Source organism: Ipomoea nil, unplaced genomic scaffold (assembly GCF_001879475.1).
Source record: "Ipomoea nil cultivar Tokyo-kokei standard unplaced genomic scaffold, Asagao_1.1 scaffold1574, whole genome shotgun sequence".
NCBI classification, from domain to species: domain Eukaryota; kingdom Viridiplantae; phylum Streptophyta; class Magnoliopsida; order Solanales; family Convolvulaceae; genus Ipomoea; species Ipomoea nil.
The window spans coordinates 90341-234519 of record NW_017618002.1 but is presented as its reverse complement, the minus strand read 5'-3'; the positions used below and the strand labels follow the sequence as shown (position 1 = coordinate 234519).

The following is a 144179-nucleotide window of genomic DNA, read 5'->3' as shown; positions in this document are numbered from 1 at the left end:
CACATGCAACCCACATTAACACATTGGGAAGGGGGAGAAAGCGTATAACAAAACCTATGCGTGATCCTTCGCATACTAAGAATAATCCTAAGGGGTTCATACTTCTTTCACCTAGGTCAACGGGATACCAATTCAACTAGCATGCAATATATAAGACTCATACAACCTACGAACGGTACCCGAAATATCAAACTAGACATAGGCACGATAGACGGAGTCCGTTGGGACACCACGAGGTCGGGGGAACATCAAACGGGGAAGCCAAAATCCCAAATTGGGTACAAACCAGCCGGTAGCCGGTGGGTGAGGGTTCACCCGCCGGTGCCCGCCGGCGGCAGCTATTCCGGGCAGCGGGTGCCCGGCGGGCAGCTGCCCGCTGCCGGCGTTGCCCAAGAAGGCCGCAGGTCCCCTACCCCCACCTACCCCCCACTGACTCATTTTAACCAAAAACGCCCCGGGAACCTTTGTGGAACCCGAAACCATGCTTAGACACTTTCAAACGCAATTGATAACACACGTGGACAATTAACGGATCAAAGATCGAGAAACATATGGCACATAACCTATCATGCTTTTCTAAACATAATCAACACCCAATCATGTGAATTCCCACCCAATATACCAAGAATAATTCCATACGATACAACCTAGGGTTCTAATCATTTTTACATCAACAAGGACACAATTCATCTTCTAATATCAAGATTCGGTAAGAATATCACATAAACATCAAGAACATCCTACAATCATCAAGAACATCATATAATCATCAAGAACGTAATATAATCATCAAGAACACCATAATTATCAGGAACCTTTCATCCTCAAGATCACCCATGGAATCATCCCATCAATCATCAATAATAATATCACAAATCATCAATACACAATAATATGGGGAAATCCTAAGAGGGGAATCATAGCTATGAAAATAGGTTTTGTTGAGACATGGGTTACCTCTTAGCCTTAATTAATTCCTTGGCTATGAAGGGTCTTTCTTTAAGCCTTCTTCTTTCTTGATTTCTCCTAAGGGGATTCTTGGAACTTCTTGTGTGGTGAGAGATTATGGTGGTGAAAGATCTAGGTGCCTCCTATATGCCTATTTATATATTTAAGACTCCTAATTAGGGTCTGAATGGTATGGGTTTACTAATTCTATTCCTTATAGAACTAAGGGCTTATTTTAGGGATAAGGGTCCACGGTCCATAGTGGACCATATTAATTAATTAAAGGGAATCCTAATCGTAGTATGAATAGTAAAAGGCCTACTTCCTTTATTCCTAATAGATAACTAGGTCTGGGATTCCTAATTAGAATCTGAATAGTAAAGGGTTTACTTTCTTTATTCCTAATAGGCTTAGGACTCTAATTTAGGCAAGGGTCCACGGTTCATGGTGGACCTTATTAATTAATTAAAGGAAACCTAACCGAATAAATCATATTTAATTATTATTAACGAGATTAATTAAATAATTAATCCGGGATTGAAGGCCGTAACACGGGGTGTTACAGTGAGGGACTGGTTGATGGGGTGAGGACCCCGGCCCAAAAAGGCGGGCCCAAGAGAAGAGGCCCAGAATGGAGAAGAGTCCAGAACGGGTAGGTAGCGACCCAGAAAGTAAGAATATGGGTCAGTAGTAAGGCCCGACAGAGGCCTGGGCCGAGTCCAGGAGTCGGCCCAGGCCCAGGTTGAAGAGAAGACTCGGCTTAGAGCCGTTGAGAAGCATTCATCGCAGCATTCAAGGGGCTCGACCAAGCAAACCGTTAAGGAGCCCAAGGAGTCGTTGGCCGGCCCGGTAACGGCGCCCAACGGCCCTAAAAGTGTAATTATCCTTGAAGGCAGCCTTCAATGTACATTAACTCAGATAAAGGAGGGCCTACTATATAAAGGCCCCTCTACCCTTGTAAACCAGGCGAGTCTAGGTCTAGAGAATAAAGAAACACGTTCACTACAACTGCTTATTTCATTATATTTTTAGTAGCTTTATTGAAAGGTGTATCCACCAACCAAGGTTGTGTTGGACCTCCCTGGGCCCAAAAACCCTAAAACCAACTACCTTCAAATTTATTAATTTATTATATTTACTAAATTGTCCATTGTCTTCTTTTTACATTATCTTGTAATTAAATATCAAAGTTATAATACAAAATATGTTATATATATATATATATATATATATATATATATATATATATATATATATATATATATATATATATTTATTTATTTATTTATTTATTTATTTATTTATTTATTTATTTACCAAGTATTTTATACAAATATAATAAATATTAATATTTTGTTTAATACTTTCACATGATAACCTACGACCTACATCTCACAATGCATGAAACATGTAGGGGATCGAAAAAACTACAACTACCAAATATCAATAGGTGCTTGTTAGATAAAGAGTTCATAGTACAACTAAGATCCCATCATATACACAACAAGGCAAATCTAAAGCTTCCTACATCATAATTTCATTGCACGATGAATCCCTCTATGCTACCACCAGTAACCCAATTGCACATGACACACTACCAATTAAAAAAAAAAAGGGACATGTACTGAAGATGAAGGCAATGACAATTGGAGAGTGTTTCAGAGCTGTGAGTAGAAGTAAAAATGAAAACTAAAGTCTAGATTACAAAGTCAACTTCTTCATTCTCTTAAATACTTCGCTCTCAGGATGTACGACACGATCCACGATCGTGTTCACCGGGGTACATCGCTCCCAGGAAACTGGGGGATGGGACTTTAAGTCAAGCTCGTCGATCTTGGCGTACATCTTTCTTGAATTCTGCCAACCTCAGGTTCCACGATCGTGATCTTTGTAGTACATCCTCCTCATGTAGGACTGTAACACCCTCAATTTTTAAAACCGGAATACTAAAAAATAGACAACAATTCTTTAAAATACGAAATCAAAAGCGAAACTGAAAATAAAATTTTAAAACAAAAGGGGAGATACCGCCACGCTTGGGTTACCAACCAAGCCCAAACGCTCAGGCTAACAAGGTTCAATCTAATGATCATGGTTGCAATAGATGCTAGATGCTAGTCGGGCGCCCTGGCCGCGCCTAGTGCTTAGGCGGTCTAGACGGTGCCTAGGCGGAATCTAGGCGGCGCTAGGTGGGAGCAAAAAAAACAGTGGCAGACTTGCAGTTTGACAATTTTAATGAAGATGTTTTCAACATTAAATCAAATAACACCTCCAAATAAATGAAATAATGATAATTCATAAATCATAATATCGAAATGAAATAATGATAATTTAAAAATTAAAAATACTCAAATATGAAATGCTCAAATACTTCAATCATCCAAAGATTCAAAGTATCAAACTAGTCTACGGGTGTATATATGTCATATTATGTATATGTATGTGTGTGTGTGTGTGCGCGTGTGTGTGTGTGTGTATATATATATATATATATATATATATATATATATATATATATATATATATATATACATATATATATATATATATATATATATATATATATATATATATAACGAAAAAAATTAGCAAGGCCGAGCTGACCGGGTTAACTCGATCGAAATGGAGAAGTTAACTCGACCAAGTTAGACACTAGGCGGACGCCTAGGCGGCCGGTTCTCTAGGTGTGTGTAACACCCCGTGTTACGGCCTTCAAACCCGGATTATTCATTGAATTAATTCCGTAGATAAATAATTAAAAGGGACTTAAACTGGTTAAGATCCCCTTAATTAATTAATTAATGTGGTCCACGATGGATCGTGGACCCTTGTCCATATTAAAGACTACAAGCACGATAAGAATAAAGAAAATAGACATTTTGCTACCCAGACTCTGATTAGGATTCATGGCTTTATAAATAGGGGATTAGAAAGCAATTACAACCCTCTCGCCTCTCATAACACCGAATACACGAATCGCCCAGGAAACCTAGCCAAAGGAATTTCCCGCCACCGAGCTTAGGGAAATCAATCGGGAGGAAATCTTGGGAAAGAACCTTAATAGCCAAGGGAGGATTAATTAAGACTAAGAGGTAACCCATGTCTTACAAAACCTATTTTCCTTGCTATTGTTTATTGATTGGCTCCGTTGACCGATTGAATGCGTGATTTTGTATTTGTGCCTTGTTAGAGCTTGTCTTTAGGATTTGTGATATGGATTCTTGTTATTCTTGATATTCTTGATGGCCCTGTGTGGTTATTAGCATGATCATGTATTTAATTCTGTTTAGAGCCTGTCTTTAGGATTTGTATGGTAAATCTTTTTATTGTTAATGTTCTTGGTGTTCTTGGGTGAGTTTATGCATGCTCGGGTGTTATTCTAGGTTTAGGGTTTGTCGTTGAAGCTTGGTATGATTGGGTTCTTAAGGTTCTTGATGATCTTGAATTGTTGTGCATTTATTCTTGATTCCTGGCATGATTAGTGCTTGTATTTGGGATTCAATTGTGTTGATTTCTTGGCGTAATCTTTGTGGTTCAATCCATATTGTTGTTATTGCTTATTGGGATGTATTCGGATTTGGTTTTGGGTTTAACGGATGAATTCCCGAAAGAGGAAAAGGCCAGATTACCATCGTACTAGGGGGGGGTCGGTGGGGGCACGAATCCCCACCTGACCACCCGCCAGTACAGGCTCGCCGTACCAGCGGGTGGCCGGCAGGCGGCTGACCGCCCGCCGTGTACCCGTTGGTACGTAGCCTCCCAACGACGGGTAGTTGACCACCCGCCGTACACCCGCTGGAACGGGGTGGTGAGTCGTGACATTTTACCCCGTTTGTTGTTTCCCCGTGCCCTGTTGTGCCCGGTTTGCTGTTTGTGAGCCTCGTTTGATATTTCGGGTACCATTTTAGGAGTTATGAGTCGTATTATTGCATGTGGGTTAAGTTAGTATCATGTTGACCTAGGATGAGATTTGTATGATCCCATGGGTTTCTTGTGGTTGTCTCGTTATCTTGGGAAGTGGAGTTTAGGTTGTATCTTGTGGGTTGCGTGTTTATGTTGATGTCAATTGTTGATGTGATCGTTGTGCCTTCCTTTTGACTATCCATTGCTATGTGTTGATGTGTATTGATTGTTGTTGTTGTTGAGTGGTGGCCACTGTGTCGTTGTGCATGTTGACTGATTGATTGCACCTGATGAGAAAGGGATGTAATTGGTGGAAAAAGATTGTTGGAGTTTGGCACAACGAGTGCCCGGTTATTGTGCTAAAGGCACAGACCATTCGGTTATCGTGCTGAAGGCACGTACCACCTTGACTTGCTTGCTAAAGGCATGGTTTGACAATCCAAAATTTTATTTTATAAATTAGTTTTAAGAAATTAAAAAATAGCCATTTTTCACTCTATAAAAATTTTTGCGATGAAATCGGTGTTTGAATAAATTATTTTGAACCACTTTTAAATAAATTCAACACCGGGACTTATTTTAAATCTAAAATCCTAAATCCTCGGGTACGTTGCGTACCTAGTTTTTTATCCGAAAGTCAATCTGAGTGAAACCGGGAGAAATCTGAGAAACCTAAACTAAGTGGTTGTCTAAAAAGTATTTTTGGAAAAAATGCATTTTGACCCCAAAACTATTTTAAACCATGATTCTATACCTTGGCCCATGAAGCTTGGTGAACTACTAGACTACACATCTCTTTGCTTGATATTTTTGCAAGCTAAGCTAAATTACCATTTTGCCACCCTCCAATCATTTGCAAGCTTCTTAGGGTTTTGGACCCTATATAAACATCACCTTTGCTTTGCCATCTCCTGATTTCTTCAATTCCTCCATCACTCCAAGTCTGATAACAGAAAAAAGGAAAATCACATTAAGATTTCATCTCATCCCTTCATCTTCTTCCTTTAAGGTTTCATCTCTTAATCTTCTATCTCTGAGGTTGTCTTAAGCTTAGAATGTACCTATGTTGTTTGAGGAAATAGGTGGTGAAGGAGGGTAACATCTGAGAAAGAAAGGAAAGGGAACCACACAAGAGAAAGAAGAGGAAACAACAAAGGTATAACCCTATGGATTCCCAATCTCTTATTGACTCTGTGAAGTCACTGCTTTATAGTTAGAAATGTGTATAAATGCTAGAATATTATGTGTTTGAGCTATTAGATGACTTGTTGATGTTGTATAATGTGTTGGTGATGTTTTGGAAGTGGAAAATTGTCTGAAAATGCTTTACATGTGAAGAAGAAGCCTTTGGTGCACAACACAGTGTGCACCAGCTAGAGTCACGGGCTTAGCCAACAGCCCACGAGGGGAGCCGCTGGCTAGAGCCGTGGCTAGACGGCCCTAGGGCACGGCCCTAGGCCGCCGCCGGACGGTTCCAGGCGGAGGGGCTTGCCTAGTCCCGCCGCTACGACCGTTGATGGTTACCTGTGCAGTGGCCGAGCCCTTGTGGTTCAGCTACGTGTCGTTTCGGACGGGGTGTCACAGGCCCTTGTGGCTCGGTACCTTGGGACCGTCATGACACACGTTTGGACCTTGATTTCGTTGAATTTGGATTAGAAATGAGCATTTTATGATTGGATTTGTGAAGCAAATGTGTCACAGTAATGTTCCAGTGTTTGAAAATGAGAAGTATCAGACTTGGTTTTGCCCATGTGAGCTGCTTGATTCAATGTGATTGTTAAATTGAGAAGCATGTCATTAATTAAATAAGTTTTGTTAGAAAAGCATGTCTAAGGTGTATGTTATGATTCATGAAGATTATAGTCAGATTCCAATTGATGAAATGTATAAAGCATGTTGTTATGAATTTCAAGCATGATTATATGTCCTTAGAAAGTTCACAGTAATATATAGAATTGAAGTATGTTGCACAGTAAACTGCATTCCAAGCATATCATGTTTTAAAAGTGCATAAGTGGCCAACGTGAGCCTAAGTATTATTTTCCAAAACTCATGAGCATGGGGAAAGTCTTTATCTTGTTGCATTGAGAATTTGTTGAGAAGTGACATGCATAAGTTTGTATAAGTAGAAGATTTCCTGAGATATATATACTATCTATAAGTGAGGTTTGGGAGGACCCGTTGGGACGATGTCCTTCGGAGTAAAAGAGTAACGGACATTGCGATCTGACAGATTTATCATATAACGCGGTGTATTCCCACGTTATGAGGTTGGAGACTGCCCACCAGGCATGGAATCCTGGTTAGGGGGTGTGCACACTAAAAGTACGATACCTGATTCCACAGAGATAGCAAGCAAGAAAGAAAGAAAGATAAAGAACCAAGAGAGTGGTTCTGTGGCCGAGTTGAGTATGTGGCCGGCTAGATTGCATTCGAGTATAGTATTGCACGAGATTTCATAATGAGAATGTTTGCATGAGATTGCATAATGAGAATGTTTGCACGAGATTGCATAATGAGAATGTTTGCACTAGATTGCATATTGAGAATGATTACCCGAGATTGTATATTGAGTATGATTGCCTTAGTTGCATATTGATGTTTTATATTTCTAGTTTGCATGATGAGAACTTGAAAGCATGAGAATAATTTCTTTTGATTGAAAGCACGAAATTTCTTAATAAGTTTATGCATTAGCATGAGTTTGTTATTGAAATGTTTTACATGATTGAGCTTTGCTATGTTAAGTATGCGATAGTATGAGCATGTTGTTAGGTTTGATATCGTTGAAGTATACCTATTTGATATTTTAGGTTGTGAGCATATAGAAAGCTTTGTGGTTTATATTAAGGTTTTGTCTAAGTGATTGAGATTGCTTAATTTGGGTATGTGAACAAATGTTTTTCCAAAGTATATATTGTAGTATTTTAAAGGGTTGAGTGGATTTATACTTAGCTTCGTGCTAACGGGTGTTTTCTACTTGTCTTTTTGCAAAACCCCTTTCAGGTGGGCCCAGTTCTAGAGAGTGCTCGAGTTAGACTAGTGTAGTTAGTTGCTATGTAGTCTAAACTCTTGATCTATTATTAATGTTTTTGGGATTTGGATGTAGACACTTGTTATTTTGTTTGGTGATAGACACCGGGGTACTTTTTCCCCTAGTTACTTTAATGTAGTAAATTTCGGATGTTAGTTTGACTTGATGTTTAGTTTTACCCTTATAGCCTGTGCAATCACCGTGGGAAGGTGGTTGTGGCGGTGACATTCCTACTAAGTTTGTTAATTAAGTTTGATTTTTTTTCCGATGCTTAGTTTATCTTAATCTGGTTTTAGAACTTTAATTAAGTTTAAGACAAGTGGGGTGTTACACATGGGTCAAGTTATAAGCGCTGCAGTGCCATGTTAGAGCTATATGCGCTGACCCCTGGTAGTGGTGCTAGAGGAACGGATCATGTGAATGGCACTGCGATGCTATCAGATCAGTGGCATGTTGGAGATATGTTGGATGGGAGCCATGAAGTGCTCCGAAGGGATAAGGGGGCGGCGTTATAAGGGTGTCCTTGAGGTACAGGTTGGAACTGATATAAGGATGGAGAGGAGTAAAGGTTGGAACTTGGCATAAGGCTGGATTGTGATACCTTTGTTGTTGTTACCTTTGCTTGTTATTGCTAAGTTTTGTGGTTATCTTATCTTGCGAGTTGGGACGCATGCTAACATCTTTATGATGATTCGTAATGCTAAACATGTTGTTGTGTCTGGAGTCTTGATCTTGGTTTTAAAGCTAGAGTTGTTTAGGGTTATATATGTATTCTAGTCTCAAAATGGTTTCTTATATCTACGTATATTGTACTTAACGCGTGGGAGTGGGTTACCAGCACTATTCGCTGACGGTTGTTACACCGTATGTTTTTCAGGTGCAGATCAGTAGCTCCAGAGTGCGCTATATGGATACGAGGACCTAGATCAGATAGTTTAGTATTAGTTAGATGGTCTGTGAGCCTTGGCCTGTATTATGAATACTAAATATAGTTTATGCTTGTTCAGTTAGTTTAGCCTGTGCGTCTAGGTTCTCAAGCCTAAACGTGGCATAGCACCCCGATACTTATGTTGTTAGTCCGCTTTGTTTGAATGGATAATGATAGATTTGCCTTTATTTTATAAGATTTTAATGTTTTAAAAATTAGGGGTCTTACAGTTGGTATCAGAGCCTAAGTTCGACCTTAAGAACAATGCCTTTAAGATAAGACTTTAGGATGTTAAGCTCGAACTCTAGGTACCTAAGTACTTAGGATTTAAGATTCTTAGGACGTGCAGTGAGATTGTGAGTTTATTTATCACTTTCTGCTCAGTTTACCTTTGACTTGCTCCATGTTTAGTTTAAAACTACTTATGATAAGGCACCCAAGTGAAAGTGCAAACCCTTGACTTACATCGACGATGAATGTTAACCCTGTAGAACCAGAAATGTCACCATCGAGGAACCAGGCGAAGACCCCTGACTCCCCTGCGCACGAGCAGATAACCCAGAACTTACAACAGTTAACTCAAATCGCCCAAACCCTAAGCAGCACCGTCCTTAACAACCAAAATCGACCACCCTCAAACGAGAACCTCGATGTGGCCCGCCAAATATCGAACCATCACTCACCCATCTTCGCAAGGGAAGAAGATCCTGCGACACTCAAAGAATGGATCCGAACGTTCAACAAGATCTTTGAGGTAGTGGGGTGTCCAGAGGAACGACTCGTCGAGTTAGCCTCATTCTACTTTGCGTATGAGGCCGATCTATGGCGGGTCCACAAAGGTGCTACCCATAGATAGGAGACGAATTTCAACTAGGAAGCTTTAAAGGCTAAGTTGCAGGAACGCTTCTACCCTGCTCATTTAAGGGCGGCCATGTACGAAGAGTTCCTCCACCTAAAACAGGGAGTCACCATGGTAATCGATTACCACAAGAGATTCCTTGAACTGGCTCGTTTCGCGTGCGAGTTGGTACTCACGGAAACAACTAAAGTGAGAGATTCGTGGCTAGACTCAACTTTGAGGCAAGAAAAGCCCTAACGGTAAACAAACCAATGACTCTTAACGAAGCCTATGCCAACACCGCCGATCTCTATTGGATACACCTGTTACAATGTGGGGCTCAAGAACAAGTAAGGAGAAAGAATGACGGTGGTGGGGGCCCCAACTTTAAGAGAGCGAAAAGTAATTCCAACGTAAGGACGACTAGTCAGCAGACCCAAGGGCCGCTGAAAAGGAGCATCGAGGCAAGCGGAGGACAATTCCTTTGTCGGAAATGCGGCAAGGATCATCGAGGTAAAGATTGTCAAGGGTTTTGCCCTGCGGTGCTTCAATTGCGGGGAAAACGGCCACAAAGCTTTCCAGTGTCAGCAACCCGCAAGCACGAGACCGCCATTTGGAGGGCAGCCAAGCAACCCGAATAACCAAGGGAACTATGGAGCGCCCGGAAAAGTATTTGTCATGAGTCACACTCAAGCTGACATCGAAGCCGAAGCTGAAACTGGGATTGGGAACGAAAACATACCCTTGGGAGACGAGGACCCCGTGAACCAATTAGGGGAAGACTCGGAAGAAGAGTTCTGCCTAGGATAAGACGAACGGAACTCTTATACACCACCCCTCCTTTTATTTTTACGTAGTTCGACTATTCGGGACCCTCGTATTTTAGATAAATAAAATTAGTTAGTTCGATCAATTTAATTCTTTTATTCCACTCCTTCGACTAACAAGAGACTAATTCGTGCCTCTCATAATCTACAAAATGAAACCCCGGATCCAATACGTTGATCCACGAATGAAATTGGGAGGCCAAAAACCAGGATTTCTCCCACCTTGAGACAACAAATGGTAAGAAACCTCAAGCACATAAAAGAAGGGCACTAAAACCCCTAATGTAACTAATACGAATTGAACCTTAGACCTCTTATTCCTAAACTAAAGCCTTAACCATTAAACCACCATTATTTCTTGAGATTTAAAGGATACAAAACCTTCTTAAAACCTAATTCAAATTCCTAAAATCCTAAAATCCCCAAATCAAAAACCCATCTTCATCCATTCTCTTCTCTCTCTCCCAGCCGAAACCACAGCCCCCTGAACTCGTCGATCGCCCGGCCACACCCCACGCACCGCCCGGCCACCGACCGCTGCCACCACCCAGCCTTCTGCGACCCCACCGACCGACTGAACGAACTGCCGCCCCGCTACCACCACCGCGACGCACCAGGCGCGAGACCGCCGCCCGTTTTCGTCGCAGCACCAGACGGGCGTCGCACCACCACCGTAGCTACGCCAGACTCGAAGGTCCCCTTCGTCACCGCCCGTCGTAGTCGCCGGAAAAATCACCGGAAACTTCGTCAGATAAAGCGAGGCCCAACCACAAACCCCAACGATGCCGAGGAGACCCGCCAACGCCCGAGTCCCGGAATGGAATAATGCCGATTACACGGTATTAGGAGGTAAAGTGCTCGAACCCGATCAATTCTCTCAAGAATTGGTTGACATGCTTAAATTTCAAGGTCTATTGGGGACGTTCTTGGAAATAAAGAACGATACATACCCCGAGTTGGTGAAGGAATTCTACCACCACTTGGTGGCTACCAAGCATGGGGACAAATTGGAGATCACCTCCAAAGTCCGGGGTAAGGAGATAGTGCTGACTGAGGCCCGTCAGCCCAAACTCCTCAAACTGACCGCCACGGGCGTATCGGAGTATAACAAGAAGACTTGGATTGGTACCCAAAACATGGGGTACAAAGATTATCGAGTTACTTGTTGAGAAGGGAAGACGGTTTCACTTCGGCCACGAGGCCGATCAAGAATTTGTTGACCGCCGAACAGAAACTCCTAGTTATGATTGTGACAGACAGTGTTGCCCAACAACAATAAAAGCAAGGGTGTGGGAAGCCTTGAGTGCACCTTTGCCTATTTCCTTAAACACAAGGTCAAGTTCAACTTACCCGCCCTTATGCTAAAACACGGAGTTTTGCAAGTCCAGCAATCGGCTCAGCCTACCCTACGGAATGATCCTAAGTTGGATCATGGAAAGGAAAGGGGTGGACATAAGCAGGACCGAGGCCAATCCAATAGGCGGGATGGTCTCTAACGCCCCAAACCTCCGCCGCAACGACATTTACCATGTCGGAGAGAGACAATACATCACCCTCGAGGAGGTATACTGGAAAGCCCCGGCCAAACAAAGATTGCTAGTGGAGCAACTAGGCATCTCCAACAAGAAGATGAAGCAAGCTGCCTAGGAAGATGAGGGGCAAGAGGAACAGGGAGAAGAAGAAGATGAGTCGAACCACCTGGAACCCGCAAGGGGCGGGACGATCGCGGGGGACCAAGACGAGAGATCCACCAATGAACGCATCCTCGCGCAACTCGTGAGACAAAACCAAATCATGGAAGAAGGATTCTCGTCATTGATTCTCACGACGAGCTCGCTGGATCGAAGGGTGTCAGCGATTGAGGCCATGTTAGGCACGCGCAGAGCTTCAAGCTCGGGAGCGGGAAACCAAGATAAACCTAAATTCCAAACCTTATTTACCTATCAACTGGATCAAACCTTGAGTTATGCTTGCTAAGAAACAAACATGTGTGACGATTTCCTAAGTTGCTTGCGAAACTTACGTTGTGTCCGGGAACTAGGGAAGTAATCCATACCCAAGCTTCGGGGACGAAGCTTCCCGTAAGGGGGAGGGTATAACACCCCGTGCTACGACCTTCAAACCCAGATTAATCATTAAATTAATTCCATAGGTAAATAATTAAAAGGGACTTAAACTTGTTAGGATCCCCTTAATTAATTAATGTGGCCCTTGTCCATATTAAAGACTACAAGCCCGATAGGAATAAAGGAAATAGACCTTCTGCTACCCAGACTCTGATTAGGATTCATGGCTTTATAAATAGGGGATTAGAAAGCAATTAAAACCCTCTCCCCTCTCAGAACACCGAATACACGAATCGCCCAGGAAACCTAGCCAAAGGAATTCCCCACCACCGAGCCTAGGGAAATCAATCGGGAGGAAATCTTAGGAAAGAACCTTAATAGCCAAGGGAGGATTAATTAAGGCTAAGAGGTAACCCATTTCTTACAAAACCTATTTTGATTGGCTCCGTTGAACGATTGAATGCGTGATTTTGTATTTGTACCTTAGTAGAGCTTGTCTTTAGGATTTGTGATATGGATTCTTTTTATTCATGATATTCTTGATGGCCATGTGTGGTTATTGGCATGTTCTTGTATTTAATTGTGTTTAGAGCCTGTCTTTAGGACTTGTATGGTGAATCTTGTTATTGTTAATGTTCTTGGTGTTCTTGGGTGAGTTTATGCATGCTCGGGTGTTATTCTAGGTTTAGGGATTGTCGTTGAAGCTTGGTATGATTGGGTTCTTGAGGTTCTTGATGATCTTGAATTTTTGTGCATTTATTCTTGATTCCTGGCACGATTAGTGCTTGTATTTGGGATTCAATTGTGTTGATTTCTTGGCGTAATCCTTGTGGTTCGATCCATATTGTTGTTGTTGCATATTGGGATGTATTCGGACTTGTTTTGGGTTTAACGGATGAATTCCCGAAAGGGGAAATGGCTTTATTACCATCTTACTAGTTGGGGGTCGGTGGGGGGACGAACCCCCACCTGACCACCAGCTAGTACAGGCTCGACGTACCAGCGGGTGGCCGGCAGGCTGCTGACCGCCTGCCGTGTACCCGTTGGTACTTAGCCTCCCACCCGCGGGTGGTTGACCACCCGTTGGAACGGGGCGGTGAGTCGTGACGTTTTACCCCGTTTGTTGTTTCCCCGTGCCCCGTTTGATGTTTATGAGCCTCGTTTGATATTTCGGGTACCGTTTTAGGAGTTATGAGTCGTAATTATTACATGTGGGTTAAGTTAGTATCCCGTTGACCAAGGATGAAATTTGTATAATCCCGTGGGTGTCTTGTGGTTGTCTCGTTATCTTTGGAAGTGGAGTTTAGGCTGTATGTAACACCCCCCCCCCCCCCCAAAACACATGCTATAAAAAGCCTTAACACACCTCAACGGAATCAATCAACGGATAACAATGAAGATATGAAACCATACTCAATCAAGGAATGGGTCACAGCCCAACAACAACAACGATGAATAACACAAGTTATCATCAACCCAATCGGAAGGTACAAACAACACACACGCTAGCATTTAGGCACCAAACTAGCATGCTTATCAAACGGGTAAACCAAAGGTAGTTCCGAGGAACACACAAGACTCATCACGGTTCAACGAAACACAATGTTGAACACTTAGCATGATTCAAGACACCAAAGACCTACATGGATACCTACCGTATAGTTCTAGACATACGAAACATCAAGAAGACACTCAAATAGTTCCACAAAAGAACATCGGGAAGTCAAAAGACCAAATACCGAGTCAAAAGAATCACGGGGAACAAATCCCCACCATCACCACAATACGTACCCGCGGGTAGGCTCCTACCCGCGGTTCCGCCCGCGGGTACAGGCCTCCCACCTTGTGTACCTCGCGGGTGGGAGGCGGGTGGGCCTCCTACCTGCCGTTCCGCCCGCGGGTACAACCTGTACCACAACACCACACTTCGCGAAATTCATCTCCAAACACAAATTCAAGTCCAAAACATGTCAAATCTCACCCAATACAACAAAATGACTTGAATCATAGGAAATGCCAAGCAATGACACAAATGAACCCTAAACACAAGCTCTAGATATGCATTTTCACAAGACAAATGCATAGACACTCACATTTCATAGCAAAACACAAGTAGAATCCAAGAAATCACATATAGGTAAGCAAAATAGATTTTGTAGAGCATGGGTTACCTCTTGTAGACTAAAAGACTTCACTTTACACCTTAACAAGCTCTTCTCAAAGCTCACCTTCCAAACCCACTTCAAACACAAACCAAAAAGATCATAAAGATCCTACTTTTAAGAAAAGACACCTAGGATGAAACCAAAAACACAAGATGGACTTAGATCTTACCCTCCTCGATGCCCAAATAGGTGAAAGGTTGAATCTTGGAAGCAACTCTTGAAGTCTTGGCACGGTCTCAACTTGGCTTGGAAGAAAAGCAACTCACCTTTTTAGAGAGAACGTAGAGCTTAATTTTTAGAAAGTGTAAGGGATAGAATAAAGATGTCTACTAGGTTAGGTTACAATACTAACACTAGGTGAAAGGTCAAGAATGCCCTTACTAACATTAGGAAATGTAAGGAACAAGGGAACTCCCTTCAAAGCTCAAGGTGCAACTTTGACTTTGGAATTGACTAGTCAAATACTAGTCCTCAAGTATTGAATTTCAGGATTTTAGGAATTAATTCCCCAATTGAAATAGGATTAATTACTCAATTAACCCATCAATTGAATTTGGATTTTGGGGTGTCACACTGTATCTTGTGGGTTGCGTGTTTATGTTGATGTCAATTGTTGATGTGATCGTTGTGCCTTCCGTTTGACTATCCATTGCAATGTGTTGATGTGTATTGATTGTTGTTGTTGTTGAGCGGTGGCCATTGTGTCATTGTGCATGTTGACTGATTGGTTGTACCTGATGAGAAATGGATGTGATTGGTGGAAAAGGATTGTTTGAGTTTGGCACAACGAGTGCCCGGTTATAGTGATAAAAGCACAAACCATTCGGTTATCGTGCTGAAGGAACGGACCACCTTGACTTTCTTGCTAAAGGCACGGGTCATGTTATAAGCGCTGCGGTGCCATGTCAGAGCTATATGCGCTGACCCATTGGTAGTGGTGCTAGAGGCACAGATCATGTGAATGGCACAGCAGTGCTATCAAATTGGTGGCATGTTGGAGATATGTTGAGGGGAGCCATGAAGTGCTCCGGAGGGATAATGGGGTGGCGTTATAAGGGTGTCCTGGAGGTACAGGTTGGAACTGATATAAGGATGGAGAGGAGTAAAGGTTGGAACTTGGCATAAGGCTGGATTGTGATACCTTTGTTGTTGTTACCTTTGCTTGTTATTGCTAAGTTTTGTGGTTATCTTATCTTGCGAGTTGGGACGCATGCTAGCATCTTTATGATGATTCGTAATGCTAAACATGTTGTTATGTCTGGAATCTTGATCTTGGTTTTAAAGCTAGAGTTGTTTAGGGTTATATATGTATTCCAGTCTAAAAATGGTTTCTTATATCTACATATATTGTACTTAACGTGTGGGAGTGGGTTACCAGCATTATTCGCTGACGGTTGTTACACCATATGTTTTTCAGGTGCAGATCAGTAGCTCCAGAGTGCACTAGATGGATACGAGAGCCTAGCTCCAATAGTTTAGTATTAGTTAGATGGCCTGTATTATGAATACTAAATACAGTTTATGCTTGTTCAGTTAGTTTAGCCTGTGCGTCTAGGTTCTCAAACCTAGACGTGACATAGCACCCCGATACTTATGTTGTTAGTCCGCTTTGTTTGGATGGATAATGATAGATTTGTCTTTATTTTATAGGATTTAAATGTTTTAAAAATTAGGGGTGTTATACCTGTTATCAGAGCCTAAGTTTGACCTTAAGAACAATGCCTTTAATATAAGACTTTAGGACGTTATGCTCAACACCAAAGGTAAGTAGTAAATCATTTTCCAAGATAGTTTTCCCAAAATGAAGTAGGCACCAATGCCATAACACACTCTACTCAAAATAGCATTAGGTTTCATATTAGTAATAAGGTTCCCAAAATAGTAACATTTGCTCTTTCAAAAAACAATACAACTACTCTATAAATCATTCACTCAATTCCCAAAATAAATATAAGTATGGAGGATTCTTAAAATAGCATTTCTCAATATCATTTCAAAGCATAACTTTCCAAATAATCATTATATATACGTTGTAGGAACCGTTGGTAGAAAACAAATAATAATCAAATAAAATATGACTATTATTTTCTGGAAAGAAGGGAAGAAAAGATGAAGAAATTTGGCTAGTGTTTGGTGTTGGGATTTGCAAGAGTCAAGTGAGCACTCTTTCCTTAAAACCTTATTTGCCACCTCCCAAAGATGCTAGGAGCGTTGTGGCCTAGGCTTCCCAGGATAAAACTTGCTAGTGATTCAATGTTTGAGCACTCAAACAAGGAATCCGGCGAGCAAGACACGGTTATGAACACAGTAAGGCTTGAAGAAGGAGTAGAAGCAGAGAGGTTTTGAGGCTAAAAATGATGAACTTTCGTGTTCTATTTTTCTGTGTGTATCATCTGCTGCCTCTACCCTCTCTTATATAGGGTTGAAAGATTAAATAGCTCTTAATATGACACTTTAAGGCACCCCCCACTACACCTGGTAACAGCAGCCATTACCATGGGTTTCAATTCAAAATTTAAGATTGGAATTAATACAAAGAATTAATTACGTAACAGTAAGAATTGAACACCCAACGGTCATAGACTGCACAGGTTCGTGTAGGCCGAAACTGGAAGTTTCGGCCTTTACACCTCTCGTGGTCACCATTGCACGAAAGTTCTGCTCTCGGTGCACCACAACCTCTCGTGCTCTCGGTAGCACGAGAGTGGTGCTCTCGGTTTCGGCCGAACCAAGTGACTATACCGGTTGGAAAATGATACTGAACCAAGTGACTATACCGGTTGGAAAATGATACCGAAGGTTGGCATAACTTAGCCCGTAAGGCCAGCCAATTTCCGGACGACATTCCTGCCCGCAGGTGCCGGTGCACACGAGCTCAGGCTTGAATCAAGCCTTTTTCAATCTCGTCTAGTTGGAATTTGATTTGCAACCCCCCCCCCCCCCTCATGCGCGAGAGAGCCTCTATGCTATACAATTATACAAGTTTCAAAAGAGCTCTTGTATATAAGGGGGGAAAATCTTCATTCCAAATCAATGTGGGACAAAAGCTCACTTTTTCCCTTCATTTTCCAACTCAAATGGGTCTACTTTGAGAATCAATATCTCATTCACCCATTATCCGTTTTGAGCGTACAATATATCAATCTCTTCGTCTCACTATAAAGAATCCGAATCCACTGTGACCCGACCCAAATCGGAAGTAGACCCCACTGATAATTGTACCACAAAATAGCCACTTAACATGCCATTTTAAGCTCTTTTTTTTTCCAACAATCCCCCACATGAATGAAAAATGATTTTCGGGGTATTTTGAAATCGGAAACAACTGTGTTCAAATGGTCGATCCCTGCATAGGATAGGTAGGGAGTCTCTATATCCTTTGAACCTTCCCTTGTGAAGACATGTTTACTCTACTGGCTGTTCGGTAGAACGCGATGTCTTTGAGCCAACTGCTGTTTGTGTAGACGATGACATATCTCACACAGGAATCTCCCAACCATGCTCTTGCTCTCATGAGTGTGCCCGTTTTGGTCGTGGGTCACCGTTCCTGGTTCTGCGAGAGTTTCTAAAGAATTGTGCCCAACAATTCTCCTTTGAAGCGACCCTCACTTCTCTCTAACATAGGTGATTCTTTCTCGAGTATCCCGCATACTCAAGAATCATTAAAGCATTAACATGCTAGCCTCTTGCGGGAGTCACTGTTTTAACGAGGAGTGGTAGGGAGTCCGAGACCCCCACAGTGACGCGCTCTGTTCCATAATTTAGTTGTCCCATTGAACCTAGGTGCCAGCTAGGTTGGGTATCCATTATAGAACTTTTTAGTCCTAGGGCATTAGACCCATTCCTCGTGTCAACTTCTCCACAACTTCTCTTCCTAACCCTTTGGTCAGCAGATCCGCTATATTGTCTTTTGACTTCACGTAGTCAATCGAGACAACACCAGTTGTGACCAGTTGTCTGATGGTGTTATGTCTACGACGCACATGTCTAGACTTACCATTATACATATGACTATGTACTCTCCCAAATGTGGCTTGACTATCGCAATGCACACATATTGGAGGTACCGGTCTTTCTCAATTAGGAATATCCTCTATAAAATGGCGTAGCCATTCAGCCTCTTCACAACCTTTGTCCAAAGCTATCAGCTCAGATTCCATCGTGGATCTAGCTATCACAGTTTGCTTAGAGGATTTCCATGCAACGGCTGCACCGGCTAGTGTAAACACGTAGCCACTCGTGGACTTAGAGTCCTTAATATCAGATATCCAATTCGCGTCGCTATACCCTTCAAGTACAGCGGGATATCTCCCGTAGTGCAGTCCAAGATCACGAGTATACCTCAAGTATCTCATAAACTTTACTATTGCCTTCCAGTGCATAGCACCAGGGTTACTCGTATATCTACTGAGTTTACTAACCGCATAGGCAATATCCGGCCTAGTACAGCTCATAAGATACATCAAACTACCAATAACCCGAGCATATTCCACTTGTGAAATACCTTCTCCGTGGTTCTTGGTTAGATGAATGTTTGTATCAAATGGTGTCCTAGCCACTTGACCATCATCCTTGTTAAATTTCTCAAGGATTTTGTCAATATAATGTGATTGGCTCAACATGAGACCATCAGGTCTCCTAACGATGAGAATATCATCGACATATAAACAAAGGATGACGTAGCCGTCTATCGTTTCCTTAACGTAGACGCATTTGTCACTTTCGTTTATTTTAAACCCATTAGTTAACATCGCATGGTCAAACTTCTCGTGCCACTGCTTAGGCGCTTGTTTCAAACCATAGAGCGATTTAACCAACTTACACACTTTCCTTTCTTGGCCAGGAACCACGAACCCTTCGGGTTGTTCCATATAGATTTCCTCATCTAATTCGCCGTTTAGGAAAGCGGTTTTCACATCCATTTGATGAACTTCCAAGTTCTGCAACGCGGCTATGGAAAGTATCATCCTTATGGAGTTTATTCTCGTCACGGGAGAATACGTGTCGAAGTAATCAAGGCCCCCGCGTTGCCTGTAGCCCTTGATTACAAGCCTAGCCTTATACTTCTCGATGGAACCGTCCGGTTTCATCTTCCTTTTAAAGACGCACTTGGATCCTAAGGGTTTACTACCCGGAGGAAGATTAACGAGTTCCCAAGTGTGATTCTGTAGGATGGAATCCACTTCACTTTTTATAGCCTCTTTCCACATTGGTCCTTCCATAGAAGTCACGGCTTCTACATACGTTCGAGGCTCGTTCTCTATAAAACAAGATAGAAGATCGGGTTCATTTTCTAATAAACAAGTTAGAGTACCCGAATCATACTCTAACAAGTAAGTTAGAAAATCAGGACCGAAAGATTTTCCAACTCTCGCCCGCTTACTGTGTCTCAGCTCGAGCTCAGCTTCTCTCTTCGATTCCCCACTATCATTATCCATAGTTTCGTCAAACGTGCGTTTTGACGTACTTGGTCCCTCGTTGGACCTACAAGGAAATATATTTTCGAAGAAATATGCATTCCTTGATTCTATTATCGTGTTCTCGTGTACATCCGGATTATGGGACTCATGTACTAAGAACCGATAAGCACTACTATTATGTGCATAGCCAATAAAGATACAGTCCACCGTCTTAGGACCTATCTTTACTTTTTTAGGTGTTGGCACCAATACTTTGGCAAGACACCCCCACACTTTCAGGTACTGGTAGGAAGGTTTCCTACCGTTCCACAGCTCATAAGGAGTCTTATCGAGCTTCTTGCGGGGTACCTTGTTCAAAAGGTAATTACTTGTCAAAATTGCCTCACCCCATGCATCTTGAGGTAGGCCCGAACTTATAAGCATCGCATTCATCATATCTTTCAATGTACGATTCTTTCATTCGGCAACACCGTTCGATTGAGTTGAGTAAGGTGTCGTACGCTTGTGTATAATACCTACACTTGCACAAAAGTCACCAATAGGTGCTTCGTACTCATCACATCGATCACTTCTAACTTTCTTAATTCTACGATTAAGTTGGTTTTCCACTTCATTCTTATAAAGAATGAATTTATCAACGGCTTCATCTTTGCTCTTAAGCAAATACACATAGCAGTATCGTGTGAAATCCTCGATAAATGTGATAAAGTACTTATTACCACCTCTCGTTTGTATCGATCTAAAATCGCACAAATCACTATGGATTAATTATAGTGGTTCAGTTTCCCTTTCAACCGACTTGAAAGGTACTTTCGTTAGTTTTGCCTCAACACAAATTTCACACTTGTTATTTGTGTCAATTTTAAAGTTAGGAATATGGTCCATGCTAATTAATCTACGCATAGAATTGAAATTAACATGACCTAGTCTACCATTCCATAAATTGGAAGACTCAAGCAAGTAAACAGAATTAACTTTGCTTTTATTGATAACAGGAATTACACTGAGCTTAAAAAGCCTGTCAGTTACATATCCTTTACCAACAAACATCCCTAACTTGGACAAAACTACTTTGTCTGACTCGAACACCATGCGAAAGCCATGCTTGTTCAACAGAGAGCCAGACACAAGATTCTTCCTCAGCTCAGGAATATACAGTACGTTGTTCAACGTCAGTTCCTTCCCAGAAGTCATCTTCAGAACCACCTTTCCCATGCCTTCCATAGCAGACTGAGCAGAGTTTCCCATCCACACCTTTTCACCCTCAACGGTCTCAAAGGTGTTGAACATCTCTCGGTTGCAACACAAGTGCCTAGTTGCACCGGTATCAATGAACCACTCACGAGGGTTTGAGCCCACGAGGTTCACCTCGGTCACCATAGCCGAAAGGCTAATCTCGACCTCCTTCTGATTGCTATCTCCAACAACGTTTGCTTCAGAACTTTTGTTCTTCTTCCTTGGAGCCTTGCATTCAGATGCTCTGTGGCCATGCTTGCCACAATTGTAGCATTCACCAGGAAACTTGTTCTTGGTAACGCCACCTTTCGAACCTAGCTTTCGTTTGTCCTTCGTGTTCCTCTTGGAGCTTTTACCATGCTCCACAACGTTGGCTTTAGCGCCAACAACGATAGGAACTTTCCTATCATTCGTCCTGTTCCCCTCCTCAATCCTGAGTTGCTGGATCAGGTCTTCCAGGTTCATCTCCTTTCGCTTATGCTTAAGGTAGTTCTTGAAGTCCTTCCAACCTGGAGGCAACATATGGATCACAGATCCCACTTGGAAGGCTTCACTTAGCACCATGCCCTCGTCACGGATCTCATCGAAGATTAATTGCAAATCTTCTACCTGACTTAACACAGTTTTTGAATCAACCATTTTGAAGTCGAGGAATCGGCCAACCACAAATTTCTTTGAGCCGGAATCCTCACTTCGGTATTTATGATCCAAAGCTTCCCACAACGCTTTTGATGTGCTTATCATTCGATATACATCATACAGTGTGTCACACAATCCATTCAGGATGTAGTTTCGGAAAAGGAAGTCCAAATCTTTCCAATAGCCAACTGCCATCACGAATTGTGCATCTTGTTCCTTCAACTCGGGAACACTCTAGGACAAGAACCTTGCCAAGCCAAGAGTTGCTAGGTAGAACAACAGTTTCTGTTGCCACCTCTTGAAGTTCGAACCAACACCGGTGAACTTCTTCGGCTTTTCAGCCGAACCACTCGGTACCGAAGGTACCCGAGACATGGGAATATATCCCTCAGTGCTCCCACCATCTTGTGAACCAACGTTCACTGGTGTAGCTTGGGAATTAGCAACATTGTTGCCATTTCCTCCATTGTTGTTGTAAACAATATTTTCTTCCCCATTGTTCACGATAGGCAACTCGGGGTTCTCCATTTCTTCGAGGAAATACGAGAAAACAACCAACAGGAAAACAAGGAATAAGGTTTTAAGACTGTAGGAACCGCTGGTAGAAAACAAATAATAATCAAATAAAATATGACTATTATTTTCTTGAAAGAAGGGAAGAAAAGATGAAGAAATTTGGCTAGTGTTTAGTGTTGGGTTTTTGCAAGATTCAAGTGAGCACTTTTTCCTTAAAACCTTATTTGCCACCTCCCAAAGATGCTAGGAGCGTTGTGGCCTGGGCTTCCCAGGATAAAACTTGCTAGTGATTCAATGTTTGAGCACTCAAACAAGGAATCCAGCGAGCAAGACACGGTTATGAACACAGTAAGGCTTGAAGAATGAGTAGAAGCAGAGAGGTTTTGAGGCTAAAAATGAACTTTCGTGTTCTATTTTTCTGTGTGTATAATCTGCTGCCTCTACCATCTCTTATATAGGGTTGAAGGATTAAATAGCTCTTGATATGACACTTTAAGGCACCCCCCACTACACCTGGTAACAGCAGCCATTACCATGGGTTTCAATTCAAAATTTAAGATTGGAATTAATACAAAGAATTAATTCCGTAACAGTAAGAATTGAACACCCAACGTGCTCTCTGTAGCACGAGAGTGGTGAAGAATTAATTCCGTAACATTAAGAATTGAACACCCAACGGTCACAAACTGCACAGGTTCGTGTAGGCCTTTACACCACTGCACGAAAGTTGTGCTCTCGGTGCACCACAACCTCCGGACGACATGCGGGCACTCCGGACGACATTCGTGCCCGCAGGTGCCGGTGCACACGAGCTCGGACTTGAATCAAGCCTTTTTTAATCTCGTCTAGTTGGAATTTGATTTCACCCCCCGCGCGAGAGAGCCTCTATGCTATACAATTCTACAAGCTTCAAAAGAGCTCTTGTATATAAGGGGGGAAAATCTTCATTCCAAACCAATGTGGGACAAAAGCTCACTTTTTCCCTTCATTTTCCAACTCAAATGGGTCTACTTTGAGAATCAATATCTCATTCACCCATTATCCGTTTTGAGCGTACAATATATCAATCTCTTCGTCTCACTACGAAGAATCCGAATCCACTTTGACCCGACCCAAATCGAAATTGGACCCCACTGATAATTGTACCACAAAATAGCCACTTAACATGCCATTTTAAGCTATTTTTTCCAACATACGTATACAAGTCAAGTATGGAGGAATATATGGCTCATCACTTCTTATAAACATTTCCAAAACATAGTATAAATAAGTATATGGAGGAATTCATAACAACATATAGTTTACTCATCAAGTGCTCATCTCAAGATATAGATATTCTCAAGTAATTATTTCTAGTATAGCCTTTCTCATAAGTCATTCTCAAAGACATATATGTCAATAATCATAAATGGGGAGGAATTCAAATCATATTTCTCAAATATCATTTTATCATATTAAATAAGTGGTGGTATCCCAATCATAATCAATCACAAGTATGGAGGTATCAATCTCAATATCTCAGTGAGCCCTTGGTGAACAGTAACTCTCTACTGAACACACACAAACAACCCCCACTTTACCACAGGTGAAAACATGACACATTACCTTAAGTGTGCACACCCTCTAATTGGGATTCCAAGCCCAAGAGATAAGTGACTAGTCCTAGCAACCAGGATGTTTTCTACCGAATACACCTCCAAAATACGGCCAGAGCCCACACTAGGATCAGAATCCACAAATAGTGAAATAGGGCCAGAGTCCACAATCCACATCACAATCCAACAGAGAAAGAGATAAACCTCCAAAATAAGTACATCTTTATATCATTCTCCAAGATACTAATATAATATTCTTCAAATTAGGTTTTCATAAATATTTCCATCGCCTGTAGGCTATTCAAATATAGCTATTCAAAATAGCATAGGGTATATAACCAATCAATATCTATTTCCTCCAAAGTAGGGTTTATATCAAAATAATATTTTCCTCAAAAATAGAATATATATATTTATTTCCCTAATAGTATTTAGGGATAAGAGTCAAATATGCCCTTCAACTATGAGCCAAAGTGCAATTAACCCCTTAAAAAAAAAAAAAAAAAAACCTCAATTAGACTTTAACTTCTCATTTTTATGCAATTAAGTTAATTAACAGGTTACCTCTAAGTACCCGGTAATTTTTTTTTTTAAATTTAAAAAGTTAAAAAATATATATTTTTAATTCAAATAAAATAATTAAATTAAAAAACAACCGGCTGCTTCCCGTCCAACCGATCGGAGAAGCCTGCCGGCTCTTCTGTTCAGTTAGATGGAGAAGCCGGCCTGACTCCTCTGTTTGGACGGAGAAGCCTGTGTCAGGCTTCTCCATCCAGTTCCGTCCAAGTGGACAGAGAGGCCTACATAACTTCTTTGTCCGTTGGATGGAACGGAGAAGCTGGATTGGAGAAGCCGACAATCTGGTTAGTTTTTTGTTTTTGTTTTTTTTTAATGTATTATTATTATTATTATTATTATTATTATTATTATTATTATCATTATTATTATTATTATTATTATTATTATTATTATGTAAAATTTTATTTTTAAATTATTTTAAAAAAATACAAATTCAATTTTACTTGCTATTATTTTGAGTTTACTTACAAAATAAGCTAATTGCACAAATTTAAGAAGTTACGGGCTAATAAATTGCATAAAAGTGAAGAAATGAAGTGTCTAATTGAAGCTTTTCATAGTTTAGGGGGTTAATGACAAATTATGTTGTGCAACTGCTCTATGTTCATAATTACTGAACTATATGTTCATAATTATAAAGTTATATATTCATAATTTTTGAACTTCATATTAATAATTATTGAACTCTAATTCACAATTACAAAACTCTATCTCCATAATTTTCGATGTTCATATTCTCAATTGTTGAACTCTGTATTCACAAATCACAAAACTATATGTTCATAATTTGATAACTATACAGTTTATAAGTTATGATTCTACAGTACAGAAATTATGAATCTACAGTATAGAAACTATGAATCTACTGTATAGAAATTATGAATCTACTGTATTTAAGTTATGAATCTACGGTTTATAAATTATGAATCTACGGTATAGAAATTATGAATCTATAGTATAGAAATTGTGAATCTATAGTATAGAAATTATGAATCTATAGTATAGAAATTATAAATCTATAGTATAGAAATTATGAATTTATAGTATAGAAATTATGAATCTATAGTATAGAAATTATGAATTGGAACCATGTGACCTTGCATGATGCACACGATTGCACAACATAACGACTCGGGGTTAATTGTACTTTAGCTTATAGTTGAAGGGCCCATTTCACAATTTTCCCTAGTATTTATCCTCCAAAATAGGTATAGTTTATATTTTCCAAAATGACTATGGTTATATAAGTTTCCAAGTTCATAGATTTTTAAAAGAGAGAAGTGTCAAATTGGTCCCCTAAGTCGCATGGATAGTGCAATTGGGTACCCAAGTAAAAAAGAAAAAAAAAAAAAAAAAAAAAAGCTCCATTGAAGTCTTCTAAACCGGTAAAATAGTTCAATTAAGTCCAAGTTGTTGGTCCCGAAAGGGTGGCGAGAAGTCTAGAGGGGGGGTGAATAGACCTCTCTAACTTTTTCAACTTCTTTTGCAAACAACACTTTGGTAACTTCAACTCTAAGTAACAAGCATAAACAAGTATAACAACTTAGAGTGTGCACAGCGGAAATGTAATGGCAAAGTGTTATGCTTTAATTGTGTAGTGCTCAAAGAGAGATTCTATACATGCATCACGATAGAAACACTTGATATAGATTAAGGATGATGTATGTAAAATTTCACTTGCATGCAAACGAGGGAACTATCAAACCCAGACAGATAAAGATACGCGATAAATCATAACGGGTTAGTTCACAGTTGATATAAGCATGCACGAAATATAATTGAGCAGTAAGTAAATAGAGAGAGAGATTTATAGTGGTTCAGAGATGGTGTAATTCTCCTAGTCCACTCTTCTCCTTTCACTTCAAGGAGGAAATTCACTATTCTTCGATCACCCAGATACAATAGTGAATAAGTGTCCAGCGACACTTCTCCGAGTGCTTCGCACAAAGCTACACTCCTCCAAGGTTTTTCGCAAGCTCCTCTTGTTACTTCGCCTTCCCGAGTACTTCGCACCAAGCTGTACACCTACACCACGAGAACTACGCACAAAGCTACGCTCTCACCGGGTTTTCACAAGCTCCTCTTGTTACTCTGCCCTTTACAACCGAGTGCTACGCACAAAGCTACACTCCAACTGGGTTTTTCACTTTCTCCAGTTACTCTACCCCTTTTCTACACTCTGTAGAAGATTTACAATAGAGATAAAATTTTCTCTCACTCAGACTTGAATTTAATCGTGTATAGCTCAATATACTGCTTCTTGGCTGATTTGAATATTGCTTCCTTTTCTCTTGCTTGTATTTATTAATTTTTCAGTCGTGTTTGTCTTCAAATCTGCTTGGGCATTTTATAGCCAATGAAAGCTATTTGACCGTTGATCAACTTTCGATCTTGATCGTCCATTTTGAATTGTAGTTGATCAAATAATTTTGCCAACTTGATCTGCAAAGTCATTTCGCCGTCTGTCAGATGATTTGAATAATTTTGTCGTTGCTCTCCTTTAATCTGACAAAGCTTTTCCTTGGAATGGGTAGCCTCCAAATTTGAATTTCTCTGGCATGACTTTTGTTGAATTATTGATCTGATGTGTCAAGTTGATCAAATAATTTATCTGCTGATTCTTGCTTGAGTATTTAAAAGATTTCCTCCGTGTATCAGCTTCTTCGACTCCTTCGACTTCCTTCGCAAAAACAGAGCTTCAAAAGAAACATTATGTCTAACTATTTTATCATGATGATGTCATAGCTCTTTGATGATGTCATGACATGATAGTATATCATGTTCACCTTATATCATGAACTAGTATCATGTTAGTCTAGTATCATGATCTTGATATAATGCTTTCATAAAATTACTTCAAGTGAGAGTTGAACCATGTATCCTTTAGTTTGCTTTACAAAGTTTCTTCCAACTTGACTAGTTAACCATTTGATACATCTCAAGACTTAAATTATTTTGTCTCATCTCTTCACGTGGGTTTAACAAGTCATACCACACTGTGATGTCATCATCCGATAGTAATGACGTCATCATCCGATATCTCATAATATCATGTTATAAAAAGTGTTCTTTCATGATAGTTCTACCCGATAGCTTCATGATATCACCTCCTGATATTCTTCTTTGTGATATTACTACTTCATGATAGCACTTCACTAGATCACTTGGTATTAAGTGTGCTTCAACAAGTCTTCTTCCATCTCATCCATCTCAACCTTTGATGACTTGATGCTTCATAAATGTGTTAAGCTATGATCCCGCTGTCATTTATTCTTCCTTCAGGACTGCTTTCACGTAGACTTCATGGCAGTGGTGCACTATACTTTGTGAACCAGAACTGACTCAAATAAAATAAAATTGGGGTCTACAAAATACATTTGGCTCATCGAAACTTATACAATATATTCCTAACAATTTCCCCCTTTTTGATGATGCCGAAACTTATACCCAAGTCATTTGGCTATGTCAAATTTTTGAAAAATAATCTTTTTGTCCAATTTTATTGCGACTAGCCATTTGACGGGTTTAACACATTTAAGACATAGAGATTTTAATTTTGGACGTTCCTAAACGTATATTGAGACTAAAACGCGGGGTTGCGTATTGATTTTTATCTTTTAATTTTTCTTCCCCCTTTCAATTTTATTTTCTCAATTATACGCTTCACATGCAATTACTAAGTCCAATTAAAATCTTGAGACGTTAAAAGCAATTAAACAAACTAGATAAATTAAAGAGATAAGCCGTAAGCTAGCATTTTTATATTTTGTACCCAAAAGTATAATTCGAACAAGCTAGCTAGGATTATGTACAAAAAAAAAAAAAAAAAAAAAAAAATGAGACTTCAATTTTTACCTCTTGGCGATTAAGGCATTCACATGTGCCCTTAGCTTCTTGAAATCATGTTCTCCTTCATTGGGTTGATATGGTGCGGTGACTTGCTCGGTCACATAATTTCCATATGCTTCTTGAATGTTATCACCCCGCAATGCTCCGGCTTGGTACCAAGCAACGCATTCTTCAAAAGATCTCCCATCTACCATCTCGTTGCTTGAGTGCCCGAAGAAGGTCTCCAATTCACGTACAAGCTTCATCTTGTTCTCATCATAGATTGATCTTGAAGGTGATGACCTTGGGCATTCTTGTTGACTTGGAAAATTCAAACTTTGCGCGATCACAAGATAGTCCATAATCCTTCCTCTTCCTCGGCTTTGCACCTTTGGTATAGGTGTGACTCCTCTTGGTGCTCCTGGAGGTCGAACAAGCTCAACTAGTGGCCGTTGTGAAGACGGTCCAATTAAGTGGTTCACCAAATGGCTTGGAGCTCCTCGTGCCCTTTCCCCCCTTTTCGGCAGCATCAACATAACTTTGAAAACTTGCCGAAGCTTCGTTTTGGCTCTTTTGGACTCCAACTAGTAGATCATTATTCACGCCAGTTTGGTGTAGTAGAGCTTTCAATTGATTTTCCACCAACCGTAGCCTTGATTCGCAATCGGTTCCTTTCTTTCCCAACTCAAGGAACATCTTCAAGACTTCCCGGTTGTGCTCTTCTTGTTTGGTGGTCATCGTGGCCATATCACCTTGCATTGATCCTTGTCCAAGTAACAAGGATTCGGCCCTTTCATATACTCCTTTGTGAAAGTCATCTAATTTGGTATCAACATTACCAAATCGATTGTGGACTTTCTCAAATTCTTGGGAAACATCTCCTCTCAACTCTTGGATTTCCCTACGTACATCTCCAACAATATTTTCTCTTAAAGCATCAATATCAATGGAATGAGAATGTACCTACTTGTGTGGTTGTCTCGGCATTGTGGAGTCAATTGGCTCCGGTACTTCCACATGTGGTGTGTTCTCAAGATATAAGGGCTCACCAAACGTAGGATCAATTGGTTCGGCCGTGTTGATCGGCTCGGCACAACTCAAAGGTAATGGTGACAATTCAATTTGCAACACATTTTCTTGTGCATCCATTCGGCTTTCATGCTCATTTAAATCACCAATATTTTCTTCAATCACCAAATTTGTAGGATTAGTTGTGACTTGAGCATTCTCCAAATTTTCATTCACCGAATTTGTCACATCCGTAGCCGTGTGTGGTGAGATAGCATCAAAACTAAGATTGTCTTCTCCAATATTCGAAGGAAATGCATCCAAATCTTGTAGACTTCCACCTTCGTTTTCCTTCAAATGTGATGCTTCCCCGGGTGTACCTTGAACTTCTTCTCTCGAAATAACCATGGCTCGGGCAATATCATCACGAGCAAATCCATCAATCGTCTCAATGGCATCCTCGGGAACCTCTTGTGCTACTTTCTTACCCCGACTATTGGCAACTTTCTTGATAAAGCATTCATTTATTACCGATAGCCTCGTCGCTGTAGCAAGGTTTAATTTCTTGTGCCAATCCATGTTAGAGCAAATTCCTCTAACTCAAGAGTGTTCGGTCCTATGGTTGTAGCAACCGAATTGTGATCACCCAATCTCCAATTTCTCCAAAATTTCACTCATTCAAACTCCTTTAACAACTCACTATCCGCCCCATATGTAGGAATATCATCTACACTCCCAACCTTGCTTGGAACACTTACTCCTTTTCCATTCGGGTTTGAGGGGTGGATTATGGGTGTGGGTAGGGTTATAAAGGGATGGCTACAAGCATCATCACTAGCTCTCCCATGAGTGTTTGATTCCCCGTGATTAGATGCTCGGATAGAAAGGGATTTTTTGGTTAAGGATAGGTTTGACGGGTTTGCCGGTTTTCTTTTTCGGGTGTTTGCTTGTGAGGGATCAACCGGGTTTGGGGTTCTAAATAGGTTGTTTTGGTTTTGTATGGGTCTTGACTTGGATAGGGTAACACCTTTAGCTTTCAAGAACTCTCCAATAACAAAACCATACCCAATATCATTTGGAAACCAACCATTCACCAACGGTTTTGCTAACCCAATTTGATCAACCATTCGGCCAAAAATAAACATACCCCAATCTACGGCAACATTATTCACAATAGCATGCATCAAACCCAAATTTTTCTTAGTGAAATAATTTCTACTAGCATATTTGCACTCAATAGTTTTATGCACAATATCTAGCAACATTCCAAATTCATGCTTCAACATCACTTTATATCCATTATTACACGCCCTGACTTGTGCGGTTTCGTGTCTTACTTCACTCCAAAAATCATTTAAATCAAAGCCATGATCTTCTACTCTCAACATTTTCTCCTCCAAACCAAATTTGGTTCGCACATCATCTAACCCAATTGACAAAGCAACTCCTCCAACAGTAGATTTTATAACACCATTTTCGACATATGCATGTTTATAAAATTCTACTACTTCATTCAAGTAAAAACCATCATACTTGTATGAGCAAAAATTTAATAACCCACTAGATTCAAGAGAGGTTAAAATTTTTACCCCCAAGTCTTTGGTTTGGACATACTTGTTGAAATCTTCAATGTCAAAGATCATCCCTCAAATCACCCGTGTGATTTTCCTCGATCCTTCGGCTTCAATTTGATTGAGAGCTCCTTCCATCTTAATAGAACACAAATTGAGATAATTTTGAGGTGGGTTTTTCGAGTAGGATTTCGGCAGTCCGAAAAAGAGGTTGAAGGGAATGGGTTTTTGGTTGTGACAGGTTTTAAGGTTAATGGTGAGGGTGGGTAATGGGTATTTGTGTGTAAAAGAGATTTTTGTGGGAGATTTGGGATGGGTTGGGTAGATTTAAGAGATTTTCAAGCTTCTTCCTCCTCTTGCATGTGGCCGGCGGTGAGAATGAGGGAGAAGAAGTTGATCTTCTTTCTTCCTCTTCTCTCTCGTTTGAGGCAAAGTAAATTGCCTAGCAAAATTACCATCTTGCCCCTTAGTGGATAGAGATAGGTTGTAGAACAATTGAGGGCAACTTCGAACTTTCACTGATTTAAACTCAGATTTTAATACTCCATTTGTGGGTACATGGCGCCAAAAATTAAGCTTTAATTAGCTGCCACCTGTAGATGTTCATGGAGCAAAAATTTCTTCAACATAAAATTGTTAGTGCAATAAATATATTCATACTAACAATTTAATTTTAAGATCCGATAAATCTGAGAATAAAATTGAGCGACCAATAAAATCAATTTAAACAGATAAGATCAAAATTGATGCCAGATACATTTCTAAGAAATCACATCATATTGACTTAAGCAGGTGAAACTTAAATTAAAGCTGATGATCATGCATTCTGACAATTCAACTTTCATGCACTGTTATCAATTTGTAGCATAGCTTAGCATCAGTACATTCCCCCTAAATTATGTAATCCCTTTAATCCACTATCATGATGCATTCCCCCTAAATTATATATCCCTTACATAGATTAAGAACAATTAATCAATTTCTATGTACCTAAGTTCGTAAGATAAAATTACTAACATGTACACAAATAAATTGTAACACATTAATTAAATTAAAATCACGTAGAACACATAGGTAACAAATTCCATGCAATTTCATGCAAAACACGTACACACATTTTCGAATTAAAAAGTTCAAAATACTTAGCTCATTTCGATCATTCCCATTTCGTGCCTTAGAGTTGCAAAACGAGATTCACACAATGGTTTTGTGAGAATATCGGCAATTTGATTTTCTGTGGGAACATGATCGATCTTCAAATCTTTCTTCTCGACGTGGTCTCGTATGAAGTGATGTCGAACGTCGATGTGTTTGGTTCGCGATTGAAGCACTGGATTTTGGGTTATTGCAATTGCGCTAGTATTATCACATAAAATACTAACATTTTCGCATTTAATCCCATAATCCAACAATTGTTGCTTCATCCACAAGATTTGTGCACAACAACTTCCAGCTGCAATATATTCGGCCTCGGCGGTGCTTATAGCTATGGAGTTTTGTTTCTTGCTGAACCAAGAGACCAATCTTCCCCCTAAGAACTGGCATGTCCCTGAGGTACTTTTTCGGTCTATTTTACACCCTGCAAAATCTGCATCTGAATAACCAGTTAGTGTAAAATCTCCTTCTTTGGAATACCATAATCCCACATTGATTGTTCCCTTTAAGTATCGAATTATCTTCTTCGTTGCAATCAGATAACTTTCTTTAGGCTTCGATTGAAATCTCGCGCATACTCCGACTGAGTAAGATATGTCCGGTCTACTTGCGGTTAGATATAGCAGCGATCCAATCATTCCTCGATACATCGTTTGATCAACGTCTTTGCCTTCATCATCTTTGTCTAATTTTTGAGAAGTACTCATGGGAATTTTGACTGAGGATTTTCCATCTAGCCCAAATTTCTTTATACGATCTTTTGTGTATTTGGCTTGATTCACGAAAATTCCTTCCTTGAGCTGTTTGACATGGCGATAGTTAGCTCGTTGTCATTTTCTTGTTCGTCGCCTTCACCGATGCTTATGAGAGTATCCCATATTTCTTTTGCTGTGGTGCACTTTCGAATCTTTGGAAAGATGGTGTCATCGACCGCTTTGAACAAAATGTCCTTGGCAATATTGTCCAAGTTATTTCGCCCTCTATCTTCGCTTGTCCACTCCATTTTAGGCTTTGGAACATATTGTGGAGCATTTGGATCTCATGGGGTAGCGGTATTAACTTCCATGATCTTGATAGGACCAGTGGTGATGACTTCCCACATTTCATCATTTAAGGCAGATAAGTGCACCTGCATACGTATTTTCCAATCATCAAATTTATCAAGTGAGAAAAGCAAATTTTGAGCAAGAACCATATCTCTCTTCATCTTGAAGTTTCGAGATCTATCTAGCAGTCAAGAAATGACTCAAATAGACAACTGCTCTGATACCACTTGTTGGTCCCGAAAGGGTGGCGAGAAGTCTAAAGGGGGGGTGAATAGACCTCTCTAACTTTTTCAACTTCTTTTGCAAACAACACTTTGGTAACTTCAACTCTAAGTAACAAGCATAAACAAGTATAACAACTTAGAGTGTGCACAGCGGAAATGTAATGGCAAAGTGTTATGCTTTAATTGTGTAGTGCCCAAAGAGAGATTCTATACATGCATCACGATAGAAACACTTGATATAGATTAAGGATGATGTATGTAAAATTTCACTTACATGCAAACGAGGGAACTATCAAACCCAGACAGATAAAGATACGCAATAAATCATAACAGGTTAGTTCACAGTTGATATAAGCATGCACGAAATATAATTGAGCAGTAAGTAAATAGAGAGAGAGATTTATAGTGGTTCAGAGATGGTGTAATTCTCCTAGTCCACTCTTCTCCTTTCACTTCAAGGAGGAAATTCACTATTCTTCGATCACCCAGATACAATAGTGAATAAGTGTCCAGCGACACTTCTCCGAGTGCTTCGCACAAAGCTACACTCCTCCAAGGTTTTTCGCAAGCTCCTCTTGTTACTCCGCCTTCTCGAGTACTTCGCACCAAGCTGTACTCCTACACCACGAAAACTACGCACAAAGCTACGCTCTCACCGGGTTTTCACAAGCTCCTCTTGTTACTCTGCCCTTTACAACTGAGTGCTACGCACAAAGCTACACTCCAACTGGGTTTTTAACTTTCTCCAGTTACTCTACCCCTTTTCTACACTCTGTAGAAGATTTACAATAGAGATAAAATTTTCTCTCACTCAGACTTGAATTTAATCGTGTATAGCTCAATATACTACTTCTTGGCTGATTTGAATATTGCTTGCTTTTCTCTTGCTTGTATATCTTAATTTTTCAGACGTGTTTGTCTTCAAGTCTGCTTGGGCATTTTATAGCCAATGAAAGCTATTTGCCCGTTGATCAACTTTCGATCTTGATCGTCCATTTTGAATTGTAGTTGATCAAATAATTTTGCCAACTTGATCTGCAAAGTCATTTCGCCGTCTGTCAGATGTCAATCTCGTCATTGAGATTACAGTAGAATCCATATGTGAGGAGCTTTGAGTATGGGCAGATGGCAGTGACAATCTTTAGCAATCCTACTTCATTCAGCAGAGGTAGAATATCACATACAGAGTTCAGCTGGTTCTCATCCACATATCGTTGAACAATAAGATCTCTTCTGACCATAGTAGACCATTTGGCCTGAGCAGCAGGGGATACAAACTGAGAATTGTAAACAGATGTGTCAGATCCTTCAACAGGTTGAACTTCAGGAGTTATGCTTCGACCTCTGGAACGTGTGGATGGTTTCCCCTTTCTGGTAGATGATGTAGGTACAGCAGTAAGTTGAACAGCCGTACGGCCCTTTTGTTTAACAGAAGATCACAGTGTCTTGAACACTTGTTGGATAGGTGGATTAGCTTCAGATTTGACTGTTTCACTAGACTTCCTTTTCTTCTCAGGCTGATTTACATCAGCACTGTCATCACCTGTCTCAACAACAACTCTCACAGGAACATTCTTCCTTTTAGACCTTCTCGTTTCTTTGGTTAGGGATTGAACAGGAGTCACGGAATGACTGGAATCAGATACTTGAGCAGAAGGGCCACCAAGCAGATTAGTAACCTCTCGTATTTTGAATTTTGTGGAGTCAGGATGAGTAGTGGCCTCAACGGTTGGAATGTCAAATGGAGGTGCTTAAGACCCATAAACTTCAGCCAGAATCTTATCATCTTCGCTGGAGGATTCAGATGGGTGAATCACTCGATACGGTTGACGAATTGAAGCAGACGGTAGGCCAGCAAAATGTCGCACATGCTCCAGACTTTCACCTAACGATGTGGCAGTGTAGACTGGGATTCCACCAGTTTTCTCAGACTTATAGGGGCTTGAGAGGTCAACAGACTCAACATTAGCAGGTAAAACAGAAGGATCATCAGCAGGGCAAATTTCTTTGGGATCAACGGCAATCTCAGCAGGAGGAAGAACAATATTATCAAAAGAGAATACAACTAAACTCAGATTATTGGGCTCATCAGATGATTTTTCTTTCTCATCAGACACATGCAAGACATCATTTTTCACACAATCAGACTCACTCAACGGCAGGGATGAAGGATCAACATTTACATGGGGTTTCTCAGAGTTCAAAGCAGATAAGTTTTCAGTATTAACAGGTACACAAGACGGAGTAGCAGAATCATCAGGTTTATCCGGTGAAATTTCAATAGGAGAATCAGAATTGTTTGACCTATTTCGGAGGATCTCCAGTCTGTGTCTTGTCTCTTCTTGAGCAGCTTCGAGATGCAGGGGCTGCGACTCTGCTCGCCGTCGAGAGACCTCAGCAGATTCTAGGGCTCGTTGTGCAAAATGTCGAAGAAATGCCCCGACCCGATTTCCATCCGAGGGTTCTGGAATAGACACTGGAGAAACCTCATCACTGGCTTCAGAAACCATCATCAGCAGTTCAGTTGCATCATCTTCAGACCATTCAGCATAAAACTCTGGGTAGTTCGTCATAACAGTCACCAATATCTCATCGCGAAGCAGAGGATCAAGCTTGAGTTTCTTCTTCATAGCAAACTGTTATAGCGTCTGAATATGCTTAAAAACCACCTCTGGAGAATGTGTCTTTCTTCCGAGTTTGATGATGATATTTCTTACAGGGTCCGCCATTGGAGATTTTTGTGAGAGGAGAAGAACAAATCAAGGAAGGCAAGGATGCAGAGAGAGAGGAAGTCTGAGTGCTGAGATACTCGTAGATATTTTTCTTCTTGGCCCGCTAACAAATAGACTTAAGGGTGATGAACCCTAATCAATGTGGCTAGTCAAATAGCATGCAGACGCGATTGATTGACACAACGGTACAACTTCTTTTTAGGAAGGAAACGGAACCCAAGGAAATTTGAATTTCGAAAAAAGATTAGGATCTTTAAGATATCTTTAAGATATATTAGGTTATAGAATCCACTTAACAAAATAGAGAGGAATCTTAAAAGGAAGTCGAACCATAAGATTGACCCGTATAAATAAACCCTCACTCCTCTCTGAATGACCAACTGCTTTATTAGTCAATTCTGCAAATTCCCAGAGCAGACCTGAGAATTTCAAAACGATTTGCCTCTAGTGGCTTAGTCAGAATATCCGCCAGTTGTTTGTCAGTTTGAATATATTCCAATTCAATCTCCTTGGATTTAACCAGGTCTCTGATGTAATGATGCCTGATATCAATATGCTTCGTTCTGGAATGTTGAACTGGATTCTTGGAGATATTAATAGCACTGACATTGTCACAATAGAATGTCATAATCCCTTGAGTAAGACCATAATCCAGCAACATCTGTTTCATCCATACCAACTGAGTACAACATCCACCAGCAGCTATGTATTCTGCCTCTGCAGTGCTTAATGAAATTGAATTCTGTTTCTTACTTAGCCACGATACCAAGTTCTTACCAACAAAGAAGCATCCTCCAGATGTACTCTTTCGATCATCAATATTTCCTGCCAAATCAGCATCACAGTATGCAACAAGACTCAATTCACTGTCCTTGGAGTACCAAAGGCCATACTGCATCGTTCCCTTTACATATTTCAGAATGCGTTTTGCAGCTATTAGGTGTGATTCCTTTGGATCAGATTGATATCTTGCACAGATTCCAACACTGAACATTATGTCTGGTCGACTGGCGGTTAGATACAATAGACTGCCTATCAGGCTTCGATAGACTGTGTTATCCACTGATACACCGGTTTCATCTTTTGATACTTTTATGGAGGTAGAGATTGGTGTCCTAGATGGTTTACATGATTCCAGATCAAACTTCTTGACTAGATTCTTAGCATACTTTTCTTGTGAGATAAAGTATCCTTCAGGGCTTTGCTTGACCTGTAGTCCTAGAAAGTACGTCAGTTGACCAACCATGGACATTTCAAATTCTTCCTTCATGACTTTTACTAACTCGTCAGTGTATCTCTGTAAGGTTGACCCAAACACAATGTCATCAACATAGATTTGGGCAATGGTTACATGACTTCCAGTAGTCTTCACAAACAAGGTTTTGTCGACACTTCCTCGTTTATACCCATGCTGGAGCAGATACTGTGTTAGTCATTCATACCATGCCCGTGGGGCTTGTTTGAGACCATAGAGAGCTTTTCGAAGCTTCTAGACATATGATGGATGGTCTAGATCTTCGAAACCTTTAGGTTGAGCCACATAGATATCTTCGTGCAGATAGCCATTCAGGAATGTTGTCTTAACATCCATCTGAAACAGTGTGAATCCCAAAATACATGCGACAGCCAACAGAATCCTGATTGACTCGAGTCTTGCTACAGGAGAAAATATCTCATCATAGTCAATCCCTTCTATCTGAGTGTACCCTTGAGCCACTAACCGAGCTTTGTTCCTTGCTATATTCCCAGCTTCATCGGTTTTATTTTTGAAGATCCACTTTGTTCCAATTATGTTGACACCATCAGGTCTTGAAACTAGATCCCAAACATGATTTCAATCAAACTGATGTAGCTCCTCCTGCATTGCCTTGATCCACAGATCATCCTGTAAAGCTTCTTTAACATTCATGGGTTCTATCTTTGAGGTATAGCAAGCAGACCTAGATATTTCTATCAGATTATTTCTTATTCTGTTCCTGGTCTTCATCCCACTGTTGGATCTCCAATGATGTTATCTGATGGGTGTTTTTTCTGACCTCTGGTGGGTTTGTCTTTACCTGTATCATTTATGAGATTTGTCTCCTGTTCCGAACTTTCTTGATCTTCATCTGAGGATTCTTGTGATTTGGGCTGACTGTTGCTATCTGCAGTATTTGGTTCACTGAGAGGAAGCTTTTTCACTGGATCTGTCACTGTTGTGTCTACTGATTCTTCTGGACTGTCATCTATAACCACATTTACTGATTCCATCACAGATTGAGTTCTCTTGTTGTAGACTCTGTAGGCACGACTGTTTGGAGAGTATCCAAGGAAGATGCTCTCATCACTCTTAGGTTCAAACTTCCCTCTTTGTTCTCTATCAGCCAACACATAACACTTTGTCCCGAACACATGAAAATACTTCAGGTTTGGCTTCTTTCCCTTCCAAATCTCATATGGTGTTTTGGTTGTTCCTGGTCTAAGATAGACCCTATTTACAGTATGACAGGTTGTGTGTACTGCTTCATCCCAGAAGCGCTGCGGCAGATGAGAGGCATGTAGCATAACTCTAGCCATTTCTTGTAATGTTCGATTCTTTCTTTCCACTACACCATTCTGTTGAGCAGTTCTAGGAGTTGATAACTCATGTGATATACCGTGCTCGGAGCAGAAATCTGAATATAGTGAGTTCTCAAATTCTTCTCCATGATCACTCCTTAGTCTCTGAACTTTTATTATAGACTCATTCTTTTCCTTCTGAACCCTTATGCACAGAGTTTTAAAGGCCTTGAATGCTTCTGATTTTTCTCTTAGAAAGTATACCCAGCTGTATCGAGAGAAATCATCTACACACACAAATATGTATTTATTTCCCCCAATGCTTTCAGTCTGTGTTAGCCCCATGAGGTCTATGTGAACAAGATCTAGACACTTCTCAGTGGTGATGCCTCTTACTGCTTTGTGTGGAGTTCTGATTTGTTTCCCAATAGCACATGCACCACAGACTTTTTCCAGATCTATTCTGATCTTAGGTACACCTTTCACAGCTTCCAGTTTTATCAGTTTATCCATATCTCTGAAGTTTACGTGACCCAGTCGTCTATGCCAGAGTTTTGATTCATCATATTTGGATAGGTGACATGCAGTTTCATTTGCCAAAACATAACAATTATCTGAGGACCGGGTTCCTTCTATGACCAGTTGATTTGCTTTGTCACTAACTCTGCAGCAGTTACGATCGAAGCACACATTCCAATTTTGATCACACAACTGACTGATGCTAATCAGATTAGCTTTCAACCCACTGACTAACAGAACTTCTTCTAATTGAGGTAGACCTGGTACATTCAGGGTACCTTTCCCAACTATTTTCCCTTTTTATCCATCTCCATATGTTACAGCTCCACTGCTAGGTTGAACAGCCATCAGACACTTTACATTTCCAGTCATATGTCTGGAACAGCCACTGTCGAAATACCATCTAGCTTCAGTTGTAGACGCAGTCAGAACTATAGTAGGGTAGCATATAACTTCTGACTTTCTGACCCAAAACTGTCTAGTAAACGGTGTAATACACTTGTTCTGATATTTTTCCTTCCTTTGATCTCTGTAGAAAAAATAACATTCAGGCCGAGTATGACCTTTTGTTTGACAGTAGTGACAAATGGGAGTGTAATGTCTAACTCTGAAAAGCTTATTTTTGAACCTTAAATACTGAGATTGATGCATTACTTTGGCAAGGCCAGTATCTGCAGTCTGGTCATATCTCCTTCTCTTGTCAATTTTATGTACTGACCGAGATGACTGTCCTTGTTCAAAGCTGTGAACTTCTGTGGTCTTAAACATACCCTCTTTGACAAACATAGGTGCATTATTCAAAGATTCGCCTCGTTCAAATCCTAGACCCTTTTTATCATTAGGATTTCTGCTAGAGTCTATAATCTTATCTAAGTTGATGTGGTGTCCATCATCTGGATATTTTTCTTCAGACCCTCCAATTCCTTTATCAGTTTTCCTTCTCTGGATCTTATCTGAGTGATGAGATCTTCCTTTATGAGAAGGTCTGTATTCAGTTTCTTTAGAAGATCATCCCTTTGCTTCAGCTCGTCATTCAGATTTTTATTGACTTTCACAAGTTGTGTCCAGCTTGCAACAAGTTTAGCAAATTCTATTTCAAGTTGAGTATGTCTCTCTTCAAAATCATCAGTTGATATGTAAGATTCTTCATCTGATTGGTTTCCGTCTGACTGAAGGTCTGTAGCTGTAAAGAAGGCTACAAAGTTTCCCACATTATCATCTGACTGATCATTGGATGTTTCATCCTCATCATCGCTTAAAGTAGCTACTGACATAGCCTTTTTCCTCTTGAGATACGTTGCACATTCAGCCTGTATGTGTCCATACCCTTCACATTCTCTACACTACACTGACCGGTTGAGGGACTTCCCTGTATCTGTGGAACTGTTTCCGTTTTGTCTTGTTCGACCAGTCTGAGATTGATTGTTCTGTGAAAAAGGTGTTGTTTCAGCTTTCTGATATGAGGTGTTATTGCATTTGTATCGTGTCCTGATGGGCTGACCTTGACTCTTTCTGTTGAAACCTTTTAAGATTTTCTTGAAATTCTTGGTTAGAAGTGCCAAAGTTTCATCATCTATGTCGTCTGTGTCAGATTCTCGATCAGCCTCAGCCACAAAAGCCACTGACTTTCGTTTTCTGTTGCTTGCAAGATCATCATCAGCAAGCACTTCTAGTTCATATGTGTGTAAGCTTCCCATAAGTTCTCCGACAGTCTTCTTTTCCCAACCTGTGTGTTCCTGAATAGCAGTTACTTTCATCCGGAAGCGTTTAGGCAAAGATCGAAGGATCTTTTTGACTACTCTCTCATCAGTGAATGGTTCACCAAGAATTGAGGCTCTGTTCATCAGATTCTGAACCCTACTGTGGAAGGTCGAAATGGTTTCCTCTTCATTCATTCTAAGGGCTTCGAATTCTGACAGTACCATTTGTAGCTTTGACTGCTTGACATCACTAGTTCCTTCAAATCTGGTTTGAAGAATTTCTCATACACGTTTAGCTTCTTTTACCCCGGTGACAAGAGTGAATATAGATTCATGCAGAGATCCTACAATCGAGTTCAAAGCTTTGTTGTTTAGATCAGAGGCATTCATTTCATCGTCTGTCCAAGTCTCCATGGGCTTATCTTTAGTGGTTCCATCCGCATTCTGAACAGTTGGACGGCTCCACCCAGTTAGGACAGTACGATAAACCCTGGTACCTTGTGCTTGGAGATATATCTCCATGCGAGCCTTCCAGAAAGAGTAGTTGTGACCATCTAGTTCTGGTGGTTTCATACTTGCATCCATCATGAACACAAACAACCAGCCAACGAACACACACAGAGGCACGTCCAAAAGACAGAGAACAATGCAAAACTAAAAACAACCCGTACGAATCAAGTCACTATATAGACTTAAAAGCTTTGATACCACATGTAATTTTGCATTCCCTCTTTTTAAACAGATTAACTGGATTAATCAACTGACGAAATATACTGACTGATTCAGCGATGAAGTCAGTCAATAATAATAAATCATAAAGAAAATTAAAGAGAAGATAACAGCACAAAGCCAAAGACACAAAATGTTTACCCAGTTCGATACAGTGTGTATCTACATTTGGGGGACGATCACATAGGCGTCCAATCCACTAAATCATAATCCAATGTACAAAGGTAGATATACAATAATCTTACCCAAGTGCCCCACACAAGGTACATACCCAGTCTACACAGGTTTAGTGGATTGTTGAAGATGGAGAGTCATGCATACAGAAGTCCGATGAAATCCCTTCACTTGGAGAGCCCACTCTGATGCAGTCCACTTCAATGACGCTCTATACAGTTGTTCCCACAACAGTGTGATCACAGTGTCCTTTCGTTTAAGCAGCAGTGATTCTTCTCAAGTTCATCATCTTAATCACCATGAACATGTTGTATTGAGAAGATGCATGATAATCAAAGATCTAGTCTCATATAGTAGATGTGGAGTGTTTCTTCTTGCTTATGGCGTAACCCTAATTCTCATTGAATGATGGTACTTATAGATCCGTAGATAGAACACTCCTTCCAAAGATGTCTTTGATTGTAGATGGTACATGGTAGGACATTATTTGAAGAATGTAATCTTAAAGATTCGGTCCATACCTTTCCAAAGCAGATACGCTAATCTTCCTTCCAAAACTGTCTTCTGCAAAACCGCGTATAGCTTTTAAGTAAACACCTCCTTAAATCAGATCTTCAGTGTCAGTCCTTCTGTTGTTGCTTCTGATTGATCAGTCGTCTGTAGAGCTGGACGGACACACGCTAAACCTATCTTAGTATGCCATAATAATATTGCCAATTATAAGATGGAGTTTTTTTTTTTTGAACAATTAAAAACACTAAATTTTAAAAAGGTTTAATATCTAATAACATTTTATTTTAAGTTTGTAATATTTTGAGCTAGCTTCAACATTACATCTTTTGAAAAATGCCTTAAGTTTTCTTTTGATCCTCCGCCACTTGTTTGGGATGCCGGCCTACTAGCAAAGCATAGCAAGCATAGCTAGTGGCGGATTCAGAAATTTTGTTCAGGGCGGGCGAAACATTAAAACAAAAGAGATAGCTTAAAAAGAATGAAATAGTTAAGAAATTAGTCATAAATATTGTTAGATATGAGCGGAAAAAATATATTTATAACAAAATATGAAACATGATTAATTTGATAAAATAATTCTAATAGAAACACATTATAAATTACACATTTTATTATTAATAGAAAACACATTATAAATAATACTAACACATCTGAAGTTAGCCATAAATATTGTTAAATATGAGCGAAAAAAATAAAAATATTTATAGCAAAATATAAAACATAATTAATTTGATAAAATAATTCTAATAGAAAACACATTATAAATTACGCATCTTATTATTAATATAAAACTATATACATATATTTTGAAAGTCAACATAGCATAGAATTAAACCCCCAACCTTCTTTAGACTAACACGCATATTCTACCATCTGGGGTAACTTCTCTTTTATTAATATTTGCTGTTTTCTTTTACTTATATTTAAACCTTGTACTATATATACGTACATATATACATACAAGGGTTATATATAGGGTGGTGGTACTGCCCCCACCGTAGGTCCGCCCCTGAGCATAGCACCCATATATAGTTACTATTAGAGGATATATGCATGAAGTAGTTACTATTAGAAGATATATGCATGAAGTAAAACCCATCTTTTGATTCAAAGAGATAGAGGACTAAATAGTTGAGGATATATGCACGAAGTAAAGCCCATCTTTTGATTCTAAGGGACAAAAAAACTACATAATTGACCGTCTCATACTGCTATAGTAGAAAATTGAATTTGTAATTGTCTAAAGAATGTTAAGGATATGAGTGGTTGACACATTCTATCTCCCTGATTTAATAATACTACTGATTTTGATTTTTAAAAAAAAACAAAAAAAAAAACAAAAAAAACAAAAAAAAAAAAAAAAAAACAAAAAAAAAACAAAACAAAACAAAAAAAAAAACAAAACAAAACAAAAAAATAATATAATTTTTTAGCAGGATGGTCTTTATTTTGACAATTTTATTTATTTATTTATTTTAAATTCAAATTACAGATTTGTTTTTTTTTTAATCAAGCGGATCAACTATATGGGATAGTAACTGTAAACTTTTTATTATAAATCAAAGATTAATATGCTCATCTAGGACCTCAATTGAAGTCATATTAAGTTCATTCATACGTTACATCTCTATTTTAGAGTAAATTCTTAACCTATTAATGACTAGTACATTACAACTTTTCTATATAAAACCTATTTTATTCACTCCTACAGCCTAATGTTTATACTCTGTAATCTGTAAACTAGAATTGGTGTATCTCTAGAATTTTTCAGATTCTAGAACAATGGCGGAAGCAAATATCTTTGAACTCAACAATGGCACAATCAAAGTTAAGGTTTCAAACTATGGCTACACCATCACCTCTTTGTCTGTACCTGATAAAGATGGTATGCCGCCTTCATTTCTGTCATCCAAATCGTTTCGCAATTCACTGATATAAAGATCCCATCTTTATCCGATATTCTCTTGCTTGTGTGATTTTTGAAGGGAAATTGGATGATGTGGTTCTTGGATTCGACACGCTTGAACCCTACCAAGTGAGTTTTGTGAACCCATTTGATATTTTGTGTTTTCTTATGAGGAATTGGTGATGATGATGATGATGAGGAGATGAGTTCAGAAAGGGATGGCTCCATACTTTGGATGCATTGTGGGGCGGGTGGCCAATCGGATCAAAGATGGGAAATTCACACTCAATGGAGTTGAATATTCTTTGCCATTAAACAGGCCCCCCAACAGTCTCCATGGTGAGAGTCTCGATGTGCAAAATTCTTCAGAATCAGAATGTAGTATAAATTCTATTTCGTTGCTATTTGATTCGATGAGATATTGGATAGTAGCTTAGTTTGAGTCAAGCAGGATCATTTAAGAGAAGCCCTCAACCACTACCCGAAGTGCACTTTTGCACCGGGTGAAGCCTGCTTTGTGAATTGTGATGATTGGCTCAAGCCAAGAAGGCTAATAGATAATTGAACTTTGAACATTGTGATTATTACCAATATACACAACCTAGTGAGTTGAATTATTTTGCCTGTTTTTTCTGTTTAAGGTGGAATGAAGGGATATGACAAGGTTGTCTGGGAGGTTTCTGAATTTAAGGAGGGTGAAAATCCATCAATTACCTTTAAATATCATAGCCATGAGCCCATGATGGGGATGAAGGTACATATCACATCTTTGTAATGCAATCTTTATTGATATTTTTTTTTTTTTTATTTGTTTTCATATTGCACTTTGTATCCAAACTAGGTTACCCTGGAGATCTTTCCATTACTGCAACATACAGTCTTACTGCTAAGACAACACTGAGGCTTGACATGGAAGTTGTTCCTGGAAACAAGGCAACTCCAGTAAGTTTGGCTCAACATACTTAATGGAACCTCGCCGGCCACAATTCAGGGGACATTCTTGAACACACTGCTCAGTTGTGGGCTAATCACTATACCCCTGTGGACCAGAACACTATTCCTACCAGAGAAATAAAGCCGGTTAAAGACACTCCGTTTGATTTCACCACTGAGAAGAAGATTGGCCGGGATATCCAGCAGGTTGGTTTAGGATACAACCACAACTACGTACTTGACTGTGGAGTCGTCGAGAAGTCTGGATTGAAACATGCGGTGAAGATTAAGGATCCCAAGAGCGCAAGGGCTCTTAACTTATGGACGAATGCCCCTGGCATGCAGTTCTACACCGCGAACTATGTGAATGGGGTTGTTGGAAAGGGTGGAGCTGTCTACAATAAGCATGCAGGGGTTTGTCTAGAGACTCAGGGCTTCCCAAATGCTGTCAACACACCAAATTTCCCATCCATTATTGTCCAGCCTGGGGACAAGTATCAACACACCATGGTGTATGAGTTCTCAGTTGAGTAAAAGGTGGTTGGTGATTTTGTAGTAGTAAATTCTCCAAAGTTACTGCCTTTGGTGTAACTATATTTGCACATTTTGCTTCAACCCCACTTTTGGTAATGAGACATCTTTACTGTCTAAATAATTGCTATCTTTAATGATTACTTCATTTTGCTTTTTATGTTACATGTTATAGTCCTATAGATCTAAAGTTGAGGCCATTATTCCATTATAAAGCTATAGGAAGGGATTAGACTTGTTTGATTGGGGTACCACATAACAATCAATCTCGTCTTAGTTTACATAATTATTTATAGTCGTTTAGTAGAATTATGCCAGCTGATTTTGTCTATAGATTGTCTTTCTAGCATGTTTTCCTCCTTCCCGTCGTTCCAGAGCATTACCTTAGGTAATAGAATTATTTATAAAATGTAAAATTTTAAAAGTGTAAGCTTGAGTTGTGAGATAATATTTTAAATAAAGAATTATATTTAAGTTATATAGATTAATTTACTTTTAATTTACTTTAATGTCATCTGCTGCTGCTGCTGCTTATTATATAAAGGTTACTTAACATGTCATCTACACATGTTTTATCCCTAGATCAGCTAATAAACTTGCTCATGCGTTAGCTCAGACTGCTAATTCTCAGTCTGAATCTAGTTTTTGATTTCTTAATGACCCTTCATGTATTCAACATTTAATTAATAATTAATTGATTGCTGGTTTTAATTTTCAAAAAGAAAAAAAAAAATAACAAGGGCAAACTGAAAATATTAGTTTTGAAGTAATATAACAATATTATACCTTTATCAAAAAAAAAAAAACAATATTATAGCTACATTACCTAGTAATAATCTTATAATACTTAAACCAAACACCACCATAGTGCCAATCTTTTTTTTTTTTTTTGCGTGACTAAGGAAACTATAGCATCTATGCTAGGTGTATATTAGGTAAACCTCGTATTATAACCTTAATTGACAAAAGGTCACAATGAGGCAACTTAAGTCGTCCATAAGTGACTGGCTCAAATCAAGTAGGCCAAAATCGAAGTTTAAAACTTGTAATTACTAAAAAAAAAAATTTGACCAAGTTAGCTAAGAGATCATATAAAGGAGAACTTTAACCAAATGCACAATGACAGACAAACAAGATTAGTAATAATGGTGCATTGCAAAATTACATTGTGTTCTGGTGCCCATATGATTTTGATTAATAGCCAAACTTCCTATGGCCTTCTATTTGTCTTCTATTATCAGATGCGCTGAAAAGTTCAAGCAAATAATCAAAAAACATCTCCCTCCAATGACCTTTTTGTATTAAAAGCTTGATTATTATTGATCTGTACAAATTGGGTTGAGAGAGATTAACAAATTGTATTTCCAACAAGATAAATGCGTCCCACAATCGGCACAGCATATTCTGTTGGATTCAGTTGACGTGCCAAAACTGAAATAGCAGTCATTGCTGTTAAGAAAACTTCGTTTGCACGAGAAATACTCAGTTCTGCACAAACATGCACACAAACATGTAAAGCTTAAGGCAAGACTTTATTAATCAACTTCTTGCCTGAATTCCTTATTGGCAAAGAGTTGAGCAACTACCTCCTTTTGTTGTCTCACTTTGTCCGTACCAATTCCAAAGGTATACTTTCCATTGCCGTCTAAGTTTAAAAAATATGACATTTCAGCTTACATGCAGATAGAAAATAGTGGTTATTGAAAAATATAAACCAAAAGATACTTACCCATGCTGTTGGGGTTTGGAAATCAGACTTGTGATTCAACTTGGATAGCTCCGACTGAAAAGTAATGACTATAGTCATTTTGAACTCTATTGAGAATGGTCTGCACAATGGAACAGTTAACCATAACATACCAAGTGTGAATTATAACCACATAAAGAAGATAGGTACTGCAATTACATTAGATAAGTCATACAACATAAGCTCTAGGGCACTATATTAGAAAATCAAAGCACTAGATAAGTGTAGGCACAATTTAAAAGCAAAATACATAATTGTGCAATCAAAATACCCTGCAAAAGTGGTGGGGCACGTCAAAAGACGTGGAAGAATTATGTAAATGGGTAGAGTCAACTGTTTGCACACATCTCCATCTGCTATCTAGCAAAAAGAAGAAATTGATCAAGAGCAAAAGATGGGGTGTAATGTGTAACAATCAAAGCATATGAAAACATACTAGTGACTTCATACCTGTATTGTCTGAATCAGAGAGGTTTCAGTCGCTATCTTTTCCCCAATCAGAATTGACTCTACCCTAAGCAAGTGAATGTCAATGGACTGAATGGGGACCGCAGATGCATCAACTGTCAGCTCACCAACAATAGGATCGGCTAACGAACACTGGGAACATACTTTACCAATTATCTTGAACTCACCTGTTCAGGGAAAACAGCTTTATGCTTCAGTAGACAAATCTAAACATACTATCAAGATGCAATACTCTGAGGAAAATCTAAGAAGCAAACCTAATTTCAGATGAGAAACTAATAGATGTCGTTGAGTGTCCTGAGTTATATAAAAGAAGACCATTTCAGGAGAAATAGGTTTCTCTGGGAGAGTATCTGTAGAAAAAATCATGGAAAAGGTTGACTCACTGTATTCATTTGGAAAGAAAATACCAAAAAGACAGTCAACAAAATGTCCCCTACCTTTTTCACTTTCAATAATGAACTCCATTGTGGCAGTCAAAGATTTTTGCAGATAACCTCTGACAATATCTATGGTGGCCAGATACTAAGACAACAGGTGCACCAAGAATGAGACAATTGTAGTAAAGATGCTTCAAAAGTACAGTATGGTTAAAGCAACAAACATAGATTGATGGTTACAACAAAAACTAGACCTGGATGCTGAGGTTTCCTCCATGAAATGTTTCGTAAAATTTTTCAAACTGTTCTTCTCCTTTATCTTTCAGGACCACAGAAAATGGGATCTAGAAGAAGAAAAAGGATAAGTGTGGATAAAAAATTTAAAAAAAGAAAAAAAGTACAGTATATTGATACCAAACAAATTGGAGTTCTAGTCCATACACAATATCTCTTTTTATTCTTTTAACTTCACCATAACTTGTGCACGCCCATCACATTTCATTCTTGAATTCTATTCTTTAGATGCATTCCATAAAGGAATCAACCTTTTATGCAGAAGTCATTATTTCTAGGAATGTGTTAATCCGGAACACAATATACCTCTGTTTTACCAGAACCAATCCTTCCAGGTTTCTGGACTTCCACACTCTTATTCCTGTGATGCATTGGCAAAATTTTATTTGTAGTAAAGGCGACAATTAAGACACAAGGAATTTAGAAGAATTCACCAGGGAAAATTGTAGAAACTTGCAATCTCATATGAATCAAAACACGTAAAAATATCAATATCACGAAGAACAGGCAAAATGGGAAAAACTAGCATTGTCATATCATCCATGTGAAACCAAAGGCCACAAAACAAAGAAGAAAAGAGACACTTAATTTGTTTAGCTTGGTTAGATCAAATGCCTAGTAAATTCATTGCATCATATCCACATATTTTGCAAATAGCAAGACTCAGTAAATATATGTTAGCAAAACAGAAAATCAAAGCCTACCCTGAAAAACATGTCATCAACAGAATCCACTAAACAATAATAATACCCTGTTCACTTAATATGAAAAAATTTTGGGGAAAGGAAAATGTTTAACATGAAAAGATTTTCCAGCATTTAGTTAGTATTGCTAGAAAACACATTACACTTGTTTGGTTAGGAATATTTATGGAAAAAATAATACTCCATAACAATAACAAGAAAAAGAAAACATGTATCTTTTGATTCGTAAAAGCTTTTTACCCTGCTGGTGTAAAAGTGAGGTTTCTAGGAAAACTTTCCAGTAAAGTGAATAACAAAAACCTAAAACATTTTCTGTACACAAAATGTTCATCCTACATGAAGTGAACTCATTGTAGTCAGACTAGAAAAAGCAGAAAAAATAAGGATATATTCAAAACGGACCAAGAAAGCACTTATTTGCACTTTTGCTTCTACTTCCAATTTTCATCACACTTTTAAACTTCACATCAAGAAATGCAATAAATCAAGTTCCCAATAAAAAAACTGCAATTATTGACTTGTTAAGTAGCAAAGGGGAACATACACAATGGGGATAGGCTTAATCACGCCGTAAAAGGACTCTACTATCCCAGCTGATCCTCCACGAACCTAAAAGCTCAAATTTAAAATTTTGATAATAAGCATAATTTAAAAATAATAAAAAAAAAATATTGCTCATAAATTATTTCCTGAAGCTGTGTAATTTTAAGTTATAACACAAATTTATCAAAAAATTATTGAAAGTGGAAATTAGAACCTGCAAATTGACTGATCCACTGATTTTGAGCCGAATGCCCCGGTGAGATATGGACGAATCCAGATTAATTACGACCTTTCCCTCCAGAGGTTCCTGCAATGAACATTTATCGAGAAAAAATAAGTTAAAAATTATAAGCCAAAATCTGTAGTCATATTTGGATACATATATTTGTGTGTGTGTACAGAGAGAGAGAGAGAGTACGTTAGGGCGAAAGATACGATTTGATCGGGAAAATTTGATTTCTATTGACATGATTACGACGCCGGCGACTCCGTAGCTGATCGAGTAGGCGGAGCTCACTGCCAGTCTGCTATGTATGACTCTTTAATCAAACTGGACCGGTAACTGTCAGCAAATCACGAACCCGGTTTGACTTCAACCCGTTTGGGCATCAAACTTATCGGATTGAGTTAATTAAGCTTTTTTTTTTTTTTTTGAAAGCCAAAAGCAGTGGCATATATTAGCGAACGAGCGAAGCAATAGAGTTAGGAGGGATAAAATCTCAATACAAAGAGACATCCTGATCAATAGCTACTGATGTTAAAGTATGAGTATGTAAGTTAACTGATTTAGAAACAATATTTAAAGAGCAATAATTAAATAAAGATATTATCATCCGGCACTGGTCTACTACCACCTCGACATAAGATGAGATAATCGTAGGAGTGGAGTGTAAGGAATTTCGTAACTCTGAGCAATCTGTGAGGAGATCCACGTCCAGTTCGTTTCGTTCCTTAAGCCAAGATAAAGCCTCCTTGCAGGCAAGCGCTTCAGCCATAAGGGGTGAGAAGCAACTCGGGAGCTTTCCGTTTGTTGCTACTTTGAACGAGCCATCTGGACTTAGCAGGACCACGCCATACGTTCCTTCTTCGGAGATCGGTCGATAGCCTGCATCTACATAACAGCGAGGCCGGGCATGAGGAGGCGCTGCTGCTGTCGCACCGTGCTACTACCGTGGAGAGCCTTGATGCGCTGCTACATACGCATGCAACGACGCTGCAGCCCTTCTCCATACGCAATCTGGCCGCATCAACATCCCATTCCACACGGCTCCATTCCGGGCATTCCACAAGTGATAGAGAACGACAGCCACCATGCAAAATTGTTCCTCTGTTAAATTAACCATCGCATCCATGAGCCATATAGGAAAAGAATCAGCCACAATATTTGTGACTGGTAATTCCGTAACATTCCAGACAAGTTTAGAATAATCACAAGAAACAAGTGAATGCATTATATTTTCATGAGATAATCCACACATTGGGCATGTTGGGTCAACTTCGACTCTCCGTATAAGTAAATTATTTGTGGTAGGGAGCATGTCACACAATGCTCTCCACAGAAACGTTTTCCATTTTGGCGGGACTTTCAGTTTCCATAGTGTAACCCATTTATCAAAAGCACATGGGTTATGATCAAAATTACCAACAATCTGCTTGTAACCATTTTTAATTGTATATATAATCCTTTTGGATCACTGAGCCAATACCACGAGTCCTCATAATCCGGACTAATAGGGATTCTAGATATACGAGTCACATCATCCGGATGAAACAAATCAGATAAAATATGAGGATCCCATGTACTAGTCTGTTGGTCAATTAGGCCTACCACCAAAGCTTCTCGCAGTTCTTCTGGCATAACTATCTGAACTAGGGGGTTGGGTCATCAGGTAACCATGGGTGGCCCCAAATTAATGTTGTTTTACCATTCCCAACTCTCCTACGTACCCCCAGAGCAGACCATACCATGTGCAACCATAATACTTCGCCAACAATAACTTGGAGAAGTCCCAATAGTCGCATCAACAAAGGAAGTCGTTGGATAGTAACGAGCTTTGTAAACCTTCGCAGCTAGGGAACCAGGATTAGTAAGGAATCTCCATGCCTGTTTCCCTAGCATCGCCAGATTAAAAGCACAGAGATCTTTAAAACCCAAACCTCCATATTTCTTAGGGACACATAGTTTATCCCAAGCTTTCCAATGAATTTTTCTCTCTGGACCACTTCCCCACCAATATTTATTCATCATCCTCTCAATGGATAAACAAACTGTTTCAGGTAGCAAAAAAACACTCATTGAAAAGATAGGCATAGATTTAGCCACACTTTTTAAAAGCACCTCCTTACCAGCATACGAAAGCAGTTTCCTCCACATAGGAAAAAACGGAACAAATTGCACTTTTGGTCCTGTGACTATTAGGGTACTGATAATTTGAGTATGTGACTTTCAAAACTCCCAATTTAAACCTTTAACTATGCAATTATTAGCACATTTGGTCCTCTTGGCCAAATTGCCTGCCAATTTTGGCCGGAAAAACATTTAATGTTTCAAATTAATTTGAGATGAGGGTAAAAACGTCATTGTGAGTGTATTTATATGGGGAAAAATCCTGCTGGGCTAATAAACGGCCAAATTTCCACCTCACTTTGGCGAGATTCACTTGACAGCTGCTGAGAAATTCCGACCGGCTTCCTCGACGGCGTCTGGACTGCTTCTCGACCTCCTCCGCTTGCAATGGCTAATTCGTATTCATCTTCTTCTTCTAATCATGCCAACGAGTTTTATGAATTTGGAGAAAGGTTTCCAATTGTCCATTGTAGATGTGGTGAGCAACTGAAAATACGCACTTCTTGGACAGCTGAGAACCCAGGTCGTAGATTTTGGCAATGCATGGGTGGTGATGTAAGTTAATTTTAGTTCTTTTTTTTTTTATGAAATACCTACGAAAACATCAATTTCGTAGGTATTTTTTTTTTTTGTTGAAATTAGTTTCAAACCCTAATTTATGAACATCAAATTCGTAGATATTTTCTGTTTTAGAAATTAGTTTAAAACCTTTTTTTTTTGCAATTTTTGTATTATTGCAGAGGAAGGTGGGATGTGATTTTATTGATTGGTATGATACTCCAATGTGCTATCGTTCAAAGCGAATAATTACAGGATTGCTAAAACGCATCAACCGACAAGATGAAGAGATACGAAAATTAAATTTGAAACTGAGAAGTGAACAAGGTTTGAAGTCCATGAACAAGGTTTTAGTAGTCTTGATTGTAATATTTGTAGCAGTAGTTGGTTGTAGGGTTTGGTAATGAAATTTCCAAGTTATGGTTTTGTGTCATGTGTGTAGTTTGGTATGTTTTGGTAATGTATGCATTATGGTAACCTTGCTGGTAATGTATGAATTATGGTTGGTTTTGGTAATGAATAAATTAGGCTTGGTTTTGGATATATATGTTTTGGTAATGTATGAATTCCAGGCTTGGTTTTGGTAATGAATGTATTGGATATTTATATTTTGGTAATGTATGATTTCCAGGTTTGGTGTTGGTAATGAATGAATTGGTCAGTTTGTACACAGTATATAGTAATGGAACTTGGACAAAAGCATGAAAGATACCTGTTGCATTACCATTCACAAAAACCAGTGTACTTTTAGTAGTTTGATACAAAACATCTAATGCAACCAAAAAGATACTAACTGGACTGTTTTACACAATATAACAAAAAACATTCAGACCTTAACTTATCCATCAGGTTTTCAAAACACAGTCATAAGCCAACCTAACAAGCACCTAGTTTGCAATCACTCAAGGTTAATTGGTTCACCCTTATTTCCAAAGAACTTGGACTTGAAGGTGGTCTTGCTCCTGGTATAATAGGGTTTTTTCCTATTGGATGGCCTCACTTTCCTTTTGCCCTTACTGTCCTTGGATTGGATTTCCTCCTGGTCATGTTGTTTTTGTGCTGCTGCTGGTAGGTCATCATGGTCATCTTGCTCCTGCTGCTGCTGGTCTCCATGTTCCTCATGAGGCTGGTTGTGCCCTGAAGGCAAGTGGATGGGGATTTGTCTGGTAGTATAAATTACCCTTTTTTTTTTTGCTTCAACTAGGACAAAACAAAGAAACATGAAAAGTAAACTTAGGCTTAATACAACAAAAAAAAAAATGTAGTTGTATATGTTATGGGAGGCCACAAAGTAAACCTTTTTATTTGGATTTGTTGGACATTTCCTTGCATTGTGGCCAGTTTGCCTGCACAGTCCACAATGTAATTGAATGTGTTGTCTGGACACATACTTTCCATCTATTGTCAATTCACCAGCTGACCTTGCCCTTAGCTTTTTTGGCCTCCCAACCTGCATAGCAATTTAGTCAAATAAAAGTTCATAGATAGGTCAATCATTAATGACTAGGCAATGCATATATACCTTGGCAGTATACAAAGGAGGCAATGGTGGGGTTCTGTCACATTGTGGCCACTCATCTGGACTTGTCATAGGGTTGATACAACCAGCATATACCTTCAAGTATATCTCTTTGGAGTAGCGGGGATGGACAAAGTCAGTAACTGCACCCTTTCCATACTTTTTCCATATAGCACAAATGGCATGTTTGCATGGAATGCCAGTTAGGTCCCAAACCCTACAAGAACATTTTTTCACCTTCAAATCAACCTCTTGTTGATCCCCATATAAATGGCCAACTTCAAACTTGAAGAAATCACATTGTGTTGCCAGGTATTTTGCTGCATCCTTCTCAATTTTCGTCAGTTTTCTCACAATTGCAGGACATATCAAAGATTTCCACTCTGCTGCTTTTTGTTTTTTCTCAAAGAATTTACCCATCAACATTTTCCTAAGAATTTCAAGACATTCTATAATTGGTTTGTCCCTTGCATCCCTTATAGATCCATTCCATGACTCACAGATGTTATTTACCAACGTGTCACAGTGAGACTTTGTAGAGAAGTGAGATCTAGACCACTCTGTTGGACTCTTATCACCAAGCCATTGGTATGCATCTTCATCTAAGCCCCTAAGTTTACTTAATTCAACATTGAATGCATTCAAAGTGGTTGCACAGCTTGTCATTTTTCAGAGTTTTAATCTCTTTGCCATTATTGAAAGCATAATTTTGCACAACTTCTCTAAACTATTGTTTAGATGCAAAAGTCATTCCTAAGCTAAACTGGGGGTCTTTCATGTCTGTTGCAGCTCTAAATATAGGCCACTTACCCTCAACATCACTATCAGAATCAACAATTGACTCCTCATCTGAAAACTTAATTTCCACCTCATCCTTTGTCATCATTTTTTTTTTGCTACTTTCCAGACAAGCATCATCCACAGTTCTAGCTTCTTTTGCTAAGTTTATAGCCCTCTGTTGTTCTGCAACCTGCTCATCTACCTTCAAACACTCTACCTCAATTGCATTTTCCCAATCACTTTCTGTCTCCAGTACTTCCATATTAGCATCAATCAAGTCCACCTCATCCATTGTTTCAACCCAAAACTCCAACATATTGCCTGGGTTCTCCTCATTCAATATACATATTACATCCATGTCAGACTTCAAACCATCATTCGAAAGGCAATATATTAGTGCTCCTACTTCACAATACCCTAAATTTTCAATCATATCCTTCAACACTTGTAAACAAATTTCCCTAGCTTCCATTCTGTCATACACTTCTACATCACCACCCATATATTTAACCTCACCTACCCTATTTATTATTCCATTATGGAAAAGGAAAACATAAAAAGGTCCAACTCCATCCCCTGTAAAGAAACCAATTACACATGCAGTAGTCAACATACTGGACCCCACAGACCACAAAGCAATAAAGGTATACAGAAATGGTTCCTAATCCCAGTTTATGCACATGGCATCTTGACAAAAGTATAAATATAGTGGTGGTGCCCACACAACACAACACAATAAGACAAAATGTTAAAAATACTTGCCCATAAATGGTCCCCGCAGAACAAAACAACAGTACATAATATATTCTATGCATATATAAAGCCTATGACAAAACCCTAGATATGCAGTAACTGTCATTCTACTCCACACACACAAAATAGTCAACCCAAACAATAAATATGCTCATACACTATCAATTTCTTCAAATTTAAACTCCGAACAAAAGTTTTCTTACTTAGTTGTAGAGCCATTCCAGTCGCAGATGATGAATTTCGCACTCTCCAAACCCAGAAGATGATGTCCACAATCGATGCTCCAGACCACTTGACACAATCGATGCTCCAGAAGATGACTAGTCGAAGATGATGTCCAGTCGCTCTACACGGATTCGTTACTTTCGTTCGAGCTTCCAGTAGTCGAAGATGAGGTTAAGTTCTCTGGATTTTCCCCCAAATCGTTGCTTTCCCCCCAATATGCAAGTGGTCTTGTTGACTAACTGACCGGAAGGTGTTTTCCCCCCAAATAAATTCACTAGCAATGACGTTTTTACCCTCATCGCAAATTAATTCGAAACATTAAATGTTTTTCCGGCCAAAATTGACCGGCAATTTGGCCGGGATGACCAAATGTGCTAATAATTGCATAGTTAAAGGTTTAAATTGGGAGTTTTGAAAGTCACGTACTCAAATTATCAGTACCCTAATAGTCACAGGACCAACAGTGCAATTTGTTCGAAAAAATAGCTGTTTTATTTCTTCCAATAAAAGACGGCAAGCCAAGATACTTCCTAAAATTAGGAGCTTGGACCACCCCAAACAATTCGCCATTACCTCCCTGTCCTCCTCTGTGGTATTTTTGCTGAAGCAGATATTAGATTTATGATAATTCACCATTTGGCCAGACAACTTTTCATATCTCACCAAACATTATTTAACCACACTGGCTTCCTGAATATTCACCTTAAAAAATAAAAGGCTATCATCTGCAAAGAAAAGATGTGAGATTGGGGGGCTCCCCTAGCCACTCTGCAATCATGTATTGTGCCTGCCATCTGGGCCTTCTGTAGTAACATAGACAAGCCTTCCGCACAAATAATGAATAAATAAGGAGACAGGGGATCTCCTTGCCGGAGCCCGCGGGTAGGGATTATTTGACCACTAGTCACACCATTTACCATAACATTGTATGTCACAGTAGTTACACACAACATAATCAGCTTAATCCATTTTTCATCAAATCCCAACGCCTCCATCATTTTCTTCAAGAACGGCCACTCCATCTTATCATAGGCTTTTGCCATATCCAACTTTAAAGCTCCACATCCCACCAAGCCACATTGCTTTCTATTTAAATAATGGCCCACCTCAGATGCCACCAAAATATTATCTGTGATTAACCTTCCTTGGATAAAAGCACTCTGGGACTCCGAGATTAAGTCTCCCATTAGCGGTTTCATTCTATTTGGCATCATTCTGGCCATGATCCTGTATAACACATTACTTAATGCAATCGGTCGCATGTCTGCAGCCGTCTCATGCACACACTTCTTAGGGATTAGCACAATATTCGTTTCATTTAAACTTTCTGGGAAAGTGCACGAGTTCAGAGCATTCACAATAAAAGTAGATACATCCCCTCCAACCACATCCCAAAAATGCTGATAAAAGCCCGGATTCATACCATCCGGCCCCGGGGCCTTATCAGGAAACATAGAAAAGTTGTTTTCACCTCATTAATATCAAAAGGTCGCAATAGAGCAGTATTTTGCTCGAGAGATATCCCAGGGGCGAAGTTATCAAATAAAGGATCATTGCATACAGAATTACTAGAGGCGGAAATATCATTAAAATATTCCAAAATAACAGAGCTCATATTCTCCCCTTCCACCCACACCCCATCATAGTTCTTTAATCTGTCAATAAGATTCTTTTTCCTACGAACAGAAGCATACCTGTGATAGAATTTCGAGTTGGTATCAGCCCCACGGAGCCAGTGCTGTTTTGCTCTCTGCCTCCAGAATATATCCTCCTGGGTTTCCAGTTGGGACAATTGATTTTCCAAACTGTGAAATTCGGCAACCGCTTCCGGATCCCGTCTGTGTCTAATTTCTTCCTGCTTCTTACGTAATTGTTTAATGCGGTCCCCAAATTTCAGAAAATGATCCCCGCCCCATTGCATCAGACTGTCTCCACATTGCTGCTGACAATTCAGCAACCCCTCAGTCCTCCCATCCTGTCAGGCAGTCTCAACCACACCCCTACATCCTTCATCCAGAAGCCAGGTCATCTCGAACTTTAAGCCTCTCGGCCCCCTATTCCCTCGTATACATGATGCGTTAATACTCAGGAAGAGTGCAGAGTGGTCTGATGTGTGAGTCTGTAAATTTTCAACGCACCTATTCACATCTCCCCAAGATGCCGTTTCCAATACCTTGTCTAGTCTCTCCTCAATCCAATTACTAGTGCCCTTGCTCTTATCCCAGGTGAACTGATGACCTCTCATAGCCAACTGTATTAGACCACAATTATCGACCGCCTCCCCAAAACCACGAAGGAGACTGTCCGGGTGTGGGTTACCCCCCTCTTCTTATGTTGATAAAGAAGATCGTTGAAATCCCCTATCACAACCCAAGGCAGAGGAGATCTCCCACTCAAAGTTTCTAGCAGATCCCATGCTTCTCTTCTCCTATTTCGGTTCGGATTACCATAAAAGCATGTCATACGCCACACCCTATCATCACGAATACGAACTTCCACATCCACATGATTTTTAGAATAACTCAAAAGTCGCGCAATATTATTCTTTTTCCAAAACAATGCTAGGCCACCACTCAACCCTGCATTATGAACATAAAATAAACCCTCAAAACCAAGCTTAATACGGAGGCGTTTTGCATGCATCCGACGAACCTTAGTTTCCATTAAGTACACAAAGTCTTGCTTCTTACAGGACACCATGTCCAAAATCTCGCGAACTGTCCATGGGTTGCCCAAGCCATGGCAGTTCCAACTTATAGTACTCATTGGGTCGGGCGGGCCTGGGAACCAGAATCCGCCTGCTGCAAGTTTTTTGAAAGTTCAGCCATGATCACATCATCATCACCTTGTCCATACCCATTACTATCCTCCCCCTCACGACGCTGTTTAGCCACCGCCACAAATCCAGGCTCACCACCGTCATATGCTCGTTGCGCCATGGCAGGACGCTGCCCTCCTTCGACCATCCTTGCCGCCGGTAAAACAGCCGGCGCCTGCCGATTCGCTGGCAACAACCAACTGCCCCCGATCGGTCTGGGGCCGCGGGAACTTCCTGCTCGTAGCTCCAGGCCGAAAGGATACTCCTCAACGAGCAACACAGAGTTCCTTGCACCTCGGCAAAATTTGTAAGCATGGCCTAGCATCCCGCAAAAGAAACAATATGTGTGCAGTCGTTCATACTGAAACGAAACCCAACAACTCGTCTTGTCTCGCTTGATAAACTTCATACGTGTTTCAAAGGTTTGTCAATTGGTAACGAAACCCTAATTCGATAAAAAGCTCTCCACGGCACATGCACAAACTGATCATCCCTTTTGACAAACCCTCCGAGAAAATTTCCAATCTGCTCCAATATCTTCCCAGACGTATATCCCATTGGCAACTCGTGAACCTGCACCCACATATCCACCGAATCAAGAATAACATTCACGGGCATAACTCCATCCGGTACCCGCTTGCACACCAAGGTACTATTGTTGAAAGACCATGGCCCCTCATTCAGAACCCGTTCTACATCCGTTATGTGATGCAAAACGAAGAGGAACAGCCCTGGTTGTATCTCCGTGGCCTCAACACCACTGACCGGTTGCCAAACAGAGGCCATTACTTGACTCATGAACTCAAGCTTAACAAGCTTCCTTGTCAAGAAACGGCCAACAACTCCCCATGATTCCTCCACCGCTTCGATGGACGCTCCCTCGCTGTCGTCGACCTCTTCTGTAGGCACGAAGGCGGCCTCCTCCTCTTCAAGAACAAGATCCGCCCACTTGGCTGTGAGCCATGCGGCAGACGTCGATGCTGATGTCGTTGCCATCTCTTTGCTAGCAGAACCCTAAGCTACGCCGGAAGTCAACCGGAAGAAAGTCGAAGTAGTCGACGAGAAGCCCTAGAAACCCTAGGTAGAGAATTAATTATGATATAATTGTTTTGTTAGTTAATTAAGCTAATTTTAGGCAAACTATACCAAGGATCCGTGTTTATTTTATATTGTCGATCATACTTCAAAATATATTTAAATTATGTACTTACAGTTAGCATATTACTTACAAATAAATTGAAGGTAATATTGGAGAATATGGGTATGATGAGGGTGATGGGAATTAATATTTTCAAGTTTGTACCCACTTTTCTATAAGTTTTAAATTTCTCTCCAACAAGCAATGAGATACAAGACTTAAATTTATGAGATACAAGAAGATGTTACGAAATTCTTAAATATCAATTCAATTGTTACTGCTCTTGATTCTTTTCTATCAGGCATAACTGTATCAATATCAGATCATTAAGCTTTAAGCATTTTGCCTTGATTAATTGAATCCAAAGTGCAGGGGTCTTATAGTCATCTGATCTGGTATATCACTCTCTCTTAGGGGGGTGTATTCAATCATGACTTTCATAGAGTTTTAAAGACTTTTATGAACTTTAAAAGTTTGGAGGTATTCAATTCAAACTTTTAGAGAGTATTTAAAAGTCAGGCGGTATTCAATCAAGATTTTTAAAGAATCTTTAAAAGTCGTGTGGTATTCGATTAAGACTTTTAGAGAGTCTTTAAAAGTCACGTGGTATTCAAAAAGTTATGAACTTTTGTAGACTTTTTAATTTTAAGACTTTTGAGACTTTTTCTTCTCAAATATAAATAGTTGAAATCCAACCATCAACCCCAAGATTTCAAAATTTTCTTTCTAACAACTTTGAATATTTTTTCTCTCTATTTAAACTCTATTTTTCTCCCTATTTAAACTTTATAAACCTATCTAAATTTAATAAAATTAATTTTTTCTTCATTATCCCATATTTTCCTCATACCTAAAACTCTACCAATTTTTTTCTCTCTCCTAAACTTTACAATCTTCCTCTAAAAATTCGAAATAATATTATTTTTACTTCATTATTGTTTGTTCATATTGATTTTTATTTTTTCAATGAATTTTTTTATCCCTAACTTTCTCTAATTCTCCCTAAATACATGAACAAAGCAAATTTTTCATCATCAAATTTTAGTATATGTTTCAAAATATTCATATAAATACTTATATGTTTTGATTTTTATTCTTTTTATGTTTATATTCGTAATATATATTCTTCCTATTTTTAACAAGTTACTACGAATAGCGAACTACTATTCGCAACAACAATTTGAGGTTGCAAACAGTAGCACCTTCTTGTTGTTCGGAGTCTCTTGTTACAAATAATAGGTATTTGCGTGATTTCTAGCAATACATCAAGTATATATATATATATATATATATATATATATATATATATATATATATATATATATATATTAAATTTTTATTTTATTTTTATTTTATGCAACTTGTAATTATATTTTTAAATATTTTATTTGATAAATTCTTTTATTATAAATTTTATTATTCAATATTGTTATAAATTTCTAATGAAATAATTTTTTTATTTTTATTAATATTAATATATATAAGTAATTAGCATATAAGTCTCAACCTACATACTATGGAGATAAGTAATAATAATGTTGAGAATGTTGATGTGGGTGAAGAACTATATAATAAGATAATTTTATGATATATTATAAATGTTTTGTAAGAAAATTATACAAATGATAAGAATCAAAATCATTGAAAGTTTGTAAGGATGTATTCAATTTAGAATTTCAATGACTTTTGTAGACTTTTTAAAATAAAAAGTTGATAAAAGTCAATGAATGTTTTTTATATAGACTTTTATAGAGTCTTATAAAGTTTTAAAAAGTTTTGAACGACTCTATGAAAGTCAATCAAAGTTTATTAAAATCTATCATTTTAAAAGTTTTTAAAACTCTACAAAAGTCATGATTGAATACAGCCCCCTTATTCTCGTTTTGTTTACTCATTAGTTGTTTTACTAATTACTACTTTACAGCTTTAATAAATACTACCTCTCGTTGTTAGCAATGGCTATGATGATGTTTCCATCATTTGTATGAAACAAAGGGTTCTGGGTTGATATGTTGCTCATGAGTTTTAATTTGGATCCTATTCCAAAACTTAAGTAGCAATTTGCCCCCAATCTTACCTTGATATGAAAACATAGTTTGAGCCTTTTTCCTTTCTTAGCACAATTGTGATGGTGTCATGGTGGTTTCAACTTCCAAGTTCCCATAATATGTTTATTTAACTTGTGTTTTAAATTTACACAGAAAGGGATGAAGTTGTTAACTTATTGTAAACTTGTAATTTCTAAACTTGTAAGTCGTAATTTGGACATTTGAATTTGGAGTTTGTCAGTTTGGAGTTTGGACATCTACATTTCAAAAATGTAATTTTGTATTATATTTCATCTTAGTTTTGTAAGCTGTAACATGTAAATTAGTAAATATGTAATTTTTAACTTAAGTTTATAGTTCACTAAGTATTTTAGGTTTTTTTTTTTAATAAATCTGAATATAACCGAAATCTGATAACAAACCAACCGAACCTGAAATATCAAAATCCGAATAGATTACCTTCTAATAAAAGAAGAATTGGACAGGATGGTTCTAAAAACCAAACCACTCGAAACTGTCTAATGCATAGGACTATTTATAGGTGGAGTTTAGGGTTCAATCTTGTAAATAACATAAAATTTGGGGTATAAAATGCAATTGTCTCCCTAATAATTTGAATATAAAATATAATATCTCATCCTTAATTTGTCATCACTTTGTCTAATTTTCATTGTCATCCACTTCCCTAATAATTTTCCTTCAAGGTGATACATAATATATTATAACATATTATTGAGGAAAATGAGATATCGTTGCCTTTCATGCCACTTTTAACTATCATGACATCTGTATATGGCTCTATGGTCTTCATGAAGATTATAGCCCTTTGAATTATCTTTTCACCAGTTCAAGAATCTCTCAATTTGGATATTTTTGCAGTGAAATATGAGCACTCCTTGGAGTCTTAGTTGCCTACATTCCTCGTCCTTCGATCCGAGCGGGCAAGGCCCAGGAGAGGACGTAGGCGACGTGTTCGATGAAATGCCTTAGCCAATTCTATTGGTCTAAGAGGCTAGGTACGAATCGACCTAGCATTTGCAAGACGGCTTCCAAGAGTGGCCGCAAGTTACACCTTCCAAATCCGTCTTCGTAGACTAATGCATAAGAGCAAAGCCCGCACTCCGACTTCTTGTTTCATTTTGTGAATTTTCTTGCTTAGTGTTGTATTCCCTTGTTGTTCCCACTTTGCTATCATGTATATTTTCGTATTAGTAGTTTCTCATTAGGACCTTTCCTAGATAACTCGGCACATTACCACTCCAAGTTGTCATCCACGAGAGAACAACACTTGGGAGTTTTCGCTTTCGTTTCACGTCTTATCATTTACCATACACTTCACATTCCAACTCACCCAAAGAATACTCCTTCATGAACCCAAATTGGTTGCATGCTTGGCAAACTGGTGTGAAGAGTGTGTTCCCTTTATGGTTAATTTTATCCCATTGATAGGGGTTTTTGTTTCCTTAGTATATTTCTTGAGTTGCATAGTATGGCACATGGTTAACACATTTGCTTGATGATATGAGGGATTTCACCCCCTCCGTTTTCTTGCACATTCTTCTTGATTGACCATTTGTTTGATTAAGCTATCTTTGAAGTATCTTTGACACTTATTTATTCTTCGTTTGATTGAAAGCTTGCTTGAGGACGAATAAGAGTTAAAGTGTGAAAACTTGTGATAAGTGCCAAAGGCACTCATTTATAAGGGTCTTTATGTAGTTACCTAGTGCCTAATTGTAATCCTTTGTGGTTGATTTATGGTCTAATGTGCTTGAATGTGCTAATGTGTTGCAAAGCTCTACCATATCTTGCACTTTGGTGTTTATGAAGGGAATTGAGCTTAAAGGAAGGCATATGGGCATGAACCGGAGCATCCCAAGAAGAGAGCAAGCGGATCCTTTCAAGAAGAAGCATCCACGATCGTGGATAAAAAATATAATGCTTCCACGATTGTGGAGTCCTTGTGGATTGAAAACAGAATGTTCCAACGAGCAGGATCCACAATCATGAAGAGAAACGCCGAATGGTTTAAGTGTGCAATCCACGAGCGTGGAGGGCTCGTGGATGCAATGCATCGTTGAAATTCAAGTGTATTTGGGAGGGAAAAGCTATTTAAGCCTAGATTAGATATTTTAGTAAACACTAGTAAATGATGAGACAGCCGAGAAGGCAATACCTGAACGGTGCACTTCCAGCTCGAGCTTAGAAAGCGAGAGCTCAGGCGAAGAGAAGGGACTCATCTACCTCTACAGCCAGCACGACTCAGATGAAGATCTATGCCTAATGGAGAAAGACGAAGAGGTAAACTCTCGATCCTCTTTTTCTACCCAATGTGAATCTAAGTCAAGCTGTGATGAAGATCCTATGAATTTGGTTCTTAAACTGATGAAGGACTTCAAGCTAGTCAAGAGCACTCTAAAAGAAAAGAATGCTCAACTATTGGCTGAACGAAAAAATTTTAAGGGCATTATGCTAAAAAAAAAAAAAAAAAAAAAAAAAAGATGTTGAGCACAATCAGCTAGTTTGAAAAACAAGTTCTCTTGTTAAAGGAAGAGTGCAAAGCAAGAGAAGTGAGAGAGCATAATTTTCTAAGATTGAACTTCATGTGTAAGTTTTATCAACCAAAAATAATCCTTATATATTATACCCCCACCAACTACTGGTCCAAAGCACAGGACCCTCAGTTCCACCACCCAATTCACAGGGAAGATCAGCACTGTCATATCTCAACCACTTACAGGAACTCTTTTGCTCCATGAAACTGTTTTCGCCATCCCATGGACTCCTCTAGCCAGTAATACTACTGGATTATCAGCAATTGTAGAAATATGACATTTGAAATTCAAAAAATAATATTATTTAGGCAGTAGCATCTGGTTGAACACTCACACTCAAAGCATGTAAAAAAGAATGAAATTTTTTGAAAAAAGTACACAAATTTGGCGAAAACGTTCCGGGAAACTTGTCGCCGACGTTGCTCGTAGTCATAGGTCGCTGCTGACCCTTCTAATAGCCGATGCTCGCTACCGATACTCAGACGAAGGGAGGGAGATGCGCCGGGGGAAGGAAAACACCGTTGCTCATCATTATCGCTGCTCACGATGCCTTCGTCGACAAGAGAGGGGAGTCCGACCGTCGTAACCTTCAATCGTCGTTCAGGTCACCGAAGCTAGTGGAGAAGCGGTTGCAGAAGGTTGTGGAGAAGTGGGCTAGCGGCTAAAGAAGTTTGTGGAGAAGGGGCTGTACAAGTATGCTAGGGTTTTATTTATTACAGATTATTATTTAGGAGTATTCGAATTTAAAAAAAAAAAAAAAAAAAAAAAAAAAAAAAAAAAAAAAAAAAAAAAAAAAAAAAGCAGTCAATTTTAGCAACTATTTTGTTTAAAACAGACACGAAAAGTGCTTGTCTTTTTAAAATTACACTTTTGGCACCCATTGTTTTAGTACAATAGATGCTATATATTATTTAAAAATTACAAAAATATCACCACCCATTTTTTAGTATCTATTTTTAAAACAACATATGCTAATAGTCCAATTTTTTTTTTTTTTGTTTTTGTCAAATATGTACCATGCCTTGCATGTTGTCCTTTGTAGCACCCATTATGCATTCATCTAGACCCAGCCACCTTGATGTTTCTCCAACATTAATTCGTCCCCTGAAATAACTTGCACATGTCTCACCCCAGGGTTGAGGCTTTAGCAAACACCTTACCAATCTCTAGTGGATTTTTATCCACCCAACCTTTTGTTTCCTTGGCAAAGCTTGGAAAACATACTCATTGCATTGCCTTCAAATCCACCAAATGGATACAAAAAACCACACACTCCATCCTCCAAAATATTTGACCATTTCTCTCGTTAGTGATATTACTCATAAACCAATCGTTAAAGTTTAAAGTCCCATTAACCTCTATATTCGTTGTAGATAGTAATTTTCATCAAATCACCTTTTTACCAAATTCTCATACTCTTCTAACCCCAACCAATAACATATGTTCTTCATCTTTGAGAGTTCAGGTACTTCTTCATAATATCTTGATTAATCTATGACAATTAACTGTTTATCTTGATTACAGTACTGACTCAAATGAGGCTTAATCAGTCGTTACGCCAGATTAGAAATTTTTGCAATAAACTAATCAAACAGTAAATGCAGTAAACAATGAACACACATATTTGTTTACCCAGTTCGATGTAACCACATCTACGTCTGGGGGACCTGTAATACCCCCGATTTCCATGCCATTTTAAACTTAAATATGCAAGATAATCTAACCACAATATAAGCAAAACACAGCGGAAGTCTAACTATATAAAACTGGAAAACGAAGAGTGTTATGCCACGTCCACACTAAGGTGAACGCACAAGCAATAACATCATCACATCACAGTCTAGAAGTCTAACAAGAGACAAAGTCAAACCAACAACAATCTATTGTTCATCACAAGAGGCACACAGGCCCATAACAAAACTAAATAGAGTCAGAGGGAAACTACACTAGCCATCTCTATATCGCGCTCGCCACTACTCGGGACCTGAAAACACATAAATAAATAGGACGACGCCCGATCAGCGAATAATGCTGGTAACCCACCAATACATGTTAAGTATCATACATAGATAGTATATACAAAATCATTTTCGAAACGGAATACTGTATATATATAAGTTCAAAGCCAAAGATAGAAGTCAACCACAAGACTCTATACCACTCACAACAAGAATAAGGGAACACATCCCAAGACATCAAGAAGCAACAACGACAACACAAGTAAGACTCAAGGTATATTCTACCATCACTCAGTAGAATATCACCCGACATGCTCAAAACAAGAGAATAAAGACACACATTGGCAACACATGCCTTCGTGACATCACTCGTCACGAATAAGGAAACACACATCGGCAACACATGCCTTCGTGACAACACATGTCACAAATAGAAGAATCCTTCCTTATGCTCGGTTCCAACCTTATGGCTACCCCCAACCTTATAGCTAGTTCCAAACATTACCTCCATGACCCCTGTACAGCCAAGTCCAACCTTATCCCTCCGAGGACCGTCATCCCCATCCGCCGACAACTGCCAACAATTTCCACCAATTCATAGTACATGAGGGTACCGATCACACACTTTGGCAACACATGCCTCCCAAGAAATACGTGAACCCGGCACACAGGTCACAACCTCCATAATCACGTCATGGCCACCACGAGCACCACTGTCGTACCTTGGTGACTAATGTCCCATTCCATTAATCGTGCAATCCAGGTACAGCCACACAAACAACACCACCATAGGAATCAATCAACGGATACGATGAAGATATGAAACCATACTCAACAAGGAAAAGATCACAATCCGACAACAACGATGATCACACAAGTCATCATCTACCAAAAAGGATAGGACAAATAACACACACTAGCATTTAAACACCGAACTAGCATGCTTATCAAACGGGTAAACAAAACATAGTTTCGAAGAACACACAAGACTCATCAGGGTTCAACAAATCACAAGGTTGAACACTTAGCACGATTCAAGACACCAAAACCTACATGGAATCCTACCATATAGTTCTAGACATACGAAACATCAAGAAGACACTCAAATAGTTCCACAAAAGAACATCGGGAAGTCAAAACATCAAATACCGAGTCAAAAGAATCACGGGGAACAAATCCCCAACCATCACCATATACGTACCCCGCGGGTGGGGCCACGGGTGGACCCCCACCCGTGGTTCCGTCCGCGGGAACACACTCCCACAACCAACGTACCCCGCGGGTGGACCCCTACCCGTCGTTCCGCCCGCGGGTACCATGCCCTGGACAAAATAATCCCTTCGGGGATTTTTAACACCAAGCTTAAATTCAAGTCCAAAACATCCAAAATCTCACCAAATACAACAAAATGACTTGAATAAAAGGAATAGCCAAGCAATGGCATACAAGAACCCTAATAACAAGCTCTAGATATGCATTCTCACAAGACAATGCATCAAAACCCACATTTCATAACAAAATCACAAGTAGAATCCAAGAAATCATCATATAGGTAAGTAAAATAGATTTTGTAAAGCATGGGTTACCTCTTGAAGACTAAACCTTCACTTATAACACTTCTCAAAGCTCCTAACAATGTTCACCTTCAACACCCACTTCAAGAACACACCAAAAGACCATAAAGATTTCATCTTTAGAAAAAGATACCTTAGAAAACACTAAAAACACAAAAGGAACATAGATCTTACCCTCCTAGATGCTCAAGAGTAGGAAAGGTGGAATCTTGGAGACAAGCTTTGAAGATTTAGGAAAGTCTCAACTTAGCTTGGAAGAAAAGCTAGCTAAATTTTTAGAGAGAAGGAAGAGCTTATGTTTTGAAAGTGTAAGGGAAAGAATGAAAGGTGTCTTCTAGGTTAGCTTGGAATACAATCATGAGGTGAAATGTCTTCATTACTCTTACTAAGATGAAGAAGTGTAAGGGAACAAAGGAACTATTCTCAAAGCTTTAGGTACAACACCTTGACTTCGGTAGACTAGTCAATTACTAGTCCCTGACTATTGAATTTTCAGAAATTAAAAGAATAAATCACCAATTGGATTAGGATTAATTACTTAATTAATCCTTAAATGGAATTTGGATTTACGAGGTGTCACAGGACCACCAAGAATGAATAATCCAATCCACAATATAATCTCAAGGACTATTTAGACATACTGTAAGAGAACAATCTCACCAGATGTGTGTTATACCCCACACTATAAATACTCAATCTCCTAAACACCATAGACATATTTTTGAGCTCGGAGATCCATGCCTTCAACTGTCCGAAGAATATCGGAGATCCATTGCCTTGATTGTTTGCCTCATAGATTGACCCACCTCTCTACCAGAGCTAATATGGGATACGGTCCAGTAGAAGAGATAAAATCTCTTGTTTCCTTCTCAAGATTTGATCAGCTTCAATCTTCAAAGAATATCTTAATAAAGTATTTTTCTAGAATAATTATTGAGTAAATATAGTAGCTAGAAATATGATTCTTCAAATCAATTCTAGATCACTTCCACAATCATCATCATTTTCTCTCTCTAAAGAAAGATTATATATTTTGGAATAAGTGAGATTAATTCAAAGATATTTTCCTGTAAAACAAATTACCCTTTCACCCTTGAGGCGTTAATTGAAAGTGTAGTATGATCTCTCAATTAATTAAGGATAGACTTGTAAAACATCTCAAAATAGTTTTTCCATTTTAATCGTAAAATAGCTTCTGGATTAGATTCTAGGCGATCAGCTGTTGCAGGTTATGTTCCATCAGGTTTTCAATCAGTCTACGAACCAGCAACACTAAGTCATAATCTAAAGTATTGTCATATTAATATGCAAATTACATAGTGGGATTTAATTACATGGTAAACACTAACCATCTTCATAAATTCGATACATGCAAGTTTGGCTTCAATGTGATCAGGAAGATTACCACTTATCTTATCCCAATTTTGTAACGTTTTATTCGTTACAATTATTATAACATTATGATAAGTTATGATAATATTCAGTATTTGATATGTGGTGCAACACTAATAACCTAATAGCTAGACTACCATTATGATTAGGAGTCTGGTTAGGTTTAGGAGACCTAAAGACATACAACCACAATGATGGCCAGTGGTTATATAAGGTCACTAGTCCTCTCACTGCTCACATTACATACCTCATACACCATCTAGAGAGAGCTGAGTAAAGTGAGAGACAAAATATTCGTTATCTCTGCAGCAATCCGGATAGCTCAACCGTATCAAGAACTATGGCTGGAGGTTAGTCGGTCTTGTGTCACACAGTAATATGCATGTGATATATATTTAGTCTAAACATTGGTATCAGTCGCCATATATAATATATGTCTGGTTCGTTCTGTTTAATTGCATATATATAATATTTGCATATGTTGTATACGGTTTTGTATAATTGAGATGCATGTGTAAATATTTTTGAGTCCGCAATTAAATTTTCTGGACTGCTGAAAATAATTTTTCCGCATTAAGAAACAAAAAAAAATTAAGTAATTGGATAATTTTTTTTTTTTTGGAATCTGCTTCGCCGTTTCTCCTTTTGGACTCCAAGTCGCCGGCGGATCATCGTTCACGGAGGAGAACGCCGGCAGTTCCGGTCATTCTCCCTTCAGTTGCCGTCGACGTTGGAGCTTCTTTGCCGGTGATGGAGCGACGGCGACGTAGAGGAAACCATTCGACTGGACTGGTTCGCGCTGTGGGCGGCGGACGTCGGTGTTGCGTGGAGGCCAGGTGGCGGCTGCGGCGCTGGGTTTCCCGACAACGAGGCTGCTGTCTGCTTTCTTGTTGGCAACGCTGGCGACCAGTTGGCTGTTATTTGTCCTCCATGGCGTCGAACTCCATAGTCTGCTGCTGCTGCTAGATCTTGCGTGAAGAAGATGATGATGATATGTTAATGGGCCGGGTCTGGCCCAATTTGGGCTAGACCTGGGCTCATTAAGAAAAAAAATTAATTAAACCTGGGCCTTTTTTGGTTTTGGGCCAAACCTGAATTGATATTTGGACTACATCAATTCATTCAGTTTGATATCTTCATCATATTTGGACTTCTTCTAATTAAATTATCCAATTGAATTTTTTTATTAAGTCTATTATTAAATTATTATTCAACTTTGAATAATTATTCAGTTTTAATTTTTCAGTTGAATTTTAATTTAATAATATTTTGCAGTTTAAATTGTATTAAGTGTTACAATTTAATTGTGGAGTATTTTGTGAGGAATATGCATAACCTGAGCATGCTATTTATCTCTTTATTGTAATAATTATTTGACTGTTATAATTATGCCTGTAGAAAAGCATGTTCATTAAGAAAAATGTAGAGCCTTTTAGGTCTGAATTATATGTTTTGCATGATTTAGTACCTTTAGGTGAATTAGTGCCTTTCAGGTTAGATTATGCATATTGTTACTCACTCTTCAGTTATTACTCCATTCGTGCTCTTATAAAGTTCCTAAAGCACATAAAGTACATAAACAATTCGTAGTTTACCCTATTCAAAGCCTTATCCATAGGTGAAACTACACTCTTTAGATCTCTCAAACGATTTTACTTCAAAAATGAGAACACATGAATTAGAGAAGTTTCTTGGGGAGGAATACTAGTTCTATGGCCCTGGCTTAAAAACCTTGTTGCTACTAGTCCCCTTGCGACGATACTCTGTCTAAGGAGTTGGTTTTTAACCGAGCTTCGTCTCGACCAACTTTCCTGGGAGTATACCTAAGGATTGTCTATCATATTTTGGTTTAATCTGTTTGTTTATTAGGCTTTTTTTCTACTGATTGTGTTTTTTTGGTCAATTAAAGAGTAGCCACAGCATCTTTAATTTATCAAAATTAAATATTAAGTTTTACTCACATAAAGTTAAAGCAAGAATATTGTAGTTAATTCATATGGCAAAATTTAGCTCACAGACAATATTGTCATATTTGTAGTGTTAATTAGGATGAAATACCATACTATGATCATAATTTGCCCACAGGGATTATGTATCGGCATGTAGTTTTGGTAGTTTTGTCATTAAGGGTGGAAAAAACCTCAAATCGCACCCATTCTGTTTCCACCATTCTGTTTTGGTAAATTCATTATGCGTAAAAATTTAGCCCACAGGCAATTTTTATAGCATCCGAATTTATCTTTCGCATAATTTTACATTGGTAATATTATGTACTTCAGTATCTCTCTCTAATTTTTATGCCTCAAAAATTCTAACCAAGCATTAATTATTATTCTTTACAGCAATTCATCCTGTCACTCAAACACGAACTATTAATGTTCCAATCCTTAATGAAGATAATCACAAGGAGTGGAAAGATGCAATTCTCCTGCAATTAAGATTATTAGAGTTGGATTACGTTGTTCTCAATGAGGAACCCCCTGAGGTTACTGATGAAAGCACTGGCAAAGCCAAGCAGCTTCGCGCACAATGGGAGAAATCCAATGGATTATGTGTGCTCTTCATTAAGTCAAGAATTTCCACAAAATTCATTTTTGCTTTGAGGACATTAGGAAAGCTAAGCCCTTGCTCAAAGCTATCGATGATAACTTCATTGTATCAAAGAAAGTTTTGGCAATAACTCTAATAATGAAGTTTAGAAATTTGCGTCTTTCCACTGTCAAGGGAATGCGGAAACACATTATGCAACTCAGGGACATTGCGACTCAATTAAAGAAGTTGGAAATCATTGTACCAGATGATTTTTTGGTGCGTTTTGCATTGGATACCCTCCCTCAGGAGTACAATCCTTTTAAGATTTCCTACATCACACATAAAGTGGACTGGTCTATCAATGAGTTGATAACCAGGTGTGCAATGGAGGAACGAAGGCTTGTGGCTAAGCTTGGGTATGTTCCATTTTCTTTTGTTTGTTTCGAATCTAATATGTCAGAGGTTAATACTAATTCTTGGTGGATTGACTCTGGTTCAACAATCCACATTGCAAACTCTTTGTAGGATTTGACAAAATTGAGACAGTCGTCGGGAACTGAGTGTAGCATATTCTCTGGAAACAAGATTGCATCACCAGTAGAAGCTGTCGGAGTTTGCAATTTAGTTTTAGACAATGGTTTTGTATTGACATTTGAAAAGACATTTTATGTTCCTAGTTTTTCTAGGAACTTAGTTTCAGTATCTAGACTTGTACCCTTCATATATTCTTTTGAATTTAATGCCAATGATTCCAAGTTATTTCATTATTCTACTTGTGTTGGTACTGGTACATTGTCTAATGGTCTTTTCCGTCTTAAATTAAAGAAGGATTCAGTTTACAATTCTTTACATGTTCAAAACGGCACCAAACGGTGTAGTATTAACGACAATTCCTCAATGTTGTGGCATCAGAGATTAGGTCATATCTCCCTTGAGCGTATTAAAAGGTTGGTAAAGGATGGAGTACTTTCTACTCTAGACTATACTGACTTTGAGACTTGCATTGACTGCATTAAGGGTAAGCAGACAAACAAGTTAAAGAAAGGTGCCAATAGGAGTTCAACGTTGTTGGAAATTATTCATACTGACATATGTTGTCCTGACATGACAATACCTGGTCAGAAATATTTCATCACCTTTATTGATGACTTCTCAAGATTTTCCTGTGTATTTACTTCATCATAAATATGAAGCATTGGATGCCTTTAAATCATTTAAAGCTGAAGTTGAAAACCAATGTAACAAGAAAATACACATAGTTAGGTCTGATAGGGGTGGTGAATACTATGGTAGATATACTGAGAATGGACAAGCACCTGGTCTATTTGCTAAGTTTCTTTAAGAGCATGGGATTGTTGCCCAATACACCATGCCTGGTTCTCCGGACCAAAATGGTGTAGCTGAAAGAAGAAACCGGACCCTTCTGGATATGGTGCAGAGTATGCTTAGCAACTCTAAGCTTCTGAAGTCGTTGTGGGATGAAGCACTTAAAACGGAAACGTATATATTAAACTGTGTTCCAACAAAGGTTGTCCCTAAGACACCATTTGAGTTATTCAAAGGTTGGAAACGGAGTTTGCAACATATGCGTGTTTGGGGATGTCCGTCTAAGGTAAGGATATATAACGCACACGAGAAGAAACTTGACCCAAGGACGATTAGTGCTTTCTTTATTGGATATGCACAATCTTCTAAGGGTTATAGATTCTATTGTCCATCTCATACTACTAGGATAGTGGAATAAAGGAATGCTAAATTTCTTGAAGATGACTTGATTAGTGGGAGTGATCGGTTTAAGGATTTAGTTCCTTCCTTCGATCATATTGACTCTCAACCTTCTACGTCATCTGGTGGGGTTGTATTTATCTGCAACGTGCCTTCAGTCCCGCATGCGATTGTGCAACCTACTGTTGAGGATCAGCCTTTGGAAGAACCAGTTCAGGACTTACAGCAATCGCCTGAACTAGATTTTGAACCAATGGTTGAACCAACTCGGGATATACAGCAAAATTCTGAGCCGATGCAGACTGAACCAATTCAAGAACTGCCACCAGTTCTTGAAGAGGTAGTTGACTCGCAGCCTATACAAAGCGATGGGGGTCCAACCTTAAGACGGTCTACTCGGATAAAGCGATCAGCAATTCCTAGTTATTATGTTTCGTATCTACAAGAATTTGACATAGGGGCCGAAAATGATCCTGAAACATTCTCTCAAGCCACAAAATGCTCCTGAAACATTCTCTCAAGCCACAAATTGTGCACAGTCTGACTTATGGTTAGAAGCCATGAAGGATGAAATGAATTCCATGAAGGACAATGGAGTTTGGGATCTTGTTGAGTTGCCTAATGGGGCCAAGGCAATTGGCTGTAAATGGGTTTTTAAGACTAAAAGAAACTCATTAGGCAACATAGAGAGATACAAGATCCGGCTTGTTGCCAAGGGATTTACTCAAAAAGAAGGAATCGATTACAAGGAGACCCTTTCTCCTGTATCAAAGAAAGATTCACTTCGGGTCATTCTGGCATTAGTTGCACATTTCAATCTTGAGTTGCAATAAATGGATGTGAAAACCGCTTTCCTAAATGGTGATCTAGAAGAGGAGGTTTATATGAAACAACCTGAAGGTTTCTCCTCTAGGGGTGGTGAGCATTTAGTATGTAAGCTTAAGAAATCCATATACGCACTAGTACAAAAAATCACATCAGCTACACCTTTAAAAAGGTTTCCGCTACACCTGTACAGGTGTAGCGAAATCCAGTGTCGCTGAAAGTGCCTAGCTTTCCGCTACACCTACAGCGGGTGTAGCGGAAAGTTATTTTTTTAAAAAAAAAAAATTATGACTTTCCGCTACACCCGCTATAGGGCGGGTGTAGCGGAATGTATTTTTAAAAAATAAAATTATGACTTCCCACGACACCCTCCCAGAGGGTGTCGCGGAAAGTTACCTTTAAAAATAATTTAAATAAATAAATAAATAAATATATATATATATATATATATATATATATATATATATATATATATATATATATATATATATATATATATATACACACGTTACACGGATAAAATCAAAATACGTAAACTATATCAAAATACAATACAATACAAGGATAACTCAAGAAAATCAATTAAATGTGAAGATATGTATATAATAAACCCTAAATACTTATAAATACAACATATCTTTCTGTACTAAAATACAATAGATTGATCAATAATAAGATAATTCCCAAAAGTATTGCTAGAACAATAAATAACATGTCCAGAAGGTAAACATATAAGCCATTACTAAGTGAGTCCATAATTTGCAATAAATGTCAAGGGAAAAACATAATGAAAATTTATTTAGGCAAAATTTGAGCACAGTAAGTATGGAACTACATACACAATTAAGTACTCTTACTGTCCTAAAAATTGTCATGCTTGCAGTGGATCTCTAAAACAAATACTAAAATTCATTTGAAGAGAATTCCTATAGGGCTTCACATGTATATTTCCACAAAGAATGCAAGACAACAGATTATTAAACTATACATCTTTTGTACTAAAACATGCAAGAATCTAAGACAACTCTTACATTTGCTTCCTCTACTTGTTTTTGCATTGAATGCAATGCCTCCTGTAGCTTTGCAATGTATCATCTAATTCAGTCCAAATTTTCAGACACAAACTGCAATATGATCGAGGTAATTGATAGAATCTTCTGAAACTAGAAAGATAAACAAAAAAAAAAAAATAAAACAAGTATAGGAAGTTGGCATTTTTTGTACTTACAACATCAAATGAACTCTGCCTAGGCTCCTTGAAAACCCATTTATGACACTAATCAGATGCAACTTTCGCCATTAACCTGCAATCAACCCAACCATATTTACGACACCACCTGGTAAAATTTCTTGTCATTTTTACTTTTTTAAAAAAAAAATTTATTTATACTCCCTTTTAACTATATCCACAGAGACAGTGAGAGGAGGGGGCCGGGGTTTAGAATCCAATACCAAATCACTTACCCAGTATCCACCCTTCTCCATAATTATATAACTGAATGGACATCTTGCTAAAGGCCTTTCTGATTGATCCTCCCCATCCATCTCTTCCAAACACTCTGCAACTCTCCATAATTATATAACTGAATGGACATCTTGATACAGTCTTGACGGCTAAGCAAAAGTTGAGTTATCAGTAAAAGGAATAAAATATATATATATATATATATATATATATATATATATATATATATATATATATATATATATATATAGGGAAGTGAACATACAATCTTACATTGTCATCTCCAACCTTGCAATCATTCCCACCGCGAACTCTCCTGCAAGAAGAGAGAAAAGAGGGAGGAGATAAGTAAGCAAAATAGAGGAAAGAAGGAAGATTAATGGAAGGGATTAGACTTTAGAGGCAGACAGAGACATACGGGCGAGGACGAATGGTCCAGAAGACTGAGTAAGTCCAGTCTGATGAGTCTGAAAGTTGTCTACGAACTTATACAGATATGAAACATGTTCAATAATTTGGCTTCTAAAGATATCTTTAAAAATTTTCAAGTGCAAAAACTTACATGAGGCTTCACTCATGATCAACACCACCACCTCCTATGTGTGTGTATGCCCACCTTCGACCACTAACACCTCTACCACCATTACCACCTAACTACCTATGCCCACAACTAATCAATACCACCATTCTATTTAATCTTATTATCCCACCTTGAGATCCTTCCGCAGGACAAGTCTTGAGAGCTTAAAATGAGCTGTAGGACCATCAGGTAGTCCTATGATGAGTAATCAATAAAAAGCATCAAAATTGAACAGCAGTTACAGTCAGTAGAAATATATAGAGTTAAAATTAGAAGCAACAAAAGTAATATGGCTCAGAATACAAACTTGGTTCCCAACGATTAGTGCGTACAACAATAATGGAAGTAAAATCCCTTCCTTTTGCATATTTAACAATCTGAAAAATCACATGATTATATAAAACTTAGAAATAAGTACACTTTATTTTATTAGGTAAAAATAAGAAGCTAACATGTGGCACAGAAACTCTAAAATACTCCACAAATTAGAAAGTAGTTAAACAAGGTCAGTAAAAGAATTATTCATTTGAGTGTGAAACATAGCAGACCCCTATCAAATTAGAAAGGTAATAGTTAACCTCTTCATCATCAGGTTTGCAGACATTCTCATCAGCCTCCCTGGTATTCTCTATAGTGCGGGGATATTCTTAGGAGGAAGCTATTGATAAAAACACAACACAAAGCATATGCATCATTAGAATCAAATGTATTTAAAATTTCAAAATAGGAAACACTACAACACCCTAGAGTGAATAAAACTTACACAGCATATGCATCATAAAAAATCAAAAGCATGCAAAATCTCCAATTTTCCCCCATTGGAGTAGGGTTTAGCTAACTGCTGTGCGGGGAAAACTTATTAGGGATTTGAAATTGAAGGTTTGTCTACGAATATGACCTTATCGCCTTGTCGGGAGCCGCCGTCGAGTTCGGTAATGGCGGTCGGCTGTCACTATGAGTTTATGAGTAAGGACGGCTGAGGCTTCGGCTGTGGCGTCGGATGGCAGATCGGCGGAGGATCGGAAGGGCGACGACGGCTGAACGTTGGCGGCCGAAATGGAGAGGAAATGGAGAGGAGAGGCGTTGGCTATGGTCCAAGGCTTGGAGGAGAGGAGAGGCGTCGGCTGTGGACTTAGCGATTGAGAAGAGAAAATGGAGGAGAGGAAATGTGGTCTCGCCAATCTGATTTTTTTATTTTTTTAAAATTTTATTTCCCTTGACTTTCCGCGGCACCATCAGGGAGATGGTTGTCGCGGAAAATCGTTTAATAAAAAAAATAATAAATTTTTTGCGGCACCCTCTCTCTAGGGGTGCCGCAGAAAGTTTTTTTTATTTTTTTATTTATAAATAAAATTACTTTCCACTACACCTTTGAAATAAAGGTGTAGTGTATTCTTATTTGTTTCAACTATACACTACACCTTTATTAAGGGGTGTAGTGTAAAGTACTACTTATATGTGTAATTTTATAGTAGTGACGGTATAAAACAAGCCTCCCGTCAATGGTATATCAAGTTCGATGAGGAAATTTCTTCGTTTGGTTTTGTTGGAAATCTATCAGATAACTGTATATACCAGAAGGTGAGTGGGAGTAAAATTTGTTTCCTTGTTTTATATGTGGATGACATCTTACTTGCCACCAATGATAAGGGGATGCTTCGTGATGTGAAACAATTTCTTTCTAAGAACTTTGATATGAAGGATATGGGTGATGCCTCTTATGTTATTGGCATTAAAATTCGTAGAGATAGGTTTCAAGGTATACTGGGTTTATCTCAAAAAAACCTATATAAACAAAGTTTTAGAGAGATTTCATGTGTAAAATTGTTCATCTAACGTTGCTCCCATAGCTAAGGGGATAAATTAATTCAATGTCTGGGAGAAAGAATCCATGCAGAACATCCCTTGTTGGATGTCTTGGATATATTCAAGTCTGTACAAGGCCGAACATTTTGGGGTTACCAACACAATTTGGGGTTAGACCATTGGAGAGTTGTAAAGAAGGTTCTAAGGTATCTCAAAGGAACCAAAGGTTACAAGCTTGGGTTTAGGTAGACGGACAATTTAGATCTTTTCGGTTATTCAGACGCGGACTTCGCTGGCTGTGTTGATTCTCGAAAATCAACTTCAGGGTGCGTCTTCATTATGGCCGGTGGGGCTATCTCATTGAGAAGTGTTAAACAGTCCTTAATAGCTACTTCTACCATGAAAGTCGAATTCGTTTCCTGTTTCGAGGCTACTTCACAGGGTGTTTGACTAAAGAATTTTATCTCTGGGCTTAGAATTATGGATTCTATATCTAAGCCATTGAAAGTCTACTGTGACAACTCAGCTGCAGTCTTCCTAGCTAAGAACGACAAAAGTGGGAGTCGAATTAAGCACATCGACATCAAGTTCTTAGCAATTAGGGAGCATGTCAAAAATAAAGTTGTATTCATTGAACACATAAGTATTGAGTTGATGTTAGCAGATCCCTTGACTAAAGGCATGCCACCATTTAAGTTCAAGGATCTGGTTCAGAAAATGGGACTTTCACCCAATTTGTAATTTGTATATATACATTCAGTTTTAATAAAATTCTTTGGCATTCAGACATTTTCTCAATTAAGTGTGTACACCTTCATTTGCTTTATATTGATGAGAAATGTACTTCAGGGACTTGGAATAAACATAGGGTTTATTTCGTTGGGTTTTGTTTCCTAATTAAGTGCTCAATGGCAGTTTGCATTTGATCATAATGGATACTACTCGCGTTAATGAGAACGTATCATTATAGTTGGTGTTTTTCTGTTATTGAGTGGTGGTGTTTGCACCAAGTGGGAGAATGTAACGTTTTATCCGTTACTATTATTATAACATTAGGATAAGTTATGATAATATTCAGTATTTGATATGTGGTGCAACACTAATAACCTAATAGCTAGACTACCATTATGATTAGGAGTCTGGTTAGGGTTTAGGAGACCTAAAGACATACAACCACAATGATGGCCAGTGGTTATATAAGGTCACTAGTCCTCTCACTGCTCACATTACATACCTCATACACCATCTAAAAAGAGCTTAGTAAAGTGAGAGACAAAATACTCGTTATCTCTACAGCAGTCCAGATAGCTCAATCGTATCAAGAACTATGGCTGAAGGTTAGTCGGTCCTGTGTCAAACAGTATTATGCATGTGATATATATTTAGTCTAACAAATTTCACCCTTCATAGTTCAACTATAGTATGCAAATCACTCGTTTTCCTCTTCTGGTCATAAGTTACACACAACATGGGCTCTCAAGTCTCAATCTTCTAGCCATGTATTTGTCTAGATACGGACGGAGCCAGGAATTCTGTTGGGGGGGGGGGGGGGGGGAATAGGGACGGAATCAGAAATTTTTTTCCAGTAAAGGTGAAACATTAAAATAAAAGAGTTGTTTAAAAAATAAATAAATAAATTACCTAAGAAATATAGGTGTGTATTATTAGATATGGACGAAAAATAAAACACATCGAAACTTTATAAAATATTCATAACAAATTATGAAACATAATTAATTTGATAAAATAATTTGAATATATATGTATGTATGTGCATTCGTTATGTCATGGAACTATGTTCACCATGGATGGTGAACACGGTCCCACACAGTAACGGTGCCCGTAAGTGGCACCGTTATCTTCCACCAATTTTTTTTTAATTAACAACGTGACTTTTCTTCTTCCTTTTCACATTTCGCGGTTTCACTTCCTCTTCGCGCAAGCTTTTTCAACACTTATAAATTATGAATATGCAGACATGGATTTATGAATGTGCAGTTATGAAATTATGAATTTTCTTTTATGAGGTTATGAATTTTCTATTATGAGATTATGAATTTTCTGTTATGAGATTATGAATTTACAGAAAATTCATAATTACATAACTGTAAATTCATAATCTCATAACAGAAAATTCATAATTTAATAAATATTTTTCTTTTATGAGATTATGGATTTTCTTTTATTAAATTATGAATTTTCTGTTATGAGATTATGAATTTACATAAAATTTATAATTACATAACTGTAAATTCATAACCTCATAACAGAAAATTCATAATTTAATAAATGTAAATTCATAATCTGAACATAAAATGCAAAACGCCGTTAACAGCACATTAACTAAATTTATTTATTTATTTTTTTTTTTTTGGGGGGGGGGGGGGGGGAGGTGGGGAAACGACGCTGTTTTGGAACGTGTTCACAAAGCATGGTGAACACGTTTCCACGTCATAATTTGCCACATGTATGTATATTAAATATTTAAAAAACTATTAAAACGTGACTATGTTAAAACCATAGGGAAAGAGCCAAAAAAGGGGTTTTGAACCCCTAACCTTCATCATAACCAAACACATGCTCTACCAACTAATCTAATTCATTTCTTATTAATAATCAACAGTTTTTATATACTAATACTAAAACATGTACTATATATAAATATATACATTCAAAGATTATATATATGACGGGGGAAGGGTGAGGGGGCAGCTGATTCCCTGCCCCTTTGGCTCCGTCCATGTGTCCAGAAGTTATGTTAAAAGCTTCGCCATTTGACTATTAAAAGTTCAATTATATTATTGTTATGAATTAAAGGGTTTATTTTACCCTTTTTTAAAATATTATTAATCTTATTAAGTAAAAGATAATAAAATATCGTGACATATAAGTATATTTAATAAGATTCTGCAGTACCAAAACTAAATAGTTTATATTATTCAAATAAAGAATATTTAGTACCAATTTTGTTTTCCGTCGCAGTAGCTTGATGGATTGAAATGACTTAAGCCCGCACTCAATCCATGCTTGATTGAGTGTGCAATCACCATAGGAAACTACCGTAGCTCCTAAGCAAATTATGTCCAAAAGCTTCAAGAAAAAGTTTCAAAGCCCTTGGCGGATACATATACATTATAACTAGGTGTGTTGGTTTAAGCATGGTAATCGAAATCAAATACTTGAAATGGGTTTTGATAAATGTATTTTACACGTTTGGTAGTAATATAGAGTGAAGTTAGAATGATTATCAATATTAATGTTTGGTTATGTATGACCTTATAATCAGAATAAAAGTTTTAAAAATAAAAAATAAAAAAAAATTAAGGCAATCGATCTTAAATGTGGCGATGAAGTGAGTAGGCAATGTAGTGAGAAAGCCAATGGAGTAAGGAGGCGATGAAATAAAGAGGGATAAAGTTGAATTAATGGAACAATACCTGATTTAAATTTGATAATTAATGAGTTTTTTAATTATAAGGGTAATCAAATCTTACAATCATTATTGTATGGACCATGGTCCACACAAGTTGTGTGGACTATATTTTGTCTACTGTAAAATAATGTACATTCAGTTCAAAAATAATGCACATTCAATACAAAAATAATGCACATTGTATACATGGGATGTACATTATTTTTGTTCTGAGTGTACATTATATTGTATAATGTACGTTCAATACAAAAATAATGTACATTTAGTATATTAAAAATGTACTTTTTGTTATGGTCCACATAACATTGTGTGGACCATGGTCCACACAATAATTTACCCAAATCTTATCCCTATCTACTATACTAATAAGAGCCCAAAAAAGTTAGGCCTATAATGGGTAGAAAAAATGGTGGTTAAATATTTTAATCAAATGAATGTCTCAGATTGACCAGATTTTAATTTTTCCTTAAGATTTTCTAATTTATCCTTAATAAATATGATTATTCGTTAACTTTTCCGTTAAATATTATCTTTTCCGTTAATTTCTGTTAGTTCACCGTTAATTTACTCATTGATTTCAATAAGAAAGGTCTTAGGTTCGAACCCCATCCCAATCAAAGTTGAGATAATTAGTACAATATTTTACTCTTATTAAATTAAATAATAATAATAATAATTTAGAAGCTACAACAACAAAAAATACATATGCATTTCTTTAATTTAGAATTATGTGTCTACAGTGTCATTATTCAAAAAAAAAAAAATTATTCATTATCAATAAATTAAATAAGAGAAATAAGAGACCGGGACTATGTGGTCCAATGGTATCCGGGTTGGACTTCCATTTGGAAGATTATAAGTTCGAGCCTCAGTGGAGGCGTTATTGGTTCCTTGTGTTTCAATAGGTTGAGAAAGTATATGAACAGATACTACAATGTAATAGAGCCAGTAACTTTTAAGATAAATAATTTCATTAGTTATATTGTCTTTATTTTTCTCCAATATAAAAATTCTTTATATTCAAATTCATCAATTGATTATATTCGCTACATTGTCCCTACAATGTCTTTATTAAAAAATATATTCATTATCAATAAATGAATTAAGAGAAATAATTTTATTAGTTATATTGTCTTTATATTTCTTCAATTTAAAAATTCTTTACATTCAAATTCATCATTTGATTATATTCGCTACATTGTTTATTATCTTTTTTTGTGCACTATTTTTTAATTAAATATCAATGTTATAATACAAAATAATGCTATATATTTATTTACCAAGTATTTTATTAATACCATGAAAAAATTAAAAAAAAATATCATTAATATTAACTACGGGATTTGTTGACAAAGAGAGTATTCAAATCACACAACAAATTGAAGTGAGAACTATCTCGCAATGTCCTTGTTTGACAATCATCAGTTAGCGGTTAGCTTTAGCGGACTATATTAGCGGATTTGACCAGCGAATTATATCAACAGTTGGTAAAATGATATTAGAAAAAATTAGTTGTTTAAATTAACATATAAAATGAACTAAGGGTATACATATATTTAATAATAATAATAACAATAATAATAATAATAATAATAATAATAATAATAATAATAATAATAATAATAATAATAATAATAGTAATAATAATAATAATAATAATTTTTTTAAAAAAAATATAATTAAGCCAATCATATTAACTACTTTGGGGATTTATTGACAAAAAGAGTATTCAAATCACACAACAAATTAAAGTGGGAAATTACCTCGCAATGTCCTTGTTTGGCAATTTGCAGTTAGCTCTTCAATATTAGTATATATTTAATATTTTATGCCCTAATTTTTATTTGCCCTCCCTTATGTCTCGTATTTGGTTTCAATCATACCAATAAAATTATAATATTGACAATTATAATCAATTTTAACTATATTATCTTGCATTTGTAAACTTAGAATTACCTATTTAAATACACAAATTCAACATTCAATTATCTATGCATGAACAATTCCAATATATTCTTGCCTTAATATACTTTAAAGTACTTATTTAAAAAAAAAAAAAAAAAAAACATTGGGCATAATCCCAATCGCGCAATGCGCGTAAAAGACTAGTGTTTTAAAAAGGAGTTAATTCCACCAAAGGTCCCTTGTCTTTGGTGGTAATTCTAAATTTAGTCACAGGCTATCGTTTTTGCCATTTTACATCTCAGACTATCATTTTTTGGACACTTTTTTGTCCTTCTCATGATTTTTTTCTATTTTTAGTAAGGACATTTTTGTCTTTTCATATTTTTCTTTTGTTATTTTTCCGGTTTCAACCAATTTAATTGGTTTAATTAGAACTTTAGGTAACCTCTGATTTTTAGTAACCATATTTTTCAACCAAGTTTTAGTAAAGCTCTAAACCAATTAAACTGGTTGAAATCGGAAAAATAACAAAAGAAAAATATGAAGAGACAAAAATGCCCTTACTAAAAATAGAAAAAAATCATGAGAAAGACTAAAAGTGTTAAAAATGATAGTCTGGAATGTAAAATGACAAAAATGATATTTTTGGACTAAATTTGAAATTGCCACCAAAGACAAGGGACCTCCGATGGAATTAACTCTTTAAAAAATTGTCTACCAAATTATGTGTATGACTTTTATTCTCATTCCTTATGTCTAATCCCATAAACCAAGCACCCCTAAGTTACAATCGTTATGCTGTGCATCCGTATGCACCATGCATGGTGCATACGGATGCCAAAACGACGTCGTTTTATTAAAAAATACGCGTCTCCCCTTTAAAAAAAATTCAGGTTCGATTCCTAGCAACAACATTATATTGTTCATTCATTCTGGAATTTTAGTTCATAGATTATGGAATTATAGTTCATTGATTATGGAATTATAGTTCATCGATTATGGAATTATAGTTCATCGATTATGGAATTGTAGTTCATCGATTCTGAAATTTTAGTTTATAGATTATGGAATTTTAGTTCATTCATTCTGGAATTTTTAGTTCATAGATTAGATTATGGAAATATAATTCATCGATTATGGAAATATAGTTCATCGATTATGGAATTTTAGTTCATATGTTGTTACTGGGAATCGAACCTGATTTTTTTTTTTTAAGAGGAGACGCGCGTTTTATTAAAACGACGTCGTTTTTGCATCCATATGCACCATGCATGGTGCATACGGATGCACAGCATAATTTGCCCCTAAGTTATTCATCACAACAATAGCCAATCATTTTTTTTGGGGGGTATTATGGGTCCAACTAATTTAAATTGAATTCTTTGAATCTCATTCAACAAAGCTTTTTTTTTTTTTTTTTTTTTTTTTTGGTAGGGTCATTCGACAAAGCTATCCCTATGCATATTGTTGTTCCCCACCAGTCATGATTTTTTTTTTTTTTAATTTCTCTTTTCTTCTACTTTTAGACCATGGAAGTTTTATATTTTTTGTGATGAGGAAACCTATATCTACTAATTTAAGAGTATGCATTATGTAAATTCTATTTATGTATAATAGTCTACAAATAATATATGAGAAATAAATCATATCACACTAGAAAGACCGTGTAAAATGTATAATAAGAGAAAATATAAAATAGGAGAATAACATTTTGATTTCTAAGTTATAAAGTAATAATAAGCTTAGTTCGTGTGTTATAGGTAACACCACTTTTAATTTATGAGTTATTAGTAAAGTGGCACTTCCACTCGTATTAAAGATTCTGTTAAAATTTATTTTTCTTATGCTTGATAGAGTTAATTGACTCTTGTATACAAAATCAAGTATTGTATGAAATAATAGTTCAATGTACGAATTGTATAGAGTGTGTATATGAAAGTGTATGAGAGCAGGGAAAACATTGGCTTTAACTAGCCTTGAATAAATGTTCTCAGAAGAAAGTAGAGAAGATAGAGGAATTATCTTCTTGATAGTTTGTATGGAATGGCCTCCCCCTACTGTGTGTGTGCCTCCCCTTTATATAGGTGGAGGCCCATTCCTGACCCCTGACCCGAATATTAAAGAAAGCATAGAAAGTATAGGGAGGTATATTTGGAAAATATTCTCTATCAATGTTTAAATAATTTTTTTTTTTGTGGTAAGGAAAATCAATAGTCATTATTCGTGACTCGTGAGTGTACACTAGGTAAATCCTAATTTGTGAGTTGTGATCCTAACTAGTAAAGGACCACAAGGAAGTAAATAAGCCTGATTACTCGTGAATATACACTAGGTAAATCCTGCCTTGTGAGTTGTGACCCTAGCTAGTAAAGGACCACAAGGAAGTAAATAAGCTTAGGTTGTCATATCATAGATGACCAGCTCAAACAAATGCCAATAAACCACTCTCATTTAGAGTCAAACTTAAAACCTTATGATTACAAAACTAATAGTCTGACCAACTTGATTGGGTTGCCCCAAATCACAATCTAACTCCATGGTTTAATGGCTAGAAATACAAAATATAGATCATTGATATCTATTAAATTAATTTAATCCGTATAATGGATGTCAGTGGCCTACGTTTCTAACCATTGAAGTGAGAAGTTTGGGAGTTTTTTTTTTTTTTTGAGAAGTTTGAGAGTTTTTTTAGGAAAAATTTAGAAATAAGACGTAAAATATCATTAATAGTTATAAAATTTTTTAAAGACTAACAAATTTTTTTAACAAATTCATTTTTAATAAATGACCAAAACTCCAAAAGTTTTAGTTCATTAACAACTCAAATATTACAAGTACCGACACAATAACATACATAGCACAAAGGCTAAATTCACCATTATCATATATTTTCTTATCTTCAATAATAATAATAATAATTATTATTATAATAATAATAATAATATACACATTATATATTGAAATTATATGTTAGTTATTTCTTAAAATATAAATATCAAATTTATTAAAATGTTTTACATTATTATTATTATTATTATTATTATTATTATTATTATTATTATTATTATTATTATTATTTACAATAATTTAAATATCTGAAATTTAATTTTTTTAAGCAAAAATTTTAATATAAAATACTAATATTGAGCATATATTTTTACGCATCGCATATATATATGTGTGTGTGTGTGTGTGTGTGTGTGTGTGTGTGTGTGTGTGTGTGTGTGTGTGTGTGTGTGTGTGAACAGCCGCCCAGGAGAGAAATAAAAATTACTCACAACCATCCACGTGTCTAGATCAACGAATTAGATTTAATTATAAAAAAACGACGCGGTGGTATTTTCCTAAATAACTCAAACTTTGGTGCAAGTAAATGTGTTATAAGTGCAAGTAGCTGGTGCACATTTGCAAGTAAAAAGTGCAAGTAAAACCACTTACAAGTGCACCTATTTTCAGTTACAAGTGCAAGTAATTTTTACCTTGTTAACATTCGTGCACATAGGTGCAACTACTTATAACTATAGATGCACCCAGTTATAACGTTAGGTGCCCTTAGTATTGATTCTCAGTGTAAAATTTACTTGCATTTGTAATACATTTTACATGCACTTGTAATACATTTTACTTGCAATTATGTGCACTATATGAAACTGCTACTTGCACTTGTAATACATTCTACTTGCACTTCGATATTCAATTATTTACGAAAATGTCACCATGTTTTTTAAAAAAATCAGTGTTTCTCATCCATTAGATCTGGACACGTAGACGGATGACATGTATTCTCATCTCTTTCCTGGGCAAGGCGTTCTCACCTGAACACAGCCATATATATATATATATATATATATATATGAAACTTTAGTGATGTAAGAATAATTTTGTTTGATACTATTATAGAAATACATACAAAAATATTTATATCATAATCACCTAAATCATTCCCAATAATGCAAAAGCATAATTAATGTATTGCGTCTTGTTCTAAATAATCAAAAGAAGATTAATTGAATCGAAAAAAAAAAAAAAAAAACTTAAACTAGATTTGTTTTATTAAAAAATCAAGAAAATGATTTTCAATATTCCATATCAGTAATCTTTGGTGCTCAACTTTGAATGCTATGTATATAGTCTGGCTTTTTAATTGACCAAAGTTCATATTAAATTTTATATTTTATTTTTTAATGCACCGTAATATATTCATACTTTCACAGTATATGTTCAACAATTACCCAAACTTTGATTTGGATGAGTCTCGAATCTAAGACATTCCTTATTGAAATCAGTGAGTAAGTTACGAATAATAAATAGTTAATGAAATATTATGTTACTAAAGTTTATACTGACGGAATGCGCGAGTATTTAGAAAAAGTAAATGATATAATAGATGGTATAGTAGAAAAAAAAATACCAAAAGGAAAATAATATGAACCGTTCATTTCAACCAACAATTGGACCAATATTTTTTAGTTCTCGTTATATGCCTAACTTTATTGGCTCTTAATAGGGAATATTCTCCGAGTACACCCCCTTTTACATACCGTACACCTGCTCGGTATCCAGTTAGGTCACTGAAAGGAACCTAAACTAACCTTTTCCTAACCTCAGACATGATATTCCCGACCTAAACACCATAACCGAGCTAGCTAATATTCACAGTGGCGCTCCGTTACGTATGCACTGACCCTAATTAGTTAAGATTGGAAGGACCATCTCGAACAAGGCTACTTCAGAATTTGGACTTAGACTTAAAGCTTTAACCTAGTCCCATCTCAGCGAACGATCATGAATCTATGCACCCGTGGCTACCAAGACACTGTTCTCGAGTCCACCGACTGCATATACGACACGTGTTAGTCATGTCGAGAGCTTAGCATGTGTCCCTTTTCCCACGGTTATAAATACTGCATTTAATGCTGGTGGGAGAGGGTTTTTGGGGTTTCTAACCTACCCTGAGCTCACGTCCTTACCCGAGCGCAATACTTAAACCAACAAGCAGACTGTACAAGAACCTTAATACGGTCCAACCTGTCGGATTGTACGTATTTGGAACTTCGCAACGTATTTACACTATTAGCTCTTATTAGATTTAGTAGATAGATAGTTTCATTACAGCACTACTAAAATATCATTATTATTTAACTACAGTTTTATTTGACAATATACACTCAATATATGGGATATGTGATTCAATTTTATTTTACACACAATGTAATTTCACTACAACACTACCAAAGTATCATTCTACTTAAACTACAATTTTATTTAATAATATATATTCAATATGTGAGACATGCCATTCAATTTCATTTTATGCACACTGTAGTTTCATTACATTATCACTACGTATCCTTATAATTCAACTACAGTTTCATTAGACAATATACACTTAATATGCGAGATTTATGTTATTCAGTTTCATTTTATACACATTGTAATTTTATTACAACATCACCTAAAAAAAACTAAGTGCACATATAACAGACTTCACGGCTTTCGTTTCTTTTCATTAAAAGAAACGGTGTCATTTTGGCCATGATCCATGTGGACCATGGTCCACTATATAATGATTGTTGATAAATGTAATAAGTCTAAACTAAATGAATTGAAGAAAAAACTAAAATGTCTTTTAAATATTTTGGGCTATGAGTCGGACAAAGATTTTTAATGTTTGACCAATCCTAATCAAATTTATAAGTTAACATGATTAACTTAGTTGTTGCGAACCTGCCCATTTGACACCATTTAGAGGAAGAGAGAAAGAACTGAGCGTGAGATAAAAATTCAAAAAATATCTTTCGAGATTTTTACCTGAAAGAAATTTTCTACCAAAATGAATCATTATTCTTTTGGATAGAATATGTATTTTCTGTTGACTTCATTTTTTGTTTATAGTCAAATACTGCAAAACTTAAAAAATAACTTAAGAAAGTTATTTTTTGAGTTTCAAACGAACCTTAAAAGACATCATCTTGTTACCTAATTAGAGATATTATTGCAACAACATATTAATTAGAAACAAAAACTAAACTTACGGGGCGTTTGGTTGGAAGCAGGAATTGGGTGGGAAAGGAATTGCAATTCCTTTGGAGAAGAGTAATATGAAAATAAAGTGATAATTTAAATTTCAGTGTTTGGTTTGCATGAATTGAATTATTGAACATTTCAATTCTAATGTTTGGTATACATGAGAATTGAAAAGGAATAAATACTATAATGTCCAAAATGCCATACTTATTATTATTATTATTATTATTATTATTATTATTATTATTATTATTATCATTATCATTATCATTATCATTATCATTATCATTATCATTATCATTATCATTATCATTAATCCTAAATGACCAAATTCAAATTTTGCTTTTGAAAATTTATCTAAAACATTGTATAAATGAACTCTAATATTGCATAATGAAAGCAATAAAATAAGATAAAGGGAGTTTCTAGAAAACATATTTGATTGAGTTTGGCTACTGATTGAGGTTTTGTGCTAAGAGTAAAAGAAGCAACGCTATAATCAAAAGAAAGAGGTCAAATATCAATTTTAGGGTAAAAAAAAGAGTCAACATCAGAAAGAGGTCAAACATCGATTTTAGGTTAAAAAAAAGAGTAACATCACCTACATTGAGGCTCAATTTCATGACCTCATATATAAGAGAGTCACTATATGACATCTGAGCACAAAATGTTTGGCAAGGGTTTTAGATTCCAATTCATTAAAAATAAGAAAATTTTAATGAGGCGGAATTGCAATTCCTTCTCACTAAACAAATGAATTTAGGGTATGTTTGGTTCGCACATAGGAATCGGAATGGGTATCAAATACTTGGTAATAGTAATGAGTTTTGGTGAAAGTATTTAGCATGCTTGATAATAGGATGGAATGAGAATGATTACTAATAGTAGTGCTTGGGAATGAATAAGGGAATGAAACCCTTATTTTATTTGGGTATGAGTTTTTCAATTAATGGGGTATTTGAAACTCATAGTAGTATTGTAAAAACCTATCAACCAAACAATAACAATCACTTTCATACCTATTCTTGTGAGCAAAATCCATCAACCAAACACACCTTTAAAATTTACTTGCCTTTCAAATTATGTAAGAACTAAGAATTAGGTGAAAATGTAATTGTAATTTTCTCTAATCAAATGCCAGGTGAGAGTCAGCAGAATACTCAGGTCATACACGCCAGGTGTCTGCCGGCAAATTGCTTCGATCACACCACTGTCTAACCCAATTATTAGGCTACAAATCAATCATTAACCCTCTCCCCCAACCCCCACCCCCACCCCCCATTCACATTTCACACGGTCTGCTCAGCCATGGCCGTTTCTCTCTGCTCTATTCCTCCCAAACCCCCATTCTCTTGCTAACCGAATTCTCCTATCCGTCTGCAGTGCATGCATGTTTGAAGGTCCGCAACCCTAATTGAGGGATTTGAGATGACGCTTGTAACTGGAGATCGGTACCTAGAATCACTGGTGAAGTTCGTGGAGAGCCACGCCGAGCCGTTGATCGAGGGGGCGCTGGTCCTCAAGCTCAACCCTATAGGGCTTCACTATGTTCACTCCAGGATCGAAGCGCTGGCCGAGCTGGAGAGCCTGCTCGCCGGTGCTCCAGTTGATTATCTCCGCGCTTACGTCTCCGACCTCGGTGACCACCGTGCTCTCGAGCAGCTTCGCCGGATTCTTCGCCTCCTCAACTCGCTGAAAGTCGTCTCCGTGTTGCCGCCCCCAGCTAGAGACCCCTCGCCACTGTCGCTGCTGCCTTTTGCGAGGTTGAAGGTTCTGGAGCTTAGAGGATGCGATCTGTCCACCTCTGACGCCCGTGGACTTCTCGAGCTGAGACATACTTTGGAGAAATTGATCTGTCATAATTCCACGGTCAGCTCTGCTCCTTTATTTGATGCTGCTTTTCATCATTTGTTTAATTTACGATCAAACTGTCGGACGCTGAATTCTCTTATAAAGCATAATAAATCATCAGAAATGTAAATTTCCTCATGACATTTCTTGGAAACTTTCCTTTATACTAAATCCTAGTATTTACGTTCTATGCGGTATGTTTGATGAACTAATATTGTTCCGTATTCTAGATATATATATTTTTTAATTCCTTTTCACCTGAATTGTCTCAGGATGCATTACGGCATGTCTTTGCAAGCAGAATTGCTGATATAAAAAATTCACCACAGTGGAACCGTTTGTCATTAGTTTCATGTGCTTGCAATGGCTTGCTTCTCATGGATGAGTCCTTACAGCTCCTTCCTGCTATTGAAACACTTGATTTGAGCAGGAACAAGTTTGCTAAAGTGGATAATCTCCGGAGATGCACCAAATTGAAGCATCTAGATCTAGGGTTCAATCACCTGAGAAGTGTAACATCCTTTATTGAGGTAAATGCCCTGGCTTCTGTGGGGAAATTTTGGTTCAAATTGATGTCATACTCACCCAGGGATTCCTAAAGTGTTTTTGTGACTTGCTTACACATTATATGATGCATTAGTGTGTTCTTTCTTTAATTATTTCTGCTACTGTTATTTCCATTATTGTTCAAGGTTTGCTACTTGTTTTCCTACTCAACTTAACTAAGTGTTGATGCCAATAATCCAATTGTACTTTCAAAGTCTCTGAAGTTTATCTTTGCTGTCTACATTTGCAAAAATCTCCCCATTTAACTAGGCTTGGCGCCAACTAAATTGAGAACTACTTAGGCAGAGTTATTTAAATGGATTAGAGTAGCTATACACAGAGAATTTCATTTACTATGCTGATGGGGTGTGCTTGCTTCTAGTTAGTAATCTATATTAAACTAACACATCTCATTGCTTTATTCAGGTTTCTTGTTGCATTATAAAGCTCGTTTTGAGGAATAACACTTTGACTACATTGCATGGAATTGAAAATTTGAAGTCACTTGTAGGGCTTGATATATCCTACAATATAATCTCCAATTTCTCAGAGATGGAAATCCTTGCTGGATTGTCATCTCTTCAAAACTTATGGTTAGAAGGAAATCCTATTTGTTGTGCAAGATGGTATAGAGCCCAAGTTTTCAGCTTTTTTCCTAATCCACACCAAGTAAGTTTTCCCTATTCTAAATGTCTTTTAGCTTTGGATTCTCATTTTCTTAAGCTTTGATTTCCCATACATAAAATTATTACAGTAGTCATTCAGAACATGTGAGTTATACTCCATTGCTTTCTATGGCATGTGTACATTAGTTGAAACTAGATGAAGAAAAACCCTCAACAAGTGATTTATGGAAGCGGAAAGTAATTGTTGCCAGTAGGCAGAAGCAACCTGCTAGCTTTGGATTTTATATACCAGCAAGAGATGGTGCTGAACTAGGAGGAAGCATCAATACAAAAAGGGTGAGTAACCTCTTCTGATAAGTTCTGGATAGCAGTCCAGACAACCTAATTTAATTCTCTTCACTATATGCCTTTACTTACTAAAGATTTCTGCTCATATAAATTTCCAGAAGAAGGTATCCCGACTTGTTAGCATTAAAAATGAAGAAGATAGATCATTCCCGTTATCAGATCAAGATTCAGTATCTTGTGATAATGACACTCACAGCAAAGAGGAGAATGCCAATTCAGATCAGGAATCTGAAATAGTTGACTTCATGAATAGGATTGAATTTGTGAAGAAAAAACGATCTGATCTATGGTTGCAGGAGTTCAAAGATTGGATGGATCATGAATCTGACAATTTCTTTGGTGGTATTGAAGGTATAAGGTGCAATTTAAATTCCGAGAAAAGTAATCACTGGAAAGGAAAGCTTAGCACTAAGCATCAAGGTGAGACCTCAACATATATATCTGAGTCTGGTCAACTTTCTGGAGATGATAGTAGTACAAACATTCTAGAATCCGATACCTCCTTTGCTGAGACATCCACTAGCTTTAATACACAAACGTACTCTAATCATATTGGTGAAGTATCTTCAAAGTTTTTTGTGGGCCGTAGTGATGCAGACTTGATACGTAGTGCTAGGAGCACCAGAAAGAATCAAGAGAATCTCAAATCATCAAGTAATGAAGTATTTTTCTCTGCAAGCGCTAGAACATCTCCTTTCGATTCCTTTGCTACCGCTGAGGGTGAAAGGATGAGTGCCAATAGCAATACTCAACCAATTACTGTGACGAATACTATTTTGGATTCTCATTCTTCTTTGGCTAGTACTGGATCACCTCCTCATTACAAAGAGGATATTCTGCATCGACGCCACAATTTGGAAGAAGAATTTCTGCAACTTTCTGCAGAATCTTTCTCAGTAGCATCTTCTGATAGTGATACAAGTTGCAGTGATGACGAATCCATTCAGTATAGGCAGGGCGATTCTCAGATTGATCAATCAGTAACTGAAAATCTCATAGAAAGTGGTGTGGAATGTTTTCCATCTGCACATCGTTCCCTAGATGCATGTGATGAAACAGATTTTGCTTTGAAACAAAATGGTAAACACACATCAGATTCGTATACTGAAGGAAATTCAAGCTGTATAGATGTTCGAGGAACAGACTTCACCAGTCAAGATGCTGAAGTCTTGGGTTTTGTGCAGCAAGGGGCCTATTTGTTAGAGAAGAAAAAGCCTAAAAGGAAACCTAAAAGGAGAATGGTATCACTGCCTGAGGAAACTAATGCAGAAGACGAAATTGAGAAAACAAAAAAATCAAATGAAAATGTGAATAATTGTAGAGATGATGAAGATAGAACTTATGCCCTTACTGATTCGCATAAGGCTTCTGTGGTGATCACTTCTCAAAGTACAATGACACAATTGCTTGGGAATCATAAAGGCAAACCTCTCTCAGAGAAGACATCAATGTCAAATGGGGCAGAAAAATTTATTGAGGATTACTTCATGGCAAATGTTTCACAAACTGGAGTTAGTGAAACTATTCAGAAATGTGTAAGCTGCTGTTGTTTGCTTCATGAAGAATCTGGGTGCAGTGAAAGGTAAAATTCTCTATCAGCACTAGTGGACTTCTTCTTTCTACAACTGCTAGCAGATTTCACACTTGTAGCAGATTATGCATTTCATGATATGCCTTTGGCAGAAGTGTCAAATAGGCCCATCTACTGCTGCCACGAACTAAATTAAGTGTCAACTAGGCCCATCTACCAACTAAATTTGTTCGGTTGGCTTTTTTGCAGGTTGCTAACAGGTTGCCTATTCAATTATTAAAAAATAAAAAATATATAAAGGAATTTCAGCCACCGCTGTCCGCGCCGGACCGCCGGACAGCCGGTGGCTGCGTATTTCACAGACAGCTGTGGCTGTCCGGCGAGGACAGCCGGACAGACACGGCTGTCAAACATGAGGTCCAGACCGGCTGTCCGGCGCGGCCAGCCGGTGGCTGAAATTCCTTTTTTTTTTTTAATAATTGAATAGGCAACCTATTAGCAACCTGCAAAAAAAGCTAATCGAACAAATTTAGCTGGTAGATGGGCCTATTTGACACTTAATTTAGTTTGCGGTGGGAATTGAGCTCTTCACAGTAGTAGATGGACCTATTTGACACTTCTGCCTATGCCTTTTTCAAAGATGATGCACCTCTTTTACACCAAAACAGGGCTTATAAAATGCACAGTTAATTTCATTTCTTAGCTGAGTATGTAAGATAAATTCTATGATTGTGGCAACTGACCAATTAAATGCTCCCTTGTTTTGCACCATCACAACCTCATAAGTCTCAAGCCTCTCTCTTTCTACTTTATTCTCTCTTATTATTTTTTAACAAAAACAACCAAATTCTGTGCTTTTTAATATTGTCACCCACTTGCTTGGTCCTCAATGTATGGGTACACGGCCTTCATTGCTTCTCAAATGCGTTGGGCTGTTTCTATCATTTGCATCTTTTGGCTTCTGTGCTTTTGTTTAAGGAACTGAGCTATATATTCCCAAATGAAATCAATAATCATTTATTCGTTTATACCAATTCCATATATTGGTTTACTTTCTATTGCTTATGCTGTCATAACACTCAATGTATTAAATCATGCTTTTTATTTCCTTTACAAATTATGTGCACACAGAGAGGTGGTTGTAATAACGAGCAGCGAACATAAGTTTTATGTGCTACTAATGGCCAACATATGTAATGGGTCAGGTTAGCTTTATTTGTGGTATGAACTTTGTTTGCAAGGAGTGCACTTTTTATGTCTTATGTCTATATTGTTTTCTAGGGGTTCTGGTCTTCTTTAGTAGCTTTTTCTGTTGGCATTTTGCAGGGGCTAGCTTGCAATTAATAGGCTGTCACATGATTGACCATATCAAAGGTGTTCTAGTAGGTTTAGGGCTTCATGTTATAAGGTTAGTGGGTTATATATTAATATTTGCAGGGACTAAAATTCTCATTTTTCTGAAAAGTTCTGTTTGTTTCATTCCTGTCCCCAAGGGTGTGCCTCGAAAGCAATGCAACCTACCTATTTATAACCAGGAATATAGAGAAATCAAGAGAATTGCTATCTATACTGGACTCTGGTGTGCAAAGGTGATCTATACATCCTGTCTCTTATGGCATTAACACAGATGTTTGGGTGAAGGATATTTCAAGTATTTTGCCCCTTTTGTATACTTTCATTCCCTTTTCGTAATGGTGCTGTGCTGGAAATTCAAATGGCAGCTTGGAACAGGTTCAGACATACCTTTTTCAGAGGCATATATGCCAAGGTTTAAAGATAAGCATTTTTCAGTATTCAATGGTACAGTTTTGGTGCGACAAGTTAAAAAGTATGTTCATGATGAAATATGCTGTTCATTTTGTGATGTTATGGATATGGTATTGTGCTTTTTTGGCCCACAGTTTATTGGAGCTTATCTACTGAACAAAAAAAAAAAATCATAAGCGGAGTAAAATACTAAAAAGAGATAAAGGTCATTAATTAAAACTAAATAAGAGGCAAAAAGTTTTTTCTTCAAGAAGTTTCACATTCAGGCTTTTAAGAAATTCCCCTTTTTCAATAGGCTCCAACTAGGCCAAACAAGCACATACTATCTCATTTTCTGCTAATTTGTGTCTCATTTAGTATTATTAATCCTATTGTTTATATATTATATTTTGGCAATAATGTATATGGATCCTCTTTAGTGATGGTGTTTGAAATTCCTCTGTGAAACTGACAGACAGTACATGGCTCCCAAGATCATTGTTTGTGCTCCAGAGGCATTTGCTTGTGTGCAATGAAGACCTAACACAGCTAGGCTCTCTTTCAGAGAACGCATCTTCCTCGTACTTTTCACTGGATTTTTGTTGCGCCATAGTTGATATATCTGAAATGGTAAGTCTTCATTTATAAGCATGTTCTTTTCATTTATTTCATTTGATGCTTGCTTCAAAGGTGTGGTTGACTGTTACTGGTTGGTGGAGTACTGTTTCCGTATACCTGTGTTCTAGTTCTACTCTCTTGTTCAATTGACTATAACCGCACAACAGAAGTATTGCTTTTATCTGCATTCTAATTTATACTGACCACAATCAATTGCTTACATTGCTATCAAAATTCCATTCTTGACCTATTTACCCAAGTTGCAATTTAGATTGTTCCTTTTGGCAACCAGATTATATATATATATATATATATATATATATATATATATTATGGATTATATGCGTAAGGGGACTTTAGGTAAAAAAAATAGGGTTAAATCTCAAGTTCTCAACCATAGATCTAGTCTAAATCAACAGTCCAAAATGAAGAAGAATTAAAAAACACGCGGTGACATTATTGTAATTTTGAGTAGATAAGTTTAGATGTTTTTTTCTTCGAGTGCATATTTTTTCCTTCTTCAAAGTGCACATTTTCCTTCTTCGAGTGCATGTTCTGTCTCAGTACTTAGTTTTCCCTTTGAGTGTAAATTTTTATAACTTTGAGTGCAAAAGTTTGGCCTTAAAGTGCACATTTATGTGCGTTCAAGTGCATATTTTTGTGTATTCAAATGCATATTTATTGGTCAATGTTTATTATATGTTTTGCATTATTTTTAATAATCTATAACTAAATTTCTAATAAAATTTGTGAGATTTACAAACGTTTTGTATGGGCAATTGCTTCAATAACACTTAAGTTGAATAATTTTCCTTTTTGCTAACATAAATTGCATCGATTGAACATATTTATGCCATTGCGTGTAGAATTTTGGCTTTCAAGTGCACATTTTTATGCCTTAAAGTGCATATTTTTGTGCCTACAATTATGGACAAGTGTTTGTTATATGTTTTGCATTCTTTTAAATAATTTATAACTAAATTTCTAATGAAATTTTTGAGATTTACAAACGATTTGTATGGGCAATTACTTCTGTTAAAAGCTAGAAAGGGTTCTTGTATTCATCTAACTTCAAGTTACAAGTCTATATATAGGTCTACAAGAATAAACAATAATAAATAAAGAAACTACTATCTCCCCAAGGCTTTAATTACTAAGGCTAGTGAGCTGCCCAAGACTTTTAATATTCCAACACTCCCCCTCAAGCGTATAAATCAAAAGCTCCCAGCTTGCTACAAATGTATTCAATCCTAGGTCCACAGAGAGATTTGGTGAGAACATCAACAAGTTGATCATTTGACCCAACAAATGTGGTAACAATGTCTCCGGATGCGACCTTCTCTCGTATAAAGTGTCAATCAACCTCAATATGTGTAGTCCTTTCATGGTAGACAGGATTAGACGCAATGTGGAGCACTGCTTGATTATCACAAATTAATTTCATAGGACCATGCTTATAGAAATTGAGTTCTGTAAGAAGTTGTTAACCAAATTAGCTCACATATTCCAAGTGCCATTGCTCGGTATTCAGCTTCTGCGCTTGAGCGTGCAACCACATCTTGTTTCTTACTTTTCCAAGAGACAAGATTACCTCCAAATAGAATACAATATCCTGATGTTGATCTCCTATCCCAAGGACATCTAGCCCAATCTGCATTTGTATAGCCAACAATTTTTGTATGTCCATGATCTTTATAGAACAACCCTGTACTTGGAGACGTTTTCACATATCTCAATATTCTGACGGCTGCATCCCAATGACTTTGACATGTCTCTTGCAAAAATTGGCTAACTACACTTTCAGCAAAGGAGAGGTCTGGTCGAGTGATAATTAAGTACAATAGCTTGCCAACTAATCTCTGATACTTGCTTGGATTGGATAGGAGCTCCCCCTGTCTTGGAAGAAGTTTGACATTTAGATCCATGGGTGTGTCAACTGGTTTGCAATTTGTCATTCCTGTTTCTTCAAGAATATCCAAAACATATTTTCGTTGAGACACATAGATACCTTGTTTGGATTGAGCAACTTCAATACCAAGAAAATACTTCAATTTTTCAAGATCCTTTGTCTCGAAATGTTGAAACAAATGTTTCTTAAGCTGATTTATTCCTTCAGTATCATTCCCTGTAATGACAATATCATCAACATAAACCACAAGATATATACTTTTTCCAAGTAAATATTTATAGAAGACAGAATGGTCAGCCTTGCTTTGAATCATGCCAAATTGTTGGATCACATTTCTAAATCTCCCAAACCAGGCACGTGGAGATTGCTTCAACCCATAGAGAGAGCGCTTAAGACGACAAACAAGATTAGCTCTTGTCTTAGCCACAAATCCAGGTGGCTGTTCCATATACACTTCCTCATTCAGATCCCCATGTAAGAAGGCATTCTTTATATCCAACTGATACAGTGGCTAGTGATGGTTGGCTGTCATTGAGAGTAAGAGGTAGATAGAAGTGATCTTGGCCACCGGTGAGAAGGTATCCGTGTAGTCAATGTCAAAAACCTGTGTGTATCCTTTAGCCACAAGTCGAGCTTTGAGTCTATCAACTTGTCCATCTGAACCAACCTTCACATTATACACCCATCTACAACCAACCACAGTTTTACCAGGAGGTAAAGGTACTAACTCCCAAGTCTCGGAAGAATGTAGTGCTTTCATTTCATCAACCATTGCTTGAGTCCACCCTGGATGAGTTAATGCCTCCTTGACATTGTTTGAAACAAAAGCAGTTGACAAACTAGCAATGAAGACATAATATGATGGAGACAGACGTTTTTGTGAAAGAAAATTATAGATAGGGTAAAGATTTTGAGTGGATCTTTTACCTACTCGACTGGCAATTGGAGACTCTGTTGTGGTGTTTTGGGCAGCATCATTGGGTAACAATGATGTAGAACATGACTCAACTGGATGTCTATCCTCTTGGGAATCTTGACGATTGCGTCGTTGGTACAACGGTGGAATATGTCTCTTGAATGGTTGGAGTTGGTATAGTTCTTTCAGGAATAGGTATGGTCCTTTCAGGAACAGTGGGAGATACAGGTTCTGAGAAAGTAGGAACAGGGAGAATTTCTGTGATTTCAATGGGTTTCCCTAGGAAATTAGACTCAACAGAGGTGGAAGAGAAAAAAGGTGTTTCAAAAAAGGTAACATCGGAAGAGGTATAAAACCAGTGTGTTCTAGGACAGTAACACTTAAAGCCTTTTTGGAGGCGAGAATACCCAAGGAAAACACATTTTATTGCCTTGGCATCAAATTTATCACGCCCTGGAGAAGTATTATGAACAAAGCAAGTATACCCAAAGATTCGCAATGGAAGTTTATGGAGAGGTTCTTGTGGACGTAAGATATGAAGAGGAATTTTTCCTTGCAAAACAGAGGAAGGCATCCGATTTATGAGATAGCAAGAGTGAAGTATAGCATGCCCCCAAACATTCTTAGGTACCTTGTTATGAATAAGCAAAGTACGAGCTGTTTCAACAAGATGACGAATTTTTCGTTCAGCAACTCCATTCTGTTGAGGAGTTCTAGCACATACGATTCATGAAGTATTCCATTTGAGGAAAAGAAAGAAGTGAAAGGGTCAGAAAAATATTCTCTTGCATTATCACTGCGTAATATTTTGAGAGATGCCCCAAATTGATTCACAATTTCATTGTAGAATTTTTGAAACACATCAAATAATTCAAAACGGTTCTTCATTAGAAGAATTCAAGTGCATCAAGATAAATCATCAATGAAGACAACAAAATATGAGAAACCCAAAGTGGATGAAACTCGACATGGTTCCCAAACATCAGAGTGAACTAAAGAAAATTGGGTATTGGCCCTCTTATTCACTATACTAGGATATGAAGCTCTTCAGTGCTTCCCAAGTTGAGATGATTCACACTCTATGGTTTTTAAGTTCGACAATCCAGGAACCAGTTGTTTTAATTTATTGAGGTCAGGATGTCCTAAACGACAATGGTTAAGAAGGGGTGAAATAGAAGCCAAGCAAGCTGTTTTGGTATTGGCGGAACATGAAAGATGGTATAGACCTCGTGATTCATATCTTACACCAATTGTCCCTTTTGTTTGACGGTTTTGAATAACCACCGTATTAGAAGAAAAGGTGACAAGGCAATTAAGTGAGTGAGTAAGTTGATTAATTGAAATCAAATTGAAATGACAACCAGGAATGTAAAGGACATTAGATAAAGACAAAGAATGAACAGTGACTTTTCCAACTCCTATAGCTTTTCCTTTTGATCCATCACCAAATGTGACATCGGGAAGAGAGTTTGAGAACTCAATATTAGAGAAAAATGAGAGATTACCAGAAATGTGATCAGTGGCTCCAGAATCAAGAATCCAAGATGAATCAGATTTTAATGCAAGAGCAGTATGAGACAAGTTGGTCCTGGCAACTTTCAGCATGCGGTTTAAACTTTCATGTTTTGCCATAGCTTTCAGAAAGATATGAAAAAATCACCATATAATCGCAGACAAGGAATGAACTGATTTGGAAAATTTTGTCGGAAAAGGGATGATGAACGGTCACCACTATTGATCGGCTGTAGGTGTTCGAGAGAAATTTCAGGTCCCAAAAAAGAGGCTCTGATACCATGTTAAAAGATAGAAAGGGTTCTTGTATTCATCTAACTTCAAGTTGCAAGTCTATATATAGGTCTACACGAGTAAACAATAATAAATAAAGAAACTACTCATCTCCCCAAGGCTTTAATTACTAAGGCTAGTGAGCTGCCCAAGACTTCTAATATTCCAACAGCTTCAATAACACTTAAGTTGAATATTCACTTTTGCTACTAAAAATTGCTTCGATTAAACATATTTATACCTTTGCGTGCAGAATTTTGGCCTTAAAGTGTACATTTTTATGCCTTCAAGTGCATATTTTTGTGTCTTCAAGTACACAATTATGGGCAAATGTTTATTATATGTTTTGTCTTTTCAATAATTTATAACTAAATTTTTAATGAAATTTGTGATATTTACAAACAATTTGTATTGGCAAAATTGCTTCAATAACACTTAAGTTGAATAACTTCCTTTTTTGGTATCATAAATTGCTTCAATTGTACATTTTTGTGCCTTCAAGTACAGAATTTTGTGCACATTGTTCTACCTTCAAGTGCATGTTTTTGTGCTTTCAAGTGCGCAGTTTTATTTAATTCGAAGTGTAATTTTTTTTTTTTAAAAAAAGCATAGATTTGGATGTATTTTAATGGCTGAGATTTGTGCGCATTTTTCACCTGGAGAGTCCTTCGCACCTGATCCTAGACATATATATATATATATATATATATATATATATATATATATATATATATATATATATATATATATATATATTGACATTGCTTTCCGTGCGGTCAAGCACCATTAGATACGCATAAATGCACCAAAAAGTGGTCGAAAATGCATCATTGTGTGGTGCATTTTTTTTTTTTTTGGTGTGGGGTGCGTTTGTGTATATCATTCTAGTGCGTTTTCGAGCCCTGTGTGGTGCATTTATGCATACCTAATGGTGCAATCCGCACCGGTCGCTCGTGAAGCTCTGTCCTCATTTGAACCAATAATATATATATATATATATATATATATATATATATATATATATATATATATATATATATATATGCGAGTTCAGGTGCGGTAGTGTCTTACGGTGCGGCATCACCAATAGTTCAACAAATATACACCATAAACGTTTGGATAATACACCACAAAAAACAGAGACAAATTAGGTACGCATCACCAAACACACACCATTAGGTATGAGTAAAAACACCATACAGTGTTCGGAAATACACCATTGGGGGTGGTGAGTTATATGGTGTATTTTTTGGGTCGTGTATTTTTTGATGTTTTATTGCATTTCATTGTGATGTGTTTTCCTTACACTGTTGGTGCATATTTTTAACACTGTTGGTGTATTATGAAATTCTGCCGCACGGTAAGATCCCGCCGCATTTGAACCTTTTCATATATATATATATATATATATATATATGGCAAAGATTATATCTTTGCTTTGACTCATTTTGAATGCATCTTCTTAACTAATAAACCTCAGAGTAGAGTGATGATATTTGCTTAATTTCATAATTAGAACTTGCGTGTATTTCAGGTCATTGAAACCACAGAGAGCCACTGCGTGACTCTGACTGTAGAAGGGGTAAATTCAGAGTTCTGCCCTTCTGAGAAGAAAGATAAGATACATGAAGCAGTGCCCAAGGGGGATTGGAAGATAAAGTGGTTCTCAGAAGAAAGCCTGTTCAAATTTGTGGTATTGTTGAAGGCAATACATACTGAAGCCGGTTCAAGTCCTCTACTTGTATCTTACACTAAATGAATGACTTGCCCTTCTAGGTTTTAGCCGGCCAATCATTTCAAGTCTAGAGGAAAGAGAGGGCAAGGAATTCTTCCTCTATATATATATATATATATATATATATATATATATATATATATATATATATATATATATATATATATATATTCTTTCCATTCTTTGGGTTCTGGGTAATGTTCCTGGTACATTCTTAGATCCCCTCCCTGCAGCTGTCAATAGAGATGTCTTAGCTTGCATTCTTGTTTGTTCCTTAGTTGGTTGTGATTATTTTAGTGTACAAAGTGTATAATGATGATTGCTATTGCATCAACTTTAGTTTGGATAATATAGATTACTTGGCAACATCTAACATTTGGTTAGAAGAAAGGAATTAGGGGGGAAAGGGATTATAAGGTGAGAATAAAGTAAGAATTCAAATTATATTGTTGAGTAATGAGGAATATAATTATTGTGATTGAGAAGGAAAGAAGTTGTATAAAGATTAAAATGTCCTTGTTTAATAATAATAGGATAATAATAATGTTATTTCATTCATTTTTTCCTTTCCTACAACTATTTCTTCCTTCCAACCAAACGCCCTATGAATTGCAATTTGTTGAATAGTAGAAAGATTCATTGTGTTCAACTCAAAAGAACTTTACAAACATCTACTATTTAAATAGGAATATGCTATTAACCTAATGGCTCTATTTCTAAAAGCACCTAGGGTTTCAACACTCCTCAAGTTGGAGAGTATAAATCATATGCTCCAAGCTTGTTACAAATATACTCAACCCTAGGAGCTCTAAGAGGTTTTGTCACTAGGAGCTCTAAGGGTTTTGTCAAAATATCAGCCAATTGATCTGTAGAGTTGACGCGCGTTTTTTAATCAAAACGACGTCGTTTTGCATCGAATGCACCATGCGCAAGGTGCATTCGGTTGCACAACATAATTTGCAATCATCAATAGTTATGCTGTGCAACCGAATGCACCATGCGCATGGTGCATACGATGCAAAACGATGTCGTTTTGGCTAAAAATGCGCGTCCCACTTAAAAAAAAAAATTCAAATTCGATTCTCGGCAATAGCATTATTGTGAATATATAGTTATGAATTTATGGATATTTAGTTCATTCATTGTGGATATTTAGTTCATTCATTGTAGATATTTACTTCATTCATTCACTGTGGATAGACGAAGTTTGTTTTGATACACCCTGACACAATCTTCTCTCTAATGAAGATCATCAATAGTTATGCTGTGCAACCGAATGCACCATGCGCATGGTGCATACGATGCAAAACGATGTCGTTTTGGCTAAAAATGCGCGTCCCACTTAAAAAAAAAATTCAGATTCGATTCTCGGCAATAGCATTATTGTGAATATATAGTTATGAATTTATGGATATTTAGTTCATTCATTGTGGATATTTAGTTCATTCATTGTAGATATTTACTTCATTCATTCACTGTGGATAGACGAAGTTTGTTTTGATACACCCTGACACAATCTTCTCTCTAATGAAGTGACAATCAACCTCAATGTGTTTGGTTCTCTCATGATAAATTGGATTTGAGGCGATGTGTAGAGCTGCTTGGTTGTCACATATCCATGTCATTTGTGCAACCTTGCCACATTGCAACTCTTGTAGTAAGTGCTTCAGCCACATAAGCTCACACGTGGCAAGGGCCATGGCTCGGTATTCAGCTTCAGCACTGGACATGGCAACAACATCTTGCTTCTTACTTTTCCAAGATATGAGATTACCACCAATGAGTACACAATAACCCGAAGTAGAGCGCCGGTCAAACGGACAACTAACCCAATCTGCATAAGAATACCCAACAACCTAAGCATGTCTTCTATCTTCATATAGTAAACCTTGTCCTGGTGTTCTCTTGATATACCTTAGAACCCGAACAGCAGCATCCCAATGAGTTCTCAAGAAACTGACTCAACACACTAACTGCAAAAGAGATATCTGGTCGTGTGATTGTGATGTAATTCAATTTTCCAATTAATCTCCTATATCGTTCTCGGTTAAGTAATGGCTCTCCCTGTCCTGGTAAGAGTTTAACATTCAGATCCATTAGATTATCCACCGGTCTACAATCCAACATGCCAGTTTCTTCTAAAATATCCCATGCATACTTTCTTTGAGAAATGACAATACCACTACTAGACTGGGCCACTTCAATTCCATAAAAGTATTTCAGCTTACCCAAATCCTTAGTCTGAAATCAACTGAAGAGATACTCTTTCAACTGAGATATGCCCTCTTGATCACTCCCTGTAATAACAATGTCATCCACATATACTACAAGGTATATGCATTTCCCATTAGAATGACGATAAAAAACAGAATGATCAACTTCACTTCTAGTCATACCAAACTCACATACCACAGAGCTAAATCTTCCAAACCAAGCCTATGGAGATTGCTTCAAACCATATAAGGAACGACGAAGTTTACATACCAGACCAGGCTCCCCCTGAGCAACAAACCCAGGTGGTTGCTCCATATAAACCTCCACCTGAAGATCGCCATGTAGAAAAACATTCTTGATATCCAATTGGTGTAAATCCCAATGATTGATTGCTGCCAAAGATAAAAGTAATCGAACTGATGCAATTTTAGCTACAGGAGAAAAAGTATCAGTGTAATCCAGTCTAAAGATTTGAGTGTAGCCTTTTGCCATCAGTCGTGCCTTAAGGCGATCAATCTTGCCATCAGGGCCCACCTTCACAGTATAAATCCACCTACAACCAACAACAGTTTTACCAGGAGGGAGGGGGACCAACTCCCATGTGCTACTAGACTTCAGGGCCTCCATCTCTGTGAACATGGCTTGGCGCCAATTGGGACCCGAGAAGGCCTCACGAGTGGATTTAGGTATAGACATAGAAGAAATGTGAGAAAGGAAGGCAAACTAAGGAGAAGATACACGATGATAACTCAAAAAGGTATATATAGGATGAGGGTTACGTGTAGAACGTGTACCTTTCCGGATAGCAATGGGTGCCTCAGTGGGATCAGCGTCAGATTGCAATTGAAGTGGTGGAACCGCAGCCGGAGGAGGATCGGGTGGCATGGGTGAGTCAACAGGAGCCTCAACAGACACAGGGCATGGACGGCGTTGGTAGACTTGAAGGGGGCGGTCAGGAGCAGTAGGAGCAGTTTGAGGAATAAGATCTTGGGCAAGAGGAAGTGAACCAAGATAGGGAAGAGGGAGAACCTCTGAAATAGAGACTACGTTACCTGGTGTGGGTTGGAAAAAAGAAGTAGACTCAATAAAGGTGACATCAGCAGACACAAAACGACGATTAAGTTCTGGAGAATAACACCGATAACCCTTTTGGAGCCGGGAATAACCTAAGAAAACACACTTGACAGCTTCAGGGGCCAATTTCAAACGCCCAGGAGTCATGTCATGAACAAAACAAACACACCCAAAAACCCGAGGTGGAAGAGGGAAAAGATCAAGTGAAGGATACACAATGGAATATGGGTTTCATTGTTTAGGACTGAGGATGGCATGCGATTTATCAAGTAACACGCAGTAAGGATAGCATCAGCCCAAAAATGATGAGGAACATGAGAATGAACTAACATAGTGCGAGCAATTTCAACTAAATGTCGGTTCTTACGCTCAGCCACCCCATTCTGCTGAGGTGTGTAAACACACGACCGTTGGTGTAACATACCCCGAGAGGTCATATAGGATTGAAAGGGGTTAGAGAGATATTCTTTAGCATTGTCACTACGCAGAACACGAATGAGTTTACCAAATTGAGTTTGTATTTCAACACAAAAAATTTGAAAATCTGGAATAACTTAGAATGATCTTTCATAAGGAACAACCAAGTACACCTAGAATAATCATCCGTAAAAGTGACAAAGTAACGAAACCCCAAAGCAGAATTGACACGACATGGACCCCAAACATTAGTATGAACTAAATCAAAAAGCGACGCAGCCCGATTATTGACTCTCCGTGGAAAGGACTTACGTGATTGCTTTCCAAGGTGACACGACTCACAATATAATGACCCTATAGATAAACCTGGAACCATCCGTCGAAGTTTGGAGAGACTAGGGTGGCCCAAACGACTATGGAGAAGCAGGTGAGAATCTGTAGAAGCATAGGCAACAAGATCACCACCACGGAGGTAATAGAGGCCTTGTGACTCAGTCCCAGTGCCAATCACCTTCCCCGTACTACGGTCCTGCACAACAACCGAATCCGCACAAAAGGTTACAGAACAATTAAGGGTACGGGTGATTTTACTCACAGAGACAAGGTTGAAAGGACTATTAGGAACATATAAAACTGACTTTAAAGGGAAAGATGGCATAGGATGAGCCTGACCAACATCGGCAACTTGTGTTTGATTACCATTAGCTAAGGTAACCATGGGCAAAGCCTTAGACTTTGTGACATTAGTCATAAGGGATAGGTTACCAGGAATATGGTCTGAGGCACCTGTGTCTAGAATCCAAGTATTTGTGTTACTAGCTTGAGAAAGACATAACAGAGAAGAGGTACCAACGACGAGAGATGAAGCCATAATATTATTCAAAAGGAAAGGGAAAAACTGCCTCAAAGGATGGTTGACCAGCGAGTTGACCGACAGAGAGGAGGAAACGGAAAACACAGTCTGAAGCGTTTCCTCGAGACGAATCTAACGGTGACAACGACGTCGCAATCGAAGGTCGGAACAGGGAGATCTGGCCAGAAAACAGTGGCGGATCTCGGCGACGGCGGTGGCGCGTGGCGGCGCGTGCGACGGCAGACGGCGACCGGACTTTGGGCTCTGGCTCGCGACGAGGCTCCGTGAGGCCTGTGGTCTTGGTTTGGGAGAAGAACCACCAGGCAGATGTCAGAAAGCAAAAAACAGTCGCGGCTGAACTCTGGTGGCGGCGGCAGAAAAGAAACGGGGAAATATTATTTAGGGTTTAGGCTTTGATACCATGTTGAATAGTAGAAAGATTCATTGTGTTCAACTCAAAAGAACTGTACAAACATCTACTATTTAAATAGGAATATGCTATTAACCTAATGGGCCTATTTCTAAAAGCACCTAGGGTTTCAACACAATTCAACAAAATGTGGCAATTACAATTCTCTCCAACTAAATATTGTAATTGGGTGGCCAAAGAATTATGGTGGAATTGCAATGAAATTCATGTCTACCAAACATGCCATAAATGACTTTTCACTATTAGTTTGGTATACTACAACCTATTTGTATCATTGAGAATGTACACTATTTATTTGTAATTTTTTTCTCAACAAATTTTAATATTACTTCACCTGGATTTTTCAAAAAAAAAAAAAAAAAACCATGGTTAGATGTTCAAACAAGTCAGCCATATTTGGTAAATAGTGGATTTACCAAAAATTGAGTAGATTCACCATTTTTAGTATTTTTAAAAGAATTTTTGCTTTAATTTTTTATAATAATAATAATAATAATAATAATAATAATAATAATAATAATAATAATAATAATAATAATAATAATTATTATTATTATTATTATTATTATTATTATTATTATTATTATGAAATATATATATATATATATATATATATATATATATATATATATATATATATATATATATATATATATATATATATATATAAATTTTTTTCGAACCGAATCAAACTAGTTCAGTTCGATAATATACCGAACAACTGAATAGTAATGAATTCTTGTATACTGAACGGTACAGTAAAAAATTGAATTGAATCGAAGTACCAAACCAAAACAAGCCAATGGTATCATTTTTTTAATACCGAAATAAAAACTGAAAAAAAAAAACGAATCGAACCAAATCTCGAAACACCCACCACTACTGCTAATTGTTGATTGCCAAACAAGATGATTTAGATCACAAACATATAAACTTTTCTTAACGGTTGTGGAAAGTGTCAAATATACTTTTCAACTTTATCAAAATTTATAATCAAGTTACTAAATTTAAAAAAGTAAAATATAAACTTAAACTTATAAAAGAAGTACAGTTTAAGCCTAATTAAAATTTGTTTGTGTTTTATTTATGTAAGCTTTAAGGTTGATATAATATTCATGTTTATTTTTTTTTAATTAAATGGAGGGTTGATACACCCGAGTGCTAGCAGCTAGCTAGCTAGCACTCACACCCTTCTCTTGCATGGAGAACCTTCTCTAGTCTCTATCCTTAGCCCATGCTTAGGCCACCTTTGGCGAGGGGGAACAAATTTCGTGCCAAATTACTTCCTTAAGCAAGCAGATCTGCCACCCTATTTTGCTTACGAAGAATGTGCTTTAAATCAACCTTTCAACAATTTTTTCATAATTTGTCTACATGCAGTGATGGTATTACGCACAGGAGCCATAGGAGTAACAATGTTGTTAATCCATTCCACAACCTTTAGAGAATCACATTGAATCTCAAACCTTTGCAACCCATTTCCCCATGCACATTCAAGGCCTTTAATTTCTTAATAGCCTAACCTTCAATATCAACAATGTTCCTCACTTTCAGGATACCCTGAAAGCCTCCAAGCACATCCCCTCACTAGCTATCTCGCAGTACTCCGCCATAGCCTGCAGAGTTCTTGCTTTGATTGAAGCTGTCGTCCACATTTAGTGTAAACGACTCAACAGCTAGTCTCTCCCATCGAAGGGTCTTTATTATCCCGTGAGATTCATGTGCTTCTAGAACACTCTGATGGTTTTTTATGGATACCCCTCGGTAGGGTACCCAGTTAGGGAAGCACTTGGGCGGTCAAGGTTAGTAGGTTAGTTACTTGAAGAATATATAGGCTCCAGCAGCCTTGCTACGATCCGCTTTTGTGGTATGCTAGCAAGTCCGGTGGAGCAACCAATGCAGGCAGTCAGGGGTCCCGACCGGGTGCCGCGCTCAGAGGCGGTGGATGAAGACTGAAGATTTGACGGAGATTCTTTCCAATTGTGGGGCGGGATTTTCTTTTTCGCATATTAGGAAGTTGATTTAGAAGTTTGGAAGCTTTCCTAAAGTTCAAATTTGTTAATTTCTTCTTCATTTCCTTTTTCAACACCTATACATCTTGTATAAATACCCCCTTGGGGTCACATTGTAAAGGGTTCTAGATTCAATACAAGTGTAACTACTTCGTCAATTTTCTTTCTCAACTTTACTTAATATTTTTATGGTAGTGTTGGCCTGCTGCTCGGCTACCCCGATAGTCGTAAAACCAATATTGGCGTTATCCATGGGGATTGATACAAAAAGTCCCGTGTCTAAACTTTGCTAATGGCACGCATTCAACACAACAGACGTTCTGGTAACGCTGGCACTGCCACCAACATCGTCAATACTGGTACCCGGCCGCCAACCGTGCTTCTGTTGATGATTTAAGAGAATAGTTGAGCCGCCCTAACTCTAGCAAGAGGTTGACAGCACGTACAAAAGGTACTGTCGCGCCGCCCAATGAGGTGCCCGTAGAAATTCCCAATCTGATGGTAGTACCAGCCGTTCCGACCATTGCAAAGGTGATGGTTCGCATATTAGATGTGTATGAGCATGAGAGGGGCCTGGCAACTAACACCAATCAGCCACGACCTGTTCAATCAGTGCCTTTAGAGCAGGAAGTTATTTTTCAAGCATCTGAGCACTCTGTACGCTCAGAGGGTCGCACGCTGGGTCGTTCTCGGCCGGCACGATTAGTGCGTTCATGGTTAGGACCTACAGCTCCCGCCCGCCCACCCGACCAGTAAGGGGGCTAGGGAGTGATCCGTGGCAGAGCCCGTACGGGAGAACATTCAGAGGTGTGAAACCTCTAGACATAGGCGGGAGACTATTGCTGCTAACCTGGAAAGCAGTGGAGAATCGCCAGCCAGGCGAGAGCTAGCGCAGGCTGGCGTGGCTGACCTGGTGGCAAAAATTAAGGATTTGTGACAAAAGCTAGAGGGGAAAGAGAAACTGATTGCCAAGTCTTTGCTAACTGCCTCCCCCTTTTCAACGGAGATCCTAACTTACAAGGCTCCAATAGATTTTAAGATGCCCGAGCTGTAACACCCCCAATTTTCGACATAATTTAAAATCATTGAAGCTTACGAAATAAGGATAAAGCTATCATTAATACCCAAAACAGAGCGGAAGCTAAACATAAGTGTCGGGGTGCTACGTCACATCTAAGCTTGAGAACCTAAATGCACATGCTAAAACTAACTAAACAAAGCATAAATCATAATCATTATCCAAATCCAAGCATGGCTCACAGGCCGTCTAACTAAGCCAGAACTAACTAAGATAGGAACCTCAGTTCCTTCTAGCGTGCTCTCGGTCAACTAATCAGTGCCTGAAAACATGCAGTATTACAACCGTTAGCGAATAATGCTAAGTAACTCACTCCCACGCGTTGAGTACCATACATATAGATATAAGAAATCATTTTGAGACTTGGGAATACATAAATATAGTCCTAAACGACTCTAGCTTTAATACCAGGAATAAGGCTCAAGGCATACTAATAGACTCGACACGGCAAGGCACATAAAGACACAACGTGCAACTAAGACTACAAAACAAGACAACAATAAGACTCGATAATAACAAATAACACAAACACATCCATGTTCTAACCTTATACCAAGTTCCAACCTTTACGCCTCTCCAACCTTATAACAGTTCCAACATGTACCTCCAGGCCACCCTACACACCACATTTGTATCCCTCCGGGGCACCGCATGCCCCGCCTACATGACCTCCTACATAACCGCCGAACTCATAGCACCCGCGATGCCTTTAAATCACACACCGGTACCGCAGTACCATCACACACAAGCACGCGCAATGCATCAACCACCAATCATAGTTTTTACCACCAATCTCATATCTTTTCTTTTCACCATGGACAACAGCACACAAGCAAGACTCGACAATAACTCCACAATGGGATAATCAGGGAAGGGCAAATTATGCACATTGACTCTCAACAATAAGCGCCCTCAAGGCGACCACATGACACACAACGACCACTACAGACGATACTCTGGCACCACACGACACAAGTATGGACCACATGCAAAGACATGACTCACAATTCGCATTATGGTACACAAGACATCATACTAGAACCAAAAACATCAACGAAGACACCTAGGGGCACGGGGTTCGACCCTACGGAGACAGAACAACCCCGCGCCGGCCCGTAACGGCGGGTAGTGCCCGCGGGTGGACCACCACCCACCGACCTCCCGCCGGCGGCACCACATGTTCCAGCGGGTGGTCCGGCGGGTAGCCGTCCACTCGCCCGTCCTCCCGCTGGAACACTACGACGGTTCCGGCGGGTGGTCAGGTGGGGGTTCGTCCCCCTACCGACTACTCGCTGGAACATCCTATCTTGGCATTTTTTTCCAACTCGATAATTCCCCAATTTCACCCAAAATCAAGTCCCAACACGCCCCAAACACATATCAACAACAATCGGGACTTGAACACGTAGAATAAGTCAAGAAACAACACAATCGATCCCTAAACACAAACTCTAAACATACCAAGACTCAAGGATAACCACGTAATGATTCAAGAGCACCAAGAGCCTCAAGAACAACAAGGAGCCATCACATAAACCTTAAAGACAAGCTCTAAACCTTGAATAACACCCGAACATGCATATACCCACCCAAGGATGCCAAGAACATCAAGAATCAACAAGACTCACAATATAAATCCTAAGGACACGCTCTAAACATAATTAAACACAAGAACATGCAAACAACCATGCAAGATCATCAAGAGCATCAAGAATAACAAGAATCCACATCATAAATCCTAAAGACAAGCTCTAACAAGGCATAGCTATGAAATCACACATTCAATCATTCAAAGGGGCCAATCAATAAAATATAGCAATGAAAATAGGTTTTGTAAGACATGAGTTACCTTTTAGCTTAATTAAACTTCTCACGACTTCCTAGGATATGGGTGATAGGGTTCTAATGCCTTATAATTCCTATTTATATAGGTTAGGATCCCTAATACGAATCTGGATGGGTAAGATGTTTAGGATTCCTAATACGAATCTGATTAATAATGGGCCCTCCTTCTTTATTTCTAACAGGCTTAAGACTTTAATATAGACAAGGGTCCACGGTTTACCGTGGATCGCACCAATTAATTAAGGGACTTTGACTAACTTAAATCCTTTTTAATTATTCTTTAGCGGATTTAATTAAGATGGATCCGGTGACCCGCGCGACCACTTGATCGGCTCTTCCAAGCTAAAATGCAGGTGGTTGGGGTTGTTGACCGATGATTTGTAAGGCATTCTTTCCTACACTGGTTGGCCTTACGCAACGATGGTTCTTAACTTTGCCACTAGACTCGGTCACGAGTTTTGAGGCCCTGGCTGATCGATTTCTAACACATTTTGCTAGCAGTATGAAACCCGAAAAGTACCTTTCAGACTTAGTCTGGGTGAGTCAAGATGAGAGAGAGAGAGAGCCTGCGCAAGTACATAGCGCTATTGCAGAAAGAGATCCAGGCAGTCGAGGGTTTGGATGACATGACAACTTTGACTCTTTCCATTGCGTCCTTGCGAGCCAACCGGACAATATAGCAAGCTGCGTGATGAGAATCCTCAAACCTGCGCCCAAGCCATTCAGATGGCTAATCAGCTTGCCGACACTGAGGAGGCAGTCAAAAAGAAGAGGAAACAGGAATGCTCCTTAGCGAATAAGCAACCCCCGCCCGGACAACTCCCGTAATAACCGGCCGGAGTGAGCCAGTGGTGCATGTACAGACACCCGTCGAATATAGGATCGACTGGGTGCCATGTTTATAGGCCACCCGTGCAGCCTGTCCATGAGATTCGCGACCAGCTACCACTGCCGCCCCTAGTCAGACCCAGAGATAATCTGCAAGCCATAGATCCAAATGCAACTCCTTATTGTCGGTACCACCGCACAAACACCCAAACGATTGAGGAGTGTGAGGCACTCAGAAATGATATTTAGGCAATTATTCAGTGCGATCGACCAGTGCCTGATAACCCATGGTGTCGACCAGGACTACCTTGTCACAATGAGGTCACGCCTAGACCAGCTGGCAAGGCGGTAGATAAGGGAAAGAAGCCAGCCCGAGAAGAGGAGAGCAAGAAGAACTGGATTTATAAGTCGGTCATTAACATGATAGTTGGCGGTCCGGAGGGTGGAGACATCGTAGGCGCTCGAAAAGCTTAGGCCAGACAGCTTTTCGTTGGGGTGATTGCCTTGCGGGAGTCAGACTGCAAGATTCCTTGTCGAGAGCCAAATGCCTTTACGGACAATGACCTACCTAGGGGTCCGACCCCACATCGCGATGCTATGGTCATCGCAATGGATATACAAGGAACTATGATCAAACGGGTCCTGGTTGATATGGGATTCAGTGTGAATGTGCTCTACTTTGACTCATACAAAAAATTAGGGCTGCCTATGGGCCAACTACGACTGGTCAAGACTCCCTTGGCTAGGTTCACTAGAGACTCAATCGACGTAGAGGGGTGCACCTCGTTGCTGGTCGTTGGGCACTTGGCCCCATGTGAGAAAACTTGAGGTGGAGTTTGTGGTAGTCGATCTGGAGTGCGTGCATAATGTGATCCTCGATCGACTAGGCCTGGAGGATCTGGGTGCTTTGATCTCTATTAAACATCTATGTATGAAATTCCGCACACCGACTGGCGTCAGAGTAGTGCGATGTGATTCGAAAATGGCTAGGAATTTTTACTTCCAAGCCTGTCTTAAGGTGGGACAAAAGGACTTGCGGATCAACACCATCACTCACCAAGTGGACGAGCGGGTTATTGAGCGCCCAATGCTGACAGTCGAGTTGGAGGAGATCGCCTTATATCCCGACTGCCCGGAAAAGAAGGTGAAAATTAGAGTGGGATTTACGGAGATAATTAAGCAAGAAGTCATCCAAGTGTTGAGGAACTACAATGAGATCTTTGCATGGGGGCCAGAGAATATGTCGGGGGTAGATCGGTTAATCATTACTCATCGCCTGTCAGTCGACCCCGTGCTCAAGCCAGTCGCTTAGAAGAGGCGTTACCTTTCAAATGACTGAAGAGACTTTGTGAAGAAGGAGATAGACATATTATTGGCACTCGGTCATATCCGAGAAGTAAAGTACCCAGCTAGCTAGCCAACGTGGTGTTGGTGCCCAAGCCGCTAGAGTGGAGGATGTGTGTGGATCATACGGATTTGAACAAAGCTCGCCTGAAAGATGCGTTCCCGCTTCCCCAGATTGACTAACTAGTCGATGAAATAGCCGGATACGCTTTGCTGAGTTTCATGGATGCCTTCCGAGGCTATATATTATCAAATCTTTATGCATGAGGCGGATGAAGAGAAAACTGTTTTCATCACGTCGGACAGAGTGTACTGCTATAGAGTGATGCCCTTTGGTTTGAAAAACTCAGGGGCCACTTATACGCGTATGGTAGCCAGGTTGTTTAAGAGCCTAATCGACAAGTTTATGGTCGCCTATGTGGACGATATTCTCCTTAAGAATAAGGAAGAAGATGATCATGTAAAGGACCTTGCCAACTGCTTTCGTATCATGAGAAAGTATAACCTAAGTTTGAACCCTAGCAAATGTGCATTTGCAGTAAGGGGAGGGAAATTCTTAGGATACATGGTGACTAGGCGAGGAATCGAGCCCAACCCGAAGAAAGTTAATGCGTATACTTCTCTCCAAATTTTCATGTTAATCTTTGGGAATGAATTGACAGACCATTTATTGTGGACTACCCGTTGTTCCTCGGAGAACAGCCTCACATAAATTAAAAATCCCTCACCATCCTTTTCATCTGCTCCTCATCCGTCACCTGATCACCCTCCATTTCAAGGCTTGAGCACAAGCTCCTTAGCCTATTAATCTTAGTCGTAGTTTGGTAAAAGGATATGTTATGGTCGCCTGATGAAATCCAATGTTCTCTCGACATTTGAAACTAGTAAAGCTCTTCTTCAAGCAAAATGTCGTCCAGCTCCTCTCTAAGTTTGGCTTCGAGTTTAATCAATCCCTTGCTTCTAATTATACTAAGAGCTTTTTTAATACCCTCCAAGTGGGCCTCAACTAGTATCTTTCTTTCTCCTCGATCAATTAATTTTGTTGTTGTCTTATGCAAATTTGTTTGCAAATCGGCTTCAAGATCCCACTTCCTACTAACCACCTCATTGAAACTTTCATTTATTGTTCATGCAACATTAAAAATGAACCGTCTTATGGTCTTCTTCCTGTTAATACGTTCCAACCTGACAAATAAAATCAAATGATTAGAATGACGACAAATGTTGAACATGCGTACCTGATAGAAGATCAAGCTAATTCGTCAAGCAAACTGCTTTATCCGTATGAGCCCCTCTAAAGGTTTCAATGTTGTTGCCCCTAGTTCAGCTAAACTTCATACTAGAGAATCCTAGACCCACCAAGCCCTCCTTTTCAAACCACCTATTAAACCTATTGTATCTATTTTTAGAGGAGTTCGTTGGGTCGCTCACTTCCTCCATGCAAGAAATTGAGTTGAAATATCCTGTAGCCAACCAATGTCCTTCAATACCCCTTTGTTGATTTCCAAGCTCCTCCCATAATTTATTTTTAAGATGAGGGGAATGACTGCCATATACACAGGCAAGATACCATTACATTTTCCTATCATCACACACCTTAAGCAGCCTGAAATGGGGGTGTGTCAGGTGTGTAGAGAATCTCAATTGCCCAGCAGTCCATCTACATGATCCAAATACCACCACTAAACCCAGTAGCTTCAATTCTAACCCACTGATCAAAGGTTAGCTTGCGACACACCATGCCCACTTGAGTCCCAAAAATTTTCGGTTCGAGCAAACAAAAGAGCGAAGGGTTGCATTTCTTGATCACATGTTTAGCAGCTCTAAGGAACCCCTTAGACGCTGCCCCTTGGCAGTTCCAGTTTATGAGCGACATTGAAACAAATAGAGTAGAGCAAGAAATGCAAAACATGGCAAGGAAAGGCAAAACTTAGTTCACCATCGCATCATCCGGAGAAGTGCTCACTAGGGGTGAACATTTCGGTTCGCGTTATCCGAACCGAGCCGAACCAAACCAAAACCGAATCGAACAGTTAGGCTTTGGTTTATTATTAAAAACCAATTGGTTATATATTTTATAAACCAAATGGTATCGGTTCAGTTCAGTTAAAAAACCAAATCGAACCGAAAAATAACTGAATGGTTTTATACATACATACATACATACATCTATACATACATACATACATACATACATACATACATCCATCCATCCATCCATACATACATACATACATACATATATATAGGGGCACGCTCTCGTGCGAACGGCCGCCTAGGAGAGAAATAAGAACTATTTACAGTTGTCCACATGTATATATGTATATATGTGAACCTATCTATATCTATACTCTATATCTACTTGACTTGCCTTCCATGATCCTATGTGGTATATGCTAAATGTGAATGATAAAACTACATATTTTTCCAAACCTATATCTATACTTATGTTACAGGGTTGAGTGATTTATACTTAGAATTATATGCTAACGAGTTCTTTTCGTATGTTTTCTTGATAACCCATTTTAGGTTTGGAGTAATGTTTGTTAAGAACGCGCCTTGAGGAACTAGATAGATAGTATCTTTTATTTCTAGTTCCTAGTATGTAGTTTTTGTTAACCCTTAGCTTGCTTTGTATCATAGAATGATTAAGGATTCTCTGAGTTAATCTCTTGTTGAGATGTGGGTTATTTGATGAATAGAAATATGGGCCTACCCAATCTTTATTGTATGATATTTTGGAAATTGGGATCTAGTAGTTTAGCCTTGTAGTTTATAGATTCTAGATTCTGTTAGTAGTTAATAGAATCCTTTTGTTTATTCTGTTGCTTAAGCCTCTTAAATGTATGAATTATACTAGGCTCATATGTATGAAAAACGGGGGTGTTACATAGAGTTCCTAGTTTTCTCACCAGCTAGTGTGACAACCCAAAATTTAATTTTCTAATTTCGGTTTTAAGAAATTCCAAATAGCCATTTTTCACTCCATAAAAATTTTTGCGATGAAATCGGTGTTTGAATAAATTATTTTGAGCCACTTTTGAATAAATTCAACACTAGAAATATTCTGTTTCAAAAATCCTAAATTCTCGGGTACATTGCGTACCTCATTTTTGATCCGGAAGTCAATCTGAGTGAAACTGGAAAAAAAAAATCTGAGAAACCTAAACTAAGTGGTTGTCTAGAAAGTATTTTTGGGAAAATCTATTTTGACCCCAAAACTATTTTAACATCATCTTCTAGACCTTGGTCCATGATACAAGGTGAACCCTAAAATTGTATCTTTACATTTTTACCCCCAAACCCTAAGTATAAGAGTTAGCTTTTCCCTTGTTTCACTATTCATTTAAAAGAAATCTGCAGCACTCTCATCTCTCTCGTGTCTCTCTCTCCACCTCTCTACCATCTTCATCTTCTTCACCTTGAAAGCTCCTTTTCTCCAAGCCTTAGACCAAGATTTGGGTAAGCTTCCTCCTCTCTTCCTCCATTCCATTCTCTCGTTTAAGTTGTTAAGATGATGTATTTATGTGGGTTTGTTTGTGTGCTTGTGAGTGGAAATGGTGACGTTGTTGCTATGTTTTGATTTGGAGAAGGAAAATGAAGGGTGAAGAAGAAGAGCTTAGAAATGGTTTTGGCTAGAACAAGGATGCTCAAGGTATAACCCATGAATTCCCAAATCTAGTCTTTTGCCCTAAAATATGTGATTTATTTGTTCAAGTGGGTATACACATATGTATTGAGTGTTTAAAGTGATGAAATATATGTTATTTGTTGTTATCTTGCTATGTGATTTTGGAGAATTGATTATTTGTTGAAGTGATGATAGGAAGGCAGTAGCAGAAAATGGTTATGGGAGTTCACGGACGATAGTAATCGATCTAGACAAGATTTGTCACCATGGTTTATGATAGTCCATTAGTACGAGTAATAGTTTGTTAGATGGTAAGCCTGGGGTCAATTCCCACAACTAGTAAATTTTTGTTTTAGCTTTAGTTTGATGTGCTATGCTTTGATAAAATTGTTTAAAATGAGATTTGAACACCTAACCTTTTTGATTAATAACTAGAATTTCTTCCAATTGAGCAATTTTAATCTTTGAGATATTATTTTAGATTACATAAGATATTATTTGGGCTTGAAGGATTATTTATATTTAAAAGTATTTTCATAGAAAATCATAAATATGTTTGAGAAGGGATTAAACTAACAAAAGCTATGATTTGCCAAGAAAGCTATATTTCTAGAATTATATATATGAGCATATATGTTTTGGGAAATGTTATACTTGATTTTGGGAATATGTACATATGTAACTATGTATAAGGTATATATTTGATCATAAAGATATTTAAAGCTTATGCTATCATTTCCCTAAAACTACTCCGTTTTTAGCATCTTATATTTTGGGAAATACTATGTATCCCTAGAAAGGTTTAACTTAAGAACTTTTGATCTATAAAGTGTATAACCCCATATATGGACTCCCAAATCTATTTTTGACTCTGTGAAGTCATCGTTTGTGCTTAGAAATGAGTTGAAATGCTGAATAATGTGTGTTTGAGCTAGTAGAATGTGCTATTGCTGAGCTTAGATGTGTTGTTGATGTTTTGGGAGTGATTATCTGCCTGAAAATGTCTTACATGTGAAGAAAAAGCTCACTAGTGTACACAGTGTGCACCAAATGAGAGGTGAGACTAGCCAACGGCCCTATGAGGGAGTCGTTGGCTAAGGCCGTGGAGGAGCGGCCCTTGGCACGACTCTAGGCAAGAGCCGTGGCCCTAGGCCGCCGCTTGGTGACTCCAGGCAACGGGGCTCCTCAAGCCCCGCTAAGCAGAAGCTGTGCAGTGGCCGGGCCCTTGTGGCTCAGCTGCGTGTCGTTTCGGACCGGGGTTCGCGGGCCTTTGAGCCTCGGACGCTCCGGACCGTCACGACGCACGTTTAGAATTTGGTTTCATGGAATTTGGAGTAGAAATGAGCATTTTGTGATAGAATTTGTGAAGAAGAATATTACAGAGATAATGGAAATCCGTAAGTCAACAACAAGTTTATTCATCGAGGCTTCTCGAAGAACTCCGAATACTTCGACTAAGTCCACCTTCTTCGCCAGCAGCCACTACTGGTAATCATGGAATTTCCGACCACCTGAAAGTGATTTTAAATCAAGTCGAAAGCCTTGTTTCGATCACTTTTAGTATCCGGAAAATCCTTTGTTGCTATTTCCGACAACTTTTTGGTTTCAACTTGATTTAAGATCACTTTCAGGTGGTCGGAAATTCCATAATTTTCAGTAGTGAGCGCCTAAGGGTAGGAGAGTTGTGCGAGAAGTGGTGGACGAAATTTTGGCGGTTACAGCGAAGGAGCATACTAGGTGGAGCCGTGATATCCTCACCAACTTCAAGCTTAAGTTTATGAAGAAGCAAGATGTAGAGAGTGATGGCTACGGTGGCTACGATGGTGGGAGGGAACAGTCGTCTGTCTTCCTTTAGTCTTCATATTTCCCTTCTCTTTTTCTTGTTGTCGCCAACACTTTCTTTTCTCTTCCTTTCTACAATGCTGTGTGGTCATATTCCCATAAACTTCAATTCATATTGAAAATGATGATTGTTGGTTTGCAAAGACCCATGATTCCTGTGTAAATATTTGTTATATATCTACAAATCATGCCTGAATAATATCATTATCATGCACCATTTGCTTCTAAAGAAATTGATGGGTCTCTCATGAATTCATGTGATAATTTCACTCACTTATAGAACTGAACACAAAACAATTTCTGAAGTCCCTTTCACAAGGATGTTATAATTTTGAGAGCATCGAAACAGGAAAGACATGCAATGTTTCATGATTATCTTCTGTGCTGGGTATGCAATATGTCATTATTTTTGTATGCCAAGGCTTTGAGAGTATTATTCAAATGAAATGGTTCCACAAATGTAGAGGAAATCATCGCTTAGCCACTGCCGACGAAGAAGGCGGACTTAGCCGGCAAGCATATTGAAATTATTTTTTTGTCTTTAAATTTAATGGCTTATGGATGGAATTTTTATAGTTGAGTAAGATTTTTATAGTTGGGGACTTAATTTGGTAAAGTTGATAGTCGATGATCAAATCAGTAATTTCGCTATAGTCAAGAGACCAAATCAGTTATTAACTCTTATCATTATTAGTGGCAATGTGAATAATCAAATTTTAAATTATCTTTTAAATTTAATATTTACTAAATTGATGTTTAATGCATGATTAAATTTGAAACAAAATCAATAGGCATTTATTGTCAAATTGAAAATGATGATGAAAATAGGTAAATGTCAATAGTCAAGAGATCATTTATAATTTAATCTAATTTAAAGTAAAAAAATAAAAATTGATAAATGTCAATAATCAAGAGATCATCCTTAAAATTAACTCAATTAAAAATTAAAAATATAAAATTATGGGATCCTTTAATTGGAAACCTGGAAATGATTTATGTATGATTTTTCGTGTTTGGTAAAGAGTAAAAATGTGAGTCAAAGAAAAATGAGTGTTTGATCAAAGGAAAATACCCCCATTTTCTTGGAAAATGACATCTTTTGTTTTTTTGGGAAGTCATTTTTCAATTTTCACACCAACACCGCACCGCCACTACACCACCATTACCACCGCCACCGCTGCCACCATCACCCCCACCACTACCACCATACCACCACCATTTTATTATTATTATTATTATTATTATTATTATAAATAACACCACCACTATCACCACTACCACTACCACCGCCGCCACCACCACCACATCATCACCACGACACTACCCCACTACCACCATTTATATTATTGTTATTGTTATAAATGTTATTATATTCTAAACTAAACAATTAAAATGTTTAATTATATAATTGTACTCATTTTTCAAAAAAAAAAAGAACCAAATTCACCGAAACAATTTTTTAAGATGCAATCAAACACGTGAAACATAAATATTTTTTAAAAAATAACTCATTTTCTAAAAACAATTTTCAAAATTCATTTTTTTTTTTAATTTTCAAACACACCAAGAAAAAAAAAAATTTACTTTTTAAAAGCGGAAATAATGTCCGTACATTCTGCTCAACGCTCATCCACAATATTCAAAAAAAGAAAGTCCAAAATAGTTGCAGTCTTTTCTTGGTTCCGTTCATTTCAGCCCCACTTCTCTCTCGTAAAACCGTACAGTCTGCTCCAGTCCACCACCATCATCTCCGCCATGCTTATAGCTCTCAAGCTGAGGAGCTTAGCGGACTGTGTTTCAAAACCCTAGCGGACCCATCGACCGGAAAAATGGTGTTCAAGGGTCGATTTTTCTCTTCTAAGAAGTATGATGCTTCCAGCACGGATGGATCCTCCAATAGTCCGCGTTCGGTCGGGTCGAATTCCCCGATCCGAGCCGATAAGAAGAAGGCCAAGGCCGGTTCTGCTTCCAAGGACAACTCCCCCAGCACTCCGACTTCGATTTCTAGCTTTGCTGCTAGCTTCAAGGATAGGAAGAAGGACGGTAAAGGAAAGGATATCCCAGTGCGTAGTCCTAATTCGTTTGCGAAAGCCAGTCCAGGTGGGTTGGGTTCTTCAAAGCCGAAGAAATCGGAGGTCAAGGAAGTTGGGCCTACTTCGCTGTCGGTGTCACCAATTTTGGCGTCTTCGTTGGGGTTGCATAAGATTAAGACGCGATCGGGGCCGTTGCCGCAGGAGAGCTTCTTCGGTTATGGGAGTCGAGAGAAGGGGTGTGCTTTGGGTGCTAGTAATTTGTCTAAGCCTGGCGGCGGAAGTGCTAGCAGAGGTGATCGGCAGTTGGGAAAGACGAGCGCTGGGAAGGAGGAGAGGAAGGCGGTGGAAAATAATGGTTGGGTGGATAATGGGAGCAATTCAGATAGTATGTCAACTGAGAGCTTACCTTCAAGGGACCAGAGCCCTCATGTCCCCGGTCCATCTAGACTGCAGATTGGTGAACCTTCTTCTGGAGCAGCAGGTATGGCTTGATGACACCCACCATTGCAAATACTTATACGTTTTTTTTTTTTTAGAGTTCAGTTATTTGCTTATGAAACTCTAAGAATTTGGAATTTAATAACTTGCAGAATAATGAGTATTCATAGTGAACTTATATGTGTAATGAGTGGCAAACGTCCCTGTGGTTGCAATATATGTATGTTACTGAATTAATCCCAGTGATTAGACTGAAAGATATACTAGAGATGGGTTATGGGTATAGCTTCTGCTTCTCAGACATATAGGTTGACAGCTTGGATTAGATACTAATCATACTATACTACAAGAAATACTTTATAGTCTGAGACCACTAGCATAAACAAATGTTTTTTTTTTTTTGCCTTTGATTAGTTTGATACTCCATATACCTTTAGAAAAAGTCTTCCTACTTCTTAGTAATACATTTGTTGTTCAAGTTCCAGTTTGACAATGCAGTTCACAAAATGAGATTTTGCCAAATTTTATTCCACAAATAAAATGAGATGCGCATGATCCTGTATATGTGTTTGGGATCTTTTGTATTTGTTTTTATTATTTTTGACAATTAAAAGTTTCATTAGATGGTACATGGGACAAAAAATAAAGCCCTAGCTCCCAAAATCTATACAAGTTTTAGTCGATAAAAAATTCAACTAAGGAAAGGGAGTTGTGTGATAACTCCTGTTATTTTTTATTTTTATCATGATAATGGTTATTAAATTATTAAATGTAAATTTTCCTAGTGATGATAAGGCTAATAGCATTACAAACGTTAAAAATCACATTTGAGCAACCTGGAAACCAATTTAATTTAAGTCGTCTAACATTTCAAAAAAAAAAAAAAATCATCTTTAACCTGTAAACGTAATTTTGGCACTACTATATTTGTTTTAAGATATGGTCTAGGTCAATGTGTCTCAAAAAATATTATGATTTAATATTATTTTGGCAGTTAGTTGATTTTTGGGATACTACAAGTTATCAGAGGGTCTAGAACATTGCTTTCAGCCTGTTTAACTGGAGAGAGCCCTCCAATTTTTGTACAAATGGAAAACATAATTTTAATTATTTTTCAAATTAGAAAAAAATGGAAAGTGGAACTTTCCAACTTAAAAAGGAATTTGAACTTTTTCTTAGTGTTTTTCAAAATTTCCAAATATAAATAACTTCATTTATAATCACCATCTCTATTACCAACAAACTCTACCCTACCTACCTACATAACCCCCATTACATAGATACCCACCACCACCACTACTTCCATTACTATCACCACTTAATTTCATCCATCACTAAACCTGTTTCTACTTAAACCCCACCATCACTGCCTACCTAGTACCCACCCCATCCTACATCACCACATCCATTACTATTATTGCTTACTTCCATCGTTGCTATTTATCTACTCTCATCCCCACCACTACTTGATATCATTGTCACTTGCCGGGTTCATTGGTATAAAGAAGTAAACAATTGGTTTTCAAATAATTTTGCATTCTATAAATCAGAAAATAGTTGAATGTGAATATAATTTGAGTTTTCCAATGGAAAAATAAAAAGTTGAAAAGTTTTGGAAAATTGGAAAAGGAAAACAGAAAACATTTTCCGTAACTAAACAAACCCTAGATGATCTATTTTCTTTACTATTGTTAGTTTTTCCTCTTAAAAAAAATTAATGCTTAATCTATTCTTATGTCAAAAGAATTTGATAAATAGTACTGTTTGGCTAAATCTATGTATGTCGAAAGAGTTTGATAAATGATACTGTTGGGCTAAATGCAGTTTTGATCCTTCTTCTATAGCACAGTTGTCAAATTTCACATAAAACCTTTATGTTCTCATGGACATACTTATGCTTCCACTTAACAAAAAAATAAATAAAATTATGGAATGTTCTCCACCGGGACAAAACAATGCATTACAAACTTCAGCTTCTTTTTCTTCATTATTATATAGTTAGAACTGGGGAGGTTGGATTTCTTGAGGTCCTTGTTCTTTGTACTAAATGCAACTTTCTTAATTTCGAGTAGCTTTAGTTTTAACTGTATTTTCCTAATAGTTTGTTTCCCTTTTGGTGGAGCTTGTTTTAGTTTGCTGATAACTATTATCAGTTTGTAAATGTTGGACCTTTGTTGGTACTGGACACTTTCAAGCTTAGTTTTAATCTTGGCCTCTCAAGGTATATACAAATAAAATGGAATTTGTATGTGTATTATTATTATTATTATTATTATTGTTATTATTATTATTATTTTCAATTTAACCTTTAGGACAATAAATTGGAATAGCTGTTAGTGAACTTCTGAGTAGTTCTGTTCTCATATTTTTTGAAGTTTGTACAATATTTGTACCAACCTCATTATTTTTATGTTTATAAATGTTTGATAGGTCGTTTCAATTCTTCTTGGAGCCATTCAGGTGGTCAGCAGACTTTGGATGCTTGTACTCCAGATTTGAAGGTAAAAGGGTTGTTTTGTGCTATGTATCAACAGTCACTTCCAAGATTTCAAATACTTGTTGCAACACTTGAATCTCACTTTCTAACGAATCAATCTTATAGACATCTTATGATTGTGATAATCCAAAGGAGTCTGAATCTCCACGCTTTCAAGCTATACTCCGTGTGACTAGTGCACCTAGGAAAAGGCATCCTGTTGATATCAAAAGCTTTTCCCATGAGTTGAATTCTAAAGGTGTACGCCCATTTCCACTTTGGAAGCCTCGAGGCTTAAATAACTTGGAGGTAGGTAAACTTCTCTTCTGATCCTTGAAGTTGGTAGATTTTTAGCATTTTAATGTTCATTTCACCATTTTTTCTAAATTTCAACACAGGAGGTTTTGACTATGATAAGGACAAAGTTTGATAAAGCCAAGGAGGAAGTGGATTCTGATCTTCATATCTTTGCAGCAGATTTGGTTGGAATTTTGGAAAAGAATGCAGAGGCTCACCCTGAGTGGCAGGAAACTATTGAAGACTTGCTGATTTTGGCTCGGAGTTGTGCAATGACATCACCTGGTGAATTCTGGCTTCAATGTGAAGGAATTGTTCAGGAGTTAGATGATAGGCGGCAGGAACTTCACACGGGCATGCTGAAGCAACTTCATACACGAATGCTCTTTATACTCACAAGATGTACGCGCTTGCTTCAGTTCCACAAGGAAAGTGGTTTTGCTGAGGATGAACCGATTTCGCTACTCCGTCAATCATTACAGCCCACTGATAAACATGTTTCTGGAGGTCTCAGAAGGGATGGGAAGTCAGCCAGTGCTGTAAAGGCCCCCAAGGGACCTCCTACAAGAAAATCTTACAGTCAGGAACAGCATGGCTTAGATTGGAAGAAAGATCAATCTGGAATGCCAGAGATTATTCAGTCTCGTCCAGCTGAGTCTATGAAGAATCTGGATTCTCCTGGTGAACGGAACCGCATGGCTTCCTGGAAGAAATTACCTACTCCTGCAGGGAAAAGTCTTAAAGAAATTCCCCTGGCGAAGGAGCATGATAGCCTTGAGGCTTCAAAGTCATTAGTTAACAGAAGAGTTGCACCAGATGTAGATCTGGCTACTGCTAAACATCAAGAGCCCCCTTTTAGTAGAGATTCTCAAGGACATTTATCTGTATCTTCTAAGGATCAGCATAAAGTTTCTTGGGGTTACTGGGGAGACCCACCAAGTACTTCTGATGAGAGTTCGATAATTTGTCGCATTTGTGAGGAGGAGGTTCCCACTTTGCATGTGGAGGAGCACTCTAGAATTTGTGCAATTGCTGATCGTTGTGATCAAAATGGTCTTAGTGTCAATGAACGTTTGGTTAGGATTGCTGAGACTCTTGAGAAGCTAATGGAATCATTTTCACAGAAGGACTTTCAGCCAGCTGTTGGAAGTCCAGATGGTGCAAAAATTTCAAACTCAAGCATAACAGAAGAATCTGATGTACTCTCTCCAAAGCTTAGTGATTGGTCTCGCAGAGGCTCAGAGGACATGCTTGACTGTTTTCCTGAAGCAGATAATTCTGCTTTTATGGATGAGCTCAGGGGATTGCCTTCTATGTCATTTAAAACTCGCTTTGGACCCAAATCTGATCCAGGAATGACATCTTCTGCGGGTAGTATGACTCCAAGGTCACCTTTGCACACACCACGAACCAGCCCGATAGACTTGTTATTGTCCACTAAAGGTTGTTACTCTGAGCATGAAGATCTCCCTCAGGTTGGTAGGACTTTAGTGCTGCTTATTTTATCCTTTGCTTTATGGTGATGCATTAACTAATCACTATTGGTAACTTCTAACAACACTATTGCTGCCAACCCCTTTATTTCCAACTTAAATATATGACTATATACATTTTATGCTCACTCTGAATTGTAATGGTATTGACACTACTTGATCTTGTGTTGAGTACTTCAGTCTTCATTGAGTAAACAATATGTATGGAATGCTTGAGAAATATTGGATATGGAGCATTAACAATGTGCTTTCCTCAAGATTCTTGTTTTCATTTTGTGGAATTTGGACTCCATAGGTTATATTCGAAAGTTTTATGGTATTAAGATCTACTTTGGCATTATAGATGAATGAACTTGCTGATATTGCTCGATGCATAGCAAATACGCCTATGGAGGATGATCACTCATTGGATTATTTGATCTCTTGCCTTGAAGACTTGAAAGTTGTCGTTGATAGAAGGAAGCTAGATTCACTTACAGTGGAGACATTTGGAACCCGAATAGAAAAGCTGATTCGGTAAGTGAACCTTCAGTTCTTGCAATTGACCATGCCATTCCTGTGGTCTAACAACAAAAGAAACATGGAACAAATCATTTTAAAAATTTTCTTTTGAGATAGGTTGTTCAAGATATAGTTTTGATTTTAATTTTGGTTATTTTCCTATCTAGGGAGAAATACTTACAACTATGCGAGCTAGTTGATGATGAGAAAGTTGATATAACAAATACAGTCATTGATGAAGATGCTCCTTTGGAAGATGATGTTGTGCGTAGCTTGAGAACCAGCCCTGTTCATTCTAACAGAGACCGTACATCTATAGATGACTTTGAGATAATAAAACCAATTAGTCGTGGGGCATTTGGCCGGGTTTTTTTAGCAAAAAAGAGAACCACTGGGGATCTGTTTGCGATTAAGGTACTACAGAATGTTTTGCTATTTGCATGCCCTTGTTGATCTTTTCTGTTTGGCAATTAAGTCTATTATCTTTTTCTCTTGTAGCAATGCCATTATCTGGTCACTGATCATTTTGGCACTAAATGCCTTGCACACATGGATGTCATCCTCATACTCTTGAACCTTTATGTTAATTCCCTTTCTGTGACAGCCACAAGTAACTCTTTGGGCTAAAAGGGAAATTATTGGAACATAACATACAGAATTAAGGATCGTAAATAGTAAGAATTATTGGGAAAGCATAGTATAACTGAAATGAGATGACATTTTGAATCTCTTTTAAGAGGAAATGCACTAATCCTTTCACCTATTTCCATTGCAATGAATTGATGCTGACTTTTGTTTCTTTCTCAATTCTCATTCCATATGTTTGCCTGCCCATATTTATATTTCTTGTTTGTGCTTAACTGTTGCATAGGCCTTCATCTGATTGAAGGATAAGGGGAAAAAATTAAATGAAAGTACATGCAGGATGTTGAAGGGTTAAAGTCAGTGTGAAATATAAGAGGCTGAGATTGCATTTGTTGGGCTAATCCTTGCCATAATGACAAATCAGTTTCGGTGAAATGTTCTGGTATCAAGATTTAAAGATTAGAGTTGAAATTGTTCTCAGGGCAAATAAATCTGTTAATTATATGCTTCTCTTTATATCTTGTATATCAAACTGCTTATTTCTTTTATAGTAATGTATGAGGTTCTTGTATAGGTTCTTAAGAAGGCAGATATGTTACGCAAGAATGCTGTTGAGAGTATTTTAGCAGAACGTGATATTTTAATATCAGTTCGTAATCCCTTTGTGGTGAGCACATCAACTGAAGTATTTTTATTTACTGGAATGATGATTATTTTAAATTCAACTAAATATTCTTTTTTCTAGGTTCGCTTCTTCTATTCGTTTACTTGCCGTGAAAATTTGTATCTTGTAATGGAGTATTTGAATGGCGGGGATCTGTATTCACTGTTGAGAAACCTAGGCTGTCTTGACGAAGATGTGGCTCGTGTTTATATAGCTGAAGTTGTAAGTTGCACTGACAAGCAAAACCTGCTCTGTAACCTCCTCCACTCACACAGGCACATGAGCACAAATATACACTGATATTCAAAATCACATTCAGATACACACTAACACACATTTTACATATTATGGTGAATCATAAAGTTGAGCTTCTGTTGTTTTCAGGTGCTTGCTCTGGAATATTTGCATTCTTTGCGCGTTGTTCATCGTGACTTAAAACCTGATAATTTGTTAATTGCACATGATGGACATATCAAGGTAGCTTTTTAATCTTTTGTGTGAGCTCTCTACTTTACTATTGACACTATCCTAGTGGCGATGTATTTTTTGTTGTTTCCTAGAATGGGCCTTAGGTATAGTTAGTTTTTTTTTTTTTTTTTTTTTTTTTTTTTTTTTTTTTTTTTTTTTTTTTTTTTCTGGGGAGAAAAACCTTGATATCAATATAATCTTTCTAGTTTAGTGTGTTAAACTCAAAAGAACATGCATCTTGTATGCAAATTTTATTAGAGTGCTGAGGCTCCTGTGAACAAATGGTGCTTAGACATCTATTTAAATGAGAATTGATTTCTTGTTATATGACATGAATCTTAGTTCTGCCCATTCTATATGGGATTATCCCTCTGACAAGCTAGTTTTAATGGGTGCAATTTTGTACAGTTGACAGATTTTGGGCTTTCAAAAGTTGGTCTTATAAATAGTACCGATGATCTGTCTGGTCCAGCTGTCAGTGGAACATCCATGATGGATGAGGATGAATCTCTATCTGCATCTGATCTGCAGCATGAAAGGCGTAAGAAACGTTCTGCTGTAGGCACACCAGACTATCTGGCACCAGAGATCCTTCTAGGAACAGGGCATGGTTAGTGTCTTCTTTTCTTATCAAGTGGTCCACAAAGATCGATGGAACTTCTATCTTGTCTCATATTAGTATTCAATTTCTGAACTGATCATTAATCATCTTATGCATATATTGGGCTGTATTTCTCTTACAGTTCTGAGCTTGATTGTTATTATAAATTCTTATTCGAATTTGTATCTATGAAATATATACATCTGAAATCTTGAGTGGAGAAGGGCTTTGTCGAAGCAATTGTTTTATGGTATAGAAAATTTGGATCCCATTATTACAAAGTTACTGTTGTCATGAAATCTTGGCTGTTTCATGATTATATTTGAAAAGTCTCATTTGTTATTTATTGATTTGTATCTTACCATGCTTGCATTCACCTCCGCATACTCATACTACTGTTCTATATCAGGTTTTACAGCTGATTGGTGGTCTGTGGGTGTTATTCTCTTTGAGATGATTGTGGGCATTCCTCCATTTAATGCAGAACATCCTCAGGTTACTATTTAAAAAAAAATAAAAATTTGTGTATCTTCTTTTTGTCATTTTCAGTATTCTTCCTTCAGATTTTATTCTTCCTTGCAATGGTCTAGGTTGTTACAAAAGGACACTCTATGCTTTTGTTATCACACATTGACACAAACTTTTGTCTACAGTCTTTTCAAGGGTTTGAGTCCTGGGGAAATATAATTAATATATATCTCTATTGCTGTTTGGTTTTAAGGGTTTGAGTCCTGGGGAAAGATAATGTAAATCTATTGGTGCTATGATCTTCTCAAGCATTGAGTCATGTGAAGCTTTTTAAAAAAGATAGTATAGTATTTTTGCTGGTTATAATGGTCTTGGATTAGACATGCATGTATTTATAAATACATTGTAGTTATATGCTTTCTTTGTCCCATTTTATGTGAAGTTTTTTTTGCTTCTCTGTCTGATTTGAGGACATTCTGAATTTTTATCTTTTTCTTGCCAATTTTATTTTAGAAAATTTTTGAAAATATTCTCAATCGTAAGATACCCTGGCCCCGGGTTCCTGATGAAATGAGCCCTGAAGCACAGAACCTAATTGATTGGTAAGTTTATAATTTTGCTTAGCATTGTGTAGCAGCATCAATATCCTTATAGTTTCTTTTATCACGTAGTGTATACTTGCATTTTTTTTTTCAATAATTGCATGGGTGCGTTGATGAAATTACTTTATTGAAGATGGATTTGCAAATATTCTCTTAGGTAAGAGGTATGTGTCAGCAATCAGATTATGTATGTATGTATGTATGTGTGCGTACGTATATATATATATATATATATATATATATATATATATATATATATATATATATATATATATATAGATTTTGGATCCGGTGAGGTTACCTTTGTCAGGCGAGGTGGTGAGGCTTGATCTGGTGCGTTTATTTGGGTTTTTGGATGGATTAGATTTGGCTGAATATAATGCCTTGTGCGTGTGATTTATTTGCATGTGGGGGTGTTGTTGTCTTTTTGGTAGTGTCTTAATTAGGGTGTAATAATTAATTAGCAGATTTTATGGGCTTGTACACTACTTAATTATGGTATTGTATTGGATGTGTGCAATTTGTTTTCCCGTGTGTGCATTTGGCTTCAATTCTTTGTTATGCTGTGTGTGCAATTTGTTTTCCCGTGTGTGCGTTTGGCTTAAATTATTTGTTATGACGGGTATGATCAATCAGCGGTATGGTTGTGGTTTTTGTTGCATGTTGATTCCGTTATTCAATTTAAAAATTAATGAACAGAAGTTTGCGTTGTGTTATGAAGTTTTTCTGTGTGCATTTTATGTGTTCGGCTTGTGCGTTGGGTCACAAATAGGTTGACAAGTTTTCAGGCCAAATATCTCTTATTTGGACTGTCAACTAGAATTGAGGCAAACTTTTACCATATTTTTATAGCTTGGTTTTTGTTTTTTTTTTTTTTTTTTTTACGTAAAGCAATTTTGGTATGTGTATTTTAATTGTAACATGTTATGATTTATTAATTGTTGGTGTGTTGTTATTTTATATATTTATTTGGTGTTTTTTGTTATGGTCTGTGCGATTGGGGTTTACAAGGGGTGTTTTTTTTTTTTTTTTTTTTTTTTTTTTTTTTGGGTTTAAAATTTACACTGGATTCTAGTAGGTTTGACGTTTGTTCGGTTTAGTTTTTGGGCTTATGCGTTGGGTTCTTAACTCAACGCACCGACTTAACTAAATGGCTGCACAGACAGAACATAACCCATAACACACTTCTATTGAGGTTGCACATACCTCTTTCCGGTTGCACCTTCATTGTTGAGGAGATATCCCACTGCTGAGTACAAATGTTTAAATACAACTCACACTCTATCAACAATAATTTATAACCGTAAATATATTATTCAACACCATAATTAGTTGATCCTTAGCATGGAATATATTCCAATCTATTCCTAACCATATATAGCTCTAATATTACAATTACTTATACACCCTTATGCATAGACTACTACCATAGATGGAAAATAAATCTCTTTCAATCTCACCCTTTGATATGTTATGATTTAATGGATGAGATGAGGCCCCATTATCTCACCCATCTAAGTGACCTCATGGGATCCGAAGCCTATATATATATATATATATATATATATATATATATATATATATATATATATATATAATTATATATATAACGTCCAGGATTATCAAGATTTAAAAAAAAAACGCGGTGGCAATTTTGTAATTTTTGCAGCTAGGTCAAAATTAAGGTGAGCGGTTCTGTGATTAATGTGCATGAGTTTTGTATGTAAGATGCGTGAGTCTTGTGCGTAAGGTGCGTGAGTTTTGTGCTTAATGTGCGTGGGGTTGTGCTTAATGTGAGTAGTTGTTAAAACTTAAAGTGTGAGCTTTTTGTGCTTAAGGTGCGTGAGATTTGTTCTTAATGTGAGTGGAGTTTGTGCTTAATGTGCGTAGGTTTTGTGCTTAATGTGTGTGAGGGTAGTGATTAATGTCAGTAGTTGTTGAAACTTAAGGTGTGTGAGTTAATACTTAAAGTGCGTGGGTTTTGTGCTTAATGTGCGTGAGGTTGTGCTTAATGTGCATGGGTTTTGTACTTAATGTGCGTGAGTTTGTGCTTAATGTCAGTAGTTGTTGAAACTTAAGGTCTGTGAGTTAATACTTAAAGTCGTGGGTTTTGTGCTTAATGTGCGTGGGGTTGTGCTTAATGTGCGTGGGTTTTGTACTTAATGTGCGTGAGTTTGTGCTTAAGATCTAACACTTAAAGTGCGTGTTTCTATCACTTAAGGTGCGCCATTTTTAGCTTATGCTTCTTTCTTCCAGACACACGTTTTTTTTTGTTTTTTTTTTTGTTTTTTTTGTTTTTTTTTTTTTTTTTTAATTTTCATTGAGATCTAACCGCACAACCGCACGGGAAGCTATACCCGCACCTGAACCCTTCCCTATATATATATATATATATATATATATATATATATATATATATATATATATATATATATATATATATATATATATATATATATTGTGAATTTAGAAAGAATGTTACTCAAACAAGAGTTTGATACTAGAAGATTAGAAAATGATGTTTATAAATGCTTTATTTAGAAACATTGTACTCCATATTCTTGAACATGCATGTATACTTGCACATGTTGATTTTAAATTGCATCATTTCTGTATAATAGTTGCTTTAGTTGTGCTACTTTGCATATTTTCAATTTGTTCTTGATATGGCTAAACATGTATGAACAAGTTAAATTCTCTGTTGTTGTTTCAAAGGCTACCGTGGGGTAATGATTGGGCACACCTTACTGAATGTTATTATTAATAATAAAAGATATAACATAAGAGAGGGTGGGCATAAAGCCAAGGAGACTACTCCAAGCTCCACAGTGCAAAATGTGAGAGTCGGGGGCAAAATCCTTCTCTTTACAATATTGATGTGTGTGAACCAAATAAAGAACAAAAAAGGAAAAAGTAAAAAGTAAAAATCCTATTAAAATGACTAAAGAGACTCTCCTTGTTAATACAGTTGAAGAAATCACAAAACAAAAGTTTCTTTTTTTTTTTTTTTTTTTTTTTTTAAGAGAGAGAGAGAGAGAGAAATCAAGTAGATCATGAGCTTCAAAATGGGAATGACAAACAAACAAAGCATCAAACAGAGAAAGAACCTGCAAGGAAAAAACAAACAAAACACATATATGCGCTCCAGATTGATATCTCACTGTATAGCTGTATTGTGTTCCCTTGAGTCTGGTTTGGGCTATTTGGATTGATTAAAAAAAAAAAGGTTTTCTGGGGATAACTGCCCTGTGCATGGATGAAGTTCACTTGTTTGAGAGTTCTGTTTCATTTTGTGTATGTAAACAAGAGTCTAGGATTTTTGTTCTGTTATAGTGTTATATAAATCTTATGGATTTTCTAAGCTCCATGCACAACTTACCTCTTTTCTGAATAAATCACTTATCAAGGAAAGATGTATGGAGTAGTATGTCGAAATGTCCAATGCCACTGACATCGTTATCATGCAGCTTACTGACAGAAGATCCTAATCAACGACTTGGAGCCAATGGAGCACCAGAGGTAACCTCTTTCTTCCATTTCATTCCTGTTAACTTTTTGGTTCTTCATTCCTAGCAGAAATCATGAGATTGAAGTAAAGAATGACCTTTTACCGGTTGTAGGTGAAGGAGCATCCTTTTTTCCAGAATGTTAACTGGGACACACTAGCCAGACAGAAGGTTCTACTTCCATTTATTTCAAACTTTACCTTGAATTACTTTTTTTTGTTTTTGTCATCTTTTTTATAACCATTTCTATTAATCATGATGCATTAATGTTTCTCTTTCCCAGGCTGCTTTTGTGCCTTCATCAGAGAGTGCCTTAGATACAAGTTACTTCACCAGTCGCTTTTCCTGGAACCCATCAGATGAACATGTCTATGCTGCCAGTGAATTTGAGGATTCAAGTGATAATGGTAGTGTGAGTGGTAGCAGCAGTTGCGTAAGTAATCGACATGATGAACTGGTATGTTGACATTGTGATGTATTTGAATTTGGGTTCTATTTAGAGATTTTGTGTACTTCTTGAGTGTGCTTCATTTGGTTGGAATGGCAAGCAGGTTGATGAATATGGGGGTCTTGCTGACTTTGAGTCAGGCTCTTCAATGAAATATTCTTTTAGTAATTTCTCCTTCAAGGTAATGCATATTTCAATGCCATTAAATGCATAATCACTTTTATGGTATTTAACTGATTTCTTGTCAATGGAGATGCACTGTGGGCGATTAATATTGTGAAATTCTGTGCGCTATATATTGGGCTAATTAAGTTATAGGCTGATACCTCAATTGTTTTATACATTTTTTATTTTTGGCTGTCAAATTTTGAGTGTTCTCAATTATTTTTAAGCTGCTCACCTAGGACTACTTGGCTAAAGTGATCATTGTTTTTGTTTTCGAGAAATTTTTTGTACAAACTCTTGCAGGTTGGTTATATTTGTTTTCATTCTTCTCATAGTTTTCTGAAGCACGTAATCTCTTGATATTTTTATTGCCTGTCTGCCAGAATCTCTCCCAGCTTGCATCAATCAATTATGATTTGCTCACCAAAGGCTATAAAGATGATCAACCGACAACTCCTAACCCATAACGATGGGATCTTATATTATAGGAAGACAGAATGAACCAAAATGGGGGTGCTAAGCAGCACCATCTTTGTAACTTTGTAAATGTAAAATCCTTGCCTAATTTTCTGGGTTTTTTCTTATTATCTCATCACATAAGGCTGCTCTGCTCATCTTCTTTTGTCGTACTTGCAGATCTATAGATTAGTGACAGAAAGTGCGGTGGGATGTGTTCTCAATACCTGAAAAATAGCTTCATGCTGTGAGGTTAGAAATTATGGTTGAGTTTTGTTTTGAGTTCAGAAGTTTGCTGTAATTTTTTCACATTCGGCTTCCAAATGCTACAAGCTTTTCATCTTTGGCCTTTGATGGTGTCCTGTGATTTCTTCTTCACAGCAATGAGAAAGAACATGTCCCTGCTTATAATGTATTAATTGGAAAAATCTTTGTTGCCTTGATTCTTTTAGTATGTCATTTCTTCTACTTTGGAAACTCTCATTGTTGAATCTACATTCCTTTTATTTTTTTAATTTTAAACATAACATTGGTGGTATTTTATTGTAGGAGAACAATTTTTTTAATTTTAAACATAACATTGGTGGTATTTTATTATAGGAGAACAATACAAATATACGTTAAATAGAATTCTCAAAACAGGCTAAGCTTGTCCTGCCAAATAATGTGTCCCGCCCTTTCAACCTGCTTTCACAATACTAATTGTAAACTTGTACTAAAAGTGTTAAATCAAAGCAAAAATGACATTTTTAGTATCTTGGTTGACTATTAGATTATTGTGTAAATAAATTTATATAAAATGACAAATGTATTCCCTAATATTCTCTTATATTAATTATAACTTGAGTACAACTAAGTGAGCTGCAAGAACAATTTTCAAAGAGTTGGTAATAATAAGTACATTTTTTTTGGAGTTTGATTTACTATTCTCATTGTTTGATTCCTCTAAAGAAGACATTTTTTAAGAATATGATTTTTAGGGATTTTATTCTTCCTAATCATTTTCATAAATGAATATGGGGAAGTGGTTAGAGCACATTCTCAACAGATACTTTTTTTCATTGTTTTTGTCAGGCCACAGATGGAGAGGGAAGGAAAAAGAGAAAAAAGAAAAAAGAAAAAAGAAAAATCAAGTTATGTAGAGAAAAAAAATGGTTATTAACTCGCCTAGATGGGTGCTCCGTGCTCATGGTGTGCCTAACACGTGCATAAGAATAAATTTGTTTTTCTTTTTAAAAACTTTTGGGACCCCACAAAAAATCAAATTACTGAAGATGCATTTTCATCTCTCTCCTTTATCCTCTTACCTCTTCATCCTCTTCTCTCATTATGTAAGAGAAAAACAAAAAAAAGCAGTGAAGGTGTTGCTCTAAGAAGTCTAACTATTATTATTATTATTATTATTATTATTATTATTATTATTATTATTATTGTTATTATTATTGTTATTATTTTTATTATTATTTTTACTTTTTTTTTTTATTTTTATTTTTTGACAACCAACTGAACTAACTTTCAATATTAGAAAACAAAGAACTTATAATAAAAGGAGGAACATCAATCCAAGCAACATGATCAGACAAAGAACCAGTCTCCCTAGATGGGTGACTTGATTCGCTGACCGCTTAGCAAAATATAAATGCAAATCAACGATAGAAGCTACAATAACTTTAATATCATCAATAATAAGATCAAAGTAGGACTCTCCCACACCCCCATATAAACACGACCTGTGCATCCATCTTAATATCCACCCTGCTAGCATCCACCTCTTTCAATCAACTCAACGCCCCCAAATCCCCAATGCCTAGGGATATATAAGACATGAAGAGTGTGGGGTTGTGCATGGATTGTTGTGGCACGTGGGGTGCCTAGAGTGTCTCATTTGTTGTTTGCTGACGATTGTTTTATTTTCTTCAGGGTTAATTCTCTTGAAGCGGTAGTGATAGCTGAAATTCGGATGGAGTATCTAGAAGAGTGACGCCCGACGAGTGTGGGGTTGCAACACGCTAGTAGGGCGGTAGAGTAGCGCCTAGTGCCTAGACGGTCTAGGCGGGCGCCTATGTGGCTAACTAAAAAAAATGAAAAAATAGTGCACGTGTGTGGGTGTGGGTGTATGTATATATATATATATATATATATATATATATATATATATATATATATATATATAATGAAAAAAATTAGCAAGGCCCAGCCGATCGAGTTAATTCGGCTAACTCAACCGAAATGGACGAGTTAACTTGATCAAGTTAGGCGTTAGGCGGCTGGTTGCCTAGGCGGGCCGCGGGCGCCTAGGGTGGAAGTCGCCATGGTCTAGGGGCGCCTAGCGCCTAGGCGGGTGCCTAGATCGATTTTTGCAACAGTGACTAAACCCCATTTGAAGCATAACTCCCTCTAAAAACGTCAACTCTACCCTAACATACGTTTTGCTCATATCAAGCTTCAGCGTTGCAAAACCCTCCTTCCCTTGCTTCTTCCTTTTCATATAGTGGAGTGTCTCAAAAACCACTAACACATTGTCTGTGATATACCGACCAGGTACAAAAGCACTCTGATTTGGAGAAATCAACCAATTAAGCATAACTTCCTGTTAGCCAAAACCTTAGCCACCACCTTATACACCACATTACACAACGATATAGGACGCAAATCTTGCATAGTTTTCGGCCTACCCTTCTTAGGAATCAGAACAATATTAGTATGATTGATTCCCTCCGACAATCCCCACCCTAAAAAAAGTCCCTACATAAACACACTACATCACCCCCCAACAATGTCCCAATAGGCCTGAAAGAACCCGGGGCTTATCCCATCGGGGCCCAGGGACTTATTCTGATACATGCTCTTAACAGCGTGCCAAATCTCTTCTGGAGTGACCACCCTTAATAACATGTTATTATGAGCAATAGAGACCCTACTGGAAATGCAATCCAAGAACGGACGCATGTCTCCTTGGCTGGACGTAAAAAGGCCATTAAAATAACGGCACATAAGCATACGATTCTCATCACACAACATCGTAATGTGATTACGGCGGCGGCGACCCTTCATTGAATTGTCAAAGAATCGCGTATTCGCATCCCCTTCCTTGTATCATAACTCCTTTGCCTTTTGGTTCCAATAAATATTCTATTGTTCCGTGACGGAAAAATAATTCTTCTGCACCTCTAAGAAATGTAACTAGTCGTGAAGATCTAAACGATGCCGGAGTATCTCCATCTCCCAATGACACTGATTTAATATCACATTAAAATCCTTCACCAAGCCACCCTCCATCGCCACAGGCTCCTTCCCACCTATAGAACCTTCCCAGCTGCGCCAAACCACCTCCCGACACTGAGCCTCTCTTAACCAAACACTTTCAAACTTAAACCCCTCCCTTTTAAACACCCTCCCCACATTTTGTAATGGAGTTAAGCACAAAGGGAGATGATCACAAGAGGGCCCCTCCCACGAACACATCTTGGCACTCGGAAACAACTCCTTCCAAGCTTCATTAACCAGAATTCGATCAAGTTTTTCCTCAATCCAAGCTGAAGTCCCCCTTCCCTGTTCCCACGTATACTGATAACCTTCAAGCCTAAACTCATCTAACCCACTCTCAAGCATAGCCTCCCTAAACCCTCCCGCTAATCATTCCGTGTGAGGAACCCTACCTTGCTTCTCATCCACACTTAAAAGAGATCGTTCAAATCTCCCAAAACTACCCAAGGCAAAGAATGAGGGTTCGAAAAAGGTACCTTAATAAGTCCCAAGACTCTCGATGTTACCACTGCTCATGATGACCATAGTAACCCGTAAACCTCCACCACGACCCACCACCTTCGTTCTGCACATGAGCATCAATGAAATTAACTGAGTACCCCAGCACCTCCACCTCCACACCGAACTTCCAGAACAACGCTAAACCACCACTCCGCCTCACACTATCAACCCCCAAACACCCCTCAAACCCCAACTGTCTATGAACACCTTCCAACTTATTTTTACCACACAAAGTCTCGCAAATGAACACCAACTTCGGCCGCTTCTGTTGGATGATATCCAACATGCAACAACACATGAACTGCAGACGGGTTGCCAAACCCACGACAATCCTATGCAAGGAGACTCATTGATCTTGGCGGGCCTGCGTAGCACCACCCTCCCCATGCATGTTTTTTTGACACCATCGTTAGAACCGCAGAGGCCACGATAAAAGTGCCCGGAACTACCCCTCTCTCACTCTCACTCTCACCCTCACCCTCAACCTGCCTTTTTTCTTCAACAATTACTACACCCTGATTAAACCCCACGTCGCCACCTTCCCCCTCTTTCCCCCTATCATTAATATATTCCATGCACACGTGACACATCCCCCTCAACACTGTACCCATACGTAACCGCCCCATCACTACCCCAATTATTATCCTATCTCCAACCGCCATACGCTCTTCGTAACGGTTCCCTATTTTATGGATCACAATTACCCAACCAGCGTTGTCCTACCACCAGCGCAAATCGTGCCCCGGAGCCCTAAAGGCCTAAACCGTGCCCTGTACAGCTTCTCCCCTACCACACCACCTTACTCAAAGTATTTACAACCGGAGAGCTTAGAGTGCCCTAGAATCCCACAAAGAAAACAAAAGATTTGCAGCCTTTCATACTTGAAATCCACTCAACACCACTCACCACCTTGCTTCTTAAGTTTCATCTTGCGTTTCAATGGCTTCCCAACCTTCACTTCCACCCTCACACGCATGAAGGTCTTCTAGGAACCATCAAAGTTATTCTGATCAGTATGGTTGCCCAGCCTCCGCCAATATGGTTTGTGACAATCCAAAAATAATTTTCCTAAATTCTATTCTATAAATTTCAAAATAGCTATTTTCACTCCAAAAATTTTTATTTCAAAAATGGTGTTTGAATTAAATAATTTAAATCGAGTTTTTAAATAAATTCGACACCGGGAATATTCTATTTCGAAAATCCTAAGTTTCGGGTACATTTATGTATAAGTTTTGACCCAAAAAGTCAATCTGAGTAAAATCTGGGAGGAACCTTGAACCAAGTGTTTTAACTAGAAACTATTTTCAGAAAATCTATTTTTGACCCGAAGTTGTCTAAAATCATTTTTAAGACCATGGTCCATGATACAAGGTGAACCCTAAAATATTATTTGATTGGTATGTGATCTTTGTGGGATTTTTGTGTTGTTAAAGTGAGATTTGAACCCCTAATCTCGTAATTATAATTAATAATTAGAGTCTCTTCTACTTGAGCAACTTCAACCTTTGGAAAATTATCTTGGATTATATAAAATATTATTTGGGTTTGAAGGGTTATTTATATTTAAAAGTATTTTTTTTTTATAGAAAATCATAAATATGTTGAGAATGGTTTAAACTACCAAAAGCTATGACTTGCCAAGAAAACTCTATTTCTAGAATTATATATATGTACATATATGTTTTCGGAAATGTTATACTTGATTTTTGGGAATATGTACATATATAACTATGTATAATGTATATATTTGATCATATAGATATTTGAAGCTTATTCTATCATTTCCCTAAAACTACTCAGTTATTACCACCTTATATTTTAGGAAATACTATGTATCTCAAGAAAAGTTTAACTTAAGAACTTTTGATCTATAAAATGTATAAACCATGGACTCCCAAACTATGTTTTGACTTTGTGAAATGCTAGAATGAGAAATAGATGATTAGAAATGTTAGATAAGTGTTGTTGTTGAGCTATTTGTAAGTTATTGATGTTCTATGATTGATCTATTGAGGTTTAGGAGTATTGGATTGCATCTGTTTTGTCTAACAGTGAAGAAGAAAGGGGTTTGGTGCACGCAGATAGTGCACCAGTAACCCAACGGACCTAACCAACGGATTTAAGTGTGATCCGTTGGCCAGGTCCGTTGAGTGGCGGACCAAGGCAACGGATCTTGGCTAGATCCGTTGCCTTGCACTGTTGCTTAACGGAGCCAAGTGGCAGGGCTTCCCAAACCCGGTCACCAAGCTCCGCCAGGCCAAAGAAGGTTTGGTCGGGCCTTCTGTGGCTCAACTACGTGTTGATCGGACCGGGACTTGTGGGCCCTTGAGGCTCGGTGTGACACCCCGTAAATCCGGATTCTATTTAGGGATTAATTAAGTAATTAATCCTAATCCAATTGGTAATTTAATCCTTTATATTCCTGAAAATTCAATAGTTGGGGACTAGTAATTGACTAGTCAACCCAAGTCAAGGTATTGTACCTAAAGCTTTGTGAGTAGTTCCCTTGTTCCCTTACACCTCTTCATTTTAGTAAGGGTAAATTAGACATTTCCTTTATGATTGTATTCCAAGCTAACCTAGAAGATATCTTTCATTTCAATCCTTACACTTTCAAAGAAAAAACTCTTCCTTCTCTCTAAAAACCTAGCTAGCTTTCTCTCCAAGCTAAGTTTAGACTTTCCAAGATCTTCAAAGTTTATCTCCAAGATTCCACCTTTCCTACCTTTGAGCATCTAGGAGGGTAAGATCTATGTTCCTTTTGTGTTTTTAGTGTTTTCTAAGGTGTCTTTTCTTAAAGATGAAATCTTTGTGACCTTTTGGTATGTTCTTGAAGTGGGTGTGGAAGGTGAACCTTGTTAGGAGCTTTGAGAAGTGTTAAGTGAAGGTTTTTGTCTACAAGAGGTAACCCATGCTTTACAAAATCTATTTTCATTACCTATATGATGATTTCTTGGATTCTACTTGTGATTTTGCTATGAAATGTGAGTGTTGATGCATTGTCTTGTGAAAATGCATATCTAGAGCTTGTTATTAGGTTCATGTGTGCCATTGCTTGGCTATTCCTTTGATTCAAGTCATTTTGTTGTATTTGGTGAGATTTGGCATGTTTTGGACTTGAATTTGAGCTTGGTGTTAGAAATCCCCGAAGGGATATTTTTGGTACAGAGGTGGTACCCGCGGGCGGAATGGCGGGTAGGGGTCCACCCGGCACCCCACCCGCGGGGAACAAGGCGTGGGAGTTGGTGTTCCCGCGGGCGGAACCACGGGTGGGGGTCCACCCGTGGCCCCACCCGCGGGTACGTATTTTGGTGATTGTTGGGGATTTGTTCCCCGTGATTCTTTTGGTTTGGTAATTGATGCTTTGACTTCCTGATGTTCTTTTGTTGGGCTTTTGAGTGTCTTCTTGATGTTTCGTATGTCTAGAACTATATGGTAGGATTCCATGTAGGTTTTGGTGTCTTGAATCGTGCTAAGTGTTCAACCTTGTGATTCGTTGAACAATGATGAGTCTTGTGTGTTCCTCGAAACTATGTTTGGTTTACCCGTTTGATAAGCATGCTAGTTTGGTGTTAAATGCTAGCGTGTGTGGTTTGTTCTTTCCTATTGTGGATGATGACTTGTGTTAATCATCGTTGGAGTTGGATTGTAATCCTTTCCTTGTTGAGTATGGTTTCATATCTTCGTTGTGATCCGTTGATTGATTCCTATGATGGTGTTGTGTGTGTGGTTGTACCTGGATTGCACGATTAATGGTATGAGACATTAGTCACCAAGGTACGGCAGTGGTCCTTGTGGTGGCCATGACGCGATTATGGAGTTTGTGACCTGAATGATGGGTTCACGTTTTCTTGGGAGGCATGTGTGCCATGTGTGTGGTCGGTACCCTCGTGTACTATCAAATTGGTGGTAATGTTGGAGGTTGTCGGAGGGTGGACGACGGTCCTCGGAGGAATAAGGTTGGACTTGGTGTACAGGGGTCCTGGAGGTAAAGGTTGGAACTAGACATAAGGTTGGGGGTAGCCATAAGGTTGGAACCGGGCATAAGGAAGGCATATCAATTCGTGATGGGTGATGTCACGAAGGCAAGTGTTGCCGTTGTGTGTTTACCAATTCGTGATGTGTGAT

The 144179-nt window shown here is 37.8% G+C and overlaps 7 protein-coding genes, 2 long non-coding RNA genes and 1 pseudogene across 19 annotated transcripts; 4 read left to right on the top strand and 6 right to left on the bottom strand.

Annotated features, from left to right (window-relative positions):
- Positions 1-44145: 44145 nt before the first annotated feature.
- Positions 44146-45944, top strand: LOC109190206 (annotated as a pseudogene).
- Positions 45945-46921: 977 nt separating this feature from the next.
- Positions 46922-50503, bottom strand: LOC109190207 (Down syndrome critical region protein 3 homolog). Of its 4 annotated transcripts, XM_019340659.1 has the most exons (12): positions 50356-50500; positions 50152-50244; positions 49939-50003; positions 48997-49051; positions 48651-48740; positions 48457-48541; positions 48274-48369; positions 47999-48183; positions 47820-47908; positions 47531-47630; positions 47388-47446; positions 46922-47289 (listed from the first exon to the last, which is right to left on the bottom strand). In XM_019340659.1, the coding sequence occupies exons 1-11, from the start codon at positions 50404-50406 to the stop codon at positions 47402-47404; spliced, it is 954 nt and encodes a 317-aa protein (XP_019196204.1). In that variant the 5' UTR covers positions 50407-50500; the 3' UTR covers positions 46922-47289; positions 47388-47401. The 4 variants fall into 4 exon arrangements, 3 of the variants coding, with proteins under 3 accessions (XP_019196204.1, XP_019196203.1, XP_019196205.1); XR_002055675.1 differs by lacking the exon at positions 47820-47908 and having other exon boundaries at positions 50356-50503; XM_019340658.1 differs by having other exon boundaries at positions 46922-47446.
- A 2168-nt stretch (positions 50504-52671) lies between these two features.
- On the top strand, positions 52672-53547 carry LOC109190181. Its single transcript, XM_019340632.1, has 3 exons — positions 52672-52839; positions 53025-53169; positions 53474-53547. The coding sequence occupies exons 1-3, from the start codon at positions 52672-52674 to the stop codon at positions 53545-53547; spliced, it is 387 nt and encodes a 128-aa protein (XP_019196177.1).
- A 193-nt stretch (positions 53548-53740) lies between these two features.
- Positions 53741-55027, bottom strand: LOC109190180. The gene is made up of 3 exons (XM_019340631.1): positions 54365-55027; positions 54234-54292; positions 53741-54005 (listed from the first exon to the last, which is right to left on the bottom strand). Exons 1-3 carry the CDS (start codon positions 55025-55027, stop codon positions 53741-53743), a joined length of 987 nt encoding a protein of 328 aa, XP_019196176.1.
- Positions 55028-55341: 314 nt separating this feature from the next.
- LOC109190195 lies at positions 55342-65200 on the bottom strand. Its single transcript, XR_002055669.1, has 4 exons — positions 64957-65200; positions 60926-60931; positions 56798-56801; positions 55342-55354 (listed from the first exon to the last, which is right to left on the bottom strand). It is a non-coding gene; the product is annotated as an uncharacterized LOC109190195 (long non-coding RNA).
- Positions 65201-76061: 10861 nt separating this feature from the next.
- LOC109190194 lies at positions 76062-76915 on the bottom strand. 2 transcript variants are annotated; one of them, XM_019340644.1, is made up of 3 exons: positions 76568-76915; positions 76423-76465; positions 76062-76298 (listed from the first exon to the last, which is right to left on the bottom strand). In XM_019340644.1, exons 1-3 carry the CDS (start codon positions 76725-76727, stop codon positions 76196-76198), a joined length of 306 nt encoding a protein of 101 aa, XP_019196189.1. In that variant the 5' UTR covers positions 76728-76915; the 3' UTR covers positions 76062-76195. The 2 variants fall into 2 exon arrangements, with proteins under 2 accessions (XP_019196189.1, XP_019196190.1); XM_019340645.1 differs by having other exon boundaries at positions 76062-76295.
- A 107-nt stretch (positions 76916-77022) lies between these two features.
- On the bottom strand, positions 77023-77705 carry LOC109190202. Its single transcript, XR_002055674.1, has 3 exons — positions 77628-77705; positions 77308-77387; positions 77023-77106 (listed from the first exon to the last, which is right to left on the bottom strand). It is a non-coding gene; the product is annotated as an uncharacterized LOC109190202 (long non-coding RNA).
- Positions 77706-91123: 13418 nt separating this feature from the next.
- Positions 91124-103881, top strand: LOC109190201. 3 transcript variants are annotated; one of them, XM_019340653.1, is made up of 12 exons: positions 91134-91769; positions 92024-92281; positions 92724-92966; positions 93110-93259; positions 93370-94853; positions 95934-96007; positions 96129-96210; positions 96296-96391; positions 96524-96630; positions 97024-97178; positions 103311-103526; positions 103562-103881. In XM_019340653.1, exons 1-12 carry the CDS (start codon positions 91329-91331, stop codon positions 103580-103582), a joined length of 3327 nt encoding a protein of 1108 aa, XP_019196198.1. In that variant the 5' UTR covers positions 91134-91328; the 3' UTR covers positions 103583-103881. The 3 variants fall into 3 exon arrangements, 2 of the variants coding, with proteins under 2 accessions (XP_019196199.1, XP_019196198.1); XR_002055673.1 differs by lacking the exons at positions 96524-96630; positions 103562-103881 and having other exon boundaries at positions 91125-91769; positions 103311-103423; XM_019340654.1 differs by lacking the exons at positions 96296-96391; positions 96524-96630; positions 97024-97178; positions 103311-103526; positions 103562-103881 and having other exon boundaries at positions 91124-91769; positions 95934-96023; positions 96129-96214.
- A 1102-nt stretch (positions 103882-104983) lies between these two features.
- On the bottom strand, positions 104984-105905 carry LOC109190179 (uncharacterized mitochondrial protein AtMg00810-like). Its single transcript, XM_019340630.1, has 3 exons — positions 105794-105905; positions 105434-105709; positions 104984-105345 (listed from the first exon to the last, which is right to left on the bottom strand). Exons 1-3 carry the CDS (start codon positions 105903-105905, stop codon positions 104984-104986), a joined length of 750 nt encoding a protein of 249 aa, XP_019196175.1.
- Positions 105906-114043: 8138 nt separating this feature from the next.
- Positions 114044-136818, top strand: LOC109190200 (probable serine/threonine protein kinase IREH1). 5 transcript variants are annotated; one of them, XM_019340651.1, is made up of 20 exons: positions 114044-114049; positions 118287-118292; positions 123416-123593; positions 125981-126051; positions 126153-126335; positions 126425-127798; positions 128160-128332; positions 128485-128731; positions 129477-129569; positions 129648-129788; positions 129951-130043; positions 130443-130644; positions 131045-131130; positions 131617-131705; positions 135173-135224; positions 135326-135382; positions 135495-135668; positions 135763-135840; positions 136208-136372; positions 136461-136818. In XM_019340651.1, exons 2-19 carry the CDS (start codon positions 118287-118289, stop codon positions 136289-136291), a joined length of 3381 nt encoding a protein of 1126 aa, XP_019196196.1. In that variant the 5' UTR covers positions 114044-114049; the 3' UTR covers positions 136292-136372; positions 136461-136818. The 5 variants fall into 5 exon arrangements, with proteins under 5 accessions (XP_019196196.1, XP_019196197.1, XP_019196195.1 ...); XM_019340650.1 differs by lacking the exons at positions 114044-114049; positions 118287-118292 and having other exon boundaries at positions 122722-123593; positions 126180-126335; XM_019340648.1 differs by lacking the exons at positions 114044-114049; positions 118287-118292 and having other exon boundaries at positions 122722-123593.
- The last annotated feature ends 7361 nt before the right edge of the window (positions 136819-144179 follow it).

Bases quoted from the DNA above. Each gene is read 5' to 3' on its own strand.
- LOC109190201 (XM_019340653.1), top strand. From the start codon at position 91,329: ATGACGCTTGTAACTGGAGATCGGTACCTAGAATCACTGGTGAAGTTC. The intron at 96,008-96,128 runs GTTAGCTTTATT...GGCATTTTGCAG, and splicing joins CAACATATGTAATGGGTCAG to GGGCTAGCTTGCAATTAATA. The intron at 97,179-103,310 runs GTAAGTCTTCAT...CGTGTATTTCAG, and splicing joins TAGTTGATATATCTGAAATG to GTCATTGAAACCACAGAGAG.
- LOC109190194 (XM_019340644.1), bottom strand. From the start codon at position 76,727: ATGAGTGAAGCCTCATGTAAGTTTTTGCACTTGAAAATTTTTAAAGAT. The intron at 76,466-76,567 runs GTATGTCTCTGT...CTCTTCTTGCAG, and splicing joins TGGACCATTCGTCCTCGCCC to GAGAGTTCGCGGTGGGAATG. The intron at 76,299-76,422 runs GTAAGATTGTAT...ACTTTTGCTTAG, and splicing joins GCAAGGTTGGAGATGACAAT to CCGTCAAGACTGTATCAAGA.
- LOC109190179 (XM_019340630.1), bottom strand. From the start codon at position 105,905: ATGACTAGAAGTGAAGTTGATCATTCTGTTTTTTATCGTCATTCTAAT. The intron at 105,710-105,793 runs GCATATCTCAGT...ATGGAATTGAAG, and splicing joins TACAGGGAGTGATCAAGAGG to TGGCCCAGTCTAGTAGTGGT. The intron at 105,346-105,433 runs GTTCTAAGGTAT...ATTCTTATGCAG, and splicing joins ATTGGGATGCTGCTGTTCGG to ATTGGGTTAGTTGTCCGTTT.
- LOC109190180 (XM_019340631.1), bottom strand. From the start codon at position 55,027: ATGACAAGCTGTGCAACCACTTTGAATGCATTCAATGTTGAATTAAGT. The intron at 54,293-54,364 runs GTATATATGCAT...ATTGCTATGCAG, and splicing joins CTCCTTTGTATACTGCCAAG to GTTGGGAGGCCAAAAAAGCT. The intron at 54,006-54,233 runs GTATGTGTCCAG...TTATACTACCAG, and splicing joins GAATTGACAATAGATGGAAA to ACAAATCCCCATCCACTTGC.
- LOC109190207 (XM_019340658.1), bottom strand. From the start codon at position 50,406: ATGTCAATAGAAATCAAATTTTCCCGATCAAATCGTATCTTTCGCCCT. The intron at 50,004-50,151 runs GTTCTAATTTCC...TTGAGCTTTTAG, and splicing joins GTGGATCAGTCAATTTGCAG to GTTCGTGGAGGATCAGCTGG. The intron at 49,052-49,938 runs GTATGTTCCCCT...AATGCATCACAG, and splicing joins ATTAAGCCTATCCCCATTGT to GAATAAGAGTGTGGAAGTCC.
- LOC109190181 (XM_019340632.1), top strand. From the start codon at position 52,672: ATGGCTAATTCGTATTCATCTTCTTCTTCTAATCATGCCAACGAGTTT. The intron at 52,840-53,024 runs GTAAGTTAATTT...GTATTATTGCAG, and splicing joins GGCAATGCATGGGTGGTGAT to AGGAAGGTGGGATGTGATTT. The intron at 53,170-53,473 runs GTTTGAAGTCCA...TATGATTTCCAG, and splicing joins GAAACTGAGAAGTGAACAAG to GTTTGGTGTTGGTAATGAAT.
- LOC109190200 (XM_019340648.1), top strand. From the start codon at position 122,909: ATGGTGTTCAAGGGTCGATTTTTCTCTTCTAAGAAGTATGATGCTTCC. The intron at 123,594-125,980 runs GTATGGCTTGAT...AATGTTTGATAG, and splicing joins ACCTTCTTCTGGAGCAGCAG to GTCGTTTCAATTCTTCTTGG. The intron at 131,706-135,172 runs GTAAGTTTATAA...GTTATCATGCAG, and splicing joins GCACAGAACCTAATTGATTG to CTTACTGACAGAAGATCCTA.